This window comes from Hemitrygon akajei, chromosome 4 (genome assembly GCF_048418815.1).
Source record: "Hemitrygon akajei chromosome 4, sHemAka1.3, whole genome shotgun sequence".
In the NCBI taxonomy this organism is placed as follows: Eukaryota; Metazoa; Chordata; class Chondrichthyes; order Myliobatiformes; family Dasyatidae; genus Hemitrygon; species Hemitrygon akajei.
In genome coordinates, this window is record NC_133127.1 from 199,683,982 (window position 1) to 199,797,856 (window position 113,875).

The 113,875-nt window shown below is 46.8% G+C and overlaps 1 protein-coding gene across 1 annotated transcript; it reads left to right on the top strand.

Annotated features, from left to right (window-relative positions):
• The first annotated feature begins 16,392 nt into the window (after positions 1-16,392).
• Positions 16,393-108,576, top strand: slc6a7 (solute carrier family 6 member 7). The gene is made up of 15 exons (XM_073044423.1): positions 16,393-16,737; positions 59,295-59,535; positions 60,455-60,586; positions 66,651-66,799; positions 72,016-72,065; positions 72,487-72,625; positions 75,287-75,421; positions 76,088-76,191; positions 77,696-77,815; positions 78,892-79,009; positions 90,552-90,686; positions 91,458-91,557; positions 95,549-95,667; positions 107,190-107,363; positions 108,126-108,576. Exons 1-15 carry the CDS (start codon positions 16,654-16,656, stop codon positions 108,252-108,254), a joined length of 1,929 nt encoding a protein of 642 aa, XP_072900524.1. The 5' UTR covers positions 16,393-16,653; the 3' UTR covers positions 108,255-108,576.
• The last annotated feature ends 5,299 nt before the right edge of the window (positions 108,577-113,875 follow it).

Consider the following 113,875-nt stretch of genomic DNA (forward strand, 5'->3'; position numbering starts at 1 on the left):
CGCAGAACACCGGCGCTCAGTCCTCCAGCAGTGGTGGGATCTCCCTGTGGCCACACACTTCAATTCCACAGACCACTCCCACTCCAACATGTCTGTCCGTGGCCTCCTCTACCATCAAGATGAGGTCACACGCAGGTTGATGGAGCAACACCTTATCTCCCGCCTAGGTAGCCTCCTACCTGCCGGCATGAACATCCAACTCACAGACCTCCGTTGATACCCCTGCCCCCCCTTACCCCATCCCTATCTATAATTTTAGTCTGGTTCTCTTTCTCTCTCTTTTCCCCCCTCACTATAATCTCCCCCTAGCCCTTCCTTTATTTCCCATAATTCTCCACCTTCCCCCCCCAGCCCATTTCCCTCCAGCCTATCACTTCCCAGCTCTCTACTTCATCCCTCCCCCCACTTCTTATCCCCCCTTGACCATCCCATGTTACTTCACTCCTGATGAAGGGTTTCGGCCCAAAACATCGTCACTACCTCCACCCATAGATGCTGTCTGGCCTGAGTTCTGCCAGCATTTTGTGTTTTTACCAGGATGTTGCCTGGTTTAGAGAGTATACTTTACTTTACTTTATTGTCACCAAACAATTGATACTAGAGCAGGGGTGTCAAACTCATTTTAGGTCACGGGCCGGATTGAGCAAAATGCAGCTTCATGCGGGCCGGATCAGTCGGATGCGTGCGAACGCAGCTTTCGTTGCCTCCGTTTTTTCAGCCTGCTCTCGTGTGTCTCAGTCTCTGCTATAACTACAAAGTGTTTCACTTTACAAATTCCATTTCTTATGAAGAAGACTGCCAAGCAAGACTGCTGAATAAACACTAAAAACCCTGAAAACCTGGTACCTGAATAAACTCAGCATTAGCCATATCATACGCCATAGGCGCTTCGATTACTGGGGCCAGCTTTAATAGTAATTAGATATTATCTCGCGGGCCAAAGATAATTCCACGGCGGGCCTTGAGTTTGACATATATGTACTAGAGCGTACAATCATCACAGTGATATTTGTTTCTGTGCTTCGCGCTCCCTGAAGTACAAATCAAAGTAAATATAATAAAAATTTAAATTATAAATCATAATTAGAAAATAGAAAAGGGTAAGTAAGGTGGTGCAAGTCAGATCCGGATATTTGGAAGGTACGGCCTGGATCCGGGTCAGGATCTGTTCAGCAGTCTTATCACAGTTGGAAAGAAGCTGTTCCCAAATCTGGCTGTACGAATCTCCATGCTCCTGAACCTTCTCCCGGAGGGAAGAAGGACAAAAAGTGTGTTGGCTGGGTGGGTCGTGTCCTTGATTATCCTGGCAGCACTGCTCCAACAACGTGTGGTGTAAAGTGAGTCCAAGGATGGAAGATTGGTTTGTGTGATGTGCTGGGCTATGTTCACGATCTTCTGCAGCTTCTTCCGGTCTTGGACAGGACAACTTCCATACCAGGTTGTGATGCACCCTAGAAGAATGCTTTCTATGGTGCACCTATAAAAATTAGTGAGGGTTTTAGGGGACAGGCCAAATTTCTTCAGCTTTCTCAGGAAGTAAAGGCGCTGGTGGGCCTTCTTAGCAGTGGACTCTGCATGGTTAGACCAAGTCAGGTCATTTGTGATATTCACTCCGAGGAATTTAAAGCTTTTGACCTGTTCCACCTGCACACCACTGATGTAGATGGGGTTGTGCAGTCCTCTACTCCTTCTGAAGTCAACAACCAATTCCTTCGTCTTGCTGACGTTGAGGGATAGGTTATTGACTTCGCACCATGACACCAGGTTTTTAATTTCCTCTCTGTACTCAGACTCATCATTACCCGAGATACGGCCTACAATTGTGGTGTCATCAGCAAACTTATATATTGAGTTCTATGGAAACTTGGCTACACAATCATGGGTGTACAGTGAGTACAGCAGGGGGCCGAGTACACAGCCTTGTGGGGCACCGGTGCTCAGAGTGATTGTAGAGGAGAGCTTGTCTCCTATTTTTACAGCCTGGGTCCTGTCTGTGAGGAAGTTGAAGATCCAGCTGCAGATCTGAGTGCTAAGACCCAGGTTCTGGAGCTTAGGAATCAGTTTATTTGGAATGATGGTATTAAAGGCAGAGCTGTAGTCGATGAAAAGGAGCCTTACATATGCGTCTTTATTCTCCAGGTGTTCTAAGGAGGAATGTAGTGCCAGAGAGATGGCATCTGCGGTTGACCTGTTGCTCCGGCAGATGAATTGCAAAGCGTCGAGGTTGACCGGTAGGTTATGGTTGATGTGTGCCATAACCAATCGCTCGAAGCACTTCATAACAATTGATGTTAGAGCCACAGGTCGGTGGTCATTCAGGCATGCCACCTTGCTTTTCTTCGGCACCGGGATTATCGTTGCCTTCTTAAAACACGAGGGGATCTTAGACTGAAGCAGGGAGGAGTTGAAGATGTCAGCAAACACTCCAGCTAGCTCGCTTGCACAGGCCTGGAGAACCCGTCCCGGGATGCCATCTGGGCCCGTCACCTTCCTTGAATTTATCTTCAGAAAGGCTCTTCTAACGTCTTCATGTATGCATTATGCTCAAAGATTAAGGGAGCTAGGACTTTACTCTCTGGAGAGAAGGGGGATGAGAGGAGACAAGATAGAGGTATACAAGATATTAAAAGGAATAGTTAGAGTAGACAGCCAGTGCCTCTTCCCCAGGGCACCACTGCTTAATACAAGAGGACATGGCTTTAAGGTAAGGGGTGGAAAGTTGAAGGGGATATTAGAGGAAGGTTTTTTACTCAGAGAGTGGTTGGTGCGTGGAATGCACTGCCTGAGTCTGTGGTGAAGAGACTACTAGAGAGGTATATGGAGGAATTTAAGGTGGAGAGTTATATGGGAGGAAGGGTTTAAGGGTCAGCACAACATTGTGGGCTGAAGGGCCTGTACTGTGCTGTATTGTTCTATGTTCTATGTTCTTTCCACACAGCTAGACTTGGTTATCAGGGGCTATTTGAGAAGCACTTGATGGGTAGTGAGAGCTTATTCCCACTACACCCCTCCAAGCTATGACAACCTTAAAGAATCAGGTGATCAGAACTGCACACTGTACTCCAGTGCAGTCTCACCAACATCTTGTAAATAGCAAACATCTGATTACCTGTGCTGTGCACTTCACATGCATTTTCAATTATATTTTATTGACTTATTTGTGCTAATATTTTGTTTCCTGTGCTGTGTGTAATATATGCACTGTGGTCCAGAGGAATGGAATGTTGTTTCGTTTGGTTGTATAGATTCAAAATTAATTTATTATCAAAGAATTTGTAGATTTTACAACCTTGAGATTTGCCCACTCATAGGTAGCCACAAAGCGAGAAATCCGAAATAACCCAATTAAAGAATAAAAATAAAAGACTAAGAGAAAGAAAATAACATAAAAATCATGCAAACAATTGAAGCAAAGAACAACATTCTTAAGCAAAATTGAGCAAGATCCGAACCCCAGAGTCGGCACAATGCCTCACTTATCAGTTCATCATATCAGCCGAGAGAGTCGTCTTAGCCTCATCGCCATGGAGACCACAATGAACTTGAACGTACACCTGTAACACAACGTACCAACTCATGTACCCAGTGTCCCAACCAATGGAGATAAGCTTGCCAGAGGTGTAGACACCAGAGGTGACAGATACTGGAAGCTGAAGGAATATGCAAGGAGGAACTCTGCAGGTTGAACACCATTGACAGGAGAAAATAAACTGTTGATGTTTCAGGACCTTCTCCACCATCCTGTCTACCTGTGTTGCCACTTTCAGAGAGCTGTGTTCATGTACCCCTAGGTGTCTCTGTTCTACAACTGTCCAGAGCCCTACCATAGGACATACAACACAGAACACTACGCCACAGTGTAGGCCCTTTAGCCCACAATGTGTACTGACCTTTTAACCTGCTCAAAGATCAATCTAACTCTTCTCTGCTGTATAATTCTCCAGTTTTTGATCATCCATGAGCCTATCTAAGAGTTTCTTAAAAGGTCCTAATGTATCTGCCTTTAGCACCAGCCCTGAAAGAGTGTTCCACACACCCACTATTCTCTGTGTAAAAAAGCCTACCTCTTATATCCTCACTAAACTTTGCTCCTATCACCTTAAAATTTTGCCCCCTCCTGTTCTCCATTTCCACTCAGACAAGAATCTCTAGCTGCCCACTCAATCTATGCCTCTATGGAGAGAGTGAGCAGTTTCAAGTTCCTAGGTGTCAAGATCTCTCAGGATCTAACCTGGTCCCAACATATCGATGCAGCTATAAAGAAGGCAAGACAGTGACTATGCTTCATTAGGAGTTTGAAGAGATTTGGCATGTCAACAAATACAATTAAAATTTTCTGTAGATGTACTGTGCAGAGTATTCTGACAGGCTGCATCACTGTCTGGTATGGGAGTGAGGGGGCTACTGCACAGGATCGAAAGAAGCTGCAGAGGGTTGTAAATTTAGTCTGCTCCGTCTTGGGTACTAGCCTATACAGTACCCAAGACATCTTCAAGGAGCGGTGTCTCAGAAAGGCAGCGTCCATTATTAAGGACCTCCAGCACCCAAGACATGCCCTTTTCTCACTGTTACCATCAGGTAGGAGGTACAGAAGCCCGAAGGCACACACTCAGCGATTCAGGAACAGCTTTTTCCCCTCTGCCATCCAATTCCTAAATGAACATTGAACCCGTGAACACTATCTCGCTCTTTTAATATATAGTATTTCTGTTTTTGCATGATTTAAAATCTATTCAATATACATACACTGATTGATTGATTGATTACTTTTTATTCTATATTATGTATTGCATTGAACTGCTGCTGCTAAGTTAACAAATTTCATGACACATGCCGGTGATAATAAACCGGATTCTGATTCTGATTATCATCTTGTGCAATTATATCAAGTTGCCTCTCAACCTACCTTCTCTCCGAAGAAAAAAGCCCCAGCTGGCTCAACCATTCCTCAAAGGCTGCATCTTGGTTAATCTCCTCTGCACCCTCTAAAGCTTCCACATCCTTCCTATATTGAGAAGACCGGAACAGAACACAATATTCCCAGGGTCTAAACATGAGTTCCACAGAGCTGCAGCATTACCTCACAGCTTGTACTCTATCCTCTGACTAATGAAGGCTAACATACTATATGCCTTCTTAATAATCTTATCAAATTCTGCAGAAAGTTTGAGGGTATATGGGTATGGACCCCAAGTTCCCTCTGTTCCTCAACACTGCTTAGAATTTTGTCATTAACCCTGTATTCTGCCTTCAAATTTGACCTTTCTAAGTGAATCGCTTCCCAATTTTCCAGACTAAATTGCATCTGCCACTTCTCAGCCCAGCTTTGCATCCTCTCAATGTCCCATTGTAACCTACAACAACCTTCTACACCATCCAGAACACCACCGACCTTCATACCATCTGTAAACTTACCAACCCACTTCCTCATCCAAGTCATTTACAAGAATCACAAGGAGTAGTTACAGATCCCTGTGACTGACTTCCACTCACCGATATCCTTGTGAATTTGCCCTGTACCCTCTCTTGCTTAATCACATTTTCCCTGAGGTGGGGTGACCAGAACTGCACACAATACTTTCAAGTGCAATCTCACCAACATCGTGCACACCTGTAACACAATATTTTAACTCTTGTACTCACAACCATTGAAGGCAAACATGCCATAGAGCTGGAGACACTGGAAATGTCAGATACTGGAAGCTGAAGGAATATGCAAGGAGGAACTCAGCAGGTTGAGCACCATCGACAGGAGGAAATAAATTGTTGATGTTTCGGGACCTACTTCACCATCTGTCTACCTGTGTTGCCACTTTCAGAGAGCTGTGTTCATGCACCCCTAGGTTTCTGGATAATTGGGACCTCCACAAAAGGGCTGGGTTGCACTTGAATCTGAGTGGGACCAATATTTCTGTGGGCAGATTTACTAGAGCTGTTTGGAGTGGTTTATGATGGGGGGATGGGAACCAGGATGATAGAGCTGAGGATGAGATGGCAGGTTTACAAGTAGATGATGGGTAAGGAATGTAAGGAAGGACAAGCCAATGATTAAGTACGAAGGCAGACAGAACGAACAGTTAAATTGTACCATAGAGGCAAAATTCAAAACCAGGAAGAATGCAGGACTGAATGTGCTGTATTTAAATGCACATAGCATTCAGAATACGGTGGACAAACTCATGGTGTTATTTGAGATTGGTCGGTATGACATTGTGGGCAACACTGAGTCGTGGCTGAAAGAAAGCCATAGTTGGGAGCTTAACATCCAAGGATATACTTTGTATCACAAGAACAGACCGGAAGACAGAGGCGGTGGCTCTGTTGGTAAGAGAAAAAATTGCAGTTTTTAGAAAGAGGAGACATAGGGTCAGAATGTCAAATCTTTGTGGGTGGAGTTAAGAAATTGCAAGGTTAAAAAACTACAGTATTATGAGAATCATATATAGGCCTCCAAATAGTAGCCAAGATGTGGGATTCAGATTGCAAAGGGAGCTGAAAAAGGCATATAATAAGGGTAATGACACAATTGTCATGAGGGATTTCAATATCATAATCAGAATCAGAATCAGGTTTATTATCACCGGCATGTGATGCAAAATTTGTTAACTTAGCAGCAGTAGTTCAGCACAATACATAATCTAGCAGAGAATTTTTAAAAAAAATAATAAATAAAATTTTAAAAATAATAATAAATAAACAAGTAAATCATGTTGAATAGATTTAAAATTTGTGGTGTATATTTAAAAAAAAGTGAGGTAGTGTCCAAAGCTTCAATGTCTATTTAGGAATTGGATGGCAGAGGGTAAGAAGCTGTTCCTGAATTGCTGAGTGTGTGCCTTCGGGCTTCTGTACCTCTTACCTGATGGTAACAGTGAGAAAAGGGCATGCCCTGGGTGCTGGAGGTCCTTGATAATGGACATTGCCTTTCTGAGACACTGCTCCTTAAAGATGTCCTGGGTACTTTGTAGGCTAGTACCCAAGATGGAGCCGACTAAATTTACAACCTTCTGCAGCTTCTTTTGGTCCTGTGCAGTAGCCGCACCGCCCCCCCCCCCCCCCCCCCCCACACCGGAGGACAGTGATGCAGCCTGTCAGAATGCTCTCCATAGAACAACTGTAGAAGTTTATAGTGTATTTGTTGACATGCCAAATCTCTTTGAACTTCTAATAAAATATAGCTGCTGTCTTGCCTTCTTTATAACTGCATTGATATGTTGGGACCAGGTTAGATCCTCAGAGATCTTGACACTCAGGAACTTGAAGCTGCTCACTCTCTCCATTTCTGATCCCTCTATGAGGATTGGTATGTGTTCCTTCATCTTACCCATCCTGAAGTCCACAATCAGCTCTTTCGTCTTACTAATGTTGAGTGCCAGTTTGTTGCTGTGGCATCATTCCACTAGTTGGCATATCTCACTCCTGTATGCCCTCTCGTCACCACCTGGGATTCTACCAAGAATGGTTGTATCGTCAGCAAATTTATAGATGGTATTTGAGCTATGGCTAGCCACACAGTCATGTGTATATAGAAAGTAGAGCAGTGGACTAAGCACACACCCCTGAGGTGCACCAGTATTGATCGTTGGGAAGGAGGAGATGTTATCACCAATCTGCACAGACTGTGGTCTTCCAGTTAGGAAGTCGAGGATCCAGTTGCAGAGGGAAGTACAGAGGCCCAGGTTCTGCAACTTCTCAATCAGGATTGTGGGAACGATGGTATTAATATGCAAGGAGATTGGGAAAATCATGTTGGTGCCAGATTGCAAGAGAGGGAATTTGTTGAATGCCTACAAATGGCTTTTTAGAGCAGCTTGTATTGAGCCTATCTGAGGAAAAGCTATCTTAGATTGGGAGTTGTGCAATAACCCAGATCTTATTAGGGAGCTTAACGTAAAGGAACCCTTATGAGGCAGTGATCATAATATGACTGAATTCATACTGCAGTTTCAGAGAGAGAAGCATAACTCACATGTATCAGTATCGCAATGGTATAAAATGAATTACAGAGGCATGAGAGAGGAGCTTGCCCCGGTGGATTGGAGGGGGATTCTGGCGGGGATGATGGCAGAGCAGAGTTGGCTGACATTTCTGGGAATAGTTCACAAGGTGCAGAATAGATATGTCCCACAGTGGAAGAAGTTCTCAAATGGTACGGGTAGACAACCATGGCTGACAAGGGAAGGTAAGGACTGCATAAAAGTCAAGGAAAAGGCATATAAGGTAGTAAAAATGAGTGGGAAGTTGGATGATTGGGAAGCTTTTAAAATCCAACAAAAAACAACTAAAAAAACTATAAGAAGGGAGAAGATGAAATATGAGGGCAAATGCCAGAAGTTTTTTCAGTTCTTTAAAGAGTAAAAGGGAGATGAGAGTTGATATTGGACCACTGGAACATGATACTGGTGATAATGGGAGACAAAGAAATGGAAGATGAACTTAATGGGTAGTTTGCATCTGTCTTCACTGTGGAAGTCACTAGCAGTGTGCCAGGGGTCTGTGAGTGTCAGGGAGCAGGAGTGAGTACCATTGCTATTACAAAGGAAGAAGTGCTAGGCAAACTCAAGGTGAATAAGTCACCTGGGCCAGATGGACTACATCCCAGAGTACTGACAGAGGTTGATGAAGAGATAACAGATGCATTGGTCATGATCTTTCAAGAATCACTTGATTCTGGCATGGTCTTGGCGGACAGAAAGGTTGCAAATGTTACTCCGTTCTTTAATAAGGGAGCAATGCAAAAGGAAGGAATTTACAGGCCAGTTTGCTTAACCTCAGTGGTTGGGAAAGTGTTGGAGTTCATTATTAAGGATGAGGTTTCGAGGTACTTGAAGACTAATGATAAAAATAAGTCAAAGTCAGCATGGTTTCTGTAAAGGGAAATCTTGCCTGATGAATCTGTTAGAGTTCTTCAAGGAAGTAACCAACAGGGTGGACAAAGGAGAGGCAATGGATGTCATTTACTTGGACTTTCAGAAGGCATTTGATAAGGTGCTACACGAGGCTGCTTAACAAGATAAATCCTATGGATAGCAAAATGGCTGACAGTCAGGAGGCAGCGAGTGGGAATAAAAAAGGCCTTTTCTAGTTGGCTGCCAGTGACTAATGGTGTTCCTCAGGAGTCAGTATTGACCACTACTTTTCACACTGTTTGTCAATAACTTGGATAATGGATTTGATGGCTTTGAGGGAAAGTTTGTGGATGATACGAAGATAGGTGGAGCGGTAGGTAGTGCTGAGGAAGCAGTGTGATTGCAGCAGGACTTAGACAAATTGGAAGAATGGACAAAAAAGTGACAGATGGAATACGGTGTTGGGAAATGTACGATAATGTATTTGGTAAAAGGAACAATAGTGTAGGTTAATATCTAAATGGGGAGAAGTTTCAAACATCAGAGCTGTAGAGAGAGTCCTTGTACAAGAATCCCAGAAGGTTAATATACAGGTTTAGTCTGATAAAGAAGGTAAATGCAATGTTGGAATTTATTTCAAGGGGAAGAGAATATAAAAGTAAGGAGATAACGCTGAGGCTTTATCAGACTCTAGGCAGGCCACATGGAGTATTGTCAACAGTTTTCAAGTCAAGTTTATTGTCATTTTGACCATAGACTGCTGGTACAGTACACAGTAAAAACGAAACAGCGTTCCTCCAGGACCCTGGTGCTACATGAAATGACACAAAACTACACTAGACTATGTCAGACAGCACAAGGCTACACCAGACTACGTAAAACAACTTAAAAACTGCACTAGACTACAGACCTACACAGGACCACATAAAGTGCACAAAACAGTGCAGGGCAGTACAATAATTAATAAACAAGACAATAGGCACAGTAGAGGACAAATTACAATATAATAATAAATGATGTAGATGTCAGTCTAGCCTCTTGAGTATTGAGGGGTCTGATAGCTTGGGGGAAGAAACTGTTGCACAGTCTGGTCGTGAGAGCCCGAATGCTTTGGTACCTTTTGCCAGATGGCAGGAGGGAGAAGAGTTTGTGTGAGGGGTACGTGGGGTCCTTAACAATGCTGTTAGCTTTGTGGATGCAGCGTGTGGTGTAAATGTCTGTAATAGCGGGAAGAGAGACCCCGATGATCTTCTCAGCTGACCTCACTCTCCGCTGCAGGGTCTTGCGATTCAAGACGGTGCAAGTCCCGAACCAGGCAGTGATGCAGCTGCTCAGGATGCTCTCGATACATCCTCTGTAGAATGTGGTGAGGATGGGGGGTGGAAGATGGACTTTTCTCAGCCTTCGCAGAAAGTAGAGATGCTGCTGGGCTTTCTTGGCTACGGAGCTGGTGTTGAGGGACCAGGTGAGATTCTCCGCCAGGTGAACACCAAGAAATTTGGTACTCTTAACGATCTCTACCGAGGAGCTGACAATGTTCAGCAGAGAGTGGTCACTCCATGCCCTCCTGAAGTCAACAACCATCTCTTTTGTTTTGTTCACATTCAGAGACAGGTTGTTGGCTCTGCACAGGTCCGTTAGCCTCTGCACCTCCTCTCTGTATGCTGACTCATCGTTCTTGTTGATGAGACCCACCATGGTCGTGTCATCGGCGAACTTGATGATGTGATTCGAGCTGTGTGTTGAGCACAGTCGTGGGTCAGCAGAGTGAACAGCAGTGGACTGAGCACACAGCCCTGGGGGGCCCCATGCTCAGTGTGATGGTGTTGGAGATGCTGCCTCCGATCCGGACTGACTGTGGTCTTCCAGTCAGGAAGTCTAGTATCCAGTTGCAGAGGGAGGTGTTCAGGCCCAGTAGGCTCAGCTTTCCAATCAGGTGCTGAGGAATGATTGTGTTGAATGCTGAACTGAAGTCTATGAACATTGTGTCTTTTTTGTCCAGGTGGGTGAGGGCCAGGTGGAGGGTGGTGGCGATGGCGTCATCTGTGAGCGGTTGGGATAATACACGAACTGCAGGGGGTCCAGTGAGGGGGCAGCAGGGTCTTGACATGCCTCATGACCCACCTTAAATTCCTCCATATACCTGTCTAGTAGTTTCTTAAATTTCACTAGTGTATCTGCCTCCACCACAGACTCAGGCAGTGCATTCCACGCACCAACCACTCTCTGAGTAAAAAACCTTCCTCTAATATCTCCCTTGAACTTCCCACCCCTTACCTTAAAGCCATGTCCTCTTGTATTGAGCAGTGGTGCCCTGGGGAAGAGGCACTGGCTGTCCACTCTATCTATTCCTCTTAATATCTTGTATACCTCTATCATGTCTCCTCTCATCCTCCTTTTCTCCAAAGATTAAAGCCCTAGCTCCCTTAATCTTTGATCATAATGCATACTCTCTAAACCAGCCAACATCCTGGTAAATGTCCTCTGTACCCTTTCCGATGCTTCCACATCCTTCCTATAGTGAGGCAACCAGAAGTGGATACAGTACTCCAAGTGTGGCCTGACCAGAGTTTTATAGAGCTACATCATTACCCTGCGACTCTTAAACTCTATCCCTCAACTTATGAAAGCGATCACTCTGTAAGCTTTCTTAACTACTCTATCTACCTGTGAGGCAACTTTCAGGGATCTGTGGACATGTACCCCCAGATCCCTCTGCTCCTCCACACTCCCAAGTATCCTGCCATTCATAATTGATTGAAAATGGACGTGGGAGCACGGAGGAACATCGGGAAATTCCAGGAAGACCTTCTTCGTTGCTGCTGCTGCTGTGAGGTCCGGAACTCTGCTGGGAAGATCAGGCCCCCAGTCCTCAGGATAGCGTTGCCGATGGCCGTTGGCGGGACTGTCTTAATACACTCGGTAGAGGATGGTGCTCGGAGAAGCTGTGCCCGAGGGGATGGTCGGAGGCTCAGAGGTTCGACGGACTCGGAGTCCGCTGCGGTCAGGTCTCTTTTGGTGTGTGCTGCGTCTGCGAGGCTGAGTCGGGCGGCACTGTGGAAGTCCATAGCGGGGGCATTCCCTTCTGCCACCGGCGTGGGAGGGCGAGTCTGTCGGGACCCTGGGGACTTGTGGAAACTGTGTGGTGATTTCTCTTGAACTTACAGTCCTTTAACATCTTTGGACTATATTTGCTGTGTCCATGGTCTGTTTTTTTTATCAATTATGCGATTGTTTGCACTGTTGTAACTATATGTTGTAATTATTTGGTTTTGTGCAGGTCTTGTAGCTTTAGTTTTTGGTCTTGTTTTTGTCTGGTGGATTTGGAGCTCCTTTCTGGGGAACGCGCTAAGATGGTAGCGCGATATTAATACGCAGCAGCCTCTCCGGACTCTGGATTGGGGATTGCCAAACGTTATGTGGATTTTCTGGAGTAGTCTGTTTTGTCATATGCTTTTGTGATATCATTCTGGGGGAACGTTGTCTCATTTTTTAACAGCATTGCATTTGTGGTATCTAAATGACAATAAACTGAATCTGAATTTGAATTTACTTTGTACTCTGCCTTGAAGTTTGTCCTTCCAAAGTGTACCACCTCACACTTCTCTGGGTTGAATTCCATCTGCCACTTCTCAGCCCACTTCTGCATCCTATCAATATCTCTCTGCAATCTTCGACAATCCTCTACACTATCCACAACACCACCAACTTTTTTGTTGTCTGCAAACTTGCCAGCCCACCCTTCTACCCTCACATCCAGGTCATTAATAAAAATCACAAAAAGTAGAGGTCCCAGAACCAATCCTTGTGGGACACCACTAGTTACAACCCTCCAATCTGAATGTACTCCCTCCACCACGACCCTCTGCCTTCTGCAGGCAAGCTAATTCTGAATCCACCCAGCCAAACTTCTCTGGATCCCATGCCTTCAGACTTTCTGAATAAGCCTATCGTGTGGAACCTTGTCGAATGCCTTACTAAAATCCATGTAGATCACATCCACTGCACTACCCTCATCTATATGCCTGGTCACCTCCTCAAAGAACTCTATCAGGCTTGTTAGACACGATCTGCCCTTCACAAAGCCATGCTGACTATCCCTGATCAGACCATGACTCTCTAAATGCCCATAGATCCTATCTCTAAGAATCTTTTCCAAAAGCTTTCCCACCACAGACGTAAGGCTGACTGGTCTATAATTACCCGAACTATCCCTACTACCTTTTTTGAACAAGGGGACAACATTTGCCTCCCTCCAATCCTCCGGTACCATTCCCATGGACAACGAGAACATAAAGATCCTAACCAGAGGCTCAGCAATCTCTTCCCTCACCTCGTGGAGCAGCCTGGGGAATATTCCGTCATTCCCCGGGGACTTGTCCGTCCTAATGTATTTTAACAACTCCAACACCTCTTCTCCCTTAATATCAACATGCTCCAGAACATCAACCTCACTCATATTGTTCTCACCATTATCAAGTTCCCTCTCATTGGTGAATACCGAAGAGAAGTATTCATTGAGGACCTCGCTCACTTCCACAGCCTCCAGGCACATCTTCCCACTTTTATCTCTAATCGGTCCTATCTTCACTCTGTCAACCTTTTATTCTTCACATAATTGAAGAATGAACTGTTCCTACAAACTATGGATTCACTTTCAAGAACTCATGTTCTAGATATTTATTGATTATTAACACTAATACATAATTAAATAGGCATAAGTTACTGGTACAGTTATTGTGTACAGTACTGGTCACTGAATTATAGGAAAGGTGTCATCAATATAGAGAGAGTACAGAGGAGATTTACTAGAATGTTACCTGGGTTTCAGCACCTAAGTTACAGAGAAAGGTTGAACAAGTTTGGTCTTTATTCTTTGGACCGTAGAAGGTTGAGGGGGGACTTGATAGAGGTATTTAAAATTATGAGGGGGATAGACAGAGTTGCCGTGGATAGACTTTTTCCATTGAGAGTAGGGGAGATTCAAACAAGAGGACATGAGTTGTGAGTTAAGGGGCAAAAGTTTAGGGGTAACATGAGGAGGGACTTCTTTACTCAGAGAGTGGTAGCTGTGTGGAACGAGCTTCCAGTAGAAGTGGTAGAGGCAGGTTTGATTTTGTCATTTAAAAAAAAATTGGATAGGTATATGGACAGGAAAGGAATGGAGGGTTATGGACTGAGTGCAGGTAGGTGGGACTAGGTGAGAGTAAGTGTTCAGCAAAGACTAGATGGGCCGAGATGGCCTGTTTCTGTGCTGTAATTGTTATATGGTTATATGGTAGACCTTGTCTAATCCAGCCAAGAGCATGATAGATACTGAGTCCAGCAAAGGAGGACAGAGAAGATAGTAAAGCAAGTTAAAAAAAACTGGGGATTTAAACACAGATGACAAGAATTCCATTCAGTATACAGCAATATGAGAGAGAGCTCCAATTAACTCAGGTCTTTTGGAGAATGACGGTGAGAAACGAGGAAGTTCAGCAGATACTGTCCATCACTCTCTGTGGTAGAAGATATGCAAATATTCCTTTTGTACTGATGAAAGGGTCAGAGTTCAAAGGTCAAGGCCAATTTATTACCCAAGTGTGTATATGTTACCTTCTACTACCTTGAGATTCATGTTCTTGCAGACATCTACAAAAAAGAAATACAATAGAATTTCTGGAAAACTATCCACAGATAACCAAAGTACAAAAGAAGCCAAACCATGCAACTGAATTAACAACACAAAGAACATCAATTGCAAAGATTCCTTGTGCAGCTGTAGGTTGTGGAATAGTTCATTGTTGAGGTGAGTGGAGTTATCCACGCTGGGTCAGGTGTTTGATGGCTGTAGAGTAATAACTGTTCCTGAACGTGGTAGTATGGGGCCTAGGGCTTCTGTACCACCAGCCTGGTGGTAGTAGTGAGAAGAGAGCATGGACTGGATGATGAGGGCCCTTGATAATGGATGCTTCTATCTTGTGGTTGTGCAGCTTGTAAATATGCACAGTGGTGGGGAGAGTTTCCTGGGTATTGGTGTTTCCGTACTAGGCTGTGATACAACCGGTTAGTATACTCTCCCTTGCACATTTGTAGCAGTTCGTCGAAGTTTTCAGTGACATGCCAAACCTAAACAAACTTCAAAGAAAGTAGAGATGCTGCCCTGCCTTCTCTGTGATGTCACTTACATGTTTGTCTCAGGACAGATCCTTTAATTACACCAAGAAAATTAAAGCTGCTGATCCTCTCCAAATGCATTAAGTTACCAGGGCAACATGGCCTATTGAAGATGGCCCTCCCACAATGTCACCCTCCCACAGTGTGACCCTCCCTCGGTACCACCCGTCCCCACAGTGTGAATCTCCCTCAGTACCACCCCTCCCACAGTGTGACTCTCCCTCAGTACCACCCCTCCCACAGTGTGACCCTCCCTCAGTACCACCCATCCCACAGTGTGAATCTCCCTCAGTACCACCACTCCCACAGTGTGACTCTCCCTCAGTACCACCCCTCCCACAGTGTGACCCTCCCTCAGTACCACCCCTCCCACAGTGTGACTCTCCCTCAGTACCACCCCTCCCACAGTGTGACCCTCCCTCAGTACCACCACTCCCACAGTGTGACTCTCCCTCAGTACCACCCCTCCCACAGTACCACCCTTCACACAGTGCGACCCTCCCTCAGTACCACCCTTCCCACAGTGTGACCCTCCCTCAGTACCACCCCTCCCACAGTGTGACCCCCTCAGTACCACCCCTCGCACAGTGTGACCCTCCCTTGGTACCACCCCTGTTTTTTACAAAACTATAAAAGTTTATTTACAATACCTATGCATAAGGTATAGACATTCAATATGTACAAGACAGTAAGTGTACTCAAATTAAAATATGGTTACTACCATCTATAAAGCAGTCAATACCCTGCGGGACCCATTGGTCCCAAAAGTCCCCCAATGTACCCATTGCGGCCACGTGCGCCCTCCCCAAGGACAGCCAGGCACGAACATACCCTCGGAAAAGGGGCAGGCAGTCGGCCTGGGCAGCACATCCACTTTCTACCACCCAGACCCATGAATGGTCATCTTGGCCAGGCCCAGGAGCAAGCCCACCGGGAGATTCTCCCCACGACCTGACCCTTCTGTACCAGGTGCAGGTATATGAAGAGCACGGGACGAAAGTGCAGCCAGAACTTCGGCAGCAGCACCCTGAGAAACTCAGACAGGGGCTGAAACCTCTCGCATTCTGTGTACGCGTGGTACACTGACGCCTCCCGGCCACAGTACGGACAGATGGATGGGGTGTCAGTGAACTTGCTCAGGAAACTGTTGTATGGTACCCAACTCTCAAACAGTGTGACCCTCCCTCAGTGCTGGTTCTCTCACAGTGCAACACTTCCTCTTTCTCACAGAAGGTGTGTCAGTCTGGACTTTCACCTCTGCCCTGTGCCTGGGCGGCCCTTCCAGTTGCTGTGTGAGCCCTGGCTGGGTGGGGACCTGTTTTGTTTTCTCCCTCCCTCCTCTCAATTCTGATGTTCTGCCGACACCAAACGCAGAGCTGAGCCAGCAGTGTGCGTGAGAACAGCACCTTCCCTCCCTCTGCATTGTTCCTGATGCGATAAACATAGTGGCCTCCAGGTATTTTCTTTTGGTCTCCCTGGTGACGAGCGAGAGATCCTTTCCAGGTGAGCCACTCGCCTTGGGCCGCTGCCGGTGCAGGCTGGGTGACAGTTCTCTCTCTCTCCCTCTCTCTCACTGCTGCCGGACTCCCCCTTCGCCTCAGTCCCTGTCCTGGATGAGACCAGCAGCGACTTCCTGCCCTGCTAAATGAGAGTCTTCGAGAAATGGGCCAGTTCCACGAAGAGAACAGACGGCACCAACCAGGAGGGGAAGATATCCGAGGCTCCACAGGTGAGGAAAATTACCATTTTCTGGAAAAACTTGCTTTAAACAGTAAATAAGTAACACTGAGAATGAGTTGTAAAGTCCTTGAAGGTGAGTCTGTAAGTTGTAGAATCAGTTGAGCATTGAGACTGTAGGACATAGGAGCAGAATAAGGCCATTTGGCCCATTGAGTCTGCTCCACCATTCCATTACAGCTGATTTACTATCCCTCTCAGCTGAGTGAAGTTCAGGAGCTTGGCGAACAAGAATGGGATTGGGTGTTAAGACCAGGGCTATGACTGCAGAATGTGCTAGTACCATGTCCTGGGACAGGGTCTGGGTGCTGGGACAGGGTCTTGACTGGGTTCTGGGAGAAGGACTGGATGCTGGGAATCATTGGGTGCTTGGACAGGGACTGACTGAGTGCTGGGACAGGGTCTGGGTGCTGGGAATGACTGGGTGTTGGAACAGGGTCTGGGTGCTGGGAATGACTGGGTGTTGGAACAGGGTCTGGGTGCTGAGAATGACTGGGTGTTGGAACAGGGTCTGGGTGCTGGGACAGGGACTGGGTGCTGAGACAGGGTTGGTGCTGGGAATGACTGGGTGTTGGAACAGGGTCTGGGTGCTGGGACAGGGACTGGGTGCTGAAACAGGGTCGGTGCTGGGAATGACTGGGTGTTGGAACAGGGTCTGGGTGCTGGGACAGGGACTGGGTGCTGGGATAGGGACTGGGTGCTGGGATAGGGACTGGGTGCTGGGACTGGATGCTGATCCTGTGCTGGGTCTGGAGGGGCCTACACTGAATCTTGTTGTCTGTGGGATGATTTCCCTCTGCTACAGCTCCTGTCAACCTGAGAGTTGGACATCACTGACATAACTGCAGTAGGTGCTGAAAATCCTCAAAAGGAAGGCAGCCCCTGGGGAGGACTGATAATTCGCCACAAAAATCTTTGACCATTGATATCGGATTCCCGGTCCCTACTGTTCTGCCTTTGTGAAACATAAGTACAGTAGAGGCTTCCTCTCGGAGGCATGCCAGGAGGAATGGCTTTTGTCATTTTTCCCGGGACACAGGTGAAAACTGTTCGGGAATTGCTGTGACTTCCAAGAGCAGTCAGGAGCCTGAGCAGCTGTCAGGCAAATGTTCTAAACCAGACAGAAAGCTGGCCAACTCTCGGGGAAACAGATGAGGCAAGGAAGGGTAGAGATGAAATTTGTGCTTTGAATTAAAATTTGGAATATAACAATACGTTGTATTTAAATGTCACAGTTCTCTGTAGAGTACAGAATCTGATAGTTTATCACTGGCACAATGTATGTAACAAAATTTGATGTTTTGTGGCAGCAGTGCAGTACAGGTCTTATAAGTTACTATAGGTTGTCATAAAATATATTTAAAAATAAATAGGTAAGTATGGCAAAGAAGAGAGCAAGCTGGTGAGGTAGTGTTCATTGTCCATTCAGAAACCTGATGGCGGAGGGGAAGGAGCTGTCCCTGAATGTTTAAGTGTGTGCTTTGATTATAGCAATGAGAAGAGGCCATGTCCTGGATGGTGAGGGTCCTTAATGACAGATGACAGCTTTTTGAGGCATCACCTATTGAAGATGTCCTCATGGTGGAGAGGCTAGTGCCCATGATAGAGCTGGCTGAGTTTACAACTTTCTGCAGCCTTTTCTCATCCTGTGCAGTGACGCTAATGACCCCCCCCACCCCCCGCCCCCAATACCAGACGGTGATGCTCTGCGATCAGAATGCTTTCACAACATACTGTATGTCAGTGATAACAAACTTGATTCTAAATGATCGTACTGATTCCTCAGCTGGATGGCTACCAATGGCTGCTGGCGCTAAAGGTGGGGTCAGAGGAAGTGGTTAGAAAACTTGACTCGATTCTTATTGGTGGCCCAGACAGACGTCAATGCAATTGTGAGGGTAAACCAGTTAAACCAGTGGTTGGTTCCTGTTTGTGTGCCTGTGGGTGGACCTGACATCAACTGCAAGACCTGTACAAGCCCACCTGTTGTGACGAGTATCAACAGGCTGAACACAATACGACATCGGCAGATGTCTCATGCTCAGATTTGTTCTAAATCCTTGGAATGGTTGTTCATTCAGTGGAACATTGAGCCTCTCTGTCTCTATGGGGTCTGTGCTAAATTTTCAAGAATGCTCCAATCAGTCTCTCTTCCATCAGCTCTTTCACACCTGCTTGCAAATATTTCCTGCTCAATGACTTCTCCAACCAGCTTTTGCCAGGTAAAGGATTCCGATCACAGCAGAGATAGGAGAGCACATTCCGCCCTGTAAAAACACCAGGGCATCTCAGTTCCCCACCCCCACTCCACCAACACTGACTGGATACAGTCAATCTTACAGGTAAAGAAGACAAAGATTCCTAAAAATGTATTCCAGAGAACTTTATCAGAATCAGGTTTATTGTCACCAACAAAAGGCAAGAACTCCTGGTGTCAACCACTTCAATATGACTTTCCATTCCCATTCTGACATAAAGTTCTGGTGCTTTTCTGGCATATACGACCAATAAACTCTTCTCGGGCTTCTAGCCAGCTACAGGTACCTGGTACCCTGCACCCAGCTGGGAGCCCGAGATGAGTTTATTCACCATTCTGACATGTCAGAATTAGAAACTAGAGAAAATCTGCAGACGATGGAGATCCAAGCAATGCACACAAAGTACTGGGGGAACACAGCATCTATGGAAAAAAGTAAACAGTTGATGTTTCAGGCCGAAACCTTTCATCAGGACTGGAGGAAAAAGATGAGAAGCCAGACCAAGAAGGTGGGGGAGGGGAGAAATAAGCACAAGGTAGTAGGTGATAGGTGAAACCGGGAGAGAGGGAGGGATGAAGTAAAGAACTGGGAACACCCTCCAATCCAGGCAGCATCCTTGTAACTCTCCTCTGCACTCTCTCTATAGTATCTACATCCTTCCTGTAGTGAGGTGACCAGAACTGAACACAATACTCCAAGTGGGGTCTGACCAAGGTCCTATATAGCTTTAACATTACCTCTCATCTCTTAAACTCAATCCCATGGTTGATGAAGGCCACGCCATATGTCTTCTTAACAACACAGTCAATCTGTGCAGCAGGTTTGAGTGTCCGATGGACATGGACTCCAAGATCTCTCAGATCCTCCACACTGCCAAGAGTCTACCATTAATATATATTCTGTCTTCAAAGTGGACCTTTCAAAATGAACCCCTTCCACACTTATCTGGGTTGAAGTCCATCTGCCACTTCTCAGCCCAGTTCTGCATCCTATCGATGTCCCGCTGTAACCTCTGACAGCCCTCCACACTATCCACAACACCCCAACCTTTGTGTCATCAGCAAACGTACTAACCCAGCCTTCTCCTTCTTCATCCAGGTCATTTATAAAAAGCACAAAGAGAAGGGGTCCCAGAACAGATCCCTGAGGCACACCACTGGTCACTGACTTCCATGCAGAATACAAACCATCTACAACCACCCTTTGCTTTCTGTGGGCAAGCCAATTCTAGATCCACAAAGCAAGGTCTCCTTGGATCCCATGCCTCCTTACTTTTTGAAGGAGTCTTGCATGGAGAACCGTATCAACTATCAACTACCTACTGAAATCCATATACACTACATCTACTACTCTACCTTCATCAATGTGTTTGTTAAATCCTCAAAGAATTCAGTCAGGCTTGTAATGCACAACCTGCCCTTGACAAAGCCATGCTGACTATCCCTAATCAGATTATGTCTCTCCAAATGCTCATAAATCCTGTTTCTCAGGATCTTACCCAACAACTTGCCCACCACTGAAGTAAGACCCACAGGTCTATAATTTCCTGGGTTATCTCTACTCCCTTTCTTGAACAAGGGAACAACATTTGCAACCCTCCAATCCTCCAATACTTCTCCCGTTCCTATTGATGATGCAAAGATGATCGCCAGAGGCTCAGCAATCTCCTTCTTTGCTTTCTACAGTAGCCTGGGGTATGTCTCATCTGGTCCTAGTGACTTATCTAACTTAATGTTTTTCAAAAGCTCCAGCAACATCCTCTTTCTTGATGTCTATATGCTCAAGCGTTTCAGTCCACTGTAAGTCAACCCCACAATTGCCAAGATCTTTTTCCCTAGTGAATACTGAAGCAAAGTATTCATTAAGTACCTCCGCTATCTCCTCCAACTTCATGCACTTGTCTCCACTATTCTTACATGGCACATCCTCTTTGCTTTTTACATACTTGTAGAATATAGGGGTTTGCGGGTTGGGGTGGGGTTTTCCTTAATCTTGCTCACCAAGGCTTTCTCATGGCACCTTGTGGCTCGCTTAATTCCATTCTTAAGCTCCTTCCTAGCAACCTTGTCATTTTCTAGATCTCTAACAGTACCTAGTGGCTTGAACTTTTTGTAAGCTTTTCTTTTCCTCTTAACTAGATTTTCTACATCCTTTGTACGCCATGGTTCTTTTACCCTACCATCCTTCCCCTGTCTCAATGGAACATACCTATGCAGAACGCCACGCAAATATCCCCTGAACATTTGACACATTTCTGCCATGCATTTCCCTGAAAGCATCTACTCCCAATTTATGTTCCCAAATTCCTGCCTAATAGCATCATATTTTCCCCCACCCCAATTAAATGTTTTCCCAAATTGTCTGCTCCTATCCCTCTCCAGCACTATGGTGAAGGAGATAGAGTTGTGGTCACTACTTCCAAAATGCTCTCCCACCGAGAGATCTGACACTTGACCAGGTTCATTTCCAAAACCAGATCAAGCACAGCCTCTCCTCAAGTTGTCTTATCTACCTATTGCATCAGTAAACCTTCCTGGACACACCTAACAAACTCCACCCTATCTAAACCCCTTGTGCTATTGAGATGCCAATCAATATTATGAAAGTTAAAATCTCCCATCACAGCAACCCTATTATTATTGCACTGGTAGAGACAAAGAGATTGAAAAAGGGGAGGGAAATGTCAGAAATAGATCATGTAAATTTGAAGGTAGGGTGAAATTTGGAGAAGTTGATGAGCTCAGCCTGGGTGCAGGAAGCAGCACCAATGCAGTTGTTAGTATAGCGTAGGAGAAGTTGGGGAGTGATTACAGTGTAGGCAACATTAGATCAGGTTTCTAATCACTGACAAAAGGTCAGATTTTCTGGTAGTCACCAACTTATAATTTATTTCCCATTCCCATTCCGACATATCAGAATCTGAATCAGGTTCATTATCACTGAAATATTTCATGACATTTATTTTTTTGTGGCAGTAGTATTAGTGACAAGAATCACTGTTTTTTGAACACAAACGCACAGCTGACACTAGTTAGAAACTGTTTAGCAAGTCTCTTGTCCCAATTAACCAGCATAGTGTCCCAAATAAACAAAGGAAATCCGGGCTATCTTAATTATTTGATTTTGTCCCAAATAAGCGGCTTCTCCAATTAGCCAGAATCTACTGTATAAATAAAGTTCAAAAGTATATTTTATCATCAAAGTACAAATATGTCACCATATGCAACCATGAGATTCATTTTCTTGTGAGCATACTCAATAAATCTATAGAATATTACCCAAAACATAATCAGTGAAAGACTGCCCAACTAGGGTGTTCAACCAGAGTGCAGAAGACAACAAGATGTGCAAATACAAAAGAAGAAACAATAATAATAAATAAGTAAGCAATAAATATCGAGAACATAAGATGCAGGGTCCTTGAAAGTTGAGTCCATTGGTTGTGGGAACGTTCGGTGATGGGGCAAATGAAGCTGAGGGGAGTCATGCCCTTTGGGTCAAGAGGCTGATGGTTGAGGGGTAGTAACTCTTCCTGAACCTGATGCAGTGGGTTCTATGGCACCTCTACCTTCTTCCTGTGAGAAGAGAGCATAACACAGCCTCAGAATTGAGGGGCATCATTCTAGAATGGAGATGAAGAGGAATTTTTTTTAGCTAGAGAGCAGTGAATCTGTGGAATTCTTTGCCACAGGCGGCTGTGGAGACCAAGTCTTTATATATACGTAAGGCATAGGTTGATAGATTCTTGATTGGTCAGGGCATGAAGGGATACAGGGAGAAGGCAGAAAAATGGGGCCGAGAGGAAAATTGGATCAGCCATGATGAAATGGCGGAGCAGACTCGATGGGCCAAATGGCCTAATACTGCTCCTATATCTTATGGTCTTATGGTCCTGTGTGGTGGGGACCCTGGTGATGAATGCTGCTTTCCTGTGACAGCACTCCATGTAGATGTGCTCTCTGGGGAGGAGGGCTTTACCCATGATGGGTTGGGACATATCCACTACACTTTGTAGGGTTTTCCATTCAAGGCCTAAAATATGAAGTAGATAAGAAATAATCATTAAATTTGTGATAAATAAGTAGTGCATAAAGAGAATGAAATCCCTGCAAGCAACGGAGATGCTACACTTGGCTCTCCTCCTCCATTCAGGGCTTCAGACAGTCCTTCTGGGTGAGGCAACACCGGACCTAAAAATCTGCAAAATTGTATCTGGTGCTCCCAGACCCAATGGAAACTAGGTGAATGGTTTGTCAAGCACCTCTGTTCCATCTGCTAAAAGTGGAATTTCCTGGTAGCTAAACATTTAAATTCCTATTCCCATTCCTGTTCCAACATATCGGTCTAGGGCTTCCTCTTTTGCCACGATGAGGTCACTGTCAGGGTGAAGGAGCAACACCTCACATTCCAACCTGATGGCATGAACATCGATTTCTCCTTACGGTAAATTATTTCCCCTTCCCTCTTCTTCTATTCCCTTCTATGGCCTGTTACCTCTTCTCACCTGCCTGTCACCTCCCCTTCGTGCCTCCTTCTTCCCTTTCTCCCATGGTCCACACTGCTCTCCTATCAGATTCCTTCTTCTCCAGCCATTTACCTTTCTCACCTTCTAGCTATCCTCCTTCCTCGCCCCCCCCCCACCTTTTTATTCTGTTTTCCCTTTTACTTTGCAGTTCTGAAGAAGGGTCTTGGCACTCCTCCTTAGACGCTGCCTGACCTGCTGAGTTCCTCCATTTTGAGTGTGTTTCTCTGGATTTCCAGCATCTACAGAATCTCTTTTGTTTTATGAAGACAGTGAGGTAGTGTTCATAAGTTCATTGCCCAGTCACAAATCTGATGGCAAAAGGGAAGAAACCATTCCTAAAACAGTAGGTCTTTGGCATGGGTTATACATTTTCTGATCGTTATTGCTGCATTTTGCAGTCTGTAATTTCCTTTTAAGAAATATACTTTCGAAACGTCTGAACACATTTCCTGAAATCTCCTGAAAGATTTGGTGAACTTGACTGTCAGGAATGCAAGTACTATACCTTGAAGGTTGGCCATTGCTGAAAGAAAGGGTGCCAGGGTGGATTGCAAATGTTGTGAAATTTGCTCCAAATTACCTCTCTATAGCATATTGCTGCCTAAAGTACTGTCACTGGAGGGCAAGACAGAGGATCAAATGGCAAGAGGGAAATGATAGATAGATAGATACTTTATTCATCCCCATGGGGAAATTCAACTTTTTTTCCAATGTCCCATACACTTGTTGTAGCAAAACTAATTACATACAATACTTAACTCAGTAAAAAATATGATATGCATCTAAATCACTATCTCAAAAAGCATTAATAATAGCTTTTAAAAAGTTCTTAAGTCCTGGCGGTTGAATTGTAAAGCCTAATGGCATTGGGGAGTATTGACCTCTTCATCCTGTCTGAGGAGCATTGCATCGATAGTAACCTGTCGCTGAAACTGCTTCTCTGTCTCTGGATGGTGCTATGTAGAGGATGTTCAGAGTTATCCATAATTGACCGTAGCCTACTCAGCGCCCTTCGCTCAGCTACCGATGTTAAACTCTCCAGTACTTTGCCCACGACAGAGCCCGCCTTCCTTACCAGCTTATTAAGACGTGAGGCGTCCCTCTTCTTAATGCTTCCTCCCCAACACGCCACCACAAAGAAGAGGGCGCTCTCCACAACTGACCTATAGAACATCTTCAGCATCTCACTACAGACATTGAATGACGCCAACCTTCTAAGGAAGTACAGTCGACTCTGTGCCTTCCTGCACAAGGCATCTGTGTTGGCAGTCCAGTCTAGCTTCTCGTCTAACTGTACTCCCAGATACTTGTAGGTCTTAACCTGCTCCACACATTCTCCATTGAGGGCTTGCTATGTTCTGTGTTTCACCGAGAGATTGATCATTCCAGACACACCTGATATGGCAATCCAGCCCAGCAGGTTCTCAATCGAACTACAGAACATTCGGGGAAGGCAAGAGGTGTGGGACTATGCTTCATAATAAACTCTTTATGGAGTCAGATGTAGTGCCCACTATTCTGCTCTGTGATCCTGACGGCAGTTGACGGACCGCTAAAGGCTGATGTCAACCAGGCAGGACGTACTGAGTGCCATGATTACCAAACAAGAAACCGCCTGCCCTAAAGTCTTCCCAGTTACCACCAGCACACCCACTGCAGCACTAGAGGATCAGTGAAAGCACCTAATCACTACTGTGTTACCATCAGGAATGTTTACCATACCATAACTAGACCAGGTTTTGGGAAACCTGATCATCTGGCTGCCTTTCTCCTACCTGCATATAGGCAGACACTAAAGAGCAAGCCTCCAGAGGTACAGATAACAGATGGTTGTGCGAGGCAGAGGAGTGGTCTCCCAAGACTCCAACATCTGGCATGAAGAACACATAATGTCCATTTACTACACTAGGAATTATAAGAGAGACAAAAGGGAACCTTAACAGAAAATTACCCAGAGCCGACTCCTCTTTCGTGCTGAAGCCTCCTCTGGGCCTAAGTCTGACACTCCTACTCTCACCATTTACCTACTCACAACAATGGCTGTCCCGACAATACTGCCTTGCTTGTCCCTTCTGTACTTTCATTTATTTTGCTGTGCTCTGCTCCCACCACTGATCGGGCCTCCAGAATGTCCGAATGCTTGCAAAGCTCTCCTTTTAAACAATGCCGCTGACCTGTGCAAAATCTCATTGTTGTGTTGTCCACCGAATATCATGGCTGGATCATGGGAAAGCATTTCATGGTTGTGGTGGACTTTATAAAGACCCTTGTGGATGATTATGTCCCCTCAAAATCATTCAGAGTTTTCCCCAGACAGAAGCCCTGGATGAACCATGAGATACGCATTCTGCTGAGGGCAGATCAGAGGCATTCTGGTCTGGTGACCAAGTTAGATACAAGAGGTCTAGGTACCATCTCTGAAAAGCCATTTTACAGGCAAAATGGCGACTCAGGACCAAACATGAATCTCTGAAGGATGCTCAACTGCTCTGGCAGGACTTGAATGCTATCACCTGCCACAAAGTGAAACCAAACGACATAGGTACAGTAATGTTTCACTCCCAGATGGGATCAATGCCCTTTACGTTCACTTTGACTGGCAGAACATGGAAGCAACTTCACAAACTCCCACAGCCCTTGACAACCTTGTGATTTCAGTCTCTGAGGCTGATATGCGAGCATCCTTCAGGAGGGTGAAGCCAAGGAAATCACCTGGCCCAGACAGGGTACTTGGCTGAGATCTGAAGACCTGTGCTACTCAACTGGCCGGCATGTTTAATGACATACTCAGCCTCTCACTTCAGCAATTTCAGATACCCACCTGCTTCAAGCAGGCTTCAATCATACGATGCCCAAAAAGAATGAGGTAACCTGCCTCAATGTCTATCCCCAGGAGCACTTACTTCAATTGTGATGAAATTCTTTGAGATGCTGGTCATGAAGCTTATCAATTCCTGCCTCAGGAGAGACTTTGCTCTACTCAAATTTGCCAACCATCACAACAGGCCAACATTTGATAGGCTCTTCACTCAGCTCTAGAACTTCTGCACAGTGAAGATGCAAAAGTCCGGATGCTTTTCATTGACTACAGCTCAGCATTCAGCACTATCATCCCCTCAAAACTAAATAGTAAGTTCAAGATCTTGTCCTTGATACTTCCTGTGCAACGGAATCCTCAATTTCCTCATTTGCAGACCCAAGTCAGTTCAAATTGGCAACAATATCTCCTCCACAATCTCCATCAGCACAGGAGCACCACAAGGCTGTGTGTTTAGCCCCCTGCTCTACTCACTTTAAACTTTTGACTGTGTGGTGAAGGACAGCTCCAATGCCATATTTAAACTTGCTGACGACTCCAGTAATGCTGGCTGAATCAAAGATGGTGATGATGCAGCCTATAAGAGAGAGATTGAAAATCTGGTTGAATAACAACAGCCTCTTTCTCTACTTCGGCAAAACCAAAGATCTGATTATTGACTACAGGAGGAAAAAAACAGATTTCCATGAGCCAGTCCTCATTAGGGGATCAGAGGTGGGGAGGGTCAGTAACTTTAAAAACTGTCCTGGGAATAGCATGTAACTGCTGTTACAAAGAAAGCACAACAACGCCTCCACTGTCTTAGAAGTTTGTGCAGATTTGGCATGTCATTTAAAACTCTGATCAGCTTCTGGAGATGCACATTGAAGAGTACCTTGACTGGCTGCAGCATGGTGTGGTATGAAAACACCAATGCCAAAGAAAGCAAAAGCCTACAAAAAGTGGTGGATATAGTCCAGTCCATCACAGGGAAAGTCTTCCTCACCATGGGACACATCTACACGGGGCACTGCCACTCGAAGGTATTATCCGTCATCAAGGAACTTCCAGGACATGCTTTTTTCTCGCTGCTGCTGTTGGGCAGGAGGTACAGGATAATTAGGTCCCACACCACCAGTTTCAGAAACAGTTATTGCCCTTCAAGCAATCAGGCTCCTGAACCAGTGTGGATAATTTCGCTTAGCTCAACACTGAGCTGATTCCACAACCTAGGGAGGCACTTTCAAGAAAAGTGCCCTCATGCCCTCAGTATCCATCTAGTTATTTATCTATTTGTTTGTTTATTTGTTCATTTATTTATCTAAAATTTGCATAATTGTCTTCTTTTGCACATAGATAGGCTGTTTCCACAATTCACTACCCTCCAACTAAAGAAATTCCTCCTCATCGCTGGGTGTCGATCTATTCTGAGGCTGTGCCCTCTGGTCCTAGACTCACTCTCCTCACTATAGGAAACATCCTCTCCACAGCCACTCTAACAAGGCCTTTCAATATTCGATAAGTTTCAATGAGATCCCCCTCATTCTTCTAAATTCCAGTGAGTACAGACCCAGAGCCATCAAATGCTGCTCATACCTTAACCCTTTCATTCCTGGAATCATTCTCATGAACCTCCTCTGGACCCTCTCCAATGCCAGCACATCTTTTCAGAATCAGAATAAGAAATCAGAATCCGGTTTATTATCAGCAGCATGTGTTGTGAAATTTGGTAACTTAGCAGCAGCAATTCAATGCAGTACACGGTAATATAGAAAGAAAATAAATAAATAAGCAACAGTAAGTATATATACGTATATTAAATAGATTAAACATAGAGCAAAAATAGAAATAATATATATTTTAAAAAGTGAGGTAGTGTTCATGAGTTCAATGTCCATTCAGAAATCGGATGGTAAAAGGGAAGAAGCTGTTCCTGAATTGCTGAGTGTGTGCCTTCAGGCTTCTGTACCTCCTCCCCGACGGTATCAATGAGAAGAGGGCATGACCTGGGTGATGGGGGTCCTTAATAATGGATATCACCTTTCTGAGGCACTGCTCCTTGAAGATGTCTTGGATACTACGGAGGCTGGTACCCAAGATGGAGCTGACTAATTTGACAATTTTCTGTAGCTTCTTTCCCTACAGTAGACCCCACCCCTCCCCCATACCAGAGTGTGATGCAGCCTGTCAGAATGCTCTCCATGGTACATTTTCCAGTGTTTCAGGTGACAAACTAGATCTCTTCAAACTCCTAATGAAATATAGTCACTGTTCAGTTGAAACTGCTCACTCCACTTCTGATCCCTCTATGAGGATTGGTACGTGTTCCTTTGTATTACCTTTTCTGGTCCACAATCAGCTCTTTCATCTTACTGACGTTGAGTGCAAGGTTGTTGCTGCGACACCACACTGGTTGGTATATCTCACTCCTGTACACCCTCGTCTCCATCTGAGATTCTGTCAACAATGCTTGTGCCATCAGCAAATTTATAAATGGTACTTGAGCTATGCCCAGCCATGCAGTCATGAGTATAGAGAGAGTAGAACAGTGGGCTAAGCATACACCCTGAGGTGCATCAGTATGTATAGTCAGAGAGGAGGAGATGTTATCAACAATCTGCACAGCCTGTCTTCCGGTTAGGAAGTTGATCCAGTTGCAGAGGGTGGTATGGAGGCCCAGGTTCTGTAACTTATTGACCAAGACTGTGGGAATGATAAGTGTTAAACGCTGAGCTGTGGTCAACATACAACATCCTGATGTAGGTGTTTGTATTGTCCAGGTGATCTAAGGCCGTGTGAAGAGCCATTGAGATTGAGTCTGCTGCAGACCTATTGTGGCGATAGGCAAATTGCAGTGGGTCCAGGTCATTGCTGAGGCAGGAGTTCATTTTAGCCATGACCGACCTCTCAAAGCATTTCATTATTGTAGTTGCGAGTGCTACTGGATGATAGTCATTAAGGCAGATCACACTATTCTTCCTGGGCACTGGTAGAATTGTTGCCTTTTTGAAGCAAGTGGGAACATCTGACCATAACAGTGAGAGGATGAAAATGTCTTTGAATACTCCTGCTCGTTGGTTAATATGAATGGTAATATTAATGGTAAACTCTTGGCAGTGTTGAGGATCAGTGAGATCTTGGGGTCTGTGTTGATAGGACACTCAAAGGAGCTGTGCAGTTTGACAGCATTGTTAAGAAGGCCTATGGTGTGTTGGCATTCAAACCGTGGATTGAATTCAAGAGCCCTGAGGTAATGTTACAGCTATACAAGACCTTAGTCAGACCCCACTTGGAGTACTGTGTTCAGTTCTGGTCACCTCACTACAGGAAGGATGTGGATATATAGAGAGAGTGCAGAGGAGATTTACAAGGATGTTGCCTGGATTGGAGAGTGTAGCTTATGAGAATAAGTTGAGTGAACTTGGCCTTTTCTCCTCGGAGCGACGGAGAATAAGACGTGACCTGATAGAGGTGCATAAGATGATGAGGGGCATTGCTCATGTGGATAGCCAGAGTCTTTTTCTTAGGGCTGAAATGGCTAACATGAGGAGGCATAGTTTTAAGGTGCTTGGAAGTAGGTACAAGGGGGATGTCAGGGGTAAGTTTTTCACACAGAGAGTGGTGGGTGCGTAGAATGCACTGCCAGTGAAGTGGTAGAAGTAGATGCAATAGAGTCTTTTAAGAAACTCTTAGATAGGTACATGGAGCTTAGAAAAATAGAGGGCTACGCAGTAGGGAAATTCTAGGCAGCTTCTAGAGTAGGTTACATGGTTGACACAACACTGTGGGTCGAGGGGCCTGTAATGTGCTGTAGATTTCTGTGTTCTATGTATTCTATCAGGGCCTGCCACCCTGTGAGGATTCACCCTCCTGAAAGACAGCTTAACATTGGCCTCCGAGCCGCATATCACAGGGTTACCAGATGCTTCAGGGATCCTTATAACTGTAGTTATATTCTCCCTTTCAAAGTGGACATTAAAGGCATTGAGCTCATCTGATAGTGAAACATCACTGCCGTTCATGCCCTTGGGTTTCGCTTTGTGGGAAGTAATGTCCTGTAACCCTGCCAGAGTTGATGTGCATCCAATGTGGCCTCCAACCTAGCTTGGATTTGTTTCTTCACTCTCGAACTCTTCCTCTGCAAGTTATATCTGGTTTTCCTGTACAGACCTGGGTCACCAGACTTAAATACCACAGATCTAGCCCTCAACAGAAGATGAACCTCCTGGTTCATCCACGGCTTTTGATTTGGGAATGTACAGCAAGTTTTCATAGGCACACACTCATCCATATAGGCTTTCTTGAAGTCGGTAACAACTGTGGCATACTCATCCAGATTTAAAGATGAATCCCGGAATACAGTCCAGTCCACCGATTCAAAGCAGTCCTGTAGGTGCTCCTGTGCTTCCCTTGTCCAAACCTTCTTGGTCCTCACTACTGGTGCTGCAGTCTTCAGTCTCTGCCTATACTCAGGGAGTAGAATACAACCAGGTGATCAGACCCCGAAGCGAGGGCGTGGAATAGCATGGTAGGCATTCTTGATGGAGGTGTAACAGTATTACAAGCAATTTGTTGATGGTAATTATTTGGTGGCATCTTCAAGCTGGCCTGATTAAGATCATCCAAAATGATGCTGAAGGCATCAGGGGTGCACCTTCATGGGGGGCTATCAGGGGGTGCTCCTTCATGGGGGGGGGGTATCAGGGGTGCTCCTTCATGGGGGGGCTATCAGGGGGTGCTCCTTCATGGGGGGGCTATCAGGGGGTGCTCCTTCATGCGCGTCGACCCCTTGCACAAAAACTTCCAAGTCCTTTTGCACTGCAGAGTTCTGAATTTTCTCCCTATTTAGAAAATAGTTTACCTATTCACTTCTATTTTTGAATTTTCTCCATTTAGAAGATAATCTATGTTTTTATTCCTTCTACCAAAGTGCATGACTATGCACTTCCCAACGCTATATTCCACCTGCCACTTCTTTGGCCAGCCTCCTAATCGAAGTCCTTCTGCAGACTCCCTACTTTCTCAACACTACCTGCCCCTCCACCTATCTTTGTACTGTCTGCAAACTTGGCCACAAAGCCATCAATTCCATCATTTAAATCACTGAGATATAACATTAAAAGAAGCAGTCGCAACACTGACCCCTGCAGAACTCTACTAGTCACCAGCAGCCAACCAGAAAAGGCACCTTTTATTCCCATTCTTTACCTCCCGGCAGTCAGCCAATCTTTTATACATGCTGCTATCTTTCCTGTAATACCATGGGCTATTAACATTGGAAAAAAAGTTGAATTTCCCCATGGGGATGAATAAAGTATCTATCTATCTATCTATCTATCTAAGCAGCCTCATGTGCCACACCTTGTCAAAGGCCTTCTGAAAAACAAAGTACACAACATTTTCTGTATTGTCTATCCTGCTTATTATTTCCTCGTAGTATTCCAACGGATTTGGAAGGCAAGATTTTCCCTAAAGCTGATTTTGGCTTATTTTACCACGTGCTTCCAAGTACCCCTGAATCACATCCTTAACAGTCGACTCCAACATCTTCCCAACCACTGAGGTCAAACTAACTGGCCTATAGTTTCCATTCTTCTGCCTCTCTCCCTTCTTAAAGTGTCGAGTGACATTTGCAACTTTCCTCCCTCCGGAACCATTCCAGAATGTGGTGATTATTGGAAGATCATTACTAATGCTCCCACAATCTCTTCAGCTACCTCTTTTGAACCCAATACTCAGAAAATAGCACAAAGATCAGTACAGCACGAGAACAGGCCCTCTGGCCCACAACATTGTACTGAATCAGCTAAAAAGTAAATTTAAAAACTGCAAAAGCTAATCCCTTCTACCTACACAATGTCCATATCCTTCAATGTTCCTCATGTGCCCATTTAAATGTTTCTTAAAAACCTCTAATCTATTTGCCTCTATCACCATACCAGGCAGCACATTCCAGGCATCCACCACTCTCTGAGTAAAAACCAACTTTCAATGCATGCTTTCTGGTATTAGACTTCTCAACCCTGGGAAAAAGATAATATTATAAACCCTATCAGATCTCCCCTCAGCCTCTGCTGCTGCAGAGAAAACAACCAAAGTTTACCCAGCCTCTTGTGCTAGCACATGCCCTCTGAACCAGGCAGCATTGTGGTAAACATCCTCTGCACCCTCTCCAAAGCCTCAACATCCCTCCTATAATGGGGTGATTGGAACTGTATGCAACACGCCAGGTGTGGCCTAACAGGAGTTCTGTAAAGTTGAAACATAACTTCTTGACTTTTGAACTCAACTCCATGATTAATAAAGGCAAACATTCCACAAACATTTTTAACCACCCAATCGACCTGTGTAGCCACTTTCAAGGAGCCACAGTTTTTGGTGACATACCAAAGCTCCTCAATGTGCCAGTGAAGTATATCTGCTGGCGTGTCTTCATAAATACACCATTGTGTTGGGCCCAGGATAGATCCTCAATGATGTTGACATCCAGGAATTTGAGGCTGATTACCCTTCCCTCAAAGAGGACTGTTGGGTGTTCCCTTGACTACCCCTTCCTGAAGTCCTTGGTCTAACAGACCTAACTGGTAGCTGAAAGGCAGATGATTTTGGCCTATATAAAACCATAAAATATAGGAGCAGAATTAGGCCATTTGGCCCATCAAGTGTGCTCCGCCATTTCATCATGACTGACCCACTTTTCCTCTCGGCCGCAATCTCCCGCCTTCTCCCCACATCCCTTCATAGAAAAATATAGAAAACCTACAGCACAATACAGGCCCTTCGGCCCACAAAGCTGTGCTGAACATGTCCCTATCTCAGAAATTACCTAGGGTTATCTATAGCCCTCTATTTTTCTAAGCTCCATGTACCTATCCAGAAGTCTCCTAAATGACACTATCATATCCGCCTCCACCACCATTGCCAGCAGCCTATTCCATGCACTCACCACCCTCTGTGTAAAAAAATTTACCCCGGACATCTCCTCTGTACCTACTTCCAAGGACCTTAAAACTGTGCCCTCTTGTGCTAGCCATTTCAGCCCTGGGAAAAAGCCTCTGACTATCCACATGATCAATGCCTCTCATCATCTTGTACACCTCTACCAGGGCACCTCTCATCCTCTGCTGCTCCAAGGAGAAAAGGCCAAGTTCACTCAACCTATTCTCATAAGGCATGTTCCCCAATCCAGGCAACATCCTTGTAAATCTTCTCTGCACCCTTTCTATAGTATCCACATCCCTCCTGTAGTGAGGCAACCAGAACTAAGCACAGTACTCCTAGTAGGGTCTGACCAGGGTCCTATATAGCTGCAACATTGCCTCTCAGCTCCTAAATTCAATTCCATGATTGATGAAGGCCAATACACCGTACGCCTTCTCAACCACAGAGTCAACCTACATAGCAGCTTTGAGTGTCCTATGGACTCAGACCCCAAGATCCCTCTGATCCTTCACACTGCCAAGAGTCTTACCATTAATATGATTTTCTGCCATCATATTTGACCTACCAAAATGAACCACTTCACACTTATCTGGGTTGAACTCCATCTGCCACTTTCAGCCCAGTTTTGCATCCTATCAATGTCCCGCTGTAACCACTGACAGCCCTCCACGCTATCCTCAACAGCCCCAATCTTTGTGTCATCAGCAAATTTACTAACCCATCCCTCCACTTCCTCATCCAGGTCTTTTATAAAAATCATGAAGAGAAGGGGTCCCAGAACAGATCCCTGAGGCACACCACTGGTCATCGACCTCCATGCAGAATATGACCTGTCTCCAACCACTCTTTGCCTTCTGTGGGCAAGCCAGTTCTGGATCCACAAAGCAATGCCCCCTTGGATCCCATGCCTCCTTACTTTCTCAATAAGCCTTGCAAGAGGACCTTATCAAATGCCTTGCTGAAATCCATATACGCTACTTCTACTGCTCTACCTTCATCAATGTGTTTAGTCACATCCTCAAAAAATTCAATCAGGCTCGTAAGGCATGACCTGCCTTTCACAAAGCCACGCTGACTATTCCAAGTCATATTATACCTCTCCAAATGTTCATATATCCTGCCTCTCAGGATCTTCTCCATCAACTTACCAATCACTGAGGTAAGACTCACTGGTCTATAATTTCCTGGGCTATCTCTACTCCCTTTCTTTAATAAGTGAACAACATCTGCAACCCTCCAATCCTCTGGAACTTCTCCAGTCCCCATTGATGATGCAAAGTTCATTGCCAGAGGCTCAGCAATCTCCTCTCTCACCTCCCACTGAGGTACATCCCATCTGGTCCCAGTGACTTATCCAACTTGATGCTTTCCAAAAGCTCCAGCACATCTTCTTTCTTAATATCAACATGTTCAAGCTTTTCAGTCCGCGGCAAGTCATCCCTACAATCGCCAAGATCCTTTTCCGTAGTGAATACTGAAGCAAAGTTTTCAATAAGTACCTCATTCATTAATGCCCTGTCCAATCAAGAATCTATCAACCTCTGCCTTAAATATACATAAAGACTTGGAGTCCACAGCTGCTTCGGGCAAAGAATTGTACAAATTCACAACTCTGGCTGAAGAAGTTCTTCCTTATGGAGCATGGAGTAAATGAGGTGTTTGAGGAATATAAAGAATGTAAGAAGAATCTTAAGAAAGAAATTAGAAAAGCTAAAAGAAGATACGAGGTTGCTTTGGCAAGTAAGGTGAAAATAAATCCGAAGGGTTTCTACAGTTATATTAATAGCAAAAGGATAGTGAGGGATAAAATTGGTCCCTTAGAGAATCAGAGTGGACAGCTTTGTGTGGAGCCGAAAGAGATGGGGGAGATTTTGAACAATTTATTTTCTTCGGTATTCACTAAGGAGAAGGATATTGAATTGTGTAAGGTAAGGGAAACAAGTAGGGAAGTTATGGAAACTATGACGATTAAAGAGGAAGAAGTACTGGCTCATTTAAGGAATATAAAAGTGGATAAATCTCCGGATCCTGACAGGATATTCCCTAGGACCTTGAGGGAAGTTAGTGGAGAAATAGCAGGGGCTCTGACAGAAATATTTCAAATGTCATTAGAAACAGGGATGGTGCCGTAGGATTGGTGTATTTCTTATGTGGTTCCATTGTTTAAAAAGGGTTCTAAGAGTAAACCTAGCAATTATAGGCCTGTCAGTTTGACGTCAGTGGTGGGTAAATTAATGGAAAGTATTCTTAGAGATAGTATGTATTGTGGCGACCCACTTTTTGCGCAGGCGAACCGGCTCACAAATAGCCAGCGCGCTGGGGGAGACTTTGGTAATGCACCTCTGATGTCATTTCTGCCCGGAGAGGGCAGGCGCTAGGGATTTAAATGCCAGCGCTGCGAAGTTTGAATAAACTAGTCTCAAAACGACTTACCGACTGCGTGTCGTTATTTCAGCGCTGTGTGTAGCACATCGCTACAATATAATTATCTGGATAGACAGGGTCTGATTAGGAACAGTCAACATGGATTTGTGCGTGGAAGGTCATGTTTGACAAATCTTATTGAATTTTTTGAAGAGGTTACAAGGAAAGTTGACGAGGGTAAAGCAGTGAATGTTGTCTATATGGACTTTAGTAAGGCCTTTGACAAGGTTCCGCACGGAAGGTTAGTTAGGAAGGTTCAATCGTTAGGTGTTAATATTGAAATAGTAAAATGGATTCAACAGTGGCTGGATGGGAGATGCCAGAGAGTAGTGGTGGATAACTGTTTGTCAAGTTGGAGGCCGGTGACTAGTGGTGTGCCTCAGGGATCTGTACTGGGTCCAATGTTGTTTGTCATATACATTAATGATCTGGATGATGGGGTGGTAAATTGGATTAGTAAGTATGAAGACGATACTGTGGTAAGTGGCGTTGTGGGCAATGAAGTAGGTTTTCAAAGCTTGCAGAGAGATTTAGGCCAGTTAGAAGAGTGGGCTGAGCGATGGCAGATGGAGTTTAATGCTGATAAGTGTGAGGTGCTACATTTTGGTAGGAAAAATCCAAATAGGACATACATGGTAAATGGTAGGGCATTGAAGAATGCACTAGAACAGAGTGATCTAGGAATAATGGTGCATAGTTCCCTGAAGGTGGAATCTCATGTGGATAGGGTGGTGAAGAAAGCTTTTGGTATGCTGGCCTTTATAAATCAGAGCATTGAGTATAGGAGTTGGGATGTAATGTTAAAATTGTACAAGGCATTGGTGAGGCCGAATTTGGAGTATTGTGTACAGTTCTGGTCACCGAATTATAGGAACGATGACAACAAAATAGAGAGAGTACAGAGAAGATTTACTAGAATGTTACCTGGGTTTCAGCACCTAAGTTACAGGGAAAGATTGAACAAGTTAGGTCTTTATTCTTTGGAGCATAGAAGGTTGAGGGGGGACTTGATAGAGGTATTTAAAATTAAAAGGGGGATAGATAGAGTTGACGTGGATAGGCTTTTTCCATTGAGAGTAGGGGAGATTCAAACAAGAGGACATGAGTTGAGAGTTAGGGGGCAAAAGTTTAAGGGTAACATGAGGGGGAATTTCTTTACTCAGAGAGTGGTAGCTGTGTGGAATGAGCTTCCAGTAGAAGTGGTAGAGGCAGGTTCAGTATTGTCATTTAAAGCAAAATTGGATAGGTATATGGACAGAAAAGGAATGGAGGGTTATGGGCTGAGTGCGGGTCAGTGGGATTAGGTGAGAGTAAGCGTTCGGCACGGACTAGAAGGGCCGAGATGGCCTGTTTCTGTGCTGTAATTGTTATATAGTTATCTCTGTTCTAAAAGGACACCCCTGTATTCTGAGACCGTATCCTTGGTCTTAGACTCTCCCTCCATAGAAAATAACCTCTCCACATCCACTCAATCAAGGCCTTTCATCCTTTGATAGGTTTCAATGAGGTCACCACTTATTCTTCTGAATTCTAGTGAATACATGCCCAGAGCCATCAAATACTCTGCATGTAACAAGCCATTCAATCCTGGAATCATTTTCATGAAACTCCTTTGAACCCTCTCCAGTTTCAGCACATCCTTTCTAAGGTATTGGGCCCAAAACTGCTCACAGTACTCTAAGTGAGGCCTCACCAGTGCTTTATAAAGCTCAACATTACATCCTTGATTTTATATTCTAGGCCTATAATTGATAAATACTGCAAAACAGAGTGTAAAAATCTTGAAGTAGTGATCATGCATTCATTGTCTGTTCAGAATCTGATGGTGGAGTGTTCTTAAAACACTGAATGTTTGTCTTCAGGGTTCTGTACCCCCTTCCTGATGGTAGTGATGAGAAAAGGGTATCTCCTGGATGGTGAGATTCCTTCGTGATAGATGTCACCTTTTTGAGGCATCATCTGTTGAAGGTGTCCTTGATGCTGGGGAGGCTGGTGTACATGATGGACCGGGCTGAGTTTACAACCCTCTGCAGGTTTTTCTGGTCCTGTGTAGTACACCCCTGCCACCCCATACCAGATGCAACGAGTTTGAATACTCTCCATGTTACATCTCTATCGCCATGGAATGGAAGTTCTTCACTGGGTGGTGATGTCAGTGATCCCAAAAAAGAAATTAAGTAGCCAACACGCTGCTGTAGAAACAATTAAAAATAACTCGTGGTGCTGCCTTTTTTGGACCACTCTGATGCTGTCACAGATTTATCTTGTCCCGATTATTCTCCATTCCAAAGAGATTACGAGGCCAACTTTGCACATCGAGAAAATTGGAAGTCTCCAACTCAAAGTGCCAAAACACAGTGTTCTACTCCAGAAACCAGGGTCCTAAAACAAGCCTGCTGCATTACGCTGCACTGAGGGAGGGTCACATTGTGGGGGGGGGGGCAGTATTGTGTGAGTTCAATTGTAAATTGTATAATGTGGTTGGAGTAATGCAGAAATGACAAAAATAGAGTCGATGCAGACAAAATTACTGGCATTGACAGCAGGTAGCACTTGCGGATGGTTAGCGGGTGGCTGGCACAGACAGAGCTCTTGGAGCTTACAGAACGAGGGCTCCAGGGTTGTTACTAGACATTGTGAGGGGTTGAACACTGAGGAAGGAGAGGGGAGATTGCAAAGGAGCTGGGACAGCTCTGCTAGTGAATAAGGTGGTTAATGCGGTGGTGAGAATTGATCTTGCTCAGAGAGTGCCAATGTAGATCTGGAATCACAGTGAGGATGTTTCCCATTGTCTGAGGATTCCAGGACCAGGGATCTCTGCCTCGGGATATGTGGAACAAGGTTTAGATGCAGGATCAGGAGGAATTTCCCAGGGGGGATGAAGCAGTGAAATTCTCTCCCACATGAGGTAGCAGCAAGCATCACTGACTCTGTCCCACGCAGAGGAGGGTGCATTTCCTACTGTCAGAAGGATGAAGGGAGATGGGAAGAAGGAGGGAGCAAGGGACTGGAGTAGTTGGTCAGCCAGGAGGTTCCTCCTGCTGCCTGTTCTGCTTTTTAATGAGTCGTTAAAAATAGCAAAGGACAGAAAGTATTAATGGGAATTGATTACAGGCCACCAAATTGTAACGGTAAACACAAGAGAGACTGCAGATGCTGGCAGTCTTGCTGAGGTGAAGCTACACTCGGGCTGGAGGTGCAACACCTCATATTCCGTCTGGGTAGCCTCCAACCTGACAGACAGACATACTTTATTGATCCCGAGGGAAATTGGGTTTCGTTACAGCTGCGCCAACCAAGAATAGTGAAGAAATATAGCAATATAAAACCATAAATAATTAAATAATAATAAGTAAGTTAAGCCAAGTGGAAATAAGTCCAGGACCAGCCTATTGGCTCAGGGTGTCTGATACTCCGAGGGAGGAGTTGTAAAGTTTGATGGCCACAGGTAGGAATGACTTCCTATGACGCTCAGTGTTACATCTCGATGGAATGAGTCTCTGGCTGAATGTACTCCTGTGCCTAACCAATACATTATGGAGTGAATGGGAGTCATTGTCCAAGATGACATGCAACTTGGACAGCATCCTCTTTTCAGACACCACCATCAGAGAGTCCAGTTCCACCCCCACAACATCACTGGTCTTACAAATGAGATTGTTGATTCTGTTGGTGTCTGCTACCCTCAGCCTGCTGCCCCAGCACACAGCAGCAAACATGATAGCACTGGCCACCACAGCCTCGTAGAACATCCTCAGCATTGTCCGGCAGATGTTAAAGGACCTCAGTCTCCTCAGGAAATAGAGACGGCTCTGACCCTTCTTGTAGACAGCCTCGGTGTTCTTTGACCAGTCCAGTTTATTGTCAATTTGTATCTCCGGGTATTTGTAATCCTCCACCATGTCCACACTGACCCCTTGGATGGAAACAGATGCTGATGGCATGAGCATGGGTTTCTGGAACTTCTGGTAATTTTTTTACCCCCTCTAACCTTCTATCTTCAATGTCCATTCTGGTTCCCAACCCACTCCTTCTCTTCTCACCTGCCTAGCATTTCCTTCTGGGTCCCCTCCTCCTTCCCTTTCTCCCATAGTCCACTGTCCTCTCCTTTCAGATTCCTTCTGCTTCAGCCCTTTACTTTTTCCACCTATCACCTCCCAGCTTCTCATTTCATCCTCCTTCCTCAGCACCCATCTTCTCCCTCAGCTGGTCTCACCTGTCACCTGCCAGCTAGTCCTCCTTCCCTTCCCTCTGCCTTCTCATTCTGGCATCTTCCCTCTTCCTTTCCAGCCCTGATGCAGGGTTTTGGCCCAAAACATCGAACATTATTCCACTCCATAGATGCTGAGTTCCTCCAGCATTTTGAGCAAATTTTTTATCACTAATTTTTATTGCAACACCAACAAATACAACCAGTTGCCAATTACATTTTGACTGTTTAACCCAGCCACCTGCCAACCCTCATCCCCACCCCCTCCACCCCCTCTCTTCCCCCTCCCCTCTCCCCTCAACCAACCAAATGAATAGTAGTGCATACACAGACAGAGCATTCCTATTTTAACAGAAGATCTTTTAAGTTAGATAAAATTAAAGAGTAATTTGTTTTAGCCACAGACGATAGGGAAGTATTAACTTTAATACCCAAGTAGAGGACCTTATTTGTAACATTAATCTGGGGAGGGAGAGACACCTTACTTTTATCTGTATTAATCAACATCAATGCTGATTTTGACAAATTAACTCTGTATCCTGAAAGAAATCCAAATTGCTCCAGTGTTTTTAAAACATAGGGAAGAGTTTGTTGAACATTTGCCATATAAACTACTGTGTCGTCCACGTAAAGTGATATCAAGTGTGTTGTTGTACCTGTTGTAAAAGGGGAGATCTGAGGACAGCTTCTAATTAAATGTGCAAGCGGTTCAATAGATATAATAAAAATTAAAGAAGACAGAGGGTCCCCTTGTCGTGTACCCCGTCCTATGTCAAATAACTCTGAGAAACCTCCTCCCACACCTACCCAGGCTGAAGGATTAGCATACAGTTTTTGAATCATATTGATAAATTTATCCCCAAACTTAAATTCTTTTAGAACTCTCCAAAGATATGGCCATTCAAGGCGATCGAACGCTTTTTCAGCATCTAGAAATAGCAGGCCACAGGCAGGCGGGATTTTATGTGTTACACTCAGTATGTGTAAGAGCCGGCGAATATTATCAGATACGAGACATCCCCTGATAAAACCCGTTTGATCTGGGCTAATTATTTTCCTAAATACTGTCTCAAGTCTACTGGCTAAGACTTTGGAAAATATCTTGAATTCGGCATTTATCAAGGAGATTGGACGGTGATTGGGGCACTCCAAGAGATCCTTACTGGGCTTAGGTATAACTGTGATCAGGGCTGTGTTTAGATCTCTATGGAAAGTGCCATTTCCAATAGCATAATTTAATGTTTCTAACCATACTGGTCTAAGAATATCCCAACGTGCTAGGTACAGTTCCACAGGTATGCCGTCTATACCTGACGTACGGCCTCTACTTGTAGCTTTGACTGCTTTAAGTAGCTCATCCAGTGTAATAGGAGAGTCTAGAGTTTTGGTGTCCTCTAATGACAACGTGGGGAGGTCTAATCCACTAAAAAAATCGGTGAAGTCATTCTCAGAAGGAACTGAGCCGCTTGTATACAGTTCTTTAAAGTAATTATTTCCTCTTTTGAAGATACTACTCCACGTTTAGCACATCTAATCGCTGGTATAGACCTTTTAGTGCCAAAAGATGGCTTGGTCTGCTGCCTTCTGCATAATACTTACATTTGGTTATATGGATCATATATTCTGCCCTGCTTCTTAATAAATCATTTAATTTTGAGCAAATTTTAATGGTATTAATGGGGCCAGCATAAGTGAAGGATTTAGGGTGTGTAGAACAGATCATGTAGTAATCAACCTCTGAATTCAGAATTACTGTTTTAAGCTGGAGGAGGAAAATAGAATGTGTGCATCAGTATGTTGAGGAATAAAAGACAGGGTAAATGGAAGCAGGATTTTTCCAGGTGAAATATTGTTTTAAATATTTTAAAGTGAAATATTTAATGGGAAACTGAAATGAAACTTCTTCTCTCTGAGGGTGGTGAGTGTGGAATGAGCTGCCAGCAGAAGTGGTGTATACGGGCTAGATTGCAACATTAAGAGAAACTTGGAGAAGTACAAGATTTGGGGGGGTGGGTATGAAGAGCTATGGTCTATATGCAGGTCAATGGGACTAGCCAGAATAATAGTTCAACATGGACTAGATGGGAAGAAAGGCCTGTTTCTGTGCTGTAAATGACTCTACAAATCAGTTAGAGAGAGTTGATTTAGATCTTGTTTGATTCAAGGTCTTGTTGTCAAGGCCTTTGACAGAGAAAAGCCATATAAGGGTATGCTTTTGCACTGGGTTTCAAAGCGATGTGATTCAATGCAAAACTGGGATTCTAAATCTAATAAGCAAACTCTGAAGGGACTAGGGGAGTTTTGGCTGAGGTTAAATGGGAGAGCACTTGGTGACAAGTAATGATTAGCCACTGAGGAAATTATCCACTGGTTAAAGGAAATATGATCTTCAAGCATTAGAACATGAAAGGAAAAGAGATTCATCATGACTGGCTAGAGAAATTAATAACAATATTATATCAAAAGACATGAAGTTGCCAGAAATAGGAATAGAACACTACATTTATAAACTCATAAACACAAGAGATTCTGCAGATGCTGGGAATTCAGAGTAACATGCACAAAATGCTGGAGGAACTCAGCAGGTCAGGCAGTGTCTGTGGAGAGGAATAAACAATCAACATTTTGGGCTGAGACCCTTCATCAGGACTGGAAAGGAAGGAGAAGAAACTCCATCTGGAGATATCCAACCCGATTGCATGAACATCAATTTCTCCAACATCTAGTAATTTACCTATCCTCTGCCTTCTCATTTTCCCATTCCCCATTCTGGTTCCCTGTCACCCCTTCTCATTTCCTCACTTACCCATCACCTCCCTCTGGTTTCCCAACTCCTTCCCTTTCTCCCACGGTCCAGTGTCCTCTCTAATCAGATTCCTTCTTCAGCCCTTCACTTCTACCTATCACCTCCCAGCTTCTCACTTCATTCTCCCTTCCCCCCACCCATCCACCTTCCCCCCTCCCTAGGTCTCACCCATCACCTTCTTACGTACCTCTCTCCCTTCCTCCCCCTTCCTTTCTAGGCCTGATGCTTTCAGCCTGAAATATCGACTCTTTATTCCCCTCCATCGAAGCTGCCACACCTACATCCTCCAGAATAGTGTGTGTGCGTCCAGCATCTGCAGAATCTACTCCATCATTTCATCATGGCTGATCCAATTTTCCTTTTAGCCCCAGTCTCCTCCCTTCTCCCCGTAACCCTTCATGCCCTGACCAATCAACTTCTGCCTTAAGTATACATAAAGTTTTGGCCTCCACTTATCTTTCTCAAATAAGGGGCCCAGATCTGCTCACAATACTCCAAATGATGCCTCACCAGTGCTTTGTAAAGTCCCAACATGACATTCTTGCTTTTATATTCTGGTCCTCTTGAAATGAATTGCATTTGCCTTCCTCACCACTGACTCATCCTGCAAACTAACCTTTAGGGAATCCTACTCAATAACTCCCAAGTCCCTTTGTACCTCACTTTTTAGTATTTTCTCTCCATTTAGAAAATCGTCAATTTTCATGTTTTCACTTTATCCCGTCGTAAAGCTCTTTGAACTACATTGTTTGTATGAAAAGTGCTCGATAAATGGTTAGTTGTGTGTGCGTATATATAAAATATAAAAGAGAGCAAATACCGTATAGAAAACAGAATATGTAGGTAGTGTACATGGGTTCATGGACTGTTCAGGAATCTGATGGTGGATGGGAAGAAGCTGTTCCTGAAATGTTGAATGTCTGTCTTCAGGCTCCTGTACCCTTCTCCCTGATGGTAGCAATGAGAAGAGGCCATGTCCTGGGTCGGCTTGTCTGTGAGTCTGGGGACAATGGGAGACTATGTGTGAGTGGGTGGGGAAAGGGCTTGTTCTGCTGTTGTTTCCTGGTTTTGTTGTTGTTCTGCTGAACACTATCAGCATGCCCTGTTGTGCCGGAATATGTGACGACACTGGTGGACATCCTTTGGAGTGTGGAGTAACACCAGCATCACACTTCACTGTATGCTTCCATGTACATTGATAATATGGCCCGGATGCCAGGGGTCCTTAATGATAGATGCCACTTTCTTTGAACAATCGCCCTTTGAAGGTGTCCAGTTGTTGCCATCCAGGCAGTCCAGGTGAAGGGTCTCAACCCGAAACATTGACTGTCCATTTCCCTGACCCGCTGAGTTCACCCGGTGCCAATGAAATGGGTTCATTGTGTTGAAATGCCTAACCCATCTTGCTGTGAATGTTGGAAACACTCCACAAGTCAGGCAGTGTCTGTGGGGAGAGAAGCATTTTGTGCATCTGGCTGGAGAGACTGGACAGGGAAAAAAGACAAGTTTTAGATTGCAGGGAGGGATGGAGAGGATAGGGTGGAGCTCCCTGATATGTCAAACTTGAAAGCAGAGCACAAGGCTAATGGATTAAACTTAAACTCTGATTCTTAGCAGAGTGGATCTTGGGGTCCACGCCCACTGAATGGTCAAAGTCGGTTACAATGAGCCATTGGCAGGATGCAGAGCTGGGCTGACAAGTGGCAAGTAGAGTCAACCTGGAAAAGCATGAAGTGATTCACTTTGATAGGTCAAATCTGTAGGGAGAATTCAGGGTTAATGACAGGATTCTTAGTGGCATGGAGGGAACAGGGGGATTTGGGGGTCTTTGTCCAAAGATCCCCCAGAGCTGGTGTTCAGGTTGATAGGGTGGTTAAGATGGTGTAATGGTCTTCATTAGTTGGGGGACTGAATTCAAGAGCCAGGAGGTAATGTCACAGCTTTCTACAACTCCGGTTAGACCACACTTGGAATATTGTGTTCAGTTCTGGTCACCTCATTTTAGGGAGGATGCGAAAGCTTTAGAGAGGGTGCAGAGGAGATTTACCAGGATGCTGCCTAGATTAGAGTGCATGTCTTATGAGGATAGGTTGAGTGAACTAGGGCTTTTCTCTTTGAAGCAAAGGAGGATGAGAGGTGACTTGATATAGGTGTACAGGATGATAAGAGGCATACATCAAGTGGACAGCCAGAGATTTTCCCAGGGTGGAAATGGCTAATACAGGAGGGCATAATTTTAAGATGATTGGAGGAAAGTTTAGGGGGGAACTCAGAGGTACTACAGAGAGTGGTGGGAGTGTGGAATGCCCTGCCAGGGGTAGTGGTAAAGGCAAATACATCATGGACATTTAAGAGACTCTTAGATAGGCACGTGGATGACAGAAAACTGGAGGATATGTGGGAGGGAAGAGTTAGATTGATCTTTAAGTAGGTTAAATGGTTGGCACAAAATCGTGGGGGTCTGTGTTGTGCTGTACTGTTCTATGTGAGACTGTTGCCATGGGGATGCTCTGTGACGAAGACACTGATCCAGACAGACAGACAGACATACTTTATTGATCCCGTGGGAAATTGGGTTTTGTTACAGCCGCATCAACCAAGAGTAGTGAAGAAATATAGCAATATAAAACCATAAATAATTAAATAATAATATGTTAATCATGCCAAGTGGAAAAATAAGTCCCAGTTGCTAAAACACGGGTCACTGTTGACGTCACCTGGAGAACTGGTTACACACGCTGCACGTAAACGACAACAGAAGTTTAGCTAAACTTAGAAACCCGTCAGAGAGGCACTCCTCCCTGATGCAGGACCAGTGACAGGGTAGGGTGCACGGCACAGTCACAGAGAATCAAACTCAGAGTCGTACAGCATCAAAACAGGCCCTTTGGTGCAACTAGTCCATGCTGAATTGATATTCTGCCTACTCCCATCAACCAGCACCGGGACCATAGCCTTCCATACCCCTCCCATCCATGTGCCTGTCCAAACTTCCTTTAAATGATGCAATTGAACCTGAATTCACACTTCCTCTGGAAACTCGTTCTACACTCTCACTACCTCATGTTCCCCTTAAATATTTCACCTTTCACCCTTAACTTATGACCTCTATGTACTGTGAGACTGTTGCCATGGGACGAAGGCACTGATCCACTGGGGCAACAGTGGTTTTGGAATGCTAAAACATGGGTCACCATTGACGTCATCTGGAGAAATGGTTACACACAACTGATCGATATCAATGATCTGGATGATAATGTGGTTAACTGGATCAGCAAACTGGCAGATAATACCATGACTGGATGTGCAGTGAGCAATGAGGAAGGCTATCATGACTTGCAGAGGGATCTGCGTCAGCTGGAAAAATGGGCTGAAAAATATCAGATGGAATTTAATGCAGACAAGTGCAAGGAGTTGTACTTCGGTGGGACCAAACTGTGTAGGTCTTACACAGTGAACGGTCGGGCACTGAGGAGTGTGGTAGAACAGAGGGATCTGGGAATACATGTCCATAATTCATTGAAAGTGGTGTCACAGGTAGATAGGGTTGCAAAGAAAGCTTTCGTCACATTGGCCTTCATAAATCAAAGTATTGAATACAGGAGGTGGGAAGTTATTTTGAAGTTGTATAAGACATTGGTGAGGTCAAATTTGGAGTATTGTGTGTAGTTTTGGTCACCTACCTACAGGAAAGATGTAAACCAGGTTGAAAGAGTACAGAGAAAATTTACAAGGATGTTGCTGAGTTTGGAGGTCCTGAGTTATAAGGAAAGATTGAATAGGTTAGGACTTTATTCTTTACAACATAGAAGATTGAGAGGAGATTTGAAAAAGGTGTACAACATTATGAGGGGTATTGCAGCTATAGAGGACCCTGGTCAGACCCCACTTGGAGTACTGTGCTCAATTCTGGTCGCCTCACTATAGGAAGGATGTGGAAGCCATAGAAAGGGTGCAGAGGAGATTTACAAGGATGCTGCCTGGATTGGGGAATGTGCCTTATGAGAATAGGTTGAGTGAATTTGGCCATTTCTCCTTGGAGCAACAGAGGATGAGAGGTGACCTGATAGAGGTGTATAAGATGATGAGAGGCATTGATTGTGTGGATAGTCAGAGGCTTTTTTTGCCAGGCACAATTGCAGAGGGTGAAGACATGACCGCTAAGCTGATTCAGTGTGCTACGTACATAATGTGGGAGGTCAGGGACACTGATGGTGCCCCCGGCTGCTACAGCTGTGGAAAGTGTGTCCAGATTCAGCTTCTGAAGGAGCATGTTGCAGCACTGAAGAAAGAACTGGATGACCTCAGGTTTATCTGCGAAAACGAGGGTTTTCTGGACAGGACCTACAGTGAGATCGTTACACCGAGGATACCAGAAGAGAGAAAGGGGGCGACGATGAGGAAGGAAAGGATGCTTGAAGTACAGGAGACCCCAGGGGATGTACCTCTCGTAAACATATTCACCCTCTTGGAAGCTGTCAGGACAGAAGATACTGCCAGTCTGAGAGGCGGACAGGTCTGCGAGCCGAAAATTGGTGCAGAAGCAGAGCCGAGGAGTCAGACCTCAGGAAGAGCCGTGGTAGTAGGGGACTCCATAGTAAGAAGTATGGAAAGGGGTTTCTGCGGCAACAGGCGAGATTTAAGGATGGTGTGTTGCCTCCCTGGTGCTAGGATCCAGGACATCACGGACCGATTGCAGGGAATCCTCAAGGGTGAAGGTGAACAGCTGGAAGTGGTAGTGCATGTCGGTACAAATGACATCGGGAAGAAGAGGAAGGACATTCTGCAGCGGGACTTCAGCGAACTCGGAAGAAGGCTGAAAAGCAGGACCTCCAGGGTGGTCATCTCTGGTTTGCTTCCAGTTCCTCGTGCTGGAGAGGGCAGGAACAGGGAGATAATGGATCTGAATGTGTGGCTGAGGAGCTGGTGCAGGAAGCAAGGATTTACATTCTTGGACCACTGGGATCTGTTTTGGGGTAGGGATGAATTGTACAAAAGGGACGGATTGCACCTTAATAGGCGGGGGACCAGCATTCTGGCAGACAGGTTTGCCACTGCAACACGGATGTGTTTAAACTAAGTAGTGGGGGGGAGGGGATGAACTGGAAATACAAGGATGGAGTTAAAGGGAAAGTGAAAATAAGAAAAGTTAAAAAGGACAACAGAATCAATGGAGTAAAAAGTGCAAGAAGAGATCATACAGTATGGCCAAGTGAAATAGGAATTGATATGAAAGGAGAGGGGAGTACCGAATTAAAAGTATTATATATGAATGCACAAAGTATAAGGAATAAAGTAGATGAGCTTGAGGCTCAGTTGGAAATTGGCAAGTAGGATGTTGTGGGAATAACAGAGACATGGCTTCAAGCGGACAGGGCCTGGGAAACGAATATTCAAGGATATACATCTTATCGAAAGGACAGACTGACTGGCAGAGGGGGTGGGGTGGCTCTGTTGGTGAGGAATGATATTCAGTCCCTTGCGAGGGGGGACATAGAATCAGGGGATGTAGAGTCAGTATGGATAGAACTGAGAAATTCTAAGGGTAGAAAGACCCTAATGGGAGTTATCTACAGGCCCCCAAACAGCAGTCTGGATGTAGGGTGTAAGTTGAATGAAGAGTTAAAATTGGCATGTGGCAAAGGTAATGATACAGTTGTCATGGGGGATTTCAACATGCAGGTAGACTGGGAGAATCAGAATGGTACTGGACCCCAAGAAAGGGAGTTTGTGGAGTGCCTCCGAGATGGATTCTTAGAACAGCTTGTACTGGAGCCTACCAGGGAGAAGGCAATTCTAGATTTAGTGTTGTGCAATGAACCGGATTTAATCAGGGACCTGGAGGTAAAGGAACCATTAAGAGGTAGTGACCATAATATGACATGTTTTAACCTACAATTTGAGAAGGAGAAGGGAAAATCAGATGTGTCAGCATTACAGTTGAACAAAGGGGACTATGGAGCTATGAGGGAGCAGCTGGCCAAAGTTCAATGGAACAATACCCTAGCAGGGAAGACAGTGGAACAACAATGGAAGGTATTTCTGGGAATAATGCAGATGGTGCAGGATTGGTTCATTCCAAAGAGGAAGAAAGATCCTAAGGGGAGTAAGGGGCGGCCGTGGCTGACAAGGGAAGTAAAGGGCAGTATAAAAATAAAAGAGAAGAAGTATAACATAGCAAAGATGAGCGGGAAACCGGAGGACTGGGAAGCTTTTAAAGAGCAACAGAAGATAACAAAAAAGGCAAAACGCAGAGAAAAAATGAGGTACGAAGGTAAACTAGCCAAGAATATAAAGGAGGATAGTAAAAGCTTCTTTAGGTATGTGAATAGCAAAAAAATAGTTAAGACCAAAATTGGGCCACTGAAGACAGAAACGGGTGAATTTATTATGGGGAACAAGGAAATGGCAGATGAGTTGAACAGGTACTTTGGATCTGTCTTCACTAGGGAAGACACAAACAATCTCCCAGATGTAATAGTGGCCAAAGGAACTAGGGTAAAGGATGAACTGAAGGAAATTTATATGAGGCAAGAAACGGTGTTGGATAGACTGTTGAGTCTGAAGGCTGATTAAGTCCCCAGGACCTGATGGTCTGCATCCCACGGTACTTAAAGAGGTGGCTCTAGAAATCGTGGATGCATTGGTAATCATTTTCCAATGTTCTATAGATTCAGGAACAGTTCCTGCTGATTGGAGGGTGGCTAATGTTGTCCCACTTTTCAAGAAAGGAGGGAGAGAGAAAACAGGGAATTATAGACCAGTTAGCCTGACGTCAGTGGTGGGAAAGATGCTGGAGTCAATTATAAAAGAGGAAATTACGACACATTTGGATAACAGTAGAAGGATCAGTCTGAGTCAGCATGGATTTACGAAGGGAAAATCATGCTTGACTAATCTTCTGGAGTTTTTTGAGGATGTAACTATGAAAATGGACAAGGGAGAGCCAGTGGATGTAGTGTACCTGGACTTCCAGAAAGCTTTTGATAAAGTCCCATATAGGAGATTAGTGGGCAAAATTAGGGCACATAGTATTGGGGGCAGAGTACTGACATGGATTGAAAATTGGCTGGCTGACAGGAAACAAAGAGTAGCGATTAACAGGTCCCTTTCGGAATGGCAGGCTGTGACCAGTGGGGTACCGCAAGGTTCGGTGCTGGGACCGCCTCTGTTTACAATATACATTAATGATTTAGATGAAGGGATTAAAAGTAACAGTAGCAAATTTGCTGATGACACAAAGCTGGGTGGCAGTGTGAAATGTCAGGAGGATGTTATGAGAATGCAGGGTGACTTGGACAGGTTGGGTGAGTGGGCAGATGCAGTTTAATTTGGATAAATGTGAGGTTATCCACTTTGGTGGCAAGAACAGGAAGGCAGATTACTATCTAAATGGAGTCAAGTTAGGAAAAGGGGAAGTACGACGAGATCTAGGTGTTCTTGTACATCAGTCAATGAAAGCAAGCAAGCAGGTACAGCAGGCAGTGAAGAAAGCTAATGGCATGCTGGCCTTTTAACAAGAGGAATTGAGTATAGGAGTAAAGAGGTCCTTCTGCAGCTGTACAGGGCCCTGGTGAGACCCCACCTGGAGTATTGTGTGCAGTTTTGGTCTCCAAATTTGAGGAAGGACATTCTTGCTATTGAGGGAGTGCAGTGTAGGTTCACAAGGTTAATTCCCGGAATGGCGGGACTGTCATATGTTGAAAGATTGGAGCGACTGGGCTTGTATACACTGGAATTTAGAAGGATGAGAGGGGATCTGATTGAAACATATAAGATTATTAAGGGATTGGACACACTGGAGGCAGGAAGCATGTTCCTGCTGATGGGTGAGTTCAGAACTAGAGGCCACAGTTTAAGAATAAGGGGTAGTCCATTTAGAACAGAGATGCGGAAAAACTTTTTCACCCAGAGAGTGGTGGATATGTGGAATGCTCTGCCCCAGAAAACAGTGGAGGCCAAGTCTCTGGATGCATTCAAGAGAGAATTAGATAGAGCTCATAGATAGCAGGGTCAAGGGATATGGGGAGAGGGCAGGAACGGGGTACTGATTGTCTATGATCAGCCATGATCACAGTGAATGGCGGTGCTGGCTAGAAGGGCCAAATGGCCTACTCCTGCACCTACTGTCTATTGTCTATTATTGTCTATTATCTTTTTCCCAGGGCTGAAATGGTTGCCACAAGAGGACACAGGTTTAAGGTGCTGGGGAGTAGGTACAGAGGAGATGTCAGGGGTAAATTTTTTTACACAGAGAGTGGTGAGTGCGTGGAATAGGCTGCCAGCAATGGTGGTGGAGGTGGATACGATAGGGTCTTTTAAGAGACTTTTGGATAGGTACATGGAGCTTAGTAAAATAGAGGGCTATGGGTAAGCCTAGTAATTTCTAAGGTAGAGACATGTTCAGCACAACTTTGTGGGCCAAAGGGCCTGTATTGTGCTGTAGGTTTTCTATGTTTCTATGTATAGATAGGGTAAATGCAAGCAGGCTTTCCCCACTGATGTTGGGTGGGACAACCAGAGGTCATAGGTTAAGGGTGAAAGGTGAATTTTAAGGGGAACGTGAGGGGAAAATTCTTCACTCAGGGGGTCATGTGAATTTGGAACATGCTGCCAGCACAAGTGGTGCATGTGAGCTTGACTTCAACATTTAAGAGAAGTTTGGATAGCCACATGGATGGTTGGGGTATAGAGGGCCAGGGTCCCAGTACAGGTTGATAGACATAAACAGTTTAAATGGTTTTGACATGGACTAGATGGGCTGAAGGGTCTGTTTCTGTGCTGTACTTCTCAATGACTCTAATTCTATTTTCACCCAGCTGAGGGGAAAAGCCTGCATGTATCTACCCAATCTGATAATTTACAACCCAAAGGGAGACTGTTTGGCTCATCTTATTATCTTATTATCTCATCAATTATGGAAAACCCTGAACATCCTCTACATAGCACCATCCAGAGACAGAGAAGCAGTTTCAGCGACAGGTTACTGTCGATGCAATGCTCCTCAGACAGGATGAAGAGGTCAATACTCCCCAATGCCATTAGGCTTTACAATTCAACTGCCAGGACTTAAGAACTTTTTTTTTCTTTTTAAAGCTATTATTAATGCTTTTGAATTAGTGATTTAGATGCATATCATATTATTACTGAGTTAAGTATTGTATGTAATGAGTTTTTGCTACAACAAGTGTATGGGACATTGGAAAAAATGTTGAATTTCCCCATGGGGATGAATAAAGTATCTATCTATCTATCTATCTATCTATCTAGTCAAAAAATGAAAATCTGAATCAGAATCAGGTTTATTATCACTGACCTACGTCACGAAATTTGTTGTTTTGTGGCAGCAGTACAGTGTGATATATAAAAAATTACTACAAGTTACATTAATGAATACATTGAAAGTAAATAAGCAGTGCCAAAAGAGAGCAGCATTGTGACGTTGTGTTCACGGGTTGATGAACCATTTAGAAAGCTGATGGAGGAGGGGAAGAAGCTCTTCCTGAACTGTTGGGTGTGTGTCTTCAGGCTCCTGTACCTCCGCTCTGTTGGCAGTAATGAGACTGAGGAGTTTGAGGTGTGACGCAAGTGTGGTGTATGAAATAATTAGATGAGGAAGTGAAGTTAGGCCTGTTGGCAGACTGACTGTAGTGCTGGAATAGGCTTTTCAGCCCATCGCATGCGTACTAACCAACGTGGCTCTGGCAGACTGGGGAATGTCTGACCTTCACAAAAAGAATGGCTTACACCTGAGCCCATGGGGCGGTTGGTTCACAGAACTTACTAAGTTGGTTTACTTGTACTGGGACTCCGAGCAAAGACAGGCTGATGATAGGAGAAACTTGTAGTCAACAGGATGAGCTGCAATGTAAAAGGGTGAATACAGGACTGAAGGTGCAATATTTGAGTGAATGTAATATATGGAATAAGATAGATGAACGCAGCACAGTTACAGATTGGCATGTATGATGTGTGGATATCGCTGAATCATGGCTGAAAGAAGGTTATATTTGGAAGCTTAACGTCCAAGGATACACTTTGTATCGAAAGGAGAGGCAGGATGGCATGGTTCTGTTGGTAAAAAATGAAATCAAATCCTTTGAAAGAGTTGACAGAGGATCGGAAGGTGAAGAATCCTTGTGGGTAGAGTTAAGAAACTGCAAGGGTAAAAAGACCCTGATGGGAGTTATATACAGGCCTCCCAACAGTAGCAAAGATGTGAACTACAGATTACAATGAGAGATAGAAAATGCATGTCAAAAGGGCAATGTTTCGATAGTCATAGGGAATTTCAAATTGCAAGTAGATTGCGAAAATCAGGTTGGTGTTGGATCCTGAGGGGAGGTGGGGGGGGATTTGTTGAGTGCCAATAACATTAAAAAGGATACAAAATATTTTTCTCAGATATACTGTATAAGGAGTAAAAGTGAGACAAGTGTAGATATCAGACCGCTGGAAAGTGACACGGGAGAGATAGAATGGGGACAAGAAACAGCGAACATACTTTGTAAGTACTCTGTATGACTCTTCACTGTGGAATACAGTGGCAAAAATGGGAGAGTGTCGGGGCAGAAGTAAGTTTTATTGCTATTACTAAGGAGAAACTGCTTGGGAAACTGAAAAGTGTAGATAGATAAGTATCCGAGACCAAATAGACTGTTTTACTTAATTAAGAGTTTGAGTAGATTCAACATTTTATTTAAAACTTTGACCAACATCTATAGGTGTGAGGTAGAGAGTATATTGACTGGCTGCATCAGAGCCTGGTTTGGAAACACCAATACCCTTGAATGGAAAATCCTACAAGAAGTGGTGGATACGGCTCAGTCCATCACGGGTAAAGCCCTCCCCACCACCGAGCACATCCACATGGAGCGTTATTGCAGGAAGACAGCATCCATCATCAGGGAGCCCACCACCCAGCACATGTTCTCTTCTTGCTACTGCCATTAGGAAGAAGGTATTGGAGCATCAGGACTCACACCACCACCCAGGAACAGTTATAACCCCTCAACCATCAGGCTCTCGAATTTCACCCACCGCATCACTGAACCATCCCCACAACCTATGGACTCACTTTCAAGGACTCTTCATCTCACGTTTTCAATAGTTATTTCTTTATCTATCTCTTTATTCCTTTGTATTTGCACTGATAATTGTTCTTGGTCATTGATTGTTTGTCCATCCTATTGGGTGCAGTATTGTGTTTCTACTGTCAATGCCCGCAAGAAAATAAATCTCAAGGTTGTATATGGTGATAGGTATGTTACTTGATAATAAATTTACTTTGTACACCTCAGGGTTCTGAAGGAGGGGGCTGAAAAGAATTTGGAGGCACTAGTAACTATCTTTCCAGAATCACTAGATTTTGGAATGATTTCAGAGGACTGGAAGATTGTAAATGTCACTTCACTCTAAAGGAGGCAGAGAGGGAAAGGAAAGGAAATTACAGGCGGGTTAGCCTGACTTCAGTGGTTGGAAAGATGTTGCAGTCTATTCATAAGGACGAGGTTTTGGGGTGTTTGGATGCACGTGACGAAATAGGCAGCCTAGTTTCCTGAAGGGAGAACCTTACCAGACAAATGTGTTAGAATTATATGAGGAAATAACATGTAGGATAAACAAAGGAAAATTAGTGGATGTTGTGTACTTGGTTTCTTAGAAGGCCTTTGACATGGTGCTGCACATGAGGCTAATGAACAAGATAAGAACCCATAGTGTTAAAGGAAAGATACCAGCATGGCTAGAGATTTGCTGATTGGCAGGAGGCAAAGAGTGGGAATAAAGGGAGCCTTTTCTGGTTGGCTGCCACAGGGGCTGGTGTTGGAATTGTTTCTTTTTAAGTTATATGTCAATGATTTGGATGAAAGAATTGATGGCTTCGTGGTCAATTTTGTGGATGATATGAAGATACTGTACATGGAGGGGCAGGTAGTGTTGAGGAAGCAGAGTGGCTGCAGAAGGAATTAGACAGACTGGGAGTATGGACAATGAGGTAGCAGATGGAATATAGTGTAGGGAAATGCATGGTCATGCACTTTGATAGAAGAAATAAAAGCATACACTGTTTTCTAAATGGGGAATATATTCAAAAATCCAAGGTACAAAGGGACTTGGGAGTCCTTGTGCAGGATTCCCTAAAGGTTAGCTTGCAGGCTGAGTCGGTGGTGAGGAAGGCAAATGCAATGTTAGCATTTATTTTGAGATGACTAGAATACAAAAGCAGGGATGTAATGTTGAGGCTTGATAAGGTATTAGTCAATCCATACTTGAAGTATTGCAAGCAGTTTTGGACCCTTTATTTAAGAAAAGGTGCTGTAGCAATGGTGAAGGTCCAGAGGAAGTTTACATGAATGATCCTGAGAATGAAAGGGTTAACATACAAGGAGCATTTGATGGCTCTGGGCCTGTACTCACTGGCGTTTAGAAGAATGAGGTGGGAATCTCATTGAGACCAATCAAATATTGAAAGATCTGGACAGAGAGAGGAATGGAGAGGATGTTTCCTACAGTAGGGAGTCTATGACCAGAGGGCACGGCTTCAGAATAGAGGAACGTCCATTAAGAACAGAGGTGAGGAAAAATTTCTTTAGCCAGAGGGTGGTGAAGCTGTGGAAGTTATTACCGCAGATGTCAGCGGAGGCTAAGGACCCTCACCACCTGATTCAGGAGCAGATTTTACCTGTTAACCATCAGGCTCCTGAACCTGATAGGGTAACTTCACTCAACTTCACTTACCCGATCACTGAAATGTTTCCACAACCTATGGACTCGCTTTCAAGGATTCTTCATCTCCTGCTCTCAATATTTATTGCTTATTTATTTATTATTATTATTTCTTTATATTTTATTTGCAGTTTGTTGCCTTTTGCACATTGGTCATTTGTTCCTCCTGTTGGGTGTGGTCTTTCATTGATTCTATTATTTTCCTTGGATTTACTGAGTATGCCCACAAGAAAACAAATGTCAGGGCTGTATGTGGTGACGTATAAGTACTTGGATAATATATTTTCTTTAAATTTTGAAAGTTACAAACTTAGCCAGTTCCATCATGGGCACTACCCTCTCTAGCTTGAAGCTATCTTCAAAAGGCGATGTCTCAGAAAGGCAGCATGCAACATTACGGAACCCCATCACCCAGGACATGCCCTCTTCTCATTGCTACCATCATGGGGGAGGTACAGGAGACTGAAGACACACACTCAATGATTCAGGAACAGCTTCTTCCCCTCCCCATCAGATTCCTGAATGGACAATGAATCCATTACTACCTTACGATTTTGTATTTTTTGTTCTTTGTTTGCACCACTTATTTAATTTATCTTTCATATACTATTTATTGTAGGTTATGTATTGCAGTGTACTACTGCTGCAAAATAACAAATCTCATGACATATGCCGGTGATATTAAACAGTGATTCTGATTCAGAGAGGCTGCTCATACCTCACGAGCCTGACTGAATTCTTTCAAATTTCAAAGTTGAAAGTAAATTTTATTCTCAAAGTACATATGTGTCAGGTTATACAACAGTGAGGTTAATTTTCTTGTGGGCATACTCAATAAATCCAACTACCATAATACAATCAATGCGTCAGCACCAAGAGGGTAGACAGCCAATGTGCAAAAGACAACAAACTGTGCAAATACAAGAAGAAAAATAAAGAAATAATATCAAACAAATAGATTAAATGAGCATTGAATATTGAGAACATGAGATGATGAGTCCTTGAAAGTGAGCCCATGGGTTGTGGGAACATTTCATTGATGGAGTAAGTGAAGATGAGTGATGTTATCCCCTCTGGTTCAGGAACCTGATGGTTGAGGGGGTAATAACTGTTCGTGAACCTGGTGATATCTCCTGAGGCTCCTGTACCTTCCTCTCCTTCCTGATGGCAGCAGTGAGAAGAGAGCATGTACTGAGTGGTGGGGGCATTGACGATGGATGCTGCTTTCCTTCAACAACGTTCTGAGTAGAAGTGTTTAATGATGGGGAGGGCTTTACCCGTGACGGACTGGGCCATATACACTACTTTTTCCATTCGGGGCGCTGGTGTTTCTATACCAGGCTCTGATGCAGCCTGTCAATATTCTATCCATCACACATCTAAGGATGCAGCAAAACACATTGATGAAGGTAGAGCAGTGGATTTTCGTAAGGTGTTCGTCAAGGTTCCCGACGATAGGTTTATTCAGAAAGTCAGGAGGCATAGCATCCAGGGAAACTTGGCTGTGTGGATCGGAATTGTCCACAGAGGGCAGAGGGAGGTTGTAGGTGGAATGCATTCTGCCTGGAGTTCAGTGACCAGTGGTGCTCCTCGGGGAGCAGCTCTGCGACCCCTGCTCTTTGTCATTTTTATATAACTGACTTGGATTAGGAAATGGAAAACAAGAGAAAATCTGCAGATACTGGAAATCCAAGCAACACTCACAAAATACTGGAGGAACTCAGCAGGCCAGGCAGCATCTGGGAAAAGAGTACAGTTGACGTTCTGGCTGAAACCCTTCAATTAGGAAAAGTTAGGTGGGTTTGTATGTTTGCAGATGACATGAAGGTTGGTGGTGTTGAAGGTTGTCGAGGGTTACAATGGGACATTAACAGGATGAAGAGATGAGCTGAGAATTGGCAGATGGAATTCAACTGAGAAAAGTGTGAAGTGATTCATTTTTGAAGGCTGAAACTAAAGGCAGAGTTTTAAAGTTGTGAAGATAGAGCTTGGAACAAAGACCCAACGACAGAATAGTTAAATGAAGAAAAGCTGCTGGAACTTGCAGTAAAAGAGAAAGATTTATAAAGATGATAAGGAACACATTCTACACAGTCAGGAAGGTTCGCCAATGCCTCTACGTTCTGAGGAGGCTGAAGAGAGCTGGACTGTGCACTCACATCATTCTACAGATGAGCAGTAGCGAGCATCCTGACAAGCTGCATCACTGTACGGTACGGAAACTGTACTGAGGAGGACAGAAAGGCTCTTTGTAGTCAAAACTACCCAACGCTTCACCGACACCAACTGAAAATGGCCAGTAACACCATGAAGGATCCCAGCACCCTGCTCATGGACTGCTTGTCCGACTCCCATCAGGGAGGAGACTACCTACCATCCATGCCAGGACCACCAGACAGTTACTTTCCCCAAGAAGTAAGGCTGATCAACGCCTCCACCCACCACCATTACTTCATCATTTCCTGTCAGAGTCACTTTTGTACAGACACTCCATAAGACCAAAGGATATAGGAGCAGAATTAGACCATTTGGCCCATCGAGTCTGCTCTGCCATTTCACCATGGCTGATCCAATTTTCCCCTCAGCCCCAATCTCCTGCCTTCTTCCCATATCCCTTCATGCCCTGACCAATCAAGAATCGATCAACCTCTGCCTTAAATATCCATAAAGAGTTGGCCTCCACAGCTGTCTGTGGCAAACAATCCCAGAGATTCACATTTCTTTGGCTAAAGAAATCCCTCATCTCCATTCTAAGATTATGCCCCTCACTCCTGTGCCTAGCATCACTTTATAGACATACAATCTCTGTGTATAAGCTATCTTACATATTTAAATTTATTGCTTTCTTATTGTTGTGTTCTTTATCTTATTGTGTTTTTGTGCTGTATCAGATCCAGAGTAACAATTATTTCAATCTCCTTTACACTTGTGACATTAAACAATCTTGAATTGAATCTTGCATTACATCGAAGCATGCAGTGAAACGAGTGATTTATGTCAATGGTGAACACAGTCCAAGGATGTGCTGGGGGCAGCCCACAAGTGTCCTCACACTTCCAGTGCCAACATAGCATCCCACAACTCACTGACCCTAACCTGTACATCTTTGGAAAGTGGGAGGGAAACGGAGCAGGGAAAACGAATAAACTCCTTACAGACAGTGGCGGAAATCGAACCCGGGTCCCCGGTGCAGTACAGCGTTGTGCTAACAACTAGCTATACAAGACCTATGTTAGGCCATTGGCCAATGTGAAATCAGCAGTACAGTGTAATGCATTAAAAATTACTAAGTTACAAAGAGAAGTGTAAAAATATAAATAAGTAGCGGAAAAAGAGAGCAAAACGGCTTGGCGGGAATCATGGTCCATTCTGAAATCTGATGGCGGAGGGGAAGAAGCTGTTCATAAAAAAATTAAGTTTGTGTCTTCAGGCTCCTTGATAGCAGTAATGAGAAGAGAGTGCTGGATGATTCCTTTTGAAGACGTCCCAGATGCTGAGAAGCTAGTACTAATGATGGAGCTGGCTGAGTGAGCAAATTTTCTGCTCCTCAATTTCCTTCCAGTTCCATGTGCCTGTCCAAGAGTCTCTTGAAGGCCTCTATCACACCTGTGAACCACCACCCCAAGCACCCGTCACTCCCTATGCAAAGACCAACACTTTGTCGTTGCACTCTTTTGGTGGTGTTACACTTAATTCTGTATGGTTATTGGGTTACCATGTCCTGCCTGGTGCACTATGTAGTGATCTGTTTGGGATGAACTGAATGCAAGACCAGCTTGTTACTGTATCCTGATACAATGATAACCAATATCACAATAATCACATTGACCAGTTCCTGTTTCTTGTCCACCTTCTCCCCAGACACAGGCTTCTTGCACACTGAGCAATGGGACTGTGGAGAACAGTGTAAGGGCCCAGGATGGGAGCGAAGTCTCGTCGCAGGCTCAGCCACTGCCTCAGCCCCCAGCACCCGGTCCCGAGGCCCCCAACAGCCGGGGGAGCTGGGGGAGCAAACACGAGTTTCTGTTGAGCTGTATCGGGTATTGCGTAGGGCTGGGCAACGTTTGGCGTTTTCCCTACCTCTGCTACCGTAATGGAGGAGGTAAGCTCCCATTACCCACCCTGCCAGCCTCTGCATTTACAATGGCGTCCCTGAACCTGTTCTCTGTGTCTCTGACCCTGCTCTGTGTGTGTGTGTTTCTAACCCTGTTCTGTACGTGGTGTCACTGACCCTGCTCTGTGTGTGTGTGTTTTGACCGTCTGTACGTGGTGTGTCTGACCCTGCTCTGTGTGTGTGTTTCTGACCGTCTGTACGTGGTGTCTCTGACCCTGCTCTGTGTGTGTGTGTGTTTCTGACCGTCTGTACGTGGTGTCTCTGACCCTGCTCTGTGTGTGTGTGTTTCTGACCGTCTGTACGTGGTGTCTCTGACCCTGCTCTGTGTGTGTGTTTCTGACCGTCTGTACGTGGTGTCTCTGACCCTGCTCTGTGTGTGTGTTTTGACCGTCTGTACGTGGTGTGTCTGACCCTGCTCTGTGTGTGTGTTTCTGACCGTCTGTACGTGGTGTCTCTGACCCTGCTCTGTGTGTGTGTGTGTGTTTCTGACCGTCTGTACGTGGTGTCTCTGACCCTGCTCTGTGTGTGTGTTTCTGACCGTCTGTACATGGTGTCTCTGACCCTGCTCTGTGTGTGTGTGTGTTTCTGACCGTCTGTACATGGTGTCTCTGACCCTGCTCTGTGTGTGTGTTTCTGACCGTCTGTACGTGGTGTGTCTGACCCTGCTCTGTGTGTGTGTTTCTGACCGTCTGTACGTGGTGTCTCTGACCCTGCTCTGTGTGTGTGTTTCTGACCGTCTGTACGTGGTGTGTCTGACCCTGCTCTGTGTGTGTGTTTCTGACCGTCTGTACGTGGTGTGTCTGACCCTGCTCTGTGTGTGTGTTTCTAACCGTCTGTACGTGGTGTGACTGACCCTGCTCTGCGTGTGTGTCTCTCTCTCTGACCCAGTTTCTCTCTGTGTTTGTAGGCGTGTTTCTGATCCCATACTGCATTATGATGCTGGTGACGGGGTTGCCGCTTTTTCTGATGGAGCTCAGCCTGGGACAATACGGCGGGGCTGGTCCCATCACTGTGTGGAAGTGCTGCCCCCTACTGAAAGGTCCGTACATTGCGCTGGCAACAACTTTGGTGACTTCAAAAAAAGACCTTCAGATAGGCAGTTGAAAGTGAGGAACGTGGATGGACATGGTGCGAAGGCCAGTAGGGAGAAGGAATTAGTTTAGTTGGCCATTTGGGTTGGCACAGTTCTATGTTCAAAATTACAATAAGAATGCATACAGAATGTGCAAAAAGAGAGCAGAGTATTGAGGTGGTGTTCATGGACCATTCAGAAATGTGATGGAGGAGGGAAAGAGCTTTTCCTAAATTGATGAGTGTGTGTCTTCAGGCTACAGTACCTCCTCGATGGTAGAAATGAGAAGTTACAGTAACTATTTTTATAGTACAGATCTTTAGTATCACAAACCGAAACATTGACAATTCCATCCCCTACTCCACTGATAGACCTCAAGCCTGTGAGTTCCTCCAGCACATTGTTCGCTGATGTAGATTCCAGCATGTGGTACCCATGACACATGTCCAAATCTGCAGCCAATACCCACACCTGTCTCACTGAGCCCATCTCACTGATAAACCATCGATTGTCTCCGATGTCCACACCTGTCTCACTGAGCCCATCTCACTGATAAACCATCGATTGTCTCCGATGTCCACATCTGTCTCACTGAGCCCATCCCATTGATAAACCATCGATTGTCTCCGATGTCCACACCTGTCTCACTGAGCCCATCCCATTGATAAACCATCGATTGTCTCCGATGTCCACATCTGTCTCATTGAGCCCATCTCACTGATAAACCATCGATTGTCTCCGATGTCCACATCTGTCTCACTGAGCCCATCTCACTGATAAACCATCGATTGTCTCGGATGTCCACATCTGTCTCACTGAGCCCACCCCATTGATAAACCATCGATTGTCTCCGATGTCCACACCTGTCTCACTGAGCCCATCTCTCTGATAAACCATCGATTGTCTCCGATGTCCACATCTGTCTCACTGAGCCCATCTCACTGATAAACCATCGATTGTCTCCGATGTCCACATCTGTCTCACTGAGCCCATCTCACTGATAAACCATCGATTGTCTCCGATGTCCACATCTGTCTCACTGAGCCCATCTCATTGATAAACCATCGATTGTCTCGGATGTCCACATCTGTCTCACTGAGCCCACCCCATTGATAAACCATCGATTGTCTCGGATGTCCACATCTGTCTCACTGAGCCCACCCCATTGATAAACCATCGATTGTCTCCGATGTCCACATCTGTCTCACTGAGCCCATCTCATTGATAAACCATCGATTGTCTCGGATGTCCACACCTGTCTCACTGAGCCCATCTCACTGATAAACCATCGATTGTCTCCGATGTCCACATCTGTCTCACTGAGCCCACCCCATTGATAAACCATCGATTGTCTCGGATGTCCACATCTGTCTCACTGAGCCCATCTCACTGATAAACCATCGATTGTCTCCGATGTCCACACCTGTCTCACTGAGCCCATCTCTCTGATAAACCATCGATTGTCTCCGATGTCCACATCTGTCTCACTGAGCCCATCTCACTGATAAACCATCGATTGTCTCCGATGTCCACATCTGTCTCACTGAGCCCATCTCACTGATAAACCATCGATTGTCTCCGATGTCCACATCTGTCTCACTGAGCCCATCTCATTGATAAACCATCGATTGTCTCGGATGTCCACATCTGTCTCACTGAGCCCACCCCATTGATAAACCATCGATTGTCTCGGATGTCCACATCTGTCTCACTGAGCCCACCCCATTGATAAACCATCGATTGTCTCCGATGTCCACATCTGTCTCACTGAGTCCACCCCATTGATAAACCATCGATTGTCTCCGATGTCCACATCTGTCTCACTAGGCCCACCCCATTGATAAACCATCGATTGTCTCCGATGTCCACATCTGTCTCACTGAGCCCACCCCATTGATAAACCATCGATTGTCTCCGATGTCCACATCTGTCTCACTGAGCCCACCCCATTGATAAACCATCGATTGTCTCCGATGTCCACACCTGTCTCACTGAGCCCATCTCATTGATAAACCATCGATTGTCTCCGATGTCCACATCTGTCTCATTGAGCCCATCTCACTGATAAACCATCGATTGTCTCCGATGTCCACATCTGTCTCACTGAGCCCATCTCACTGATAAACCATCGATTGTCTCGGATGTCCACATCTGTCTCACTGAGCCCACCCCATTGATAAACCATCGATTGTCTCCGATGTCCACACCTGTCTCACTGAGCCCATCTCATTGATAAACCATCGATTGTCTCGGATGTCCACATCTGTCTCACTGAGCCCACCCCATTGATAAACCATCGATTGTCTCGGATGTCCACACCTGTCTCACTGAGCCCATCTCACTGATAAACCATCGATTGTCTCGGATGTCCACACCTGTCTCACTGAGCCCATCTCACTGATAAACCATCGATTGTCTCCGATGTCCACATCTGTCTCACTGAGCCCACCCCATTGATAAACCATCGATTGTCTCGGATGTCCACACCTGTCTCACTGAGCCCATCTCACTGATAAACCATCGATTGTCTCGGATGTCCACACCTGTCTCACTGAGCCCATCTCACTGATAAACCATCGATTGTCTCCGATGTCCACATCTGTCTCACTGAGCCCATCCCATTGATAAACCATCGATTGTCTCCGATGTCCACATCTGTCTCACTGAGCCCATCTCACTGATAAACCATCGATTGTCTCCGATGTCCACATCTGTCTCACTGAGCCCATCTCACTGATAAACCATCGATTGTCTCCGATGTCCACATCTGTCTCACTGAGCCCATCTCATTGATAAACCATCGATTGTCTCGGATGTCCACATCTGTCTCACTGAGCCCATCTCATTGATAAACCATCGATTGTCTCGGATGTCCACATCTGTCTCACTGAGCCCATCTCATTGATAAACCATCGATTGTCTCGGATGTCCACATCTGTCTCACTGAGCCCATCTCATTGATAAACCATCGACTGTCTCTGATGTCCACATCTGTCTCACTGAGCCCATCTCATTGATAAACCATCGATTGTCTCGGATGTCCACATCTGTCTCACTGAGCCCACCCCATTGATAAACCATCGATTGTCTCCGATGTCCACATCTGTCTCACTAGGCCCACCCCATTGATAAACCATCGATTGTCTCCGATGTCCACATCTGTCTCACTGAGCCCACCCCATTGATAAACCATCGATTGTCTCGGATGTCCACATCTGTCTCATTGAGCCCATCTCACTGATAAACCATCGATTGTCTCCGATGTCCACATCTGTCTCACTGAGCCCACCCCATTGATAAACCATCGATTGTCTCCGATGTCCACATCTGTCTCACTGAGCCCACCCCATTGATAAACCATCGATTGTCTCCGATGTCCACATCTGTCTCACTGAGCCCACCCCATTGATAAACCATCGATTGTCTCCGATGTCCACATCTGTCTCATTGAGCCCACCCCATTGATAAACCATCGATTGTCTCCCATGTCCACATCTGTCTCACTGAGCCCATCTCACTGATAAACCATTGATTGTCTCCGATGTCCACATCTGTCTCACTGAGCCCACCCCATTGATAAACCATCGATTGTCTCCGATGTCCACATCTGTCTCACTGAGCCCATCTCACTGATAAACCATCGATTGTCTCCGATGTCCACATCTGGCTCACTGAGCCCATCTCACTGATAAACCATCGATTGTCTCCGATGTCCACATCTGTCTCACTGAGCCCACCCCATTGATAAACCATCGATTGTCTCCAATGTCCACATCTGTCTCACTGAGCCCACCCCATTGATAAACCATCGATTGTCTCCGATGTCCACATCTGTCTCACTGAGCCCACCCCATTGATAAACCATCGATTGTCTCCAATGTCCACATCTGTCTCACTGAGCCCATCTCACTGATAAACCATCGATTATCTCCGATGTCCACACCTGTCTCTGAGCCCATCCCATTGATAAACCATCGATTGTCTCCGATGTCCACATCTGTCTCACTGAGCCCACCCCATTGATAAACAATCGATTGTCTCCAATGTCCACATCTGTCTCACTGAGCCCACCCCATTGATAAACCATCGATTGTCTCCGATGTCCACATCTGTCTCACTAAGCCCACCCCATTGATAAACCATCAATTGTCTCCGATGTCCACATCTGTCTCACTGAGCCCACCCCATTGATAAACCATCGATTGTCTCCAATGTCCACATCTGTCTCACTGAGCCCATCTCACTGATAAACCATCGATTGTCTCCGATGTCCACATCTGTCTCACTGAGCCCACCCCATTGATAAACCATCGACTGTCTCTGATGTCCACATCTGTCTCACTGAGCCCACCCCATTGATAAACCATCGATTGTCTCCGGTCCACATCTGTCTCACTGAGCCCACCCCATTGATAAACCATCGACTGTCTCTGATGTCCACATCTGTCTCACTGAGCCCATCCCATTGATAAACCATTGATTGTCTCCGATGTCCACATCTGTCTCACTGAGCCCACCCCATTGATAAACCATCGATTGTCTCCTATGTCCACATCTGTCTCACTGAGCCCACCCCATTGATAAACCATCGATTGTCTCCGATGTCCACATCTGTCTCACTGAGCCCACCCCATTGATAAACCATCGATTGTCTCCGATGTCCACATCTGTCTCACTGAGCCCATCTCACTGATAAACCATCGATTGTCTCTGATGTCCACATCTGTCTCACTGAGCCCACCCCATTGATAAACCATCGATTGTCTCCTATGTCCACATCTGTCTCACTGAGCCCACCCCATTGATAAACCATCGATTGTCTCCTATGTCCACATCTGTCTCTGAGCCCATCCCATTGATAAACCATCGATTGTCTCCAATGTCCACATCTGTCTCACTGAGCCCATCTCACTGATAAACCATCGATTGTCTCCGATGTCCACATCTGTCTCACTGAGCCCACCCCATTGATAAACCATCGATTGTCTCCAATGTCCACATCTGTCTCACTGAGCCCACCCCATTGATAAACCATCGATTGTCTCCGATGTCCACATCTGTCTCACTGAGCCCACCCCATTGATAAACCATCGATTGTCTCCAATGTCCACATCTGTCTCACTGAGCCCATCTCACTGATAAACCATCGATTGTCTCCTATGTCCACATCTGTCTCTGAGCCCATCCCATTGATAAACCATCGATTGTCTCCGATGTCCACATCTGTCTCTGAGCCCATCCCATTGATAAACCATACTGTTTCCCCTTGGCTACTTGCTGAGCTGCCTAAGAAGATAAAGAAGTCCTGCAGTCCTGCAATTGCTTCACCTTCCTGAATATCGAGGCTGATGTGCTCCCTCATACTCGGAGCCGAACCCATGATCCTATAAAATCTCAAACATTGGCTCAGATCTGGTGGCTATACTGAGGGAGGGTCACACTGTGGGAGGGGTGGTCCTGAGGGAGGGTCAGATTGTCGGAGAGATGGTACTGAGGGATTGTCACACTGTGGGAGAGGTGGTCCTGAGGGAGGGTCACGCTGTAGAGGGTTGATACTGAGGGAGGGTCACACTGTGGGAGGGGTGGTCCTGAGGGGAGGTCACACTGTGGGAGGATGGTACTGAGGGAGGGTCACACTGTGGGGGTGGTACTGAGGGAGGGTCACACTGTGGGAGGATGGTACTGAGGGAGGGTCACACTGTGGGGGGGGGGATGGTACTGATGGACGGTCACACTGTGGGAGGGATGGTACTGAGGGCGGATCACACTGTGGGAGGGGTGGTACTGAGGGAGGGCCACACTGTGGGAGGGGTGGTCCTGAGGGGAGATCACACTGTGGGGGTGATACTGCCTGCCCCACCCCTTTCCTGTTTCAGTCAAACCCCTTGATGGCCTCAGGATGGGTTTGAGCTCTCTGCAGTCCCTGTGTGTCGATGTGCAGTGCTGCTGGTGACTGGGACCATAATCACCTTCCAGCCTCGCTGTACCTCTGCTTGTGACCCTGACAGCCCTCTTCTTCCTGCTTTGCCAGGGATCGGAATCGGGATGTTGGTGGTGGCCTCCTTGGTCTCACTTTACTACAACGTCATTATTGCTTGGACCTTCTACTACCTGGGCAGCTCCTTCCAGAACCCTCTGCCCTGGTCGTGTGAGGCCCCGGACAACGTTCAGTTGTGCCAGGTAGGTGGTCTGTCCCTCCCCACTGGGACAATGGGACTTTCCGAGGAGAGTGAGCAAGGCCAAAGAGTGGGATTTCTGAGGTGAATGAGCGGGAACAGAAGGGTGGGATCCCGGGGGGTATGAGCGGGGTTGGGTGGGTAGGATTTGCAAGGGGAATGAGTGGGAATAGGAGGGTGGGATTAGCAGGGGAATGAGGGGGGATGGGTAGGTGGGATTCCCAAGGGGAACGAATGGGAATTGGAGAGTGGGATTCCTGAGGGCAGCAAGTGGGGACGGGAGTGTGAGACTCCCGATGGGAACAGAAGGGTGGGACTCTTAAGGAGAGTGAGTGGGGATGGCAGGACAGGACTCCTAGTACCACAGGGAGGACATCTCAGGTTCCAGGTCAGAGGGCAGAGGGGTAGACACAGCCCAGGAACAAACCTCTGGCTAAGAGAATACAGAGGGGTTTAATATCACAGACCTACGAATTGAAATTTGTTATTTTGTGGGACCAGTACAGTGCAAAAAATAAAATAATTACCATAAGATACAACAAAACATAAAAGTATAAAGCATGCAAAAATAGTGAGACAGTGTTCATGGGTTCATTGTCCATTCAGAAATCGGATGGCAGAGGGGAAGAAGCTGTTTCTGAATCACTGAGTGTGTGCCTTCAGGCTTCTGTACCTCCTGTCTGATGGTAGCAATGAGAAGTGGGCATGTTCGAGCTGGTGAGAGCATCGCTTGATTGTAGGATTTCAGTTGCAGCAAGAGGTTGAACGGGCTGGGCCTATCGTATCGCTGCTCCCTGTGCAGCTTCCATTGGTGAGGTCCGACGTAGACTGCAGGACCTCAGCTCCATCAGCCAAAAGCGAAATTTCCCGGTGCCAACCACTTTAATTCCTATCCACATTCCCAGCCCACAGCCTCCTTCTGCCACAAAGAGGCAACTCTCAGGTCGGAGGAGCAACACCTTGTATCCTGTCAGGGTAGCCTCAAACCTGATGGCATGAACATCGATTTCTCCAACTTCTGGTAATTTCTCCCCTTCCCCCTGCCCCCTCCCTCTACTTCATTTCCCCACTCTGGCCCCTTGCTGCTTCTCCCCACCTGTCTGTCAGCTTCCCCGGTTCCCTCCTCCTTCCCTTTCTCCCATGGTCCACTCTGCTCCAATCAGATTCCTTCCTCTCCAGCCCTTTCCCTTTTCCACCTATCGCCACCCAGCTTCTTACATTCTTTCCCCCTGCCTACTCACCTGGCTTCACCTATCACCTTCTAGCTTTTCCTCCTCTCATTGCCCTCATCTTCTTGTTTCCAGCATCTTTCCCCTTCCTTTCAGGTCCCAATGAAGGATCTTGGCCCAGAACATCGATTGCCTGACCTGCTGGGGTTCCTCCTGTGCTTCGTGCGTGTTGCTCTGGATTTCCTGCATCTGTTTGAAGGTGACAGTGTGTCAGGAAGAAGACTCAGTAGTGATGTGATGGAGATTTATGAGAGTCATAAACAGGCTCGACAGTCAGAGTCCAATTCCAGGTAGAAACGTGGAGCTAGAGGACGTGCTTCAGTAGTGTGAGGGGAAGTTTAAGAGATGTGCGGCTCAGGTTTTTGAAACCGACAGTGAAAACCTTTGTTTCCCAAGCCATCCTGACAGCTCACATCACTACATCAATGTGGGGCAAGTCAAACAGTAACAGGTTGCAGAATAAAGTGCAGTGAGATTAGTGCAAAATGCTAACGAGGTAGGTTGTCAGGCTGAGACTCCACGTTGTCCATTCAACAGCCTTACAGCAGAGGGGTAGAAGCTGTGCTTCAGCTTGCTGAAGCAGAAAGATTTCAGAGGCTGTTAGACAACATGCACAAGTTGTCTTCTTTTATACATTGGTTGTTTGGCAGCCTTTGTTTATGTGTAGTTTTTCATAAATTATTTATTTTCTTGTAAATGCCTGCATGGAAATGAATGGAGAACATTCCAACTGGCTGCATGACTGTCTGTCTGGGGGTGGTGGGCACAGAACAGGTTGCATCACTGGCTGCATGACTGTCTGTCTGGAGGTGGTGGGCACAGAACAGGTTGCATCACTGACTGCATGTCTGTCTGGGGGTGGTGGGCACAGGACAGGTTGCATCACTGGCTGCATGTCTGTCTGTCTGGAGGTGGTGGACACAGGACAGGTTGCATCACTGGCTGCATGTCTGTCTGGGGGTGGTGGGCACAGAACAGGTTGCATCACTGGCTGCATGTCTGTCTGTCTGGGGGTGGTGGGCACAGGACAGGTTGCATCACTGGCTGCATGTCTGTCTGGAGGTGGTGGACACAGGACAGGTTGCATCACTGGCTGCATGTCTGTCTGTCTGGGGGTGGTGGGCACAGGACAGGTTGCATCACTGGCTGCATGTCTGTCTGGAGGTGGTGGACACAGGACAGGTTGCATCACTGGCTGCATGTCTGTCTGTCTGGGGGTGGTGGGCACAGGACAGGTTGCATCACTGGCTGCATGTCTGTCTGGAGGTGGTGGACACAGGACAGGTTGCATCACTGGCTGCATGTCTGTCTGTCTGGGGGTGGTGGGCACAGGACAGGTTGCATCACTGGCTGCATGACTGTCTGTCTGGGGGTGGTGGACACAGGACAGGTTGCATCACTGGCTGCATGTCTGTCTGTCTGGGGGTGGTGGGCACAGGACAGGTTGCATCACTGGCTGCATGACTGTCTGTCTGGGGGTGGTGGGCACAGGACAGGTTGCATCACTGGCTGCATGTCTGTCTGTCTGGGGGTGGTGGGCACAGAACAGGTTGCATCACTGGCTGCATGACTGTCTGGGGGTGGTGGGCACAGGACAGGTTGCATCACTGGCTGCGTGACTGTCTGTCTGGGGGTGGTGGGCACAGGACAGGTTGCATCACTGGCTGCATGACTGTCTGTCTGGGGGTGGTGGACACAGGACAGGTTGCATCACTGGCTGCATGACTGTCTGTCTGGGGGTGGTGGGCACAGAACAGGTTGCATCACTGGCTGCATGACTGTCTGGAAGTGGTGGGCACAGGACAGGTTGCATCACTGGCTGCATGACTGTCTGTCTGGGGGTGGTGGGCACAGAACAGGTTGCATCACTGGCTGCATGACTGTCTGTCTGGGGGTGGTGGACACAGGACAGGTTGCATCACTGGCTGCATGTCTGTCTGTCTGGAGGTGGTGGACACAGGACAGGTTGCATCACTGGCTGCATGTCTGTCTGGGGGTGGTGGGCACAGAACAGGTTGCATCACTGGCTGCATGTCTGTCTGTCTGGGGGTGGTGGGCACCGGACAGGTTGCATCACTGGCTGCATGTCTGTCTGTCTGGAGGTGGTGGACACAGGACAGGTTGCATCACTGGCTGCATGTCTGTCTGGGGGTGGTGGACACAGGACAGGTTGCATCACTGGCTGCATGTCTGTCTGGAGGTGGTGGTCACAGGACAGGTTGCATCACTGGCTGCATGACTGTCTGTCTGGGGGTGGTGGGCACAGAACAGGTTGCATCACTGGCTGCATGTCTGTCTGTCTGGGGGTGGTGGTCACAGGACAGGTTGCATCACTGGCTGCATGTCTGTCTGGAGGTGTTGGGCACAGAACAGGTTGCATCACTGGCTGCATGACTGTCTGGAGGTGGTGGACACAGGACAGGTTGCATCACTGGCTGCATGTCTGTCTGTCTGGGGGTGGTGGGCACAGGACAGGTTGCATCACTGGCTGCATGTCTGTCTGTCTGGGGGTGGTGGGCACAGGACAGGTTGCATCACTGGCTGCATGACTGTCTGTCTGGGGGTGGTGGGCACAGGACAGGTTGCATCACTGGCTGCATGACTGTCTGTCTGGGGGTGGTGGGCACAGAACAGGTTGCATCACTGGCTGCATGACTGTCTGGAGGTGGTGGGCACAGGACAGGTTGCATCACTGGCTGCATGACTGTCTGTCTGGGGGTGGTGGGCAGAGAACAGGTTGCATCACTGGCTGCATGACTGTCTGTCTGGGGGTGGTGGGCACAGGACAGGTTGCATCACTGGCTGCATGACTGTCTGTCTGGGGGTGGTGGGCACAGAACAGGTTGCATCACTGGCTGCATGACTGTCTGGAGGTGGTGGGCACAGGACAGGTTGCATCACTGGCTGCATGACTGTCTGTCTGGGGGTGGTGGGCACAGAACAGGTTGCATCACTGGCTGCATGACTGTCTGGAGGTGGTGGGCACAGGACAGGTTGCATCACTGGCTGCATGTCTGTCTGTCTGGGGGTGGTGGGCACAGGACAGGTTGCATCACTGGCTGCATGACTGTCTGTCTGGGGTTGGTGGGCACAGGACAGGTTGCATCACTGGCTGCATGACTGTCTGTCTGGGGGTGGTGGACACAGGACAGGTTGCATCACTGGCTGCATGACTGTCTGTCTGGGGGTGGTGGGCACAGAACAGGTTGCATCACTGGCTGCATGACTGTCTGTCTGGGGGTGGTGGACACAGGACAGGTTGCATCACTGGCTGCATGTCTGTCTGTCTGGAGGTGGTGGGCACAGAACAGGATTGAAAGAACCTGTAGGAAATTGTAAATTCAGCCAGTTCCATCATGGGCACCAGTCTCCCCAACATCCAGGACATCTTCAAGGAGCAATGACTCACAAAAGTGATATCCATCATTATGGACCCCCATCGCCCAGGACATGTCCTCTTCTCATTGCTAACATCAGGGAGGAGGTACAGGAGCCAGAAGCCACACACTCAACATTTCAGAAACAGCTTCTGCCCCTCTGCCATCAGATCTCTGAATAGACGATGAACCCTTGAACACTAACTGACAATTTCTCCTTTTGCATGTCTTATTTAATTTAACTTTTTAAATATATATATTCACTGTAATTTACAGGTTTTCTGATTATGTATTGCAATGTACTGCTGCTGTAAAACAACAGATTTCCTGACATGCCGGTGATAGGAAACCTGATTCTGATCTCTAGGTAGTATCTGCTAACTTTGAGAATAATTTGTCATGGATGGGAAGGGAATGGAATGACGTGGACCGTGTCTGGGTGGATGGGATTAGTCAGATTGACATTATGCTCAGTACAGAGGTGACGGGCCAAGCTCGACATTGGGTGTGTGGGAAGAGGAATGGTGATGAATGAGGCGAGTTGCTGGTGAGGGAGTGAGGGGACGTGAACCTGGAGGGGCTGTGTTTAGTGACAGTTCTCACATTCCTCACAGAACCTAACATCTAACCAGAGTGATCTGAGTGCCAGTGAAGTCTTCTGGAAGTAAGTCCTCCCTGCTTTACTGCTTTACTCGATGGGAGCCTTGTCTCACTAGCTTTAAAAGCCTCTCACTGTAGGGTTATGGACTCAGAGTGATAGAGTATGGAAATAGGCCATTCAGCCCAACTGGTCAATGCTGAACAATGTACCCACCTCCCTCTGAACCTTTCCTACCCATGGACCTGTCTAACGGTTGTGTAACAGTATTATAGCCCCAGCGACCCAGGTTCAACCTGCAGCACCTTCTGTAAGGAGCTTCTACTCCGGTTTCCTCCCACAGTCTGAAAACCTATCAGTTGGTAGTTTAGTGTGTTGTGGGCATGCTACGGCGCCTATGTGCTCAGGGGAGGGGTTTGGGGCTTTGCTCCCCCCCCCCCCCCCCCCCCCCCCCCCGGTTGTGACACTTTGTCTGGTATCTTGGCAGTGAGCGGGTCCTGGGACTGACCGGAAGCACGGGTCTCGGAGACCCCGGCCCAGTTCGATGGCAGCTGGCTGTCTGCCTCCTGGCAGCCTGGGTCTTCATCTTCCTCTGCTGTCTGAAAGGCATCCGCAGCTCCGGCAAGGTGAGTCAGAGATGTAGTGATGATGGGAAGGAGGATGGGGGAGTGGGGGTTGAGGAGGAGATGGGAGGGAACAGGAGGAATGGGGGAAGGAGGGATGTCGCGGGTGGGTAAAAGCAGACAAAGGGGCCGTTGATGAGGATGAGGGGGTGTTGGAGGGTCAGTGAAGGGGCAAAGTGGGTTTGCGATGGGGTTGAGGTGGCTGACTGGCCCATCCCTCTTCCACCCCCTCTCCTATTACCCCTCTCCCACCCCTCCTATTCCCCTCTCGCACTCCCTCTCCTATTCCCCCTCTCCCACCCTCACTCCTATTCTCCCTCTCCCACCCCCTCCCTCTCCCCAGAGTGTTGAAGGAAGTGGATATGATCGAGGTATTTAAGAGGCTGTTAGACGTGTGAAATGCAGGAAATGGCAGAAGATAGAACTTCCTTTGGCCCACCATGTTGTGCTGACCTATTAACCTACTCCAAGATCAACCTCTCCCTCCCTCCTATACGGCTCTCTTAAATGTCCCTAATGTACCTGCCTGTACATCACCCCTGACAAGGCATTCCACACACCCACCACTCTCTGTAAAAAATCTGTCTCTGACATCCCCCAGTCACCTTAATCACTCTGGGATAGAGGTGCTGGCTGTTTACTCTGTCTGTGCCTCTCACAATTTTATACACTTCAAACTCATCTGATGAAGGCCAGCACACTGAACACCTTCACAACTATCCTATCAACTTGCTCAGTAACTTTGAGGGATCTATGTTACTCCATCCCTCCACACCACTCAAAATCCTCCACTTAGCCTGTACTCTGTCTTCAATTTCACCTTCCAAAGTGAATCACTCCACACTTTCCTGAGATGAATTCCATCTACCATTTCTCAGCCCAGGTCTGCATCCTGTCAATGTCACTTTGAACCTACAACAACCTTCTACAACACTCACAACTCCACCAACTGTGTGTCATTGATAAACTTACTAACCCACCCTTCCATTTCCTCATCCAAGTCATTTACAAAAACCAGAAGGAGCAGGAGTCCCAGAACAGATCCCCGAGGAGCACCACTGGTCACCAAACTCCAGGCAGAATGCATTCCATCTACAACCACCCTCTGCCCTCTGTGGGCAACCCAATTCTGAATCCACACAGCCAGGTTTCCCTGGATGCCATGCCTCCTGACTTTCTGAATGAACTTATCGTGGGGAACACCTTACTAAAATCCATATCCCCACATCCACTGCTCGACCTTCATCAATTAGTTTGTCACTTCCTCAAAAAAATCGATCAGGCTCATGTGGCATCACCTACCCCCCACAAAGCCATGTTGACTATTCCTAATCTGACTATGTTTCTTCAAATGCTCATAGATCCTGTCTCTAAGAATCCACCACAGACCAAAGGCTCACTGGTTTATAATTCCCAGTTATCCCTACTCCTTTCTTGAACAAAGGAATAACATTTGCCACCCTCCAATCATCCAGTGAGGACGTAAAAAATCATCACCAAATATGCAGCAGTCTCTTCCCATAATAATCTGGGGTATATCCAATCTAGCCCCGGGGGCTTATCTATCGTAACTTTTTCAGAAGTTCCAGCACATCATCTTCCTTAACATCGATACGTTTTACCAAATCAGTGTGTTCTCTGCTGTCCTCACAATCGTCAAGGTGCCTCTGACTGGTGAATACTGAAGTAAAGTATTCATTAATGACCTCCCCTACCTCCTCCAACTCCAGCCACGTGTTTTCTTCTCCATCGCTGATCGGCCCTGCCCTCATTCCAGTCATCCTCCTGTTCTTCACACATGTGTAGAACACCTTGGGGTTTCTGTAATCCTGTGCACCAAGGCCTTCTCATGCCCCCACCCCCCAGCTATCCCAAGTCCATTCTTAAACTCTGTCCTGGCTACCATGTAACTCCCTGGAGCCCTGTCTGATCCCTGGTGTATAAGATGATGAGGGACATTGATTGTGTGGATAGTCAGAGGCTTTTTCCCAGGGCTGAAATGGCTAACACGAGGGGGCATAGTATTAAGGTGCTTGGAAATAGGTACTGAGAAGATGTCAGAGGTAAGTTTTTCACACAGAGAGTGGTGGGGGTGTGAAATGCACTGTCATCGACTGTGGTGGAGGTGGATACAATAGGGTCTTTTAAGAGTCTCTTAGATAGGTACATGGAGCTTAGAAAAATAGAGGGCCGTGTGGGAGGGAAATTCTAGGCAGTTTCTAGAGTAGCTTACATGGTCTGCGCAACATTGTGGGCCGAAGGGCCTGTAATGTGCTGTAAATTTCTATGTTGACTCAATGTTCTTCAAATGCAAAATGATATGGATCATGTGCAGGCAGAAGGGATTAGTGTACAGACACCGAGGGCAGAGGGCTAGTTCATGTACAGACACCGAAGGCAGAGGGCTAGTTCATGTACAGACACCGAGGGCAGAGGGCTAGTTCATGTACAGACACCGAGGGCAGAGGGCTAGTTCATGTACAGACACCGAGGGCAGAGGGCTAGTTCATGTACAGACACCGAGGGCAGAGGGCTAGTTCATGTACAGACACCGAGGGCAGAGGGCTAGTTCATGCACAGACACCGAGGGCAGAGGGCCTGGTTCTGAGAGGTTGCAGCCAGCCTGTTACCACCTCACCGCTGGGCGCTGTCTCACTGTTTCAGATCGTGTACATCACTGCTACATTCCCCTACCTGGTGTTGATCGTACTGATTATCCGCGGAGCCACACTGCAGGGGTCCCTCCGCGGAGTCCAGTTCTACCTCAGTACCAACTGGAAGCGCCTGGGCAGTGCACAGGTAGGGAGCACTTGGCACTCTCACACACCACACCCAGGGGCCAGAGATCAGCGAGGAGCGCAGGAGAGTGGGGTCGTGCATCGTGGATGGATGCTGGGGATGGGAGTCACGGCATGGTTCCCAACTCACTGCCGAGTCAGGAGAGATCAGCCGCTGAGGGGTCACAGCCTGTCTCCATCCGCTGGGGGCACTCCACAAAGTTCATACAGAGGGAGAGCAGCGGGAGAAGAGGGGAAAGGAGGGAGGGAGAGAGTGAGGAGATTCAGTAGAGAGAGAGAGGGGGGAAGTGAAGAGAGAGAGGGAGGGGGAGAGTGGAGGGGAACAGAGAGGCAACAGGAAGGAAGAGGGTGAGGGGAGAGAGAGAAAGTGGGAGAGAGAGTGAGGGGTAATAGAGGAGAGAGTAAGAGATAGGAGGGGAGAGTGAGCGAGAGAGAGATGGATAGAATGTGAGAAAGAAAGAAAGACGGGGAGAGAGTGTGTGAAAGTGAGCCCATTCTGAACTCTTGACTCTCTCACCTACTGCCCTGATGTCATGATGCTGCCCCTCCCCTCATACCCCCATTAGTGTCCTTCCCTCTACTGTTGTTGGCCTCCCCGTGCCACTCCCTTCCCACCCCCAACCGATGTCCGTCGCCATGTCACTGAGCTTCCCGTTGTTTTCCTGAGGTGTGGAATGATGCTGCTTCCCAGATTTTCTACTCGCTGGGCATCGGATTTGGGGGCCTGTTGTCCATGGCATCGTACAACAAGTTCGACAACAACGTGGTCAGGTGAGAAGCCTTGGGTGCAGACCCTTCACAGGGTGGAACTCCCTCACAATCAGAGATCCCTTCACAAGGTGGAGATCCCTCACAAGTCAGAGATCCCTCACAGGGTGGAGATCCCTCACAGGGGGACATTCCTCACAGGGTGGAGATTCTTCACAGGGTGAAGATCCCTCACAGGGTGGAGATTCTTCACAGGGTGGAGATTCTTCACAGGGTAGAGATCCCTCACAGGGTGAAGATCCCTCACAGGGTAGAGATCCCTCACAGGGTAGAGATCCCTCACAGGATGGAGATTCTTCACAGGGTAGAGATCCCTCACAATCAGAGATCCCTCACAGGGTGGAGATCCCTCACATCAGAGATCCCTCACAGGATGGAGATTCCTCACAGGGTGGAGATCCCTCACAGGGGGACATTCCTCACAGGGTGGAGATCCCTCACAGGGGGACATCCCTCACAGGGTGGAAATCCCTCACAGGGTGGAGATCCCTCACAGGGGGACATTCCTCACAGGGTGGAGATCCCTCACAGGGGGACATCCCTCACAGAGTGGAGATCCCTCACAGGGTGGAGATCCCTCACAGAGCGGAGATCCCTCACAGGGTGGAGATTCTTCACAGGGTGGAGATCCCTCACAGGGTGGAGATTCTTCACAGGGTGGAGATCCCTCACAGGGTAGAGATCCCTCACAGGGAGACATTCCTCACAGGGTGGAGATCCCTCACAGGGTGGAGATCCCTCACAGGGGGACATTCCTCACAGGGGGACATTCCTCACAGGGTGAAGATCCCTCACAGGGTGGAGATCCCTCACAGGGGGACATTCCTCACAGGGGGACATCCCTCACAGGGTGAAGATCCCTCACAGGGTGGAGATTCTTCACAGGGTGAAGATCCCTCACAGGGTGGAGATCCCTCACAGGGTGGAGATTCTTCACAGGGTGGAGATCCCTCACAGGGAGGAGATCCCTCACAGGTTGGAGATTCTTCTAAGGGTGGAGATCCCTCACAGGGTGGAGATCCCTCACAGGGAGGAGATTCCTCACAGAGCAGAGATCCCTCACAGGGTTGAAATCCCTCATGCTGGAGCTCCCTTGCAGTGGAGTGTAAGGTAGGGTCTCCAGCATGCAGTCCCTTGAGGTGGAGATCCCTTTCTTGAAATCCCCATGTGGTGGAACTCCTCTGCGTGGGAGATCCCCAATGCTTTCCATAGCCAGAGCAGCCATGATGTTATTGACTGGTGGCGCAAGCTCGACAGGCCAGATGACTAATTCCTGCTCCCGTTTCTGATGTTATGAAGAACTTGAAGCTCTCAGTCCTCTTAACCTCACCACCGTTGGTGTAGACAGGCGCGTGAGCACCGCGCTGCCTTTTTTGAGACCAATGGGCACCAATACCTCAGTATCTCTGACAATAATAAACCAATTGTCAGTGACATCTCATGGTTGGACAGTGGGAAGAGCTGACCGCTGGCCAGATCTATCAGTAACCCGGGTCATCTCTGCCAGGGACACACTGGTCATCGTTACCGGCAACTGTATTACGAGCTTTTTCGCTGGATTTGCCATTTTCTCCATCCTGGGACACATGGCGTGGAAGAAGGGCGTGGAGGTGAGCGACGTGGCAGACTCAGGTGAGATAGTGATTATTGTCAGTCTTCAATGGAGAATCTGTGAGCTCCCTCCACACCGTCCAGCCACACACTCCCGGGGTCAGACACAGAGTGAAGCTCCCTCCATACCATTCCATCACACTCCCGGGGTCAGACACAGAGTGAATCTCCCTCCACACCGTCCAGCCACACACTCCCAGGGTCCGACCCAGAGTGAAGCTCCCTCCACACCATCCTATCACACTCCTGGGTCAGATACAGACTGAAGATCCCTCCATACCATTCCATCACACTCCCGGGGTCAGACACAGAGTGAATCTCCCTCCACGCTGTCCCATCACACACTCCCGGAATCAGACACAGAGTGAATCTCCCTCCACACTGTCCCATCACACACTCCCGGAATCAGACACAGAGTGAATCTCCCTCCACATCCTCCCATCACACAATCCTGTGGACAGACACAGAGTGAAGCTCCCTCCACACCCTCCCATCACACACTCCTGGGGTCAGACACAGAGTGAATCTCCCTCCACACCGTCCCATCACACACTCCCAGAGTCAGACACAGAGTGAATCTCCCTCCACACCGTCCCATCACACACTCCCAGGGTTGGACACTGAGTGAATCTCCCTCCACACCGTCCCATCACACACTCCCGGGGTCGGACACAGAGTGAATCTCCCTCCACACCGTCCCATCACACACTCCCGGGGTCGGACACAGAGTGAATCTTCCTCCACACCGTCCCATCACACACTCCCGGGGTCGGACACTGAGTGAATCTCCCTCCACACTGTCCCATCACACACTCCCGGGGTCGGACACTGAGTGAATCTCCTTCCACACCGTCCCATCACACACTCCCGGGGTCGGACACAGAGTGAATCTCCTTCCACACCGTCCCATCACACACTCCCGGGGTCGGACACAGAGTGAAGCTGCCTCTCTCCCATCCTGTTGACGTCTGAGCTGTCAAGGAAGCATGGCCACGGATGGGCAGGGGCCCGGGGTGTGTGAAATGATTGACAGTGTGGACTGCGTGTGCTGTCCATGTCCCAGACATGTTGTTATCTGCTCTCTTTGTCCACCTCAGGTCCTGGCCTGGCATTTGTGGCGTACCCAGAGGCCCTCGCTCTCCTGCCTGGCTCCTTCATTTGGTCGATATTATTCTTCCTAATGCTCTTCACTCTTGGCATCGATACTCTGGTAATAAACACCGTCAGTTCCTGTGGATAAATGCCTATGGACCAGCGCTGGACTTCCCAGTCTGATCCTGTCCGTCTTCCTCTCTCCACTCTTGCCCTCAGGGGGGAAATTGCGGAGACCCTTCTCGAGATATTTGCTCTGTCGTTAGCCACTGGCAAATTTCCTGAAGACTGGAGAGTGGCTAATATTGTTCCATTGTTCAATAAGGTCCCTTTATGGCAGGGAAAGGATGGTTGGGTGAAGGAACCATGGTTGACAAGAGATGTGGAACATCTAGTCAAGAGGAAGTAAGAAGCCTACTTAAGGTTTAGGAAGCAGGGATCAGACAGGGATCCAGAGAGTTACATGGACAGAGCTCAAGAATGGACGTAGGAGAGTTGGGGGTGGGGGGGGGGGGGCAGGCATGAGAAGGCCTCGGTGCACTGGATTATGGAAAACAACCAAAGCATTTTAGAGGTATGTATAGACTAGAGTGAATGTAGGGGCGACCAGGGATAGAAGGGGAAACCCGTGCCTGGAGGAGGTAGGGGAGGTCATTAATGAATACTTTACTTCAGTATTCACCAGTGAGAGGCACCTTGACAATTGTGAGGACAGCAGAGAACACACTGATATGGTAAAACATATCGATGTTAAGGAAGATGATGTGCTGGAACTTCTGGAAGACTTTGGGATACCCAAGTCCCCGTGGCTGGAAGAGATATAGCCCAGGTTACTACGGGAGGAGATTGCTGCTGGCAATGATCTTTACATCCTCACTGGCCACAGTAGTAGTACCGGATGACTGGATGTGGAAAATGTCATTCCTTTTTCAAGAAAGGCAGTAGGGCTAATCCTGGGAATTCTAGACCAGTGAGTCTTTGGTCTATGGTGACTCACAGACAGACACATAGATGATAGAGAAACACTGTAAGACCATAAGATGCAGGAGCAGACTGAGGCCATTTAGTCTACTGAGTCCGCTTCACCACTTTATCATGGCCGAATCCTTTTTCCTCTCAGCCCCAGTCGCCTGCCTTCTCCCCGTATCTGTTCATGCGACTATTCAAGAATCTAATAGAGGGTTATGTAGGAGGGAAGGGTTAGATTGATTTTGCAGTAGGTTAAAAGGTTGGCACAAAATTGTGGGCTGAAGGGCCTGTACTGTTCTATGTTCTAAGTGCAGAGGATAGACAAGCTGTTGCAAATGCAGAGGGACTCCCATGGGTGATTTTAATTTTCATGTGGATTTCACAGAGTTGACCAGCTCATGTTAGAAGAGAAGTGAAATTTCCAAAGTGGGTCAGAATAGTTTGCAGAAGTTATTAAACTGAGTTGTGAATCAGTGTATGGGCTGAACCAACAACCCCTCCCCCCCATCTGAAGTAAGTGTGGCAATATCAAAAGTTCATCTTTATTGTACAGGAGGTAAATTGAATTATTGGTTTATTCCTGTCCCATGTTCTGAGAGAACTTCGTCTCAGTCTGGAGACCCTCATCCAGGTCTGGAGATCTTTGTCCAGGTCTGGAGACCCTCATCCGGGTCTGGAGATCTTTGTCCAGGTCTGGAGACCCTTGTCCAGGTCTGGAGATCTTTGTCCAGGTCTGGAGATCCTCATCCAGGTCTGGAGATCTTTGTCTAGGTCTGGAGACCCTCATCTGGGTCTGGAGATCTTTGTCCAGGTCTGGAGACCCTCATCCAGGTCTGGAGATCTTTGTCCAGGTCTGGAGACCCTCATCCGGGTCTGGAGATCTTTGTCCAGGTCTGGAGACCCTCATCCGGGTCTGGAGATCTTTGTCCAGGTCTGGAGAACACATTTCAGGAGGGCAGCGTTGGTTTATTGGTTTATTATTGCCCCATGTACTGAGAGACAGTCAGATACTTGTCTTGCATATTGTTCACACAGCGCATTGAGGTAGAACAAGGTAAAACAATAACAATACAGAATAAATTGTTGCAGTTACAGCGTAAGTGCAGTGTAGGTAGACAAAAGGGTACAAAGTTATAATGAGGTAGATAGTCAGGTCACGACTCCGTACTAGGGACCCTTCAATGGTCTTATAACAGTGAGAAGAAGCTGACCTGAGCCTGGTGGCATGTGCTTTCAGGCTTTTGTATCTTCTGCCCATTGGGAGGCCGAGACAGACTGGATGTGGAGAGGATGTTTCCTATAGTGGGGGAGTCTAGGACCAGAGGACACAGATAGAGTGGATGTGGAGAGAATGTTTCCTATAGTGGGGGAGTCTAGGACCAGAGGACACAGATAGAGTGGATGTGGAGAGGATGTTTCCTATAGTGGGGGAGTCTAGGACCAGAGGACACAGATAGAGTGTTTATGGAGAGGATGTTTCCTATAGTGGGGGGAGTCTAGGACCAGAGGACATGGATAGAGTGGATGTGGAGAGGATGTTTCCTATGGTGGGGGAGTCTAGGACCAGAGGACACAGATAGAGTGTTTATGGAGAGGATGTTTCCTATAGTGGGGGGGAGTCTAGGACCAGAGGACACGGATAGAGTGGATGTGGAGAGGATGTTTCCTATGGTGGGGGAGTCTCGGACCAGAGGGCACAGATAGAGTGGATGTGGAGAGGATGTTTCCTATAGTGGGGGGAGTCTAGGACCAGAGGACACAGTTAGAGTGGATGTGGAGAGGATGTTTCCTATAGTGGGGGGAGTCTAGGACCAGAGGACACAGATAGAGTGGATGTGGAGAGGATGTTTCCTATAGTGGGGGAGTCTAGGACCAGAGGACAGAGATAGAGTGGATGTGGAGAGGATGCTTCCTATAGTGGGGAGAGTCTAGGACCAGAGGACACAGATAGAGTGGATGTGGAGAGGATGTTTCCTATAGTGGGGGGAGTCTAGGACCATAGGACACAGATAGAGTGGATGTGGAGAGGATGTTTCCTATAGTGGGGGAGTCTAGGACCAGAGGACACAGATAGAGTGTTTGTGGAGAGGATGTTTCCTATAGTGCGGGGGAGTCTAGGACCAGAGGACACAGATAGAGTGGATGTGGAGAGGATGTTTCCTATAGTGCGGGGGAGTCTAGGACCATAGGACACAGCCTCACAATAGAGGGATGTCCATCTAGAATGGAGATGAGGAGGAATTTCTTCAGCCAGAGGGTGGTAACTCTGTGGAATTCATTGCCATGGACGGCTGTGGAGGCCAAGTCATTGGGTTTATTTAAAGTGATAGGATCAAACTTAGTAACGATGTCAAGGGTTATGGGGAGAAGGCAGGAAAATCAGGTTGAGAAGGATAATATGATAGTCATGATGGAATGGTGGAATGACTTGATTCTGCTCCTCGGTCTATGCACCATGTTCCGATGGATGGGGAGAAGAGGGAATATCCAGGGTAGGTGGCAACTTCACTTTATTTGGAGATACAGCATGGTTACAGGCCCTTCCAGCCCGGTGTCTCTGCGCTGTCTAATTACACCCATGTGACCTATTAACCCACCAACCCGGATGTCTTTGGAATGCGGGAGGAAACCGGAGCACCCGGAGGAAACCCACGTGCTGTACAATCCTCGAGGGCAGAGCTAAGAAACTGCAAGGTTAAGAAGATCCTGTTGGGAGTTGTATACAGGTCTCTGTAAAATAGCCAGTACAAATTACAACAGGAGATAGCAGAAGCATAAGGGCAATGTTATGATAGTCAGGCGGGGTTTCAATATGCAGGTAGATTAGAAAAATAGGTAGGTGCTGGATCCCAAGAGAGGGAATTTGTAGAATGCCTACAAGATGGCTTTTTAGAACAGCTTGTGTTTGAGACTGTGAGGGGAAAGGCTATTCTGAATTGGGTGTTGTGTAATGAACCAAATTTGATTTGGAAGCTTTAAGTAAAGGAACCCGTAGGAGACCGTGATCCTAATAAAACAGAATTCATCCTGTAGTTTGAGAGGGAGAGGCTAAAATCAGATGTATCAGTAGTACAGTGGAGGAAAGGGAATTACAAAGGCTTGAGAGAGGAGCTGGCTAAAGTTGACTGGAAGGGGACACTAGCAGGGATGATGGCAGAACAGCAATGCTGGAATTTTGGAAGGCGCAGGATAAATACATCCCAAAGGTGAAGAATTATTCTACAGGGAGGGTGATACAACTGTGGCTGACAAGGAAAGTCAAAGACACCTTAAAACAAAAGAGAGAGTGTATAACAGAGCACGAATTAATGGGATGCTAGAGGATTGGGAAGTTTTTACAAACAAAAGAAGGCAACCAAAACATTCATAAAAAGTGAAAAGTGAAATACAAAGGTAAGCCTTCTAATAATATCAAAGTGGTTATTCAAGTTTTTTTTCAGATCTATAGAATAAAAAGAGAGGCAAGAATGGATATTTGATAGCTGGAAAATGACTCTGGAGAGGTAGTTATGGGGGGACAAATAAATGGCGGACAAAGTAATGTTGCAGCAGTCTTTTCTGTGGAAGGCACTAGCAGTATGCCAGAAATGTGAGTGTTGTTGTTATTACTAAGGAAAAGATGTTTGGGAAACTAAAGGTCTGAAGGTAGATAAGTCCCCTGGACTTGATGGACTACACTTCAGGATTCTGAAAGAGGTGGCTGAAGAGATTGTAGCAGCATTAGTAATAATCTTTCAAGAATCACTAGATTCTGAAATAGGGTGTTTCTTGTTTCTGAGGACTAGAAAATTATAAATGTCACTCCACTCTTTAAGAAAGGAGGGGAGCAGAAGAAAGGAAAACATCAAGTCAAGTTTATTTGTCATTAAACTATATACATGAACTATATATTATGTACTGTATATAACATTTTAGTATATATAGAAACAAAATGATTCTTCAGACCAGGGTGTAAAGCACAGTAGTATACTCAACACACAATAGCTTAAGGATAAAATCTACAGCAAATCACACATAAATAACAAACTAAAGAACATTAATATTAAATATTGTAAGGTACCCATCCCAGTTTAACCAGTGATATTTTGAATATGATACGGCAGGGAGTTCAGAAGCCTGATGGCCTGTGGGAAGAAACTGTTTCCCATCCTGACCGTTTCTGTTTTAATGCATTGTAGTCTCCTGCCTGATGGTAGAAAATCAGAGGGTGCTGGATGGATGGGTGGGATCCTTAATAATACTAATAGCCCTGTGTATGGAGTACTCCCCTGATACAGATCACTTAGCCTGACTGTAGTGGTTGGGAAGATGTTGGAGTCCATTATTAAGAATGAGGATTCAGGGTACTTGGAGATGCCTGATAAAGTAGGCCAAAGTCAGCACGGTTTCCTTAAGGGGGAAATCTTGCCTGACAAATCTGTTGAAATAACAGGCAAGATAGACAAAGGAGAATTTGTGGATGTTGTTTATTTGAATTTAAGCTAAACAAATCACACGAGGCTCCTTAACAAGATAAGAACCCTTGGTATTATAGGAAAGATACTAGCATGGATAGAAGATCTGCTGATTGGCAGGAGCAAAGAGTGGGAATATAGGAGACCTATTCGGGCTGGTTTCCAGTGACTACTGGTGTTCTGCTTTGGTTGGAATTCAGACTGCTTCTCTCCACAATATAGGTCAATGACTTGAATGAAGGAATTTCAGGCCAAGATTGTGGATGATAGGAAGGTAGGTGGAGGGCCAGGTGGTGTTGAGGAGGCAGGGTGTCTGCAGAAGGACTTGGACAGATTGGGAGAATGGGCAAAAAAGGTGGCAGGGAAGAGCATGGTCATATACTCTGGTAGAATGAGTAACGGCATAGGTTACTTTCCAAGTGGGGAGAAAATTTAAAAGTCAGAGATGTAAGAGAACTTGGAAGTCCTCGTGCTGGATAATTAAAGGTTAACATGCGGGTTGAGATGATGGTAAGGAAGGCAAATGCAATTTTAGCATTCATTTCGAGACGACTAAAATATAAAAGCAAGGATGTGATGTTAACTTTTTATATGGCCTTGGTCAGGCAGCACTTGGAGTACTGGGAGCAGTTCTGGGCCCCTTATGTAAGGAAAAGATGTGCCGTCATTGGAGAGGGTTCAAAAGATGTTTAGGAAAATTATCACAGGAAAGAAAGGGTTAACATGATGAGCAGTTGATGGCTCTGAGCCTTTACTCGCTGGAGTTCTGAAGAAAGAGGGGAGATCTCATTGAAACCTATCAAATATTGAAACGTCCAGATAAAGTGGACGTGTAGACAATGTTTCCTATAGTGGGGGAATCTATATAGCGGAGGACACAGTGTCAGAACAGAGGGTCGTCCATTTAGAACAGAGATGAGGAAAAATTTCTTTAAACAGAGGGTGGTGAGTCTGTGGAATTCATTGCCACAGACGACTGTGGAGGCTAAGTCATTGGGCATATTTAACATGGAGGTAGATAGGTTGGTAAGTTGGGGTGTCAAAGGTTATGGGGAATAGACAGGAGAATAGGGTTCAGAGGGATGATTAATCAGCCATGATGGAATGGCAGAAAAGATACAATGGGCCGAATGCCTAATTCTGCCTCCTTTCTTATGATTTTATGACCTTATGGTCACAGGGAGAACATACAAACTCCCTACAGGCAGCAGCGGGAATTGAACCCGGTTACGGGTGCTGTAATAGGGTTATGCTAACCGCCACACTCCCATAATTATATGGGTTGTTCTGAGGCAGAACTCAGTCAAGCTCAATGAGACAAAAATTCACAACTGCCACGTCAGAGACAATTTGTCTGCATCTGCCTGAAGCCCTGGATTTCTGTCAGTGGCTGGTGTGCTGCAGTTGCCTGTGTATCCACCAGGTGGCAGCAGTTCTCCCCTGCATGCTCTGCCCCTCAAGTACAGTATGAACTGATGAGCACCTCCACTCCAGCCACCAAAAGCGGAATTTCCCAGTGGGCAACCATTTTAAATCCTATCCCCATTCCTGTTCCGATGTGTTGGTCCGTGGCCTCCCCTTGCATCACAATGAGGTCACTCTCAGCGTGGAAGAGCAACACCTCACATTCCGTCTGGGTAACCTCCAACCTGATGGCGTGACTATCAATTTTCTGCTTCCAGTAAAATGCTTTTCCTTCACTCTCCTCACTTCTTCTATTCCCCACTTTGGTCTCTTACCTCTTCTCCTCACCAGCCTATCTTATCCCCCTCGTGCCCCTCCTCCTCCTTCCCTTTCATGGTCCACTCACTCCTGTCCAGCCCTTCACCCTTCCCACTCAGCTGGCTTCACCGATCACGTTCTAGCTTTCCTCTTCCCCCTCCCTCACTTCTTCATTCTGGTGTCTTTCTCCTCCCTATGATCTGCTTATTCATTTCCGTAGATGCTGCCTGGCCTGCTGAGTTCCTCAGCATTTTGTGTGTGTTGCTCTGGATTTGTAGCGTCTGCAGAATCTGTCTTTATTGTTAACTGAGTGATTCCAGGGGCATGTTACATCCTGATACTCTTGAAGTGGCCGGAGGGAGGGGAGCATCGTATGCAGAAAGACCAGCGGTATCCAGATCTACAGCCCTCACTGAGGCAGAGAGGGTCGAGCTGCGGAACAAGGGCTATTTCTGGCCGTGACTGTCCAGTACTCCTGGAATTAATGTTTGATATAGGCAATGAGTAAAATCCCTGTAGGCCACAGCCACAGTGAGGGGGCAGTGTGGTGAAGGGGCAATTACAGAGTTTCACTCTGGTGAAAATCACACAGAATTCCAAAGAGGCTCCATTACAGAAACTGGCCGTGTCAACGCCTGTCCTGGAACTCCGTCAGTCCCTGTGAAATTTGGAGTCATCGAGCACTACAGCACAGAAACAGGCCCTTCAGCCCATCTAGTCCATATCAAACCATAATTCAGCCTAGTCTCATTGACCAACACCTGGACCATAGCCGTCCATACCCCTCCCATCCATGTACCTATCCAATTTTCTCTTAAATTTTGAACTCAAACCTGCATCCACCATTCCACACTCTCACCACTCTCTGAGTGAAGAAGTTCCCCTAAACATTTCATGTTTCACCCTTAATCAATGACTTCTAGTTTTAGTCTCAGCCAACCTCAGTAGAAAAAGCCTGCTTGCACTTTCCTCTATCAAATCTCCACTCAGTCTACTACACTCTAGCCTATTTACACTTCCCCTATAATTCAGGTCCCGACAACATCCTTGTCAATTTTCTCTGACACCATTCAACCTTATTTCCTGTGAGCAGGTGACCAAACTGTACACAATACTCCAATTTAAGCCTTACCAGTATCTTATACATTTTCAACATAACATCCCATCTCCTGTACTTAGTACATTGATTTATGAAGGTCAGTGCACCAAAAGCTTTCTTTACGACCCTACTTACCTGTGACACCACTTTCAATGAATTATGTACCAGTATTCCCAGATCCCTCTGTTCTACCACACTCCTCAGTGCCCTACCGTTCACTGTGTAAGACCTACCCTGGCTGGTCCGACTGAAGTGCAAAACCTTGCACTTGTATGCATTAAATTCCATCTGCCAGTTTTCAGCCCATTTTTCCAGCTGATGCAGATCCATCTGCAAGCCGTGATCGCCTTCCTCACAGTCCACTACACCCCTAATCTTGGTGCCATCTGCAGTTGGCCACATCATCATCCAGATCACTGATATAAGTGACAAACAACAATGGACCCAGCTCCGATCCCTGCAGCACACCACTAGTCACAGGCTTCCAGTCAGAGAGGCAACCATCTACTACCACTCTCCGGCTTCTCCTGCAAAGCCAATATCTAATCCAATTTACTACCTCATCTTGAATGCCAAGCAACTGAACCTTCTTGACCAACCTCCCATGCAGGACCTTGTCGAACACCTTGTTAAAGTCCATGTAGATAACATTCACTGCCTCGCCTTCATCAGCTTTCCTGGTAACCTCCTCGAAAAACTCTATAAGATTGGTTAGACATGATCTACCACAGACAAAGCCTTGTTGACTATCCTTAATCAGTCCCTGTCTATCCAAATACTTATATATCCGGTCCCTTAGAATACCTTCCAATAACTTTCCCATTACTGATGTCAGGCCCACTGGCCTATAATTTTCTGGCTTATTCTTGAGTTTTTCTTAAACAACAGAACAACATTAGCTATCCTCCAGCACTTCAGCTGTGGCTATGATGCACCATCAATAACTCTCGGAGACGGGAGGCAAAAGATAGGCTTTTATTAGCTGCAAACGTGACCACAACATCTTGGAGACTGAGGGAGGAGCAGTGCCTCCAATCGCCTTTATACAGGGGTCTGTGGGAGGAGCCACAGGAGCAGTCAGCAGAGGGGTGTGTCCAGCCAGGTATACACATAGTTTACCACAGGCTACGAATGTTTTAAATATCTCAGCTAGGGCCCCAGAAATTTATACACTGACCTCCCTCAGGGCCCAAGGGAACACTTTGTCAGGCCCTGGGGATTTAACCACCCGAATTTGCCTCAAGACAGCAAACACCTCCTGCTCTGTAATCTGTAAAGGGTCCATGATCTCACTGCTGCTTTGCCTCACTTCTATAGACTCTGTGTCCATCTCCCGAGTAAATACAGATGTAAAAAATCAATTTAAGATCTCCCCCATCTCCTTTGGCTCCATGTATGGATTACCATTCTGATCTTCCAGAGGACCAAGTTTGTCCCTTGCAATCCTTTTGCTCTGAACAAATCTGTAGAATCCCTTGGGATTCTCCTTCACCTTGTTGGCTGGGGCAACCTCATGCCTTATTTTAACCCTCCTGATTTCTCTCTTCAGTGTTTCCTTCTCTTTCATTTCTTAATTTTCATTTCATAAGCAACCGATTTGCTCCTGCCTGCGTACACCAGCTATGCACCTCCATCTTTTTGCTTAACCAGGGCCTCAATATCAGTCAAAAGCCATAACCCTGTTATCTTTGCCTTTTATTCTGACAGGAACATACAAACTCTGTGCACACAAAATTTCACTTTTGAAGGCCTCTCACTGACCAAGTACACCTTTGCCAGAAAACAGCATTCAGACTCAGTAATCCAAGAAACACAATAGGATCAGTGAAAGACCACACACAACAGAATGAACGAACAACCAATGTGCAAAAGACAACAAACTGTGCAAATACAAAAGAAATAATAATGAAAATAAATAAAAGAGCAAGAGATATCAAGAACATGAGACCAAGTCTCACTAATGGCTGTAATGACATAGTTCCACATGTAGGTCCATTCCTACAATATCCCTTGCATTGAAATATACACAGCTCAGAACGTTAGTCCCACCATTTCTTCCTGTCAATGAAACACTACAGAACAGTACAAACCCTTCGGCCCACAATGTTGTTCTGACCAATCTATTTTTCTATCATCCATGTTCCTGAATAAATCTTTTAAATCTCCTTAATGTATCAGCCTCCACCACCACATCTGTCAGCACATTCCATACACCCACCACTCTCTGTAAAAAAACCTACCCCTGATACTTCCCTCCAGTCATCTTACAATGATGCCTGCTTGTTTTAGCCATTTCTGCTCTTGGAAAAAGTCTCTGACTGCCCACTCCTTCAATGTCTCTTATCATCTTGTACACCTCAATCAAGTCACCTCTCATTCTCCTTCACTCCAAAGAGAAAAGCCCCAACTCACTCAACTTCTCCTCATAAGACACGTTCTCTAATCCAGGCAGCATCCTGGTAAATCTCCTCTGCACACTCTCTAATCCAGGCAGCATCCTGGTGAATCTCCTCTGCACCCTCTCTAATCCAGGCAGCATCCTGGTAAATCTCCTCTGCACCCTCTCTAATCCAGGCAGCATCCTGGTGAATCTCCTCTGCAACCTCTCTAAAGCTTCCACATCCTCCCTATAATGAGGTGACCAGAACTTTGAGTGGATTTTGTGGGCGGAGGAGAGTGTCTGTGGGCTGTGGGATGGGATTCAGTGGGTGGGGGGAGAGTCACTGTGGGAGGGGATTCAGTGGGTGGGGGGAGAGTGGCTGTGGGATGGGATTCAGTGGGTGGGGGGAGAGTGTCTGTGGGCTGTGGGATGGGATTCAGTGGGTGGGGGCAGAGTCAGTGTGGGAGGGGATTCAGTGGGTGGGGGGAGAGTGGCTGTGGGATGGGATTCAGTGGGTGTGGGGGAGTCAGTGATGGGGAAGAGTGTCTGTGGGATGGGATTCAGTGGGTGTGGGGGAGTCAGTGATGAGGGAGAGTGTCTGTGGGATGTGGGAGGGGATTCAGTTGGGGAGGGGGAAGAGTCAGTGATGGGGGAGAGTGTCTGTGGGTTGGGATTCAGTGGGTGTGGGCGTCAGTGATGGGGAGAGTGTCTGTGGGAGGGGATTCAGTTGGGGAGGGGGAAGAGTCAGTGATGGGGAGAGTGTCTGTGGGATGGGATTCAGTGGGTGTGGGGGAGTCAGTGATGAGGGAGAGTGTCTGTGGGATGGGATTCAGTGGGTGTGGGGGAGTCAGTGATGGGAGAGAGTATCCATGGGTGTGAGAGGGATTCATTTGGTGTGGGGGGGGGGGGGAAATCCACTATCTGGGAACATGAACATGGACTGATGGGTCACATTGGGGGCTTGGTTTGACCTGGAGGATGGAACAAGTTTGCAAAGCTGCCCTCACTGATTTACCTTCCTGTTGTTACTTTACAGTTTGGGAACTTGGAAGGAATTACCACTGCCATTCTAGATGAGTTTCCGGTGCTTCGGGAAAGGAAATGGAAGGCAATATTCCTGGCCACTCTCTGTTTCTCCTTCTACCTCCTGGGGCTGCTTCTCATCACTGAGGTCAGAGCCATCCCAATACCGCATCCCGTAGCAACACTAGACAGCCTCACCATAGCAACCAATGTGATAGGGCTAACACAATCATAGCAACCCACTGGAAAACAGAATCAACACCATAGCAACCCATGGGAAGACAGGGTCAACACCATCATAGCAACCAATGGGAAGGTGGGGTCACCCCCTCCAACATGTAAACCAATAGAAACAAGTTCACTAATGGCCAATGCATGACAATCCAACTATAGGGCTCAGGGACAACAGTATCATAGTGACCAACAGAGATGCAAAGTCAACTGGATCTTAGCAACCAATAGGAATGCAGGGTCAATCACATCATAGCAATTAATGAGAATACAGGATTATTCCAGGGCTTGGGAACCAATGGGAAGACAGGATCAGCTCTGTATAGGAGCCAGTAGGGATACAGGGTCAATCTCATCACTTGAATGAAGAGGAATCTGGTGCCAAATCTCAAATTCCCATAGGGAGCCACAGATTGATATCAAATAACAAATAATGTCACAGGCCAATGGCAGTGTAGTATTGAAAGGAATTTTAGAGGTAACCCTAGACAGGAGACATAAGCAGGCCCTGACACCTACAACACATAAGGAGGAGACATTTGAAGAAGGCATCTTGAACTTAATGACCCATGGAATTCCCGGAAATATCCTCAACAAAATGACTGGTGGGTGTGGTGGTTGGGGGTTCCTTCACCAAATGGGGCGTGTTGATGTGGTGAAAAGCTTTGTCTCTTGTCTCTCCACACAGGGAGGCATCTACTGGTTCACATTAATAGACTCCTACAGCACCAGTTTCGGTCTCATCATTATAACCCTCTTCATGTGCCTGGGCATCGCCTTTTTCTACGGTAGGCTCTGCTGTGATCTCCCACCTCAGGGCAGACAGACTTCACCTGGTGAAGATTTGGGTAACAAGGGGCAAATGGTTAATCAGTTCTGAGGGAGGGTCATTGACTGGTTCTCTCTTCTCAGATGCTGCCTGACCTGCTGAGTCTCACCAGCACTTGTATTTATGTTTCTGATTCCAGCCCCGGTTTCCCGGATCTGGGAGATGTTCACTGAAGCAGCAGTAGGGCAGATTTAACAAGTTAATTGTGGAACACCAGCAGGCAAAGGCAGGGAAATACTCAGCAGGTCAGGCAGCAACTACGAGGGAGGAACCAGGGTGTTTACGATCATTCCTGGTGACACTGGTGAGGTCACTCCTGGAGCATTATGCTCGCTTTTGGTCACCCTACTAGAGGAAAGATGCCATTGAACTGGAAAGAGTGCAGAGGATATTTACAAGGATGTCACCAGGACTTGAGGGACTGAGTTATGGAGAGAGGTTGGGCAGATTGGAGCTTTATTCACTGGAGCACAGGAGAGTGAGGGGTGACCATATAGAAGTGTATAAATGGTGAGTGCACACACTATGTTGAGGAACAAAGAACTAGAAAGCATAGGTTTTAGCTGAGAGGGGAGAGTTTAGGATATAGAACATAGAACATTATGGCATAGTACAAGCCATTCAGCCCACAATGTTGTGCTAACCCATTAATCTTCTCCTAGATCAATCTAACCATTTTCTCCTACATAACTTAACATTTTTGTAATGCCATGTGCCCATTTAAGAGTCCCTTAAATCTCCCTAATGTCCCTAAGCACCTCTACCATCACCACTGGCAGGATGTTCCACCACTCAGCACTCTCTGACATCCCCCTATACGTTTTCACCCCGGGGGTGGTGGTTGTCAGAGGAAATGTGAAGCAAGTACAGTAACACTGAGTAGGAAAGGTCTAAAGGGATATGGGTCAAATGCGGGCCTGGATGGCCATCTCGGTCAGTGTGGACATATTGGGCTGAAGGACGATGACTATGACCATAAGCACAGATAATCATCGAGTCATAGAACACCACAACCCTTCAGCCCACCTATCTGTGCTGAATATTATTCTGCCTAGTCCCATCGGCTTGCATCTGGACCATAGCCCTCCATACCCCTCCCATCCTCGTACCTATCCAAATTTCTCTTAAATGTTGAAATGGAACCCACATCCACTACTTCCATTGGCAGCTCCTTCCACACCCTCACCACCCTCTCAGTGAAGAAGTTCCCTCTTAGGTTCCCCTTAAATATTTCACCTTTCACCCTTAACCCATGACCCCTAATTCTAGTGTCACTCAACCTCAGTGGAAGAAGCCTGCTTGCATTCACTCTATCTATACCCATCATAATTTTGTATACTTCTATCAAATCTTCCCTCCTTCTTCTATGTCCTATATTTGTGTGCAGGGTGAACACGCCAGATCCTGAATGACTCTGTATAACAGAATTTATATTTTGGGTCAATAACAACTAATAATAACCATAGGCAATAATAATAATAATCTAATTTATTGATCAGACAAAAATAAGGTATCAAATTAGAGACAACCAAACAAGTTATACCTTGACACACTGTCTACACATAGATGATTTGAAATTATATACTCATTAATCAGTAAAACTAAAGCAACTAATTCAAATAGTAGAACTATTTTCTAAAGATAGAAACATGAACTTTGGACTGAGTAAGTGCAGAACATTAAACATAAAGTAAGGTGCAACAGAGCTAGTAGAATGTAAAACCGAGCAGCAGGAGTCCTGAAGAAAGGTCTCGGCCTGAAACATCCGCTGTTTATTCATCACCGTAGATGCTGTCTGATTGCAGAGATCCTCCAGCATTTTGTGTGTGTTACTCTGGATTTCTGGCATCTGGATACAACACAACAGATGGATGACTAGGAACCATACAAGTATCTGGGATATCAACAAGCAAAGAAAACAGATCATAATGTGATAAAGGGAAAACTTTGAACAGAATTCACTTCAAGACTTCCAAAACTCTGACAAACAGAGCACAACAGTAAGAATATAACAAAGGGAATAAACCCTTTTGCTATATCCATATTAATGTATTCTTTTGTCAAAATAGCTTAGTCCACAGCAAATCCGGAAAACTTACAAACAAAAATAAGAACTGAAATGAGAAATTTTATTAGAAAACACGATGTACACTCAAACACACTTAGAGTAACACTACCTGGGACAGAAGGAATAACAGACATAAAAATTTACACAGTCGAATAAAATGTTTAAGGATATATTTTCATCAACATAAACAGGATTCAGCACTCCATGTGAGCTTGTGCAATTCTGATATGAAGTACACACCACTAAACTTAGGTAAAAGCACAACCCAGAAAAATGCAGAAATGATCACTGTTGAAGAAAAGTTAACCAATGGAAAACATCTGAGCAGACTGGGAAGTGTTGAGTGCCTGGCTTAGAGTTGGAGACCTCTTCCCATAAACAGAGGGGTTCCTTGTGGAAATACAGAACCAGGTGGTTCACACAAAAAACTTATCAAAATACATAATAAAATACCAACAAATTCAAGACGATAAATGGGAAAATGCCGAGGGAAACCAGAACCAATCCAACACATTACAAGATCCTGCAGCACACACAAATGCTGGAGGAACTCAGCAGGTCAGACAGCATCTGTGGACATGAATAAACAGGATCCTGCGGCAGTTTAACTCAATCTGATTACTTACACAAACACAATCAAGTGGCAAATGTCATTCACCAAAGTCTTGGTTTAAAATGCAAACTCATAAAGGACACCAGACCTTACTATTAATATAAGCCTAATTTAGTTTTAGAGTCAGGGTCCTACAAATGATATTACAACTAGTCCATTATTATATAACAATCTATATTATCTGTTAACCATCTGGATATAATATTACAGGACAAACAAGCACAAACAACTTATTTAATAGATCCATATATATCACGGTATACAACCATGAGATTGGCTTTTTCATGGGCATTCACAGTAAATCCAAGAAACACAATAGAATCAATGAAAGACCTCCCCCAACAGGACAGGCAAGCGATGAATGTGCAAAAGAAAGCAAACTGCACAAATACAAAAGAGAAAAATAATAATAATAAATAAATAAGCAATAAATATCAAGAACATGAGATGAAGAGTTCTTGGAAGTGAGTCTATAGGTTTTGGGAACAGTTCAGTGATGGGGCAAGTGAAATTGAGTGAAGTTATCCCTCTGGTTCAAGAGCCTGAGGGTCGAGGGGTTAATAGCTGTTCCCGAACCTGTTAGTGTGAGTCTTGAGGCTCCTGTACCTTCTTCCTGATGGCGGCAGTGAGAAGAGAGCATATCCTGGGTGGTGGGGTCACTGATGAAGGATGCTGCTTTCCTGCGACGTTGCTCTGTGTAGAGCTTCTCAATGGTGGAACATAGTTCAATACAATACAGGGATGGGCCAAGGTGAAAGAACATGAGAAGGAGATTAATTGGTGGCATAACTAAGAGCAAGCAATTTTCAGTTTATGGCACTGTCTGTGTGGAGTTTACACGTTCTCCTTTTGGCCATATGAATTTCTCCTGGGTGCTCTGGTTTCCTCCCACCTCCCAATATGCAGGTCAATGGATGACTTGGCTGTTGTAAATTGCCCCTGGTACATGTTTAAGGGGTGGAATTGCCCCCTGGTATGTGTGAGAGGTGGAATTGCCCCTCGTATATGGGTGGGGTGGAATTGCCCCTGGTATGTGTGTGAGAGGTGGAATTGCCCCTAGTACCTGGGTGAGGGGTGGAAACTGGGCGTGTTGGTGGCAGCGTGGGGAGAGTGAGATGGAATTGGTATACATGGGGGACAGTCAGCGCAAACTCAGTCGGCCAAAGACTGCGTGAGCAATGCGCGGAGCACAAGGGCCCATGTGACTGAGCTGCCACACGGTGCTATGGCAATGTAACTCTGTCTCTCCCTGCCCTACTCTTCCCACAGGGGTCAACCAGTTCTGTGAGGACATTATCGACATGCTTCGTCTCTGCCCGCCCTGGTATAGCAAACTTCTGATCTACTTCAAAGCCTGCTGGGCTCTCTTTACACCCCTCCTGCTATTGGTAAGGTGCAGACCTGCTCCTATTCCCTATCCCTCTCTCCCCTCCTCTCCCTCCTCCTCTCCCCTTCCCCTTCACACCCCTCCTGCTATTGGTAAGGTGCTGACCCGCTCCCATTCCCTATCCCTCTCTCCCCTCCTCTCCCTCTCTTCCCTCCTCTCCCTTTCCCTCCTCCTCTCCCTTCCCCTTCACATCCCTCCTGCAACTGGTAAGGTGCAGACCCGCTCCCATTCCCTATCCCTCTCTCCCCTCCTCTCCCTCTCTCCCCTCCTCTCCCTTTCCCTCCTCCTCTCCCTTCCCCTTCACACCCCTCCTGCTATTGGTAAGGTGCAGACCCTCTCCCCTTCCTTTCCACTCTCTCTTCTCTCCTCCCCTCCCCTCCCTTCTCCTTCCCATTTCCCTCTCCCTTTCCCCCTCATCTCCCCCCATCTTTCCCACCCCTTCCCATCTCTCCCTACCACCCCTCCTTATTGTGTTGGTGGGTTAATTGACTGTGATGTTAACCCGTAAGTGTGTGGGTGGAGGTAGTGTCTGGGGGGGGGGGGGAGAGGATGAGAATATAGGGGGAATGGAATGGGATTAGTGTGAATGGGTGGCTGATGAAAGGTCAGTGTTCTGCAATACAAATGCTCAGGACATCAAGGATTCAGGGAGGGGTGGGTAAAGTCTACAACCCTTTGGCCCTTCTCCTAAACTGCATCCCATCTCCTGTACTCAATACTGAGAAGCCAACGTGCCAAAAGTGAAGCCAATGTTCTACAACATGCTACATGAAAAGGTGGCGGCTTTTAATGTCTTATCACGCAAGGGTGTATTAGTCTGCCTGGGCCGGTGTTGGAGGGAACAGATCCATCCCGACCATCCTTCCCGACTATCCGTCCGACACATCCATCCTGACCATCCTTCCCGGTCATCGATCCGACACATCCATCCCAATCATCCGTCCCAGACATCAGTTCAACACATCCATGATCTGTCTGACACATCCGTCCATGCCAATGATGGTGCTTTCTGCAGCCGGTCCCATTTTCCTGCATTTGACCCATATCCCTCTCAGTCTTTCCTGTCCACAAACCTGTCTGAGTGTCATTTAGTTGTACTGCCTCAATCTGAATCAGGTTTATTATCACTGTCAGATGTCATGAAATTTGTTGTTTTGAGGCAGCAGCATAGTGCAATAGATCAAATACTATAAATTTTAATAATATATATTAAAATAACGAAAAAAAGAGAGCCCACTACCAAGCACATCTTTCCCTCCCCCCCTTTCTGCTTTCCGCAGGGATTGCTCCCTATGCAACTCCCTTGTCCATTTGTCCCCCCCCATCCCTTCCCACCGATCTCCCTCCTGGCACTTATCCTTGTAAGCGGAACAAGTGCTACACCTGCCCTTACACTTCCTCCCTCACCACCATTCAGGGCCCCAGACAGTCCTTCCAGGTGAGGCGACACTTCACCTGTGAGTCAGCTGGTGTGGTATACTGCGTCCAGTGCTCCCGGTGTGGCCTTTTATATATTGGTGAGACCCGACGCAGACTGGGAGACCGTTTCGCTGAACACCAATGCTCGGTCCACCAGAAAAAGTAGTATCTCCCAGTGGCCACACAGTTTAATTCCACGTCCCATTCCCATTCTGATATGTCTATCCATGGCCTCCTCTACTGTCAAAATGAGGCCACACTCAGGTTGGAGGAGCAACACCTGATATTCCATCTGGGTAGCCTTCAACCTGATGGCATGAACATTGATTTCCCTAACTTCCGTTAATGCTCCTCCTCCCCTTCTTGCCCCATCCCATATTTATTTATTTATCCCCCTTTTTCTTTCTCTCTCCCTTTTTCTCTCTCTGTCCTTCTCACAACCATTCCTTGCCTGCTCCCCATCTCCCTCTGGTGCTCCCCTCCCCCTTTCTTTCTCCCTAGGCCTCCCGTCCCATGATCCTCTACCTTCTCCAGCTCTGTATCCCTTTTGCCAATCAACGTTTCAGCTCTTAGCTTTACCCCACCTCCTCCTGTCTTCTCCTATCATTTCAGATCTCCCCCTCCCCCTCCCACTTTCAAATCTCTTACTATCTCTTCTTTCAGTTAGTCCTGACAAAGGGTCTCGGCCCGAAACGTCAACAGTGCGTCTTCCTATAGATGCTGCCTGGCCTGCTGCGTTCCACCAGCATTTTGTGTGTGTTGTTTGAATTTCCAGCATCTGCAGATTTCCTCATGTTAGCAGAATAGTGTTTCTGGGTTTTGGGATCATTCAGTAATCAGATGGCGGAAGGGAAGAAGAACTCCTGAGTGTGGGTCTTCAGGCTCCTGAACCTCCTCCCTGAGGGTAGCAATGAGAAGAGGGCATGTCCTGGGTGGTGAGGGTCTGGAGTGATGACAATGAGAAGAGAGCATGTCCTGGGTGGTGAGGGTCCGGAGTGATGATAATGAGAAGAGAGCATGTCCTGGGTGGTGAGGGTCTGGAGTGATGACAATGAGAAGAGAGCATGTCCTGGGTGGTGAGGGTCCGGAGTGATGATAATGAGAAGAGAGCATGTCCTGGGTAGTGAGGGTCCGGAGTGATGATAATGAGAAGAGAGCATGTCCTGGGTAGTGAGGGTCCGGAGTGATGACAATGAGAAGAGAGCATGTCCTGGGTGGTGAGGGTCTGGAGTGATGACAATGAGAAGAGAGCATGTCCTGGGTGGTGAGGGTCCGGAGTGATGATAATGAGAAGAGAGCATGTCCTGGGTGGTGAGGGTCCGGAGTGATGATAATGAGAAGAGAGCATGTCCTGGGTGGTGAGGGTCCGGAGTGATGATAATGAGAAGAGAGCATGTCCTGGGTGGTGAGGGTCCGGAGTGATGATAATGAGAAGAGAGCATGTCCTGGGTGGTGAGGGTCCGGAGTGATGATAATGAGAAGAGAGCATGTCCTGGGTTGTGAGGGTCTGGAGTGATGATAATGAGAAGAGAGCATTTCCTGGGTGGTGAGGGTCCGGAGTGATGATAATGAGAAGAGAGCATGTCCTGGGTGGTGAGGGTCTGGAGTGATGACAATGAGAAGAGAGCATGTCCTGGGTGGTGAGGGTCCGGAGTGATGATAATGAGAAGAGAGCATGTCCTGGGTGGTGAGGGTCTGGAGTGATGACAATGAGAAGAGAGCATGTCCTGGGTGGTGAGGGTCCGGAGTGATGATAATGAGAAGAGAGCATGTCCTGGGTGGTGAGGGTCTGGAGTGATGACAATGAGAAGAGAGCATGTCCTGGGTGGTGAGGGTCCGGAGTGATGATAATGAGAAGAGAGCATGTCCTGGGTGGTGAGGGTCCGGAGTGATGATAATGAGAAGAGAGCATGTCCTGGGTGGTGAGGGTCCGGAGTGATGATAATGAGAAGAGAGCATGCCCTGGGTGGTGAGGGTCTGGAGTGATGACAATGAGAAGAGAGCATGTCCTGGGTGGTGAGGGTCCGGAGTGATGATAATGAGAAGAGAGCATGTCCTGGGTGGTGAGGGTCTGGAGTGATGACAATGAGAAGAGAGCATGTCCTGGGTGGTGAGGGTCCGGAGTGATGATAATGAGAAGAGAGCATGTCCTGGGTGGTGAGGGTCTGGAGTGATGACAATGAGAAGAGAGCATGTCCTGGGTGGTGAGGGTCCGGAGTGATGATAATGAGAAGAGAGCATGTCCTGGGTGGTGAGGGTCCGGAGTGATGATAATGAGAAGAGAGCATGTCCTGGGTGGTGAGGGTCCGGAGTGATGATAATGAGAAGAGAGCATGTCCTGGGTGGTGAGGGTCCGGAGTGATGATAATGAGAAGAGAGCATGTCCTGGGTGGTGAGGGTCCGGAGTGATGATAATGAGAAGAGAGCATGCCCTGGGTGGTGAGGGTCTGGAGTGATGACAATGAGAAGAGAGCATGTCCTGGGTGGTGAGGGTCCGGAGTGATGATAATGAGAAGAGAGCATGTCCTGGGTGGTGAGGGTCTGGAGTGATGACAATGAGAAGAGAGCATGTCCTGGGTGGTGAGGGTCCGGAGTGATGATAATGAGAAGAGAGCATGTCCTGGGTGGTGAGGGTCCGGAGTGATGACAATGAGAAGAGAGCATGTCCTGGGTGGTGAGGGTCCGGAGTGATGACAATGAGAAGAGAGCATGTCCTGGTTGGTGAGGGTCCGGAGTGATGATAATGAGAAGAGAGCATGTCCTGGGTAGTGAGGGTCCGGAGTGATGATAATGAGAAGAGAGCATGTCCTGGGTGGTGAGGGTCCGGAGTGATGATAATGAGAAGAGAGCATGTCCTGGGTGGTGAGGGTCCGGAGTGATGATAATGAGAAGAGAGCATGTCCTGGGTGGTGAGGGTCCGGAGTGATGATAATGAGAAGAGAGCATGTCCTGGGTGGTGAGGGTCCGGAGTGATGATAATGAGAAGAGAGCATTTCCTGGGTGGTGAGGGTCCGGAGTGATGATAATGAGAAGAGAGCATGTCCTGGGTGGTGAGGGTCTGGAGTGATGACAATGAGAAGAGAACATGTCCTGGGTGGTGAGGGTCCGGAGTGATGATAATGAGAAGAGAGCATGTCCTGGGTGGTGAGGGTCTGGAGTGATGACAATGAGAAGAGAGCATGTCCTGGGTGGTGAGGGTCCGGAGTGATGATAATGAGAAGAGAGCATGTCCTGGGTAGCGAGGGTCCGGAGTGATGATAATGAGAAGAGAGCATGTCCTGGGTGGCGAGGGTCCGGAGTGATGATAATGAGAAGCGGGCATGTCCTGGGTAGTGAGGGTCCGGAGTGATGATAATGAGAAGAAATCATATCCTGGGTAGTGAGGGTCCGGAGTGATGACAATGAGAAGAGAACAAGTCCTGGGTGATGAGGGTTGGAGTGATGACAATGAGAAGAGAACACGTCCTGGGTGATGAGGGTTGGAGTGATGACAATGAGAAGAGAGCACGTCCTGGGTGATGAGGGTTGGAGTGATGACAAGGAGAAGCTACGAGCCCATGGTATTACAGGAAAGATACTAGTATGGATAAAGCAATGGCTGATTGGCAGGAGGCAAAGAGTGGGATTAAAGGGAGCCTTTTCTGGTTGACTGCCAATGACAGAGGTCTATGAATATTTTTATGTTATATGTCAATGATATAGATGATGGAATTGATGGCTTTGTTGAAAATTTTGTAGATGATATGAAGATAGGTGGAGGGGCAGGTAGCTTTGAGGAAGTAGAGAGGCTGCAGAAGGTCGTAGACAGATTAGGAGAATGGGCAAAGAAATGACAGATAGAAAACAGAGTCGGGAAGTGTATGGTCATGCACTTTGATAGAAGACGTGAAAGGGTTGAGTACTTTCTAAATGGAGAGAAAATACATAACAAAACAGAGTTGCAAAGGGACTTGGGAGTCCTTGTGCAAGATTACCTGGAAGTTAATTTGCAGGTTGAGTCTGTGCTGACGAAGGCAAATGCAACAATGTTAGCATTCATTTTAAAAGGACTACAGTATTAAAGCAAGGATGTAATGTTGAGACTTCATAAAGCACTGGTGAAGCCTCACTCGGAGGATTGTGAACATTTTGGGCCCTTTATCTTAGAAAGGATGTCCTGAACCTGGAGAGGGTTTAAAGGAAGTTCCAGATTGAACGGCTTGTCATATGAAGAACGTTTGATGGCTCTGGTCCTGTATTCACTAGAATTCAAAAGAATGAGGGATGACCTCATTGAAAAGCCTTTACAGAGTCAATGTGGAGAGGTTGTTTCCTCTGGTGGGCGAGTCTAAGACCAGACACAGCCTCAGAATACGGGATGTCCTTTTAGAACAGAGATGAAGAGGAATTTCTTTAGCCAGAGAGCGGTGAATCTGTGGAATTCCTTGTCATAGGCAGCTGTAGAGGCCAAGTCTTTATGTACAGTGTCTAGAAAAAATGTTCATCCCCCTTGGAAGTTTTTATGTTTTATTGTTTTACAACATTGAATCTCAGTGGATTTAATTTGGCTTTTTTTGACACTGATCAACTGAAAAATACTTTTTCATGTCAAAGTGAAGACAGATCTCTACAAAGTGATCTAAATTAATTACAAATATAAAACGCAAAATTATTGATTGTGTAAGTATTCCCCCCCCCCTTAATGTGACACACCAAATCATCACTGGTGCAGCCAATTGGTTTTAGAAGTCACATAATTAGTTAAATGGAGATCACCTGTGTGCAGTCAAGGTGTTTCAATAGATTGTAGTAAAAATATACCTGTATCTGGAAGGTCCAACTGCCGGTGAGTCAGTATCCTGGCAAAAACTACACCATGAAGACAAAAGAACACTCCAAGCAACTCTGTGAAAAGGTTTTGAAAAGCACAAGTCAGGAGATGGATACAAAAAAATTTCCAAGTCACTGAATATCCCTCGGAGTACAGTTAAGTCAATCATCAAGAAATGGAAAGAATATGGCACAGCTGTAAATCTGCTTAGAGTAGGCTGTCCTCAAAAACTGAGTGACCGTGCAAGAAGGGGACTAGTGAGGGAGGGCATCAAGAGACCTATGACAACTCTGGAGGGGTTATAAGCTTCAGTGGCTGAGATGGAGAGACTGCATATACAACTGTTGCCCCAGGTGCTTCACCAGTCACAGCTTTATGGGAGAGTGGCAAAGAGAAAGCCACTGTTGGAAAAAAAATCTCCCATGAAATCTCAGCTAGAGTTTGCCAGAAGGCATGTGGGAGATTCTGAAGTCAGCTGGAAGAAGGTTCTGTGGTCTGATTAAACCAAAATTGAGCTTTTTGGCCATCAGACTAAACGCGATGTTTGGTGTAAGCCAAACACCACACATCATCAAAAACACACCATCCCTACCGTGAAGCATGGTGGTGGCTGCATCAGGCTGTGGGGATGCTTCACTGTAGCAGGCCCTGGAAGGCTTGTGAAGGTAGAGGGTAAAATGAATGCAGCAAAATACAGGGAAACCCTGGAGGAAAACCTGATGCAGTCTGCAAGAGAACTGCAGCTCGGGAGAAGATTTGTTTTCCAGTGAGACATTAACACCAAGCATAAAGCCAAAGCTACACAGGAATTGCTTAAAAACATCAAAGTTAATGTCCTGGAGTGGCCCAGTTAGACTCCAGACCTCAACCCAATTGAGAATCTGTGGTTGAACTTGAAAAGGGCTGTTCACTGAGAATCCCCATGCAATCTGACAGATCTTGAGCAATTTTGTAAAGAAGAATGGGGGAAAATTGTGGTGTCTAGATGTGCAAAGCTAAAAGAGACCTGTCCACACAGACTCAAGGCTGTAATTACTGCCAAAGGTGCAAATACTGACTTGAAGGAGGTGAATACATATGCAAATCATTATTTTGTGTTTAGTAATTGTAATAAATTTAGACCAATTTGTAGAAATGTGTTTTCACTGTGACACAAAAGAGTCTTTTCAGTTGATCAGTGTCAAAAGAGCCAAATTAAATCCACTGTGATTCCGTGTTGTAAAACAATAAAACGTGAAAACTTCCAAGGGTGGTGAATACTTTATATAGGCACTGTACATTTAAGGCAGAGATTGATGGATTCTTGACTGGTCAGGGCATGAAGGGACATGGGGAGAAGGCGGGAGATTGGGGCTGAGAGGGAAATGGATCAGCCATGGTAAAATTGGTGAGCAGATTCGATGGGCCAGATGGCCTAATTCTGCTCCTTAAACACCAGCTCAAATACCTACTTATTAAACATCGCTTTCAATGAACAACTTATTGTCTTTTATTTTCATGTTAGTTTTTATTTTTGATTTTATTTTCATGTTTGTACTTTTATCCCATTGTAAAGCAAAAGTTGCATTTCATGTTGGGATGTAATGTTAAAATTGTACAAGGCATTGGTGAGGCCGAATTTGGAGTATTGTGTACAGTTCTGGTCACTGAATTATAGGAAAGATGTCAACAAAATAGAGAGAGTACAGAGAAGATTTACTAGAATGTTACCTGGGTTTCAGCACCTAAGTTACAGGGAAAGGTTGAACAAGTTAGGTCTTTATTCTTTGGAGCGATGAAGGTTGAGGGGGGACTTGAGAGAGGTCTTTAAAATTATGAGGGGGATAGATAGAGTTGGCGTGGATAGGCTTTTTCCATTAAGAGTAGGGGAGATTCAAACAAGAGGACATGAGTTGAGAGTTTGGGGGCAAAAGTTTAAGGGTAACATGAGGGGGAATTACTTTACTCAGAGAGTGGTATTTGTGTGGAACGAGCTTCCAGTAGAAGTGGTAGAGGCAGGTTCGGTGTTGTCATTTAAAGTAAAATTGGATAGGTATATGGACAGGAAAGGAATGGAGGGTTATGGGCTAAGTGCGGGCCAGCAGGACGAGGTGAGAATAAGCGTTCGGCACGGACTAGAAGGGCTGAGATGGCCTGTTTGGTGCTGTAATTGTTATAAATTGTTATATGGTTATATGATGTACAGAAGTGAAGCAGAGTGAGGAGTGATCTCGTTGAGAAGTGAAGGAGACTGAGGAGTGACGCAGACTGACGGTGACCTTGTTGAGGAGTGAAGGAGACTGAGGAGTGACCTTGTTGAGGAGTGAAGGGGAGTGAGGAGTGACCTTGTTGAGGAGTGAAGGAGAGTGATGGTGACCTTGTTGAGGAGTGAAGGGGAGTGAGGAGTGACCTTGTTGAGGAGTGACGCAGACTGACGGTGACCTTGTTGAGGAGTGACACAGTAGCACAGCATTTAGCGTAACAGTGACAATGCCAGTGACATGGGTTCAATTCCTGCTGCAGTCTTTAAGGAGTTTATACGTTCTCACCATGACCACGTGCTCTGGTTTCCTCCAGAAGCTCCAGTTTCCTCCCACATTCCAAAGAAGTGTAGGTTAGGGTTTGTGAGTTTGGGTCATGCTATACAGGTGCCTGAAGTGGTGACAGCTTTGGGCTGTCCCCTGCTTGTGAATAGACTCTGTTCACCGCTGACAACAATTCATTGTGTGTTTCGATGTACATGTGACAAATCAAACTATTTACCCCATAAGACCAGAAGACATAGGAGCAGAATTAGGCCATTCTGCCCATCGAGTCTGCTCCGCCATTCCATCATGGCTGATCCCAGACCCCACACAACCCCATACACCTGCCTTCTCGCCATATCCTTTGATGCCCTGACCGATCAGGAAACTATCAACTTCTGCCTTAAATATACGCATGGACTTGGCCTCCACTGTAGTCTGAGGCAGAGCATTCCACAGATTCACTACTCTCTGGCTAAAACAATTCCTCCTTACTTCTGTTGTAAAAGGACACCCCTCAATTCTGAGTCTGTGCCCTCTAGTTCTGGATTCCCCCACCAAAGGAAACATCTTCTCCCCATCCACCAAATCCAGTCCTTTCACGATTCAGTACATTTCAATGAGATCCCCAGCATTCTTCTAAATTCCAGTGAGTACAGGCCCAAAGCTGCCAAATGCTCCATATATGTTAACCCCTTCATTCCCGAATAATCCTTGTGAACCTCCTCTGGACTCTCTCCAATGACAACACATCCTTTCTGAATTATAGGGCCCAAAACTGTTGACAATACTTCAAGTGCAACCTGTCTAGTGTTTTATAAAGCCTCAGCATTATCTCCTTGCTTTTATATTCTATTCCCCTGGAAATAAATGCCAACATTGTATTTGCCACCTTTACCACAGGTTCAGCCTGTAAATTAACCTTCTGGGAGTCTTGGGCACAAGGACTCCTAAGTCCCTCTGCACCTCTGATGTTTGAACCTTCTCCCCATTTAGATAATAATCTACACTATTGTTCATTCTATCAAAATGCATTTTCATACATTTCCTAACACTGTATTCCATCTGTCACTTTTTTGCCCATTCTTCCAATTTGTCTAAGTCCTGCTGCAATCACGTTGCTTCCTCAGCACTACCTACCCTTCCACCTATCTTCGTATCATCCATAAACTTTGCCACAAGCCATCAAATCCATTATCTAAATCACTGACAAACAATGTGGAAAGTAGTGGTCTTAAAACTGACCCCTGAGGAATATCACTAGTCACCGGCAGCCAACCAGAAAAGACCCCTTTATTCCCACTCACTGCCTCCTGTCTGTCAGCCATTCCTCTATCCATGCCAGTATCTTTCCTGTAACACCATAGGATTTTATCTTGTTAAGCAGCCTCATGAGTGACACCTTATCAAATGCTGGGGAGCTAAGGCTTTAAGGGAGCTAGAGCTTTACTCTTTGGAGAGAAGGAGGATGAGAGGAGACATGATAGAGGTGTACAAGATATTAAGAGGAATAGACAGAATGGACAGCCAGTGCCTCTTCCCCAGGGCACCACTGCTTAGTACAAGAGGACATGGCTTTAAGGTAAGGGGAGGGAAGTTCAAGGGGGATATTAGAGGAAGGTTTTTCACTCAGAGAGCGGTTGGTGCGTGGAATGCACTGCCTGAGTCAGTGGTGGAGGCAGATACACTAGTGAAGTTTAAGAGACTACTAGACAGGTATATGGAGGAATTTAAGGTGGGGGGTTATATGGGAGGCAGGGTTTGAGGGTCGGCACAACATTGTGGGCTGAAGGGCCTGTAATGTGCTGTACTATTCTATGTTCTATGCCTTCTGAAAATCCAAGTAAATGACACCCACTGCCTCTCCTTTGTCCACCCTGCTTGTTACTTCCTCCAAGGACTCTAACAGATTTGTTAGGCAAGATTTCCCTTCACAGAAACCATGCTGACTTTGACTTATTTTATCATTAGTCTCCAAGTACCCCAACACCTCATCCTTAATAATAAACTCCAACACTTTCCCAACCACTGAGGTTCGGCTAACTGGCTATAACTTCCTTTCTTTTGCTTTCCTCCCTTCTTAAAGAGTGGAGTGACATTTGCAATCCTCTAGTCCTCTGGAACCATGCCAGAATCAAGTGATTCTTGAAAGATCGTGACCAATGTCTTCAATAACCTCTCTTAGGACTCGGGGATGTAGTCAATCTGGCCTAATTGACTTATGTGAACTTAAGACCTTTCAGTTTGCCTAGCACTTTTCCTTTGTAATAGCAATGACACTCACTCCTGCTCCCTGACACTCACAGACCTCTGGCACACTGCGAGGGTCTTCCACAGTGAAGGCTGATGCAAAGTATTCATTAAGTTCATCTGGCATTTCTTTGTCCCCGTTACTACCTCACCAGCATCATTTTCCAGTGGTCCAATATCAACTCTCACCTCCCTTTTACTCTTTATATAACTGAAAACAGTTCTAGTATCCAGCTTTATATTATTGGCCAGTTTGCCCTAATTATTTCATCTTTCCCCTTCTTATAACTTTAAGCTGTCAATGGGACACCTTGTCAGAGTCCTTGCAAAAGTTCACATAGACAACATCTACCACCTTGGGCTCATTAATTCACTTGGTTACATCTTCAGAAAACTCGACCACATTGGTGGGACCACGGTTTTTCGCACACAGACCTGCGGGCTGTGATAAGAGTTCTGTGGGTGTGACGTGTTGTGTATTGTATCGAGTGGGTTTCAAGTGTAAAACCTCCTTTATCTAACTCCATCTCTCCATTACAGTTTATCTTGATGTACATCTTCATCGAGATGTACAACACAAGCCTGCACTATGGAACCTACGAGTACCCAGTGTGGGGGAAGGCGCTCGGTGTGTGCCTGGGGGTTGTATGCTGTGTGCAGATCCCTCTCTGGGCTATAGCTGCAGTGGTGAAAGAGTCAGGAACACTACGAGATGTAAGAATGACTTCTCAAATTTGCCTTTTCCCTCCAGCAGACCATAATAACAGATCATTCCAGAGAAGTGATGCCTGAGGGGCACGTGGGCACTAATGAAGAGGTCACGAGGGCATCACCCTCCATGTAGAGTGCGTCATTGCCTAAGAGAGGGAACTTCTGAACCTCAGCACTTCCCCTCCCACTGTGACCCTCCCTCAATACTGCCTCTCCCACTGTGACCATCCCTGAACACTGCCCCTCCCACTGTGTGACCCTCTCGGTACTGCCCCTTCCACTGTGACCCTCCCTCAGTACTGCCCCTCCCATTGACCCTCCCTCAGTACTGCCTCTCCCACTGTGACCATCCCTGAACACTGCCCCTCCCACTGTATGACCCTCTCTTGGTACTGCCCCTTCCACTGTGACCCTCCCTCAGTACTGCCCCTCCCATTGACCCTCCCTCAGTACTGCCCCTCCCACTGTGACTATCCCTGAACACTGCCCCTCCCACTGTGTGACCCTCTCTTGGTACTGCCCCTTTCATTGTAATGCTCCCTCAGTACTGCCCCTTCCACTGAGTGGCCTCCTCTCCCTCACTACTACCCCTCCCTGCATCTCCTGGATTTGACCTCAGGACCTGGAGTGTGTACCACTAACCGATGGTCAGCGAGACCTGTGACCTGTGCCTGGCCACTGCTACTGTCCGGCCAGGCATAACCTCTGGCCATTGGGGTGGGACCAAGCTACTGACGTCTGATATCAGTTCTTCTCTTCCCACAGCGCTTTCAGAAAGCCATCCGGCCCCTGAACTCCTGGAAAGTGACCGGCGGAGACCGGACCTTCACCCTGGAAACCATCGACGTTCCCTTCTCCGTGACACTGACCGACCATGACTTTACGGAAGTGTGAGGTGCCTCTCTCACCGGCAGCAGAGGGAGCCTCGCTGGGTGAGGGTGTGAACTCCCTCAAGCAGGTCCATGCCCCAGACCCAGCAGGACAGAACTAGCAGCTGCCCACACCGCGATGGAGCGGCCGTGCGGTCCTGGAGTCCGAATGGTCACCGCACGCTCATACCTACATCTGACAACAACAACGGTGCCCCAGCGAGTCCATGCTGTGCCCTGTGCTCACTGACACTAGACCAGCCGGTTCGGTCACTCCTTTGGAAAACGTTTGGCATTGGGTGGGATTAATATTGTTACATGTACCGAGATACAGAGAAATGCTCGCCTCACGTGCTATTAATTTATTGTTTTTATGAGATGCAGTGTGGGACAGGCCCTTCTGGCCCAAAGAGCCACTCCCCTCTGCAACCTGCTTATTTAACCCTGATCTAATCACAGGACAACCTACAAGGGTCAGTATACCTTTGGGCAGTGGGGCAGTCATTAAACAGTAGAAGGGAAAACCATAATGGATTGTACTACAAGGTGCAGCACAGGAAGACAATAAGGTCATAAAACCATCAGACACAGGCCACTCGGCCCATCGAGTTGCTCTGCTGTTCCATCATGGCTGATTTAAGACCTTAAGACAAAGGAGCAGATTTATTTTCCTTCTCAACCCCTTCTCCCCGTAATCTTTGATACGCAGACTAACCAAGAACCTATCACCCTTCACTTTAAATCTAACTAATAAATGGCTTCCCCAGCTGTCTGTGGCAATGAATTCACCACCCTCTCTTCCACACTCGATTGTCACCCTCCCTCAGAACAGCCCTCCCACAGTGTGACCCTCACTCAGTACCACACCCCCTCCCACAGTGTGACCCTCCCTCAGTATCACCCCTCCCACTGTGTGACCCTCCCTCAGTATCCCCCCTCCCACAGTATGACCCTCCCTCAGTACCACACCCCCTCCCACAGTGTGACCCTCCCTCAGTACCACCCCTCCCACAGTGTGACCCTCCCTCAGTATCACCCCCCCACAGTGTGACCCTCCCTCAGTATCCCCCTCCCACAGTATGACCCTCCCTCAGTGCCACACCCCCTCCCACAGTGTGACCCTCCCTCAGTACCACCCGTCCCACAGTGTGACCCTCCCTCAGTATCACCCCCCCACAGTGTGACCCTCCCTCAGTATCCCCCTCCCACAGTATGACCCTCCCTCAGTACCCTCTCCCACAGTGTGTCCCTCCCTCAGTACCACCCCTCCCACTGTGTGACCCTCCCTCAGTACCACACCCCCTCCCACAGTATGACCCTCCCTCAGTACCACACCCCCTCCCACAGTGTGACCCTCCCTCAGTACCACCCGTCCCACAGTGTGACCCTCCCTCAGTATCACCCCCCCCACAGTGTGACCCTCCCTCAGTATCCCCCTCCCACAGTATGACCCTCCCTCAGTACCACCCCTCCCACGGTGTGACCCTCCCTCAGTACCACACCCCCTCCCACAGTGTGACCCTCCCTCAGTACCACCCCTCCCACAGTGTGACCCTCCCTCAGTACCACCACTCCCACAGTGTGACCCTCCCTCAGTACCACCCCCTCCCCTCTCCCACAGTGTGACCCTCCCTCAGTACCACACCCCCTCCCACAGTGTGACCCTCCCTCAGTACCACCCCCCCCACAGTGTGACCCTCCCTCAGTACCACCCCTCCCTCAGTGTGACCCTCCCTCAGTACCACCCCCTCCCCTCTCCCACAGTGTGACCCTCCCTCAGTACCACACCCCCTCCCACAGTGTGACCCTCCCTCAGTACCACCCCTCCCACTGTGTGACCCTCCCTCAGTATCCCCCCTCCCACAGTGTGACCCTCCCTCAGTACCACCCCCCCCACAGTATGACCCTCCTGCAGTGTGACCCTCCCTCAGTACCACCCCCCCACAGTGACCCTCCCTCAGTACCACCCCTCCCTCAGTACCACCCCTCCCACAGTGTGACCCTCCCTCAGTACCACCCCTCCCTCAGTACCACCCTTCCCACAGTGTGACCCTCCCTCAGTACCACCCCTCCCACAGTGTGACCCTCCCTCAGTACCACCCCTCCCTCAGTACCACCCTTCCCACAGTGTGACCCTCCCTCAGTACCACCCTTCCCACAGTGTGACCCTCCCTCAGTACCACCCCTCCCACAGTGTGACCCTCCCTCAGTACCACCTCTCCCACAGTGTGACCCTCCCTCAGTGTTGTCAACCCCCCCCCCCACGGTGTGACACTCTCTCCATACTGCCCCTCCCACAGTTCTCCCTGTGTGTCAGTCAATACCCATATCCTTGACCCTGACCCCCACCCCTCTCCCCGGACTCTGGTGTCGCCACCTGATCCCATCACAGCCGCAGGGCAAAGGGCACTGGTGCTCCCTGCGGGTCAGTTCGGTACCCAGTGCACTGAGATAGTACGAGGGAAAACAACAACAGAATGCAGAATCAAGTGTCACAGTTACCGAGGGACAGTGCAGTGCAGGCCGATTGCAGACTGGTCCCGCAGTTGGAAATGTGGGCTGGGGAGTGTCAGATGGAGCGATGGTGTGCAGGGAGATGGAGAGCAGGGTGAGGGGTGTGGAGGGGGAGGTAGGGGACATTGGATGGGGAGTGGTCTCAGTGGGTGGGGAGGGGAGCAGGGGCAAGTTGATGACGATGTTCCGCAGCGGCTGCCATCTACCGGGGAACGACCCCGGTTTGGGATCAACACTGCGGAAACGGGATTAGGTGGGAATGGGCTGCGTTGATTGGCAGAATGGTCTGGGGGCTCCTTGCATACTCCACCCCCACCCACTCAGATTCTGCTTCCACCCCCCACAACACACACAAACCCAGAGCCTGACTTTGGCTTCTTCTGTATTTGTAGCAGAGATTTTCCATCAAGATTTCGGCAGTGTTCATTGCTCCCACCCCCGGGGAGTCCCTCTCCCAGGACGAGGCATTGGCAACAACATCTGCCAAGCATCATGAAAAACAATTAAAGGAAAGGCTGCTCCCCCGGGGAGGGTGACGGACACTGGGTGTTGGCCTCGCCCTGCTCCCCCCGGGAGGGTGACGGACACTGGGTGTTGGCCTCGCCCTGCTCCCCTGCCTTGCTGCTGATCTGACCGGCTCTGCTGGTGAATACTCTCCAGTTCAGTCATCAACTGTACACCAAAACAACGGCCCCAGACAAGGTGCACGACACGGTACATGTAACTCACACATCAAATGCTGGAGGAGCTCCGCAGGTCAGGCAGCATCTATGGAAATGAATAAACAGTCAATGTTTTGGGTTGAAACCCTTCATCAGGTTACATAAAGCAATGTTACTACAAATAAATAACAAACAATAAGGAGATATATGACACAAGTTGAAAAGTAAACAGTCTAATAGGCTGCTTCGTGTGTGATGTGACCTGGGTGGTGTCAGGGAGTTCAGTAGTCTTACTGCCTGGGGGAAGAGGTTGTTTCCCATCCTAAGAGTCCTTGTCCGAATGCTGCGGTACCTCCAGCCTGAAGGTAGGGGTCAGAGATTGTTGGATGGATGGCGGTGGGGGATCATTGGCAAGGCTAAGGAACCTGCAGACACAGCAGTCCTGCGAAGTACCTCTGATGGATGGAGAGAGGCCCCGATGACCGTGTCGGCAGTCCTCGATTGCTGGTTGGCAGAAAGGGTGCAGTGGGGGAGGCGAGGAATTGCCCCTTCCTGGTCATTGCCTGGGGAGGGGCAGTGCTGTGTCCTGGTGGTTTGGGCTGGTCACTGAGATGCAGGGAGGAGAGTGGTGGGTTGGAGAGCTTCCCACCTGTGAGGGACATTATTCAACAGGTTTAAATGCCTTTTAATGTGCCTGCCCCACACCCGTCCCCCACCACTGATGGTCATTGTGCCCTAGGTTTGAGGGGTAACTTCATATGGTGTACAGAGTTGTGAACACAGTTCAACACATCACAGAAACCAGCTCTGTCTCTACTTCTCACTGGCTCTGTAAAGCAACCAGCATCATCAAACACCCCATTCTCTCTCCTCTCTCCCACTGCACTTTCTCTGTAACACTTTATTCTGCACTCTGTTATTGTTCCACTGTGGTCCTCCCCAGTGCACAGTGTAATGATTTGATCTGTATAAACAGTTTGCAACACAAATTTTTCACTGTATTGCATTTCCACAGTAATAGATTCAGAGAGAGAGAGAGAGAGAGAGAGAGAGAGTTAGAGAGAGAAGCCCTTCAGCCCATCTAGTCTATGCTGACCTAATATTCTCCCTGGTCCCATCTACCTGCACCCGGACCATACCTCCATGCCCCGCCCATCCATGTACTTATCCAAAAGTCTCTTAAATATTGAAATCGAACTTGCAGAAGTTCCACTCTCACCACCCTCTGAGTGAAGAAGTTCCCTCTCATGTTCCCCTTAAATATTTCACCTTTCACCCTTAACCTATGACTTCTAGCTGTTCATAATCCCAAACAGCCTCAGTGGAAAAAGCCTGCTTACACTTATCCTGTCTGTTCCCCTTATAATTCTGTACACCTTTATCAAATCTCCCCTCAATCTTCAATGTTCCAAGGAATGAAGTCCTAACCTATTCAACCTTTCCCTATAACTCAGGTCCTCAAATCCCAGCAACATCCTTCTCTGCAACTCTTTAAATCTTATTTACATCTTTCCTGTAGATGGGTGACTAAAACTGCACACAGTACTCCAAATTAGCCACACCATCTTATACAACTTCAACATAACATTCCAACTCCTGTACCCAATAGCAACACACACACAAAATGCTGGAGGAACTCAGCAGGCCAAGCAGCATCTATGGAAAAGAGTACAGTCGACATTTCAGGCTGAGACCCTTCCTTCGGACTGGACAAAAAAGATGAGTCAGAGTAAGAAGGTGGAGAGATGGGAGGGAGAGGGGTGAAGTAAAGAGCTGGGAAGTTGATTGGTGAAAGAGATACAGGGCTGGAAAAGGGGAAATCTAATAGGAGAGGACAGAAGGCCATAGAAGAAAGAAAAGGGGGAGACGCAGCAGAGGGAGTTGATGGGCAGGCGAGGAGACAAGGTGAGAGAGGGAAATGGAATGGGGAATTGTGAAGGGCTCATTACCAGAAGTTTGAGAAATCGATGTTCATGCCATCAGGTTGGAGGCTACCGAGACAGAATATAAAGTGTTGCTCCTCCAAACTGAGTGTCACTTCATCACGACAGTGGAGGAGGCCATGGACTGACATGTCGGAATGGGAATGGGTGGCCACCAGGAGATCCTGCTTTTTCTGGTCAGATGGAACACAGGTGCTTGGTGAAGTGGTCTCCCAATCTACGTCAGGTCTCACTGATGTGCAGGAGGCCACACTGGGAGCACTGCACACAGTAAATGACCCCAACAGATTTACAGGTGAAGTGTCGTCTCACCTGGAAGGACTGTTTGGGGCCCTGAATGGTAGTGAGGGAGGAGGTGTAGAGGCAGGTGTAGCACTTGTTCCACTTGCAAGGATAAATGCCAGGAAAGAGATCAGTGGGGAGGGATGAATGGACAAGGGAGTCGCGTAGGGCGTGATCCCTGCAGAAAGTGAGGGTGGGAGTGTGGGAAAGATGTGCTTGGTGGTGGGATCCCATTGAAGATGGCG

What these genes read in the sequence shown, in the direction of transcription:
- slc6a7 (XM_073044423.1), top strand. Translation starts at nt 16,654, where the DNA reads ATGAGAGTCTTCGAGAAATGGGCCAGTTCCACGAAGAGAACAGACGGC. An exon ending in CTGCTACCGTAATGGAGGAG is followed by an intron (nt 59,536 to 60,454) that starts GTAAGCTCCCAT and finishes CTGTGTTTGTAG; the next exon opens with GCGTGTTTCTGATCCCATAC. An exon ending in TTCGACAACAACGTGGTCAG is followed by an intron (nt 76,192 to 77,695) that starts GTGAGAAGCCTT and finishes CATCTCTGCCAG; the next exon opens with GGACACACTGGTCATCGTTA.